General features: G+C 52.7%; 2 protein-coding genes across 5 annotated transcripts in view; one reads left to right on the top strand and one right to left on the bottom strand.

Annotated features, from left to right (window-relative positions):
- Nucleotides 1–71,492: 71,492 nt before the first annotated feature.
- Fam222a (family with sequence similarity 222 member A) lies at nt 71,493–116,451 on the top strand. 4 transcript variants are annotated; one of them, XM_032886763.1, is made up of 3 exons: nt 71,493–71,893; nt 97,660–97,787; nt 115,079–116,451. In XM_032886763.1, the coding sequence occupies exons 2-3, from the start codon at nt 97,706–97,708 to the stop codon at nt 116,356–116,358; spliced, it is 1,362 nt and encodes a 453-aa protein (XP_032742654.1). In that variant the 5' UTR covers nt 71,493–71,893; nt 97,660–97,705; the 3' UTR covers nt 116,359–116,451. The 4 variants fall into 4 exon arrangements, with proteins under 4 accessions (XP_032742654.1, XP_032742655.1, XP_032742657.1 ...); XM_032886764.1 differs by lacking the exon at nt 71,493–71,893 and adding an exon at nt 75,261–75,326; XM_032886766.1 differs by lacking the exon at nt 71,493–71,893 and adding an exon at nt 92,661–92,684.
- Nucleotides 116,452–127,167: 10,716 nt separating this feature from the next.
- Trpv4 (transient receptor potential cation channel subfamily V member 4) overlaps nt 127,168–142,235 on the bottom strand; it is a 24,942-nt gene continuing 9,874 nt past the window's right edge. The window contains exons 5-15 of the mRNA XM_032886767.1: nt 140,155–140,453; nt 138,921–139,100; nt 136,236–136,394; nt 135,920–136,012; nt 135,533–135,606; nt 134,123–134,288; nt 133,865–133,931; nt 132,139–132,455; nt 129,858–129,985; nt 128,363–128,484; nt 127,168–127,822 (exon numbers count right to left, since the gene is read on the bottom strand). Coding sequence (XP_032742658.1) covers nt 127,665–127,822; nt 128,363–128,484; nt 129,858–129,985; nt 132,139–132,455; nt 133,865–133,931; nt 134,123–134,288; nt 135,533–135,606; nt 135,920–136,012; nt 136,236–136,394; nt 138,921–139,100; nt 140,155–140,453 — 1,763 coding nt within the window. The 3' untranslated portion in view covers nt 127,168–127,664. The remainder of the gene's footprint in view (nt 127,823–128,362; nt 128,485–129,857; nt 129,986–132,138; nt 132,456–133,864; nt 133,932–134,122; nt 134,289–135,532; nt 135,607–135,919; nt 136,013–136,235; nt 136,395–138,920; nt 139,101–140,154; nt 140,454–142,235) is intronic.

The raw sequence follows: 142,235 nt of genomic DNA, 5'->3' as shown, positions 1-142,235 counted from the left end.
AGGGGAGCCAGGTTCCCAGGGCCCTCTCTGGTGCCCCCAGCAGAGACGAGTCACCTGTGAAGTCTCTTACCAAGGTCATGAACCAGGCCCAGTCTGCAGGACAGAGTCCAGCCCTGTCTCCTCCTGGCAACCATGTCTTGTCTGTGGATGTGAGTTCCTGCGTGAGAGAGAAATGCAGTTTTCTTTTTTTCTATCCAAAGAAAAAAAGGCTGCTAGGGACCAGAGTTTCATGGATCTCTCTCAGCTTGTAAAACTCTAATGCAAAGGGATTCAGCTCTTTTTTTTATCTCCCACATTTGGTGGAACTTATTTACAGGGAGGCCCTGATGCCTTTGTCTGCTCCCCGCTGGGAGAGATCCAGTGACCTTAACAAATCCTTGCACCTTGTGAGCTGACTCTGCCGTTCCTAAGCCGGGTTCCCGGCTCTGCCCTCTACAGCAGGTGGGCCAGGGCGAGCATCTGGAACACGCTGGCAGCATCTCTATAGTGGGAGGACGGCGTACTCTCCTGGTGCCATGATGGAGGGCAGATCTGGGGTCACACTTGTGTCCCTAACCAGCAGGACACAGAATCTATAGATGGGACCTTCAGAGCTGCGTCAGGAAGTCGGGTAGTGGCAGGTGGGGGTGTTCAGCCAACTGTCGTGCAGGTATGGGTACAGAAGGGACAGGCAGACAGACAGGCAGACCAGCCGCCCATGTCTCCTCCAAGGGGCTCCTTGTCCATAATCATCCCCCAGGCAGGAATGTGAGGGGAGCCGTCAGCAGGTGTCTCCCCAGCTTTAGCAGAGGGGATGCTTATGTGTGTCCTCTCCAGTCTGCGTCAGGGAATCAAAGGCTCTGATGGAGCCTTTAATGCCGCTTCTCAAGGGATCATCAGACAATTCCAGCTACTCTGTGACAGTGGCTGTAATTAAGGTGTCAGCATGTCACTTCCCCCTGTCGTTGAGAAGCCCTGGACTGGGAAAGGCCTCTTGAGTCAGTGGGAGAGACAGCAGAGGGTGGAAGTAGGGGCTTGTGCCCCACAGGGATGCATCCCTCTGGGATCCAGATGGCGGCTTCTCTCAGCAGCCCTTGCTGACCCAGGGAGACAGACAGGGCAGGTGAGCCTCTGAGTCCGATCACAGCAGGGTCACCATCACAACCATAGTGAGGCTGCTTTTCTCATGCTGGGTTCCCGTCCCTGTCCCTTCTACACAGCACATTACATGAAGGTAGAGACATGGGGGGCTGGAGGGATGCTCTCTTGCAGAGGACCCAGATTCAGTTCAAGAACCCATGTGGTGGCTTTAAAACCATTCATAACTCTGGTTCCAGGGGGTCCTATACCACCTTCTGACCTCCAGGGTATTACATGCCTGTGGTATACAGACAGACACACATGCACACACACAGAGACACAAAATCGTATACGCATGTGTGCGTGTGCGTGCACGCCACACACATGTACACAGTCACACACACCCACTCCGGGTCTCCAGTGCCCCAGCTCAGCCTCAGGCGAAAGTGAAGCTTTGCAGATGCTAAAAGGGGACAGGTCTGAGGGAAGAAGAGGTGGACGAAGAAAAGGACCAAGAGAGGGAGAGAAGGGAGAGGAAAGCAGGCGTAGTGTCTCAGATGTCTGAAGTTTTAACTTATCCTTGCCAAACATCAGACTGAGAGAGAGAGACTCCTAACAGAAAACAAAACCATGCCCACTGCCATCACCGCCACTACCATCACTACCACCATCATCACCATCATCACCACCACCATCACCATCACCACCATCACCATCACCACCATCATCATCACCACCACCATCATCACCACCACCATCATCTCTATCATGATCACCATCATCATCACCACCACCACCATCACCACCACCATCATCATCACCACCATCATCATCACCACCACCATCATCACCATCATCTCTATCATGATCACCATCATCATCACCACCACCACCATCACCACCACCATCATCATCACCACCATCACCATCACCACCACCATCATCACCATCATCACCATCACCATCACCATCACCATCACCACCACCACCACCACCATCACCACCACCACCATCACCACCACCACCACCACCACCACCACCACCATCATCATCACCATCACCACCATCATCACCATCACCACCACCACCATCATCTCTATCATCTCCATCATGATCACCATCAGTCCCCCCCACCCCATCCCCACAACCCTCATGGCCCCCATGTTAGTCTGCAAGGGCCCTGTGAGGCAGAGGAGCACAGCTAAGATCTTTTAAAACCCAGCTCCTCACACTATGGTCCTGACCCTAGGCTCGATCACATAACAGAATCATGTTGTCAACAGTTAAAAGCCGCCGAGAGCACAGATCCTCACCTTCCGTGTGTGACAGGTCTGAGGTGCCTCTGGCCGCGCCTACCCACCGTGAGTCACGAAGCCGCACACGGCAGCCAGCCTTGGTAAGGAAGGCTAGCATCTTACAGACGTCATCGCGCCACGCACCAGCAAACACTGCCCCAAATGCCTCAGCTCAGACTTGAGCGTGTTGTACGTTGTGAATTAGTGTTCTTACCGCACGGGCAAAGGCTTTTTTTTCCTCCCATATACGAACAGACACCGAGGCTTAATTACAGAAAACAGACTTTTCATGTTTTCCTACCGCCGTTCCTCAGGATGTAAGTATCAAATTAGTCTGTCTTGGGATTAGCCTGTGTTAGAACGTGAGATTTAAAAAAAAAAAACAAAAAAACAAACCTACTGTTTGAGTTGCTGACTTGAGCCTCATTTAAAGTAAACACATTAACCGAGTTTTGGCTAGGGATGCGGACAGAGTTTCCAGCAATTCCTGAAATGGGTGCTCCGTGCTTCTGCTGTCTTGGCTAGTGTTTGTGTGAAGCAGGGTTCTCAGCACTGACGACTGTAAAAAGCAAAACACGGGGCCGGTGAGATGGCTCAGATGAAGGCGCTTGCCTCTAAACCTGGTGACTTGAGTTTGATCCCCGGAGTCCACATGATAGAAGGAAAGAAACAACTCCCCCAGTTCTCCTCGGCCCATGGCATAGGTACTGGGGCACCCACGTGCATACACAACCACCCTGACTTTGCTAGGGTTTCTGCTGCTGTAATGAGACACCGTGAGCAGAAGCAAACTGGGGGAGGAAAGGGTTAATTCAGCTCAAACTTCCACATCACTGTTCATCAGGGAAAGAAGTCAGGACTGGAACCTGGAGGCAGGAGCTGATGCAGAGGCCATGGAGGGTGCTGCTTACTGGCTTGCTCCCCACGGCTTGCTCAGCTGCTTTCTTACAGAACCCAGGACCTCCAGCCTTGGATGGCCCCGCCCACATGGACTGGCCCCACCCATAATAGGCAGGGCCCTCCCCTATGAATCACTAATTAAGAAAACGCCCTTTAGGCTTGCCTACAGCCTGATCTCATGGGGGCATTTTCTCATTTGAGGTTCCCTCCCTCAGACGGCTCTATCCTGGGTCAAGTTGACATCAAACTATTCAGCTCATCCCCAATTGTTTAAAATATTTCTTTTTTTTTTTTTTTCTTTTCTTTTTTTTTGGAGCTGGGGACCGAACCCAGGGCCTTGCGCTTGCTAGGCAAGCGCTCTACCACTGAGCTAAATCCCCAACCCCATACTTCTTTTTTTTTTAAGATTTATTTATTTGTGTGTATGAGTACACTATTACTCTCCTCTTCAGACACACCAGAAGAGGGCATCGGATCCCATTACAGATGGTTGTGAGCCACCATGTGGGTGCTGGGATTTGAACTCAGGACCTCTGGAAGAGCAGTCAGTGCTTTTAACCGCTGAGCCATCTCTCCAGCCCCCCAATTCTTTTTAATTAGAATATATCGATTAACTCTGAAAAAAATGTTGAAGATCCTGCAGTATCAAACACCCAGTCAGTAATTCTTTTATGTAAAAATAAGTGCGTTAATCTCGTGAGAATGCAGATCTATTTTCATCATTAATAAATGGGAAATTATATATAGTGATGTGTGTGTGTGTGTGTGTGTGTGTGTGTGTGTGTGTGTGTGTGTGTGTACAGTACCATTTTGGCTTTCTTGGAGACTCAGTTACTAGATAGATCAAACTGGCCTTTGACAGGTAGAACTCACAGACCTACCCGTCTCTGCCTCCCACGTGCTGGGATTAGCTAGAGGACTGTGCCACCACCCCGGCCTCTGACCACCTCTTTCTGATGAACCATCAGTCAGCGTTTGCTTTGTGTAGCTGTTGCATTCACCGGGATCCCCTGGGTCCCTAGAGAGTCCATGGACAGATGGGGTCGTGAATGGGAAGAAGTCTGAAGACTGCTCTAACAGGACTTCCCACACCTCTTTTTCTGGGCAGGTATGGGACAGGTCTCCTTATGTTTCCCAGACAGACTTTGAACTCATTCTTCTCTCCTCTTCTCAAGGATTGGGATCACAGGCGTGTGAGACCATGCCAGCCCCCAACCCCCAGACATCTCTCCTGGTTTCTGATCATTTTCCTCCTTGGGGTTCCTGTTCCCCTGAAACTGAGTCTGTCATCATGGGGAGCAGGTCTCTATGTCTAAGTCCTTCCTTCCTTCCTTCCTTCCTTCCTTCCTTCCTTCCTTCGAGACAGAGTCTTACAATGTAGCCCTGGCTAGCATGGAACTCACTATACAAACCAAGCTGACCCCAAACTCACAAAGATCCACCTGCCTCTGCCTCCCGAATGCTGGGATTCAAGGTCTGTGTGTCATGCTCCCCTTCTCTCGCAGAGGTGCTCACCACCGGGCCTTGTCTTGACTCTGTCCCAGTTCCATAGACCTTGGCAGTGTGCGTGTACCACACGACAAAGCAACCCGAGCAGGGGACTGACTGACAGGAAAAGGATGGGAAGGCAGGCAAGCCTTTCAGATCTGACTGGGGAAGCTGAGACCGAGGCGTGGCCAGTGTGGTCTGGAGATAGCCCGTTCTCTGTGTGCAGGACAGTGATGTGGTGATGTCCACTGGAGAGGAGACCCTGTGTCATGGCAGGAGAGAAGGACAAGCAAGCCTCACCTTTGACTCTGAAGTCGTTTAAAGGGGTGCTGATCCCACGAGCAAGTTAGGGTCCTCACTAATTACCTTCAAAGGCCTCTCCATCCCCGAAACCAAGGGTGGCTGCATCGCCCATTAAGGACCCGTTCGCTGGGCTGTGGATTCACTGTATGCTTCTGAGGACGCAGTTGTACCCTCAGAGGCCAGCGGAGGATTGACCGTCACACGATCCTAGAAGCACTGGGGAGACCCTAATTTCCCAGGACCTACCAGGACACAGGACTTCTGTTCCTAGGTTGCTTGATGTCTGTGACTCAACCATGGAAATTTGGGAGGAGTAAGGGCTGGGACTCAGGGAAGGAGGAACGAGTGTTGGGGTACACCGTGGACAGCTGTCCTCAGAGCTGGACTAAGGAGATAGAGGAAGCTGGGTGGAGGGGTCCAGCCTCAGCCCCAGCCCTTCCTCTCCTCTCTACCTTGGCTTTCAGATAAATTTGCCCAGGATCCCTGGCATCCGGAGTCTGTGTAAATGGAGCATAAATTAACTTCAAGAATCACGTCTGCAGTCATACTCCGTGCAGCCTGTTTCTGATGAGCCCTGGTGTGGGGTTAGAGTGGACAGGGTAGGCAACTACAGGCCCTAAATCCCCCACGACTCCGATGGCTTTATCTCTAGAAGCTTCTGTGATGGATTGTGGCTGAACCCCTGGCACGAAGCTCACTGAAGCAAGGAGACTTCCTGGATGCTAGATGTGGCACGCCAGATGGCAGGGTTAGGGAGGGGCAAAGTTTAGAGACAGGCAAGAAGTCAGGAGAGGGGACTTGGGGACAAGGCCATGGGCTTGGTGGCCGCTCAGAAGGTGCGGGGTAGGAGTAGGTAACACAGAGAGTCAAGTGTGGCCTCACACATTTCCAGGTTTTTCCTGTGGAGCTTGGAGTCTCTGAGCCAGCCAGGATGGGCAGGGAAGGAAGGACCACTACTGTGGCCAGTCCTGAAAATCACCTTGCCTTTCTTGACCATACCCTTTCTGAGTGTGCCTTAAAACACCCCCACTTTATAGATGAGAAAACTGAGGGCTGGGACTGTTCAGAGGCTGGGAGAGCCAGGCACCTTCAGCTGTCTTTATTGTCTTGCCTGGAGCCTATCAAAAGAGGCCGTGGGCTGGGGAGGCGGCAGAGCGCATACCTCGCACACAGGAAGCCCTGGGTTTCATCCCTGGCCGTACCAGATGCTTTTTCTGTGGTTGGGATCAAACACCATGACCAGTTAACTTAGAGAGGAGTGCATTTGGGGTTTCTTAAGTGCTGAGGTCCTAGCTGGCTGGAGCAGAGACAGGAGGCAGCACGGGTGGCAGCAGGAGCAGAAGCTGAGGCCCCCACATCATGAGCCACAGCACAAAGCAGGGAGAGACAGACAGAGACAGACAGAGACAGACAGAGACAGACACAGAGAGACACAGAGAGAGAAAGACAGACAGACAGGCAGACAGAGAAACACAGAGACAGACAGAGAGACACAGAGAGAGACAGAGACAGAGACAGAGACAGACAGAGACAGAGACAGACAGAGTCAGACAGAGACAGAGACAGACAAGAGACAGAGAGACAGAGAGACAGCGACAGAAACAGAGAGATGGAGAAAGACACACAGAGAGTGAGAGAGCGAGAGCAAGAGCGAGCGAGCAAGAGAGAGAGAGAGACAGAGACAGAGACAGACAGAGACAGACAGAGACAGACAAAGACAGAGAGACAGAGACAGACAGAGACAGAGAGAGACAGACAGACAGAGACAGAGACAGAGAGACAGAGAGAGACAGAGAGAGGATATGAATTAGTAATGGCTACCTTTAAACCCTCAAAGCCTGCCTTTGACATACTTCCTCCAACAAGGCCACCCCTCCCAGGACCTTCCAAACATCACGAACTGAGAACGAAGCATTCCAGTGCTTCTGTGTGTCTAGATATCCTCCCTGTGATTTCTATTTCCAACCCAACCCCAATTCCAGGGTGGCGGGTCTAGCTGGTTACCCAGTGTCTGCCAGCACAGGCATGGCCAGCTTGACCCCAGCTTGACCCCAGCTGACCCCAGCCCTCTCTCACTCCCTCCCAGCCGTTTCTCTTCTTGGCCACCAATGGCACCATCGTCCTTATCCTTGGCCCCTCTCTTCCACCACAGGGTCACTCTATCAGCTGGTTGTCAGCACTGACTCCTGCTGACATCCAGAATCCTGCCACCTCCCACCAGCACTGTCAAGGTCACCCCCCCTGAGTCACGCCAGCCTCCTGTCAGCCTGCCCCGCTGACATCCTGTTTCACTTCATCTATTCCCAACACAAATGCCACAGGGAAGGTTTTCAGAGAGGGAGTAGCCTGTCCCCTCTGCCCCAAACCTCCACTGGGCGGCCATTTCCTCTTCTGTAGGGAGGGGGATGTGGGGGTGTGACTCAAATAACTCCCAGGAAAGTTATAAAAAGTTATAAGAAACTTGAAAGACCAGAAGAGCCCTGGTGGTCAGTGGTAGAGCACTTGCCGAGTATGTGCGTGCGTGCGTGCGTGTGTGCGTGCACGCATGAGTGAGCATGCACTAGGGACAAAAATGGGAGCTGAAACACAGGCCAAGAGAACCAAACGTAAGCATCGGAGCAGTGGCTGCATGGGCAACACCAGTGACGAGACAAGCCCAATCCTTCTGAGAGCAATCCTGACACGCCCGTGTTGTGCAAGATGGCGTACCTTCGCAATGCAGCGGCCGTTGTGATGAGAGGACATGAAACTGAGCCCGGGGGACTGGGGAGCAGCTTCTAGGGGAATCTTCTTCTATGTGATATGGGATGGCATTCCTCCTTGAAGAGTGGGGTCCGTCATTCTACTGTAGGGATGCTTGCACCACGCACGGCGGTTGGACTTGAGAACGCCCGGCGGCCCTGGTGCCTGCATATATCCGGAGGGGTTGTAAGCAGGCGTCGTGGACAGTCGTGTGGCTTTGGCTGTGACTGCTTCCCAGACAGAACTCACCCACGTACGTCAGGACGGGAAGAAGATAAGCAGTATGTGGCCTCTTGTGGCGTCTAAGTTCTCTTGGTGTTTTCAAGGCCCAGTCATGCGACACCTGACAGTTTGGTCTGTATTTGTTTTCTCACTGCTCCTCCGCTCCTGCCTGCCTTCAGTTGGAGAAGCACTGAGTTCCAGCCCAAGACAGCGTCAGACCCATCTTGGACCCCATGTGTAGAGGGGTGGGGCTAAGGACACTTGAATTTCTCATGGGACTCCCCATACCCAGAGCCACCCTGCTCCAAACCGGCACAAACTCACTTCCTTTCCTGGAGTGTCTTTCCTATACATGTCCCAGGACTCCAGCTTACTTGATCTCCATTGAGACTCTTCATGGTGGCCTAGGATACCCATCTTAGAGGCTGTCCAAGGCCTCCACAGGGCCCATGTCTGATTTCTGTTGACTTTTTTCCTGGGGTGCAGGTTGCCAAGGGTGGGGTTGAGTATGGTAAAGTTCTACTCTGCTACATGCAAAGGACTGGTGGAGGGGACTTCCAGATACCCAACCAGGCTCCCCTTTCCTTCCATGCTGCCTAGAATCAGCTGACAGATCTGTGGGATGCCCCCAGGAAACCCCACGGAGAGCATGGAGAGTGGGAAGCAGAGCCATGGCTGAACCTGAGGAACCAGCTAGGGCAGGCATTGCTGCTGGTTTTGTTACTGACTGGGAAACTGAGATCTGTCTGTGGCCAAAGGTCTCTCTTAACATGAAGGACTGTCTTAGAGGGCCTCCTGTGAATCACTGAAATCCAAACTGTCTTAGTCGTGGTCTGTATTCCTGCACAAAACATAGTGACCAAGAAGCAACTTGGGGAGGAAAGGGTTTATTCAGCTCACACTTCCACATTGCTGTTCATCACCAAAGGAAGTCAGGACTAGAACTCAAGCAGGGCAAGAAGCAGGAGCTGATGCAGAGGCCATGGAGGGATGATACTTACTGGCTTGCTTCCCCTGGCTTGCTCAGCTTGCTTTCTTATAGAACCCAGGACCACCGGCCTGGGATGGCCCACCCACAATGGGCTGGCCCCACCCACAATGGGCTGGCCCCACCCACAATGGGCTGGGTCCTCCCCTCTTGATCACTAATTGAGAAAATGCCTTACAGCTGGGACTCATGGAGGCATTTCTTCAAAGGAGGCTCCTTTGTGATAACTCCAGCTTGTGTCAACTTGACGTACAAACCCAGCCAGTGCACAAACCAAGCGACTTCCATCTTGCTCCCTTGTAATAGGATTACCCAGCTGGGCTTTTTGACTGTTTACCCACCAGGGTAGAGGGGTCACAGGACCCTCATCGGAGTCTCCAACCGCTCTCTACCATATGTTGTATACAACTCTGCCTCAGTTACACGCGGTCATGGGAAGGCCTAGAGTATATAGGAAGGTTATGGAGGGGGCCATCCCTGCTGGACAAAGGCTTTTTAGTTAGGCCTTGGGAGAGCACCCACACCCCTGTAGGCACCCCTCACCTATGCTCTGTAAGGAAACTCCATAAGCCTATTCGTTTCCCGAGTGAAATCGCCCCTCAGCTTGCTATAGGGACCTTAGGAGGAATTTTACTGACAGGGTCTCAGGATCGCACTCAGGGAGGATCCTGGGGTGCAAACCACCTGTGTCAGGTTCACTCAGGGAGCCCACTCCAGAAGGCTTCCCCCAGAGATGCTGTTGGAGGATTCCGACTGGAGCCCAGGGACTCCTTTCGGCTTCTGACATTCTGATAGTGAGACCCGCAGGGCCTGACCCCGCTGCCTGGTGGGCTCAGGACCCAGAAGTTGTGGAAGCCGGTCCAACCCGGTGCGTCTGCTTCCCAAGGTGGCCTCCCTCTGCCTCTGCCCCTCCCTCCACGGGGACTGCTCTGCCAGCACACACGGTTCTGCTGGTAAAGTCTTTATCGGGAATGTCGCCTAATGCATTCATATCAAACAATAGCGCCTCATACATCATCCCTGCCAGAGGCCACCTCTGCTAGGACAAGCACAGTCCATTACTCTGACGGGCGCAAGCCATGTGCAAAACAGATAACAGGTCCTGGCTGCGCGGGAGCACACGGGGCGGGGAATTGTCACAGGCCTCTGAGATCACCGAAGCAGGCTCTGGACAGCTGCCACCTGGGCAGATGGGACACAGGACCCCTGAGGTTCTGATATCATAAAGCGGTATGAAGGGCGCTCATGGAGGCCTAGCTCTGCGTCCTCCGGGAAGTGGCACGACCTCTCTGAGCCGTGTTATCCCTATTCATTAAAAGAGGTTGGAAACGGACCGTCCTTGTTTGCTATGGGGCTGCCCTAAGGAGAGAAGGGTTTGAAAAGAGGAGTGGGCTGGAGCAGGAAGACACTGTCAGCGCCCGGCAGTGATGGCTGCCGTCCAAGTTGTCACCTTCTCGCTTACTCTAGAGGTAGTGGCCATTTCCTCCAGCCCTCCCTTGGGGTCTAGAGAGGGACAACCTCTCCCCTCCAAACAACTGGCTCCCCAAAGCGGACACTGGAGGAAGCCGTGTGCTATGCATCTCTTGGAATGAAAGCCACATGGCTCAGAGAGGGGAAAGACATAGAGTAAGCAAGCTGCCAATAAGGGGGTTCTGAGAGAGCCAGCGTGTCACAGGACATGGCAGGTTATAGGCCCACCAGGGACTCAGGACGGAGTGTGGAACCCGCACATCAAGGGGCTAGAGTGTCGACAGATCCCTCCATTGGCATCAACCTCTAGGCTGCTTCCGAGGCAAAACCCTCCATGAAGAGCAGGTGACAGTCTTGTTGGCTCCCGTGGCCTCAGAGCCCCAGACAGTGTCTCCCCCTGGGGCACTGCAGGCTTTAGCAGAGTGGGCAGGAAGCCAGGAGTCTGATCACTGGATTTCCTACTGTGCATTTCTGACTTAAGGACCCTTGAGATTGTCTCCGGGACCTACGATTCCCTCCTTCCCATCAGCACAGCAGGGATGCCTAGTAGCTGCTCAGTAAACCCTGAGGAAGGACAAGAAGCGCTAGGCAAACAGCACAGGGACAGACATGTCTGTCCTCCCCAGCAAGTCTAAAGCTACACATATGTCTTATGCCTACGAGTTACGCCCTGTGAGGTACCGGATCAGCAAGCCTGTCCCCCACAAACCAGGCTACAGGATCTGGGGGTGTCTGCAGGCTCCAGGCCGGCAGAAGGTACTTTTGACTGTGGACCCAAACTTCCATATTCTTTTTTGCATATGTGTTTGTGTGTCCGTGTTTGTAGGCATATGTGTGTGCATGTGCATGTGTGTGTGGAAGCCAGAGGTTGACATTGGGTGTCTTCTCTTAATAGCTCTCTCTTTTTTTTTAATTTTTTTAAAGATTTATTTATTATATGTAAGTACACTGTAGCTATCTTCAGACACATCAGATTTCATTACAGATGGTTGTGAGCCACCATGCGGGTGCTGGGAATTGAACTCAGGACCTCTGGAAGAGCAGTCAGTGCTCTTAACCTCTGAGCCATCTCTCCAGCCCCTCTTGATAGCTCTCTCTTGACAAAGCACCAGCTTGCTCTTAGGGCCCCATTTCTACCTCTGAGCCCTGGGCATACACACCAGACTTCACTACCTTCATACCTGTCTGGCGTGTGCATGGGTGCTGGGGAACCTAACTCCAGTCTCCATGATCACAGGGGAAGTGGCCAATCCACTGAACCGGGTCCTCCACACACTGAATTTGTACACAGGCTCTGCCCTGCTGCCTGGGTGGCAGCTAATGTAGGTTCTCAGGAGTGAGCCCAGCCCTAAACCTCACTGGTCGTGTCTTTGGACAAGCGAGAGGCCCTTTGTCTTAGCCGTCTGTCTGTGAAGGTCGTGTGGAGGTTCTGGGGTGCTTGTGTGAAGGGCTGAGCGTCACGTCTGACGTTGTGAGTTCTAACGTGATGGAGGTGGGTTCCCAAGAATCCTTGCAGCTCATCCCAGTCATTCCCTTAACACTGTGTGTGACTTTGTCTGACGGGCGACTGAAAACTTTGGGCCCACGTTTAATATCCTGGTAGGGACGTGTACCCGCCCCATAAAACCCTTGACACGCTAGCGTGGTACCTGTCTCTTGTTTTGGTGACAAAGTTGGCAGCTGGAAGAAGCCCTGAATCAGGAGACGGCATTTTGGTGATAAGAGTCTGATTGATTGACCCTTCTGGGTGGCTGCTGGCCCCAGTGCCCCAGGCCCTCACTGGCTCTCCCGTTGGTGTTCTCTGCTGGGGAAAAGTGGACCTTCTTTCTCTGAGCCAATCTTGTTGGGCTCCTAGGCCCCAGAAGGCCCAAGGGGACAGCGATAGAGCAGACAAGGGGAGGACTGGCTTAGGGTTTGGGGGAGATAGAGGTTCCTAAAGCCTGTGATTAAAGACTCCTGTAATGGCATCTGACAGAGGCCTCATCCCTAGGGCCGGGCAGGAGGGAAGCCCAGAGCCCAGCTGTGGTCCAGGTCAGGGGCTGCTGGGGTGGAGAGCACCCCTTGGCGCTCAGCACCGGTGCCATACATCACTCGGCGCGCCTTTCTGTGGGAGCGCAGCTGACAGTAGCCATCTATCTGAATGTCATTGGCAGCAAACTAGAGGGGGAGGAGTGAGCAAGGGAGTGGGGGGCGGGGCTCCTTGGGAGTTTCCCACAGGCCTCAGTCTTGGAGCAGGGTACAGAGAGGTAGGGAGCAGGGTGGAGAGAGGTGGTGGAGTGGGGGTGCAGAGGTGTTGCCACCCCCCACTTCTTGGGAACACAGAGGGGGAGTGAAGGAAGCCAGAGAACTCAGTGCTAACCTGGGAGTCAAATGGGAGGTGCTGTGTCATGGGAAAGGATGCCAGGGGGTTACAATCTCAGGAATGGATCTGAACTTGGGGTCCAATCCTGGTGTTCCCCTTTATTTGAAGGAACCCACAGATGTAGTTCCTGCATGGATCACACATTCCACAAGACCCAAGGTAAACATTTGACCATTAGCTCTGTGTCATCGGGCAAGTGCTGTGACGTCTCTGTCTCAGAGCCCCTTCTGTAAAGTGAGGGTGGGCATCAGGGCCACTCCACAAGGCTGTATGACATGTGTGACTGAGGAGAGCTGGCTCATGGAGGGTCTCTCTGGGTGTCATACCATTGAATGCTTCGGTGCAGGGGAGACCTGGAAAGTTCGGCCAGACCTGGAGGATGATTAAAGCTGGCTCGGAGGAGGCGGTAAGGTTTTCCACCCACCCACTATGACATAGGCAAAGCTCTCAGGGCAGGAAAGACACCATCCAGGAGCTCAAAGGAAGCGAGAGGGGCTAGGGTATAAGCGCGTGCCCTTGGGCTAAGTCCCCCAAGCCCTGCTTCCTTATCTGTTAAAGGGGCATGTATGCAGAAGCTCCCTTTTTTGAGTCCATGAGGAGTCAGCGTCTCCATCCAGCATCCAGTTCCAGCCCCAGGGAAGCCTGATTCAGTTTGCAACTCTCCGCCTTCAAGCCAGAAGAGCCTAGAGGCCACTGAATGTCACAGGTAGGGTGGAAAGGATCCTTACCATCCAGTGAGAAGTCAGGAGGCTCTTGGGGGAGCGTGTGCACAAAAAGCAGGAGCCATGGGGACCCCAAAGGGGTTAAACCGAGAGTCTATAGGTAAAATTCACCTGTCGTATGTAGAGCTGTTGTGAAGGAGATTTCCGCCATCATTCTGCCTTCCTGTGTATGAACAGAATTGTGACACATGCCCAGAAGACATGGTGCTTGTGAGGGGCCCACACAGACAGAGCACACAAGGTCTACTGGAGACTGTATAGGGCCCCACCTGATGGGGCCTCCCTATCCAGGCCCATGCAGAGTGGCGGCAGCTTGACTTCTCAAGTTCTGGTTGCAAATCACATTTCCTTGTTCCTAAGTGTTAGGAAAAAAAACCATTATGAACTTTCTTTTTTTTTTTTTTTTTTTTTTTAAAGATCTATTTATTCTATATAAGTACACTGTGGCTGTCTTCAGACACACCAGAAGAGGGTATCAGATCCCATTACAGATGGTTGTGAGCCACCATGTGGTTGCTGGGATTTGAACTCAGGACCTCTGGAAGAGCAGTCAGTGCTCATAACCGCTGAGCCATCTCTCCGGCCCCATCATGAGCTTTCTCCATGTAGCCCTAGCTGTCCTGGAACTCACTGTGTAGACCAGGCTGGCCTCAAAGTCAGAGATCCACCTGCCTCTGCCTCCAAGCGCTAGGATTAAAGGTGTGTGCCACCACCACCCAGCAACTTTACAGCTTTAAAAATACATACACCGCAAAGGTGCAGCCAGCCATTCATGGTGCGTCCCACTTCATGACAGAGTTGGGGAACAGATCAAGACGGTGGCCTCCCTACCAGCTGGAGGAGCTGTGAGAAACCATGAAAGACTGGAGATCGGAGTCTGTTCTGCTGCTCAGGCTGGCTCTGAACTCCCCACCCTGCCTCAGTTTCCCTACTAGGATCACAGAGGCCACCCAAAAGAGGGGGAGTCCGGTGTCCCGATCATCAGCACACACATAGAATAGCATCACTGTAAAAAGTCAAATTTTACAAAAATACATTTTACAAAATAAATCGCAAGTGTTATTCAAGGGAGCGCAGACATGAAGGTAATGTTTGTGGCCTCTGGGGAGCAATGCATTGAGTAACCACACAGAAAATGAGGCCCTTCTTCCTCAGAGACGCCTCTCTCTGCCTAATCCCCCTGGTCTGCCTGTCTCCACCTACTTGACTGGGCATCACACCTTCCTAGATAGCCTGGGGCCACTGAGGTTAGGAACCTCAGTTCAGAAGGGAGATGAGCCCTCCCCAAGCAGGGTCAGAAGCATAGGTAGCTGCTGTGCAAGGCGTGTGTGTGTGTGTGTGTGTGTGTGTGTGTGCGCGCGTGTGCGTGTGCATGTGCATGTGTCACAGCCTTGTGATCCCTGAGGACTTCTGCTCTCTTCCCACCCTTGGCATCAGGAAACCCTAGGAACCTAGTAATGCAATTCCCTGGGGTCTGTACCTTGGGGAGGGTGGGCAGGGGTGGCAGCCGTGACTCAGAAGTAGGGGCAGGGTCACATGACAGTAGATTTCTAAAACAAACATAAAAGGAATGAGCCAAGGCTGGCCCTACTGAGCTCAGTGGGGTAACCAAGAGAAGACATACTGTATGGTGGGGGATCCATGTGTTAGGACCTGTGTGTGCATGTGCTAGCTGGGATGTGTGCCTTCCTTCCATGGTAGTCTCCCGACAGACCCTGGTGGGGAAATAAAGGTTGGGGGAAGGGTCCACTACCTAGGGTAGGGAGGGAAGAGGGTTCTGCAGACCTGTGAGCTGTGTCCCCACCTTGGCCTCTCTTCTTACTTATTTTTCCTTGGACAAGTCTCTTAGCCTTCCTGCGGCTTGGTCTTAGCACGGGGAAATGTGATGTCATGTCTGGCTAGTAGCAACCCTCTAAAAAATGCTTTCACGTCTATTCATTTAGAGTGTGTGTGTGTGCGTGCACAAGGGCACATGCTCGCAGGTGACAGTCAGAGGAAAACTCCTGTCCTTCCTATGTGGCTTCCAGGGATCAAACTCAGGTCACCAGACTTGGGGGCAAGTACCTTTTCCTGCTGAGCTGCCCCACTGGCCCATGCTGGGGGTCTTTCTTGCTTTCTTCTTTTGTTTTCCTTAAAGGCATTTATAACTGAACTCATTTCAGAAAGTTCCCAAGTGCTTTTCAGTTATTTTCCAAGATACTAAAGCAGGAGAGTCTTAGATGAGATGCTGAGAATGAGGAGAGGAGCTGCCCTCAGAGGGCTGAGGGTTTCCTGGCAGCTGATGATGCAGAGGAAATAGGACCATTATTGTTAGCAACCAGGCATTTCCACCAGCCTGCCCTTGGGGACCTCACAGCCGCTTACATCATCAGCCACCACTGCTGCCAGAAGTGTAACAGGTGCTCCAGGTGTGGCTCTCTCCCTGTCTCTCCCTCTCCCCCTCTTCCTCTCCCTCCCTCCTCCCCCCTCTCTGTTTCACTCCTTCTCTCTGTCCCCATCTCTTTCTTTGTCTCTCTGTGTCTTTGTGTCTCTCTGTGTCTCTGTCTCTGTGTCTTTGACTCTCTCTGTCTCTGTGTCTTTGTCTTTCTGTCTCTGTCTTTCTGTCTCTCTGTTTTGCTTGTTCTCTCTGTCCCGTCTCAATCTGTCCCTCTCTGTTTTTCTGTCTCTCCTTGTTTTTCTTTCTCTATGTCTATCTCTTTGTTTTTTTACTCATTTTCTCTGTCCCCATCTCTCTGTGTCTCTTTGTCTCTGTTTTGCTCATTCTCTATCTCTGTCTTTCTGTCTATCTCTGTCTCTCTGTCTCTCTTTTGTTCATTCTCTGTCTCTCTGTTTTGCTCACTCTCTCTGTCCCCTGTCTCTCTGTCTCTGTCTCTGTCTCTGTCTCTCTCTCTCTCTCTGTTTTACTCCTCTCTGCTGTCCCCCCTCTCTCTGTGTCTTTTTCTCTGTCTCTTTGTCTTGCTCTGTCTCTGTCTTTCTGTCTCTGTGTTTTGCTTGTTCTCTCTATCCCCTGTCTCAATTTGTCTCTCTCAGTTTCTCTTTCTCTGTCTCTCTGTGTGTCTATTTCTCTGTTTTTTTTACTTGTTTTCTCTGTCCCCTGTCTCTGTCTCTCTCTCTGTCTCTCTGTCTCGCTCTGTTTTGCTCATTCTCTCTATCCCCTGTCTCTCTGCCTCTATCTCTCCCTCTTGTCCCTACTCCAAGACGGCCTTTGGCTCTCCCTCCTCCCCCAATCAACCTCTTACATGAGATCCGTTTCGTGGCGTAATTTCTTGGCGGCCCACCAAAGGTCTCCCTCCCTTTGCCACTTTATCCTATCAATTGTATAGACGACTAGAGTGTCAGCTGAGAGGCCATCAAGACCTTCAGGAAAACGGACGCTTTCCCAAGAGCGAGGGGTAAACAGTTTCTCATGTGAGTCTGGAACAAATGAACCCGAACCCTGAGGGTGCCATGACTGACAGCCTAGGCTCTGGAGACAAAACGGGTGTCAACACCGGGCTGTCGACCTCCTCCTCACAGCCTCAGTTTCCCTCTGCGTAAAACGAGAGGAAGGAATTGCAATAGAACTGTGCACCACAGCTTGTCCCGACCTTCCAAGACTGTAAAATGCTTTCGGAAGTGCTTGGCATACAGTAAGTGCTCAATAATTGCCCGCTGGTCTTACAGCAGGAGCTCAGTAAACATCCTGTGGATGAGTATGTGGGAACAGCCGGATCGTTTTATCTCTGAGCCGGTCCCTTAGGTTTCTCAGCAGCAGACCTTCTCCTGTGCCCAAATGGAAACCATGTGTGTGTGTTGATCAATTCCATGGTTTGTGGAAGCCAAAAGCCCAGGTTAATGGAACGGAGCCGATTCCCCAGTGACTTCCTAACCCTCCCTCAAAGCCTTTTTGCTTTTTCCTGCTCAGCCACTAGGAAGCCGCTGCCTGCACTCGGGAGGAGAAATTGAATAATTGATACGATTTGAATAACACTAGGATTTGTAATGATATTGAAATGTAAAGATAAAAAGGGCGGGAACGGGAGCTGAGAGCGGAAGGGAGAACTTGTTAATGGGCTCTCAGGGGTTGGTGGGGGGGGGCCTCTGCTGGAAGCAGGGGCTGAAAAGGCATTTAAAAGAGGAGGTACCCAGCAAGGGGCGGGCTGGGAAACCTCCACCCCACGAGGGGGAGAAACCATATTCATAAATAAGATGCGGAAATTTCTCCAGACTCAGCAGCAGTTAACAGTTAGAGAGTGGATAATTATTTAAATGCCAAATCACTCCGTTCATTAGAATCCCAAATTATATCTGAAGAAATTGATTGCTCTGGGCAGGGTGGAGGAAGGGCAGGGAGGAAGAGAGGAACCGGGGATTTATGGAATCAGGAGAGGGTCCCCCAACCTTTCTCTAACAGGAGATGAGGCAGAAAGAATAGGAGGAAGGCAAGAAGCCAGAGACAGGCAGCACTGTTCTCGCAGCGTTTGGAAGGCAGAGGCAGGAGGATGGGGGGCAGTTTAGGGTGAAGGCCTGTGTCCCAGCAACTCTAACAAGCTAGGCTTAGCCACCTCTCCCCAACCCTAAACCAAGCAACAGTGAAGAGAAGGGTTCATTCAGTATGGCCACGTTGGGAAGATGGATGGATGGTATGGTGGTCAGTGACCCCCAGCTCTATCTTAAGGACGCTGACGTGAGCCCTAGGTTTAAATAGAATTGGAAAGGGGACAAGAGATCTAACAGGGTGATCTGTCCTGTGGCTCTTCCTGGAAACCCAAGATGACCCAGTTTAGGACAAGGTATTAGCCGTGTGCCCGTAGCTTTGCGAACGCAACCGAAGATTAGATGTCATTTAGTTTCTTAGTCAAAGCAGCTTCTCGGTGTCTGTTCCGAGGGCCATTTCAAATTCAAGGACACCTGGGATTTACCTTCCTCTCAGTACTCAGGGGTCAGAGCGGAGGGTCTCAAGTTGCAGGTTAGTCCGAGCTACCTAGTGAGGCCCTTTCTCAGACAACAAAAGAGAAGGGGCGGAGTGGGGGTGGGGGAGGTAGCTCAGTCAGTAAAGGCTTGACCAGCATAAAAGCCAGGTGTGGTAGCACTCGGCAAAAGTCACCCCAGTGCCAGGGACTTGGAGACAGGAGGATCCCTGGGGTTTTCTGGTTGCTGGATAGAAGACTGTCAGGTTCAGTGAGAGAGGTCCTGTTTCAGAATACAAGCCAAAAGCAAAGGAGGAAGACATTTGATGCTGACCACACACACAGGCTGATCAGACCTGAGCTCAAACTTTGATCCGATACTCCCTTCGTGAATTGGATTTTTTTTTTTTTTTTTTTTTTTTTTTGGAGCTGGGGACCGAACCAGGGCCTTGTGCTTGCTAGGCAAGCGCTCTACCACTGAGCTAAATCCCCAACCCCTCGTGTGGAATTTTTATTACCTTTTCTCTTTGAGCCTCGGTTTATCCGGATGAGCCCTGGAGGTGATACAAGGCTCCTTCTTCGTTGGCAGGACGTGTCCACCGTTCCTTGACTTAGCTCTAGAGCCACAGTCCCAGTAAGTCGATCACAAGATGAAAACATCGTTAAGTCAAAAAACCGCATTTAATCCCCCAAGGACACTAACATTGTAGCTTAGCCCAGCTGACCTTGAGTGTGCTCAGAACATTGACGTCAGCCGACAGTGAGTGACATCATCTAACACAACACCAGGTTTTATGATAAAGTGTGAAGCTGGCCGTGGCGGTACAGGTCTGGAATCTTAGCACTTGGGAGGCTGAGGAAGCAGGAGGATCAAGTTTGAAGTCAGTCTGAGATACAGATGAGAGACCCTGTGGTGGTTAGTGTTAACTGTCAGAATCTAGAACCTGGGACTAGGGTCTCGGGCCAGAATAAGTATCAAGTTCCCTGACTCTGAATTTGGGTGGTTACGAAGGAAGAGATGAACAGCAGCAGGCGTTCCTTACTTTCTGCCTTCTGATTATGGATACATTGTAACCAGCTGCTTCCAGCTCCTGATTCCCTGGTGTCTCCCCTCTGATGGAAGAGGTACTGACCTGCCGGCCAGAAAAAATAAAAACCAAAACAACCTTTGCCCCTTAAGTTGCTTTATTTGTTACTTTTCTATTTCTGTGATAAACACCCTGACCAAGGCAACTTACAGAAGAAAACGTTTAATTGGGCTTACGGTTTCAGAGGGTTTAGAGTCCATGATGTTGTGGCAGAGCTCCAGGAGCAGGGAGCTGAGGGCTCCTACGGTGACACTGAAAGCACAAAGCAGGAAGAGTGAACTAGAAATGGCTCACATCTTTAAACTCCCCAGCCCACCTCCAGTGACACGCTGCCTCCAACGTGGCTGTACCTGAAAGGAAAGTTATAGAGATTTAAGGTTTAAAAATATGAAGTTAAAAGAAAATTCAGATTCAGGACTAAACACTGTGAAAAGCAAGTCCAGGCAGCCCCGCCCTGCTGCTAGGACTAACAGACCATAAAGATAAAGAAAAGGAATGCAGGAACCTGCCCGAGTTATCAGGACTAACCCAAACCATCTGGCAGAGGGGCACCTCCCCCAGCTTACTCAGTCACACCTTAACCAGATGTCCTTCAAACCCTGATACGCCCCTAGCTCCTAAAATCCTGTACGCTCCAGTCAATACGTACTCTCCTGCTGTGCTGTAATCTCACCGCCATGTTTAAATGAGCCAATCACCTATAGCCGCGCCAGGAATTAGCCAATTGTGTGTAGCCGCGCCAAACCCCCTAACCTCCCCTATATAAACCCCCGAGTTTGGAGGCTGGGGCCCATTCTCTGTCTCCTGTGTGAGATACGAAACACCCGGGATCCCGCTAAGACCTGGGATCTCGTTAATAAAGCTACCTCATGCTTTTACATCAAGAATGGCTACTCGTGATTCCTGGGGGCACCCCACCCCGCGATCGGAGCGAGAGACACGTCCCCCGTTTTGGGGTACGCTCTTTCATACCCTCCCCAAACAGTACCAGCAACCGGAACCAAGTGTTCAGATGCCCAAGACTATGGGGGACATTCCATTCAAATTACCACAGTGGCTTTTGTCAGCATCACAACCACAGGGAAAGAAATGAAGACAGATTCTGTCTTAGGGTTTCCGTTGCTATAAACAGACACCGTGACCAAGGCAACTCTTATAAGGGCAACATTTAACTGGGGCTGGCTTACAGGTTCAGAGGTTCAGTCCATTATCATCAAGATGGGAGCATGGCAGTGCCCAGGCAGGCCTAGTGCAGAAGGGACTGAGAGTTCTACACCTCAATCTGAAGGCAGCCAGGAAGAGACTGTCTTCCACACTGGGTGGAACTTGAGCATAGGACCTCAAAGCTCACACCCACAGTGACACACTTCCTCCACAAGGCCACACCTCCTAATGGTCACTTCCCGTGGGTGAAGCATATTCAAACCATCATCGTTCCCAAGGTCAGATGTCAGAGCCAGGCCTACCCAGGGGGCATGCAAGGAACAGCCAGAGGATTTGGGCCAGAATTCACCTTCATTGCTCTGCTCCCTTCTCCGCTAGGCCTCAATGGAGACATCAATCTTTCCTGCTTAGATTGTAGTAATTTTGAGATCCTGGTAGGTCCTGGAGTACAGTAGGTGCTGGATAAATGCTTGGCGATAACACAGATAATCTTACCGGGGGCGAGGCAATAGCTGTACCTCTGAGGGGAGGATGGCCTGTCTCCATCTTGTGCTTAAAAGCCATCTTATAATAATAATTAAAAAAAAAACCAATGAACTAAGTCTCGTTCCTGTTTATGAGGAAACCTCTGTTTCTCAAAGACTGGCCTATTCCCTACCTGTAACCTTAAGTATAAGAGGTTCTGTACTGCCTGTTCTAGGAAAGGTCAACCACGGGTTTATTTCAAAGAGTTGTTATAACCATCTTGAGACATTACCTTTGTTTCAAAAGGTTGTTATGACAACCTGTCATCCTGATGACCTGTTGTTATGACGACCTTGCTATGCTCACCTTGCAGCCCTGACTTTGTTTCCAGAGGTCCTTACGACTAATGTGTTACGCTTATGTTGGGCTCCTATGGCCCCTTCTATTTTGCCCACCAGATTCCCCACTTGGAAACCCCCTACCCCCCGAGCTATAAAAACCCTTGTCTTCCTCACATCCAATGCTGACCTCTGAGACCCTGCCTTAAGGGGAGGCAGCCCGTGTACATCAATTAAAAAAAGCTTGCTTTAATTAATCTAGCCATGGTGATTTGGGTCTGGGGTCTTTCTCCTCCCATCTTCCTTCCGGATTAACACTTCCTGCCACAGAGGCATGACTGGTGTACTTGCTTCTTGGTTCTTCTGGGTACTACTTGGCCTGTCCAGCTGGCGGGGCTGAACAGCATCCTGGAATAATATGACCAAGGGTCCTGCTGTCTCCTGAGCTGGTTGGGTGCCCTTGCTTCCTGAAAAGAGGTAGGGCCTAGCTTTGGGGTGATCATCAGAGCTTCATTTTCCTCATATGTCCCCAGGCATATTCTCCTCTCAAGGGTCCTGGGAGAAGCCAGGAAATACAGGGTTTGGCTCATAATAGATATCCCATAAGGGCTCCCCTTGTAGCATCCCTGCCCCTACAGTAAGAAAAGAACATTTACGCCCCAAAGTGGAGGCAGGCGGGTCTCTAGCCCCTTGGGAGCCTCGTCAGCAGGGCCCGCTCCAAATCGATCTTTTTCTCCCCCATTTTTGTAGCTCATGTCAGCATCTCTTGGGATGGGCCTAGAAACTGTCCGAGTCAGCACACGGCGCCCGCCAGACACCAACGTTCTTTATTAATTAACCGCCAGATGTTAACTTTGCATCTTTTATCAGAGGGAGCTTTGTCACGGGGACCTTGTATGTCAAGTCATTAGGGACAGGCAGGAAAGCATCTCTGGAGGACACAGGAGTTGACAAGGTGGCTCCCACCCCCTTGGGGCACACAGGCTCCCACTCAGATCCCTGCGGGTGCTTTGAGCTGCTGAAACCTGCTGAACAGAACCTGCTTCATCCCATTCCCATCCGCTGGAGAGAGACCTAGAAGCCGGTTAACCCAAATAAGCAACCCTGTGACGAACCAGTGTCTGTGTCACCAAGGAAACTGACAAGGTTCCTGGAAAGGGAATGGTCAGCGGAGAAACTAATTTAGATGGAGCGTATTTTCCCCCTCGGGGAGATGATGTTTAAGTATAGAATCATGGGAAGAGCCAAGGGCAGAAGTTCCGGGCTGAGGGCACAGCAAAGGCAAAAGATCTGGGACACACATAAAGGCTGAGCTAGGATCTGAGGGGCCGAATGTATGACAGGCAGCTAAGTGACTTGTGGAGCTGCAGAGCCCAGGGTTGCGCCCTGGGGGGCTGGGGGGGGGTGGCACAGGAGAGACGTGGGTTTCTTGTCTGGAGAGCCACAGCAGGCTTCTGGAAGACGAGAGATGCCAATGGGGTAAGGGATGGGTTGATTTCAAAATGGCCAGTGTGTCAGGGTACCGATGTCTGAGTGTTGACATGGATGTAGCTTGACAATGTCTCGGCGAGAATGGAGAACTTACAGGGTATTCACAGGGGACCAGGGGTCAAGAACTACTTAGGGGGTGGAGACTGGTAGAGCGGTTTGGGTCCTCGGTTCAGGTGGAAATGGGCAGAGGGGAGGGACCATCTGGACTCTTAGTTCCTTGTTCCTGACAGAATTGCGTTTTTTCTCTCCCTCCCCCTTCTCTTTTTTAAATTATTTTTTGTACGTTCTATATTTATGTGTATCTGCATGATAGACAGCAGATCCCACTACAAAGGGTTGTGAGCCACCATGTAGTTGCTGGGAATTGCACTCAGCCAGTGCTCTTAACCGCTGAGCCCAAAACTGTGGTTTTCCTTTGACGGGTAGAGAAATGGAGGGCTGGCACAGTGGCAGCAAGGTCACACACAAGAAGCAGTAGGTGGAATCTTCGAACCAGGCAGGCAAGCATCCAGGTCACCCCGCAGCCAATCACAGCAGCCGGCAATCGTCCAGGTCACCCCGCAGCCAATCACAGCAGCCGGCAATCGTCCAGGTCACCCCGCAGCCAATCACAGCAGCCTTTTCCTACAGCTTCCTTGACCCTGCACCCTGCTCCCAACTCACACAACAAAGGCCAGTGGGAAGAGTGTGTGGTGAGCTGTCCAGGCTGGAAGTAGTGGGTCCCAGTTCCAGGCTGCCCCAGCCTACCAGACCCTAGCCCATGATCAGTCCAGGGCTCTACGGATGCAGATGCAAGCCTGTGGCATCCGGGCACACAGGACGCCATCACCGAAGGGTATCATTTCACAAGCCAACTGATAAACAAGTGATTACTTTGGATTTGCATATAATAAATATCACCCCCAGGAAGGGTGCGCGTGCGTGAGCGGGAGACCGCATGAGGATGAGACATAGAGCAGGGCTCATGTCTTATTTATGAGGATAAACAAGAGCAGAAGCTGGCATAATCAACACGTATTTAATCTTAGTCACCCTCTGACTCTAATCAGGCAAGGTCTTAACAGTGCAGTGTGTGTGTGTGTGTGTGTGTGTGTGTGTGTTTGTGTGTGTGTGTGTGTGTGCAGGTTGTGGGGGACACCCCTGCCACATCCCACTCACACAAGGCTTGTAGCTAGAACACGGACTACCTAAGAGGAATAGTTCACAGAGACAATGTCTTTTATTTCTTTTTATTCTTTCTTTCTTTCCTTCCTTTTCTTTTCTTAAAAAACAAAACCAGGGGTTGGGGATTTAGCTCAGTGGTAGAGCACTTGCCTAGCAAGCGCAAGGCCCTGGGTTCGGTCCCCAGCTCCAAAAAAAAAGAAAAAAGAAAAAGAAAAAAAAAACAAAAAAAAAAACCAGGGCCACATGTAGTCCAGGTTGACTTCAAAATTGCTGTGTAGCCAAGGCTAGCCTTGAACTTCTGACCCTCCTGCTTCCACTTCCCAAGTGCTAGGACTATATGTATGTCATCATGCACAGCACTGTTTTTAGTTAGTTTTTTTCTTACATACATTTATTTCTGTGTGGAGGGAGCTTGCCATAGAAAAGATACAGAGGTCAATTTGGTTTTTTCTTCTATAACATGGGTTCTGGCTGGGGATTAAACTTGGGTCATTATGCTTCACAGCAAGGGCCTTTACCCTAGGAGCTCTCCCCTGTCATTTGGTGTGTGTGTGTGTGTGTGTGTGTGTTTGTATGTATGTATGTCTGTAGATAGATATGTGTATGTATGTGCTCATGTATGTGTATGTGGGTAGGTATATGTTTGTGTGTATGCATATGATGTGTATTTATGTATATCTGTATGTGTATGTATGTATGTGTATATGTGTATATGTATGTGTGTATGTATATGTGTGTATGTGAGTGTATATGTATGTGTGTATGCATATGTGTATTATTATATGTCTGTATGTGTATGTGTGTATGTGTGTATGTATGTGTATATGTGTGCATGTATATGTGTGTATGTGAGTGTATATGTATGTGTGTGAGTATGTATGTATATATGTGTGTGTATAGGTATGTGTGTATGTCTGTATGTATGTGCATTGTGAGTGTATATGTATGTGTATATATGTGTGTATGTGTGTATATGTGCATGTATGTGTCTGTATGTGTGTGTATGTATATGTGTGTATGTATGTGTGCTTGTATATGTCTGTATGTGTGTATGTATATGGGTGTGTGTGTGTGTGCACCTGTGATTATATGTGGAGGTTGTGGGGCCCTTTTGTAGGTTCGACTCTCTCCTTCCACCTTCACATGGGTTCCGGGTATCAAACGCCTGCCGTTGGGCTTGCCCAGCCACATGAGCTCCAGGGATGGATTCAGGTTGCTCAGCTTGTCAGCCAGCCCCCTAACCCACTGAGCCATCTTCCTGGCCCATAACAACCCCCACAAACACCCACCCAGTGTTGCCAAAATATGTCTGAACTCTCAGAAGTCCTTGAAGACAGCTATGTAAATTGCAGCGCTCACCACGGTTCCGTGTGAAACCGTGTGAAAATGTCACCCATTTTCAGTGCGACAGGAAAGCAAAGCTGGAAAAGAAGGGAGGAGGGAGAGTACTGTACTGGAAAGTAAGTCACACGTTTACGTATACCAGAGCAGAGACTCGAATCTGGGACTCAGATCCTGAAACCGAGGACCCCTATCCCCCGTCACTCTCCTAATGTGGCAGGAAAGAAACCTGGCAGAAGCCCTCCCTCATTCCCAGTCTCCAGCTCCTAAGCTGCTGCTGGAGAAGTTGCAGGATATTACAGAGCAAGGGGCTTGCCCACATTCACGCCCAGAGCTAGGGCAGGAGTCGAACTTACATCCCGGTGTGGAGCACGCATGCAGAATTTATGCCACAGCTATTGTATTGCCCTTAGCATTTGATAGTGTAGGGGTAAAGACAGACACAGTGAGGAGCCAAGGAAGCCTGGTGCGGACAAAGTCCTGAGCGAACTTGTGCTGCTGTCATGGGCACAGTCATGTCAAGGACCCCAGAGCCTCAGGCCCCAGAGGCAAATGACAAAGCTTCCCTTTCTGGCCTGTGTGTGAATGTTGATAGTGTGTACAGAAAATATCCACCATAGTGTTCTCCCCCAGGGTATTTCCAGCCTGAAGGCTAAACCTGACTCCTTGTTCAGCTGTACACCGTACGCTCTGCCTCTTGTCTGTTTGTCCTAAGTCCGCCTCTCTGTTCAGCTCCATGAAATAAACACACTCCTCCATCAGCAGACAGATCCCAGATCCCAGATTTGTCCATGTGTCTGTCTCTCTCTGTGTGTCTGTCTTTTCTTCAGTTTCTCACTACCCTTGTCAGGTCCAAGACCCTGGACCCATGCAAGGACGCGGCAGTTCTCTTTGATTTGTGATGACTGCACCCTAATTTGGGGGCCATGTCTTCCTGTCAGTGGATCCCTTGTGTCTATCCACTATCACATGTTCTGGCCTGAAATGCCTAGGGTGGCCCTTCCTCACATATCGGCTGCCTGGATTCCATGACTGGGGTGGCTGCAGCTGCCCATGTCCCTCCTCTCCTCATCGTCTCCTCACGGAGCCAGTCTGTGCTTCCTCACAACATAGCCCTTGCAATGGCGTCCTACACTGCACGTGGTAGCTAGCTGCCTTCCACAGAACGGACATTCCAAAGCCCTAGATGCGTTTTCTCTTTGGGTGTATTTGTTTGTTGTTTATGGGTGCAATGTTTTGCGCTATCACAGATGGCAGCTGTGTGGTCTTAAAATTTCAAGTAGCCCGGAAAGCACAAAGATGATAGGAAACCCGGTAATCACTCAAAATTCCAACACACAGAAACCTGCTCAGCAGCCATGACTAGCTACAATCCAGTTCCTGACTGGATGCTGGACGTTCTGGAAATAGGCCACTTCCTACGGGTGAGGTCCTGAAGGGAAGGTGATCAAGAGGGAGATTCCAGGCACTCACGCACAGGACACATAGGACACACAGGACACACAGGATACACAGGACACACAGGACACATAGGACAGGTACCTACCTCCCAGTGGGCCTCTATCCAGCCTGAGTCTCCTAGATCCCAAATTGTCATCTCTGTCTGACCTTTGGATGCTGCTATATGGCATCCAAGTCACCCCTACTGTCACCCATTCCTATGGCCACTGTGAACCACAGTAAGCATTACTATGATTACTACCACCATTACTGTTACTGTTCCTCCCATAAAGACAGTTACTGCTCCTGTTGTTACAATCATTTCCTCATTAGAACTATTGCTACAATGTTTGTCTCCCATTAAGACAGTTCCGGCCACTATTGTTACAATGATTTCCTCATTAGAACTGTTGCTACAATGTTTATCACCTCTCTTGCCACCACCACTGGACCACTACTACCTCTGCTGTTACTGCCCAAGCCACTCCTGTCTCAGCCTCTCATCTCCCCATAAAAGGGCTGAGACCACAGATGTGCTCTACTGCTCCCAGCTTTGACATGACTTCTGGGGATTTGAACTCGGCTCCTTGTGTCTGCCCACCAAATGGTCCCCCACCCCACTGAACCATCTCCCCAGCCACTCTGTAGTAATTTTTATGGTTACTTTTAAAATTCTCATTACAAATGTAACGAATTTTCATTATATAAAAATTAAACTACTGGGCTAGAGAGATGGCTCAGCGGTTAAGAGCATTTACTGCTCTTCCAGAGGTCCTGAGTTCAATTCCCAGCAACCACATGGTGGCTCACAACCATCTGTAATGGGATCAGATGCCCTCTTCTGGTGTGTCTGAAGACAATGACAGTGTACTTATACATAAAATAAATAAATAAATTAAACTACTGATAATTTCAAAGAAGAGAATAAAACTCATTCCCAAGTGCCAGCCTGCAGAGGTGTCAGTCCCCACTCTGTCCTGATCCTTCCACAGTTGACACCTTTCGCCTCATCTTCCTGTTGCTTCTCTGGTGGACTTCTTATATCAGTTAATTTTTCAACATTTGCGACATTTTATAATTTTTTAAGCTTACGTTTCTTTAAATGTTAACTTAAGGAATATTGACACTTACACTTTTTTCTCTAAAAAGAAATTACATTTCTTTATTTATTTTGGGGGTGGGTACCTGTCATGCACCTGTCATGGTACCGGTGTAGAGGTCAGAGAAAAACCTGAGGGAGTTATGGGGATCCTGTGTGTGTGTGTGTGTGTGTGTGTGTGTGTGTGTGTGTGTGTGTGCATGCCCACAGAAGCCAGAGGCATTGATCACCTGCAGATGGAATTACAGGGGTTGTAAGCCTCCTGATGTGGGTGCTGGGAACCGAACTCGAATCCTCTGGGAGAGCACTCACTGAACCATCCCTCCGGCCTCTCATGGGCTCGAGCTGGAGCGGGAGGTGGGGCTGCCTCTGGTTTTCAATCCGCCCCTTCCCCGCTAGATAGCATTAGGGGAGTCTCTGGGGCCCTCTGACCACATTTTTCTACATCAAAAGTGGAGATTAGCAGAAGCTACACAGAGGTGAGCAGAGGCAGCAGCTTTACCGCGTGACTGCTGCCCCTTTGAGAGACAGCAACACTCCCATGCCACCCTGTTGGTGAGTCAGCACCCATTGGAATGCCAGACAACATGAAACTGTTAAAACGTTGTAGAGAAGAGCCCCGACCCCGCTCCCACCAGTTTTTAGAAAGGTTTCTGTGAAGCATGAAATCTCAGGTGAGTCCCACAGTGTGTGAACAGGAAAAGGGATGTGTGGAGGGGACCAGAACGTGACAGCTGTACCTGGGGAGGCTGGCAGGCCTCTGGCTGTCTGTATCCTGTCCTTGGTGAATATTGACCTTCCATCAGAGGAATCCCTCCCCCATGTGGAAGTGGGATGAGCACAAGGTGTCCTATGGCCACAGGGAAGGGTGTCAGGGCCAGACAGCGAGCCCTAGAGGCTGGCCAACCCGTAACAGTGATGCTATCTGTAGAGACAGATGGACAAGGCACTTCCTCCCAACTGGCACCTGGGGGCAGTTCTGGATAGGGATGGACGCTTTAAAGTGGAAGGCAGTCCACTCTCAGCGTCTCACGTCAGCTCTGTATGCAGTTGATTTCGGGGTGTGATCACGCTTACCCGGCATCACAGAAATCCTGAGTCTGCGTTAGTAATGGGGCTTAGCTGCCAGAGTGCTTGTCAGGCATGCACTAAGTCAGGTCTGATCCCCAGTCCTGAGCAAAATGGATGCACACTGTTATCCCAGCACCCGGAGGTGGAGGCAGAAAGATTAGGAGTTCAAGGTCATCTTAGTTACTTGGTCCAATCTGGGCTATGTGGAGACACTGTTGAAATAAACAAGGGGAAAGGAAGGGGGAGGGAGGGAAGGAAGAAGGAGGGGAGATGGAGGGAAGGAGGGAGGAGAGAAGGAAAAGGAGGGAAGGAGAGAGGGAGGGGTGAAAGGAAGGAATGGGAGGGAAGGAGGAGGGAGGGAAGAAGGGAGTGAGAGAGGGAGGGAAAGGAGGGACAGAGGAAAGGGGGGAGGAGGGAGGAAGGGAGAGAGGGAGGGAAGGAGGAAGGGAAGGCTGGTTCTGGTCCACAGGCAAGCGTTTAGCGTTAGATCCCTGTTCAGTGGTTAAAAAAAAACAACAGGGGTTGGGGATTTAGCTCAGCGGTAGAGCGCTTGCCTAGCATACGCAAGGCCCTGGGTTCGGTCCCCAGCTCCGAAAAAAAGAAAAGAAAAGAAAAAAAAACAAACAAACAAAAAAAAAAAACAAAACAAAAAACAAAAAAAAACCCAAACCAATGTTGAGTTTAAAGGTTCAGGACTTTGGAACCTGGGGCAGGGTCCTTGGCCTCTCTGAATCTGTTTCCTTTTGGACTTCCCAGGCAAGTGGGATGGGAGGATGGCATGATGCTCGCCTGTGAGAGACTTGGAATCACTGGAACCTATTGCATAACGGGTAGCATCTTCTTAGTATTCTGTGGCTGTCACATTACCAGGCACCTGTGTTTCCTCTGCCTGGGGCTGGTGGCTTACCTGGACCAAAGTTCACCTGCTGTGATGGAGGTTGGGAGTCTGTAAAACATTCTCACGCTTGCTTGGCTGACCTGGGATTCTGCAGAAAGTGACCTCAGAGCTAGGCTGCAGGGACATGGGAGGCTCCAGGGAAGCTTCATGGGAGGCGTATTGCAGCGCATTGAGTGGATAGCATCCTCAGGTGTGCTGTGGGGAAGGCCGCAGGCATCAGTGAGAACCCAGGTGTCCATGGGTCCCTGCCTTGTAAGCCTGGAAGGGTCTAGCAGCCTGGGATAGAAGTATAGCCAGGCCTGGTGGGTCTGTTGCCTTCTGGGTAGTGCAACCAGTTTAATCCTTGTAGGGTTCTGTGAGATGCAGATCTCAGGAGAAACCACCTCAGGGTGGTTGTGCACTTCCCAGTTCCTTTACCTGCTCTGACCCTCCTATGTGCCACAATGGGTCTCCCCATTCCACTGCTGCAGAAAAGAGGCCCAGAAGTGAGGGGAGCACTGAGGATCTCAGGAGCAGAGCCTCTGCCCAGTCAGACAACCAGTCTGAGACAGAGCCAGTTTACGTGCTCCCTTGTGGCTCCAAAGGACAGAGTGGGCCGGCCTAAGAACTTGCTCACCCACAGAGGGGCTCTAATGAGTCTCTATGCGTCTTTTCTCCTTCCTCTTCTCTGCCTTCCTCCCTCCCCCCCTTCTCCCCTCTCCTACTCCCCCTCCTCCTTCTCCTCCTACCCCTCCCCTCCCTTTCCTTTTCCTCCCCTTCCTCCCCCTTTCCTTCTCCTACCCCTCCTCCTTCCTCCTCCCCCTCCTCCCCTCCTCCCCACCTCCTTTTTTTCTTCTCCATTCTTTTCAGGCAGCTAGACAGACACTGTATGGTACCACGGAGCCACACCATCAGCCCATGCCTCTCCTTTTAAATTTCAGCGGTCAATGAGTGGGTGATTTCAGTTCTGGAAAAAAACCTAAAAACTACAGACAAGTCACTTACATTAATTACATGTGTAGCTTTCGACAAACTCCTGAGAGACTGGCTCCCCAGCCCTCGGTTTAAGTCCTGGACCGCTGCCTCAGAGAGTTTTAAGGAGCCTGTAGGGAACAGTTGGGTCCTTCAATGGTCCCAGCCTCTCCTCCCCGTCCCAGCCCCCCACTTGTCTCCCCAGCCCAGCCTGTGCGCCGCACCCAGGGGCAATTTATGAACCAGATGTTTACCACAGGGTTTTACATGTGCTTGGTGTCTCGCCAAACATTATAGTAATTGGAGGCTGTGTTTAATTACTGATCAATGTAAAGTTAGGACGATGCCTGGAAACGCTTTGGTCTGGATCTCCTCTCTGCCTTAGAGACAACGGAAGGGGATCCTGGCATCCCAGGCTCAGCCCTTGCTAACCAAGGCCTGCGAGGGGGCAAGGATGGGCAGAGCAGCTTCTGCTTGTGCCATTCCTCCTTGCACCAGCTCACCGCTGATGACCTCTCTGTGTCAGGCGCTGGGCCGCCTTGGCAAATGGTAGTTTTTTTTTTTTTTTTTTTTTTTTTAATCGTGTCAAGCCAGGAGAGGAAGAGAGGAAGAGAGAGAGAGAGAGAGAGAGAGAGAGAGAGAGAGAGAGAGAGAGAGAAAATGGAGAGCGGAAAGAAGAGTGAGTGTGAGAAAGAAGAGTGAGAGTGAGGAGGAATAGTGAGAGACTCCTGTAGCTTTATTCACCACTTATAGGCAAATGGTAGTTTACATTCATCCTCAACATAGGAGATCCACAGCAGCTGGGTTCTGACCACAAAGGCAACGTTTTGTGCCTTTTAAGGCTGAGGCATTAGAGACACCCCAACCCCTGCTTTGCTCTCCTGGTCCACACACTCCTAGGAAACCAGCACACCATGGGAACACTCCAGCAGTACCGTGGAAGGATCAGATGGAGGGACTGGATACCACCGTGGAGACTGCACACTGCAGCCCGTGTTGGGCTTGCAGGTGCCTGGGTCTCAGTGAAAGAGCACAGCATGACTATGTCCTCCTGAGACACCAAGCCACAGCCAGTCCCTGGTCCTGTCCCACACACTCTGAGAGACCAAATGTTTATGTTGGCACTATGTTAGAACTCCGTGAGAAAGAAAGGAACACACTGGAAGCCTGAGAAATAAAACAGCAAAGAGGACAGCGAGGTATGGGGATGGCACAGCTGTGTGAGGTGCAAGGGAGATTAACAGCGTTACCTTCTAAAATATTGATTGAATGCGTCTGTGTGTGTGTGTCTGTGTATGTTTGTGCGTGTCTCTGTGTGTATGTCTATGTATATTTGTGTGTATTTCTGTGTGTGTATGTGTATCTGTGTGTGTTTATGTGTGTATGTATCTCTGTGTGTATCTGTCTGTGTGTGTCTGTGTATATCTGTGTGTCTATCTGTGTGTGTTTCCATGTGTGCCTGTGTCTGTCTATATCTCTGTGTGTGTCTGTATGTCTGTGTGTCTGTGTGTCTGTGTGTGTATCTCTCCGTGTGTTTGTCTGTGTGTGTCTGTATACATGTCTGTGTATATCTCTGTATGTGTCTCTCTGTGTGTACATGTGTGTCTCTGTGTGTGTATGTCTGTATATATTTATGTGCACGTCTGTGTGTATCTGTGTGTGTTTGTGTGTCTATGGGTGTATCTGTGTGTTTTTATCTGTGTGTGTGTATCTGTGTATGTATCTGTATTTGTATGTGCCTGTGTGTGTGTAAATATGTGTGTATGTTTGTGTGAGTGTATCTTTGTGTATGTCTGTGTCTCTGTGTATCTCTGTTTTTGTGTCCCTATGTGTGTCTGTGTGTGTTTGTATGTGTCTATGTATGTATGTGTGAGTTTGTGTGTCTGTGTATCTATGTGTGAGTTTGTGTGTCTGTGTAATTCTGTGTGTATATGTGTATGAGTTTGTGTGTCCGTGTGTGTATTTCTCTGTGTATCTGTGTGTTTGTGTATTTCTGTTTATATCTGTGTGCATGTCTGTGTATGTCTGTATGTTTGTGTGTTTGTATATTTCTGTGTGCATCTATGTGTGCATGTCTGTGCATGCCTATATGTGTATTTCTGTTTGTGTCTATGCGTGTGTGCATATCTGTGTAGCACATGTACTCGGGCCAGAAGAGGATGTTCAGTGTGCTCCTCTGTCATTCTCTCCCATCCATCTCTCTCTGAACCTGAGGCTTATAGTTTCTGGGCTTGGCTGAAAACCAGTAAACCTCACCAACCCTTCTGTCGCTGTCTTGCTTAGAGATGGGGTTACAGGTTGTGCAAAATAACCAGTTTGTTATACGCGCTCTGGGAGCCAACCTTTGTCCTCATGGCTGTGCATCGAGAGCTCTTAACTGCCAACTCATCACCTCTCCAGCCTACATATCGGTGTTGTGTGATGTTATAACGCCATCACCACAATAAGTGTGAATGAGTTAAACTTACCAATTAAAATGGCAAACATTATTTCCTTCTTCACAAAGATCTCGCAAGACAGACACTCTTGTATCCACCTCACAGATGAAGAAGCCAGGGTTCAGTGGGGACAGAAACATACCTAAGGTCACCCAGCTTAGGCCTGGTGAGCCCAGGCCCCCCTTACTGCAAACCCAGTGGCCATAACACCATCCTGTATTGTTAATTCCCTGAAAGAGGAAACTGAGATCCAGAAAGGGTCTCCCAAGGTCTGCAGCGGGGTCATCTCAAAGCTGGAGGGAGGAACCAGGAATCTCACCCCCGGTCTGGCTGCTACTGAGGTTAAAGGTCTGCTACCAAAGCGTAAAGACATTGAAGACAGCTGGGACCCTTGACCATGGCCACGAGATCCTGTGGGGGCTCCTCAGGAAAGGAAGACACAGGCACAAAATAAAGCACAGGAGTGCACAGCGAGGTGGCTCGGTGCACTGAGCCGAGCTCCTGTAATTACATCAGCCACGGTGTAATTCGTACTTGGGTGATGAGCATCTGTATTTTTGGGTCTGATTGCCCTATTTATATTTGGGATTTGCTGAACTGTTATTAATGTGTCCCAGAGGCCTGGGCAAAGGGCAGCCAGGGGGCCCCCCCTTTTCCTAGAGCTCAAGAATATGAGTCCTTGGGGTTGGGGATTTAGCTCAGTGGTAGAGCGCTTGCCTAGCAAGCGCAAGGCCCTGGGTTGGGTCCCCAGCTCTGAAAAAAAAAAAGAACCAAAAAAAAAAAAAAAAAGAATATGAGTCCTTACCCCTTCACATGTGGCCCAGGCTGGCTCAGACTTCTCTTGGACCAACTGACAACAAGGCTGAGTTGAGCTCAGATTTCCCAACCTCTTGGAGCTTCGTGCACACACTGAAGTGTGCACACACCCAGGCACAGCCATTTGCATCCAGATGCACGCTTGCACGCCTATGTGCCATATACTTATACACAAGCACACACAGGGGGTGTACATGAGTAAGTGGAAGTACCCACATGTGTGCACATCCAAGTGTACATACATGTACACAGGGCAAGTGTACACACATGTACACTTGGGCAGCACAGCAGATTGCCTGGGACCACAGAGCAGTGACTGTTGAGAATATGAACCACTGGTCCAGATGGCATCTCCCAGCTCTGTAGGATGATGTCATCATGCAGGTGCAGGCAGGTACAAGACGGAATGAGGCCTGTCATTGGATGAGAAGGAAGGATGGGTAGGAGAAAAGTTTTAGAGAGAGGAGGAGACTGGTGGAGGCAGGGGAAGCAGTGGAGAGAACATGGAGGCTGGCATTGAGATTCCTCTCTGCACATTTACAGGTTGTTATGAATGTTCTTAAGGGATGGGTGTGTACAGGGCTTTGTGTGTCTAGGTGGGCAATTATATCTTATCAATTGGATCAGGGGTTATTGTGTTGTGTGTTCTTTCACGTGGTGACTTAATTGAATTCAAGGGAGTGTGTGGTGGCTGGAGACACTGGACCGCCACGAAATTAAGATATGTGCGTGTGGCATGGTGGCAGCCTGCCTTGGGAACTAGATGGGTAGAGATTGTTGCCAGGCTCAGAGAGTAGCCATCGACGGTGTGGTATGGGATGGAGCAGAGCGGGTGAGACTCTCTAACTGAGATGAAGATATCTACCACATATCTTGAGGCACTGAGGTGACGGATCTAGTACTGGATAAAAGACAGCATTTTTTTTTTTTTATAATTTTACAGCAACACAGCTCTGCCACTCTCGTCAGTTGTGTGACCTCGCGCAGGTCACCTCCCCTCTCTGAGCATCTCATTGGATTATTGTGAGGATCAAATGAACCACCAGGACTTATTAATCACATGCTTGCAATGCCCGGCGATGAGCTGCTTGGTTGAGGGGAACATTAAACGTGTTCTCCCACACCCATGGACTCAGAACACACACACGCACAGGCACTCACACACTCCTCCTGACCCTTCCTCTGCATCTATGCCTGCTTCTTCTCCTCCTGGAGCATCAAAGGCAAGGTCTGCCTAGAGCTCGAGATTGAGGGTTAGAACTCAGCTCGGGCACTTGAGGGCAGAGGAACCAGGCTCTGCAACCCTGCACCTCGTACCACAGTCCCATCACCATAGATGGGGCACCTTGCACGACTTGCCCATCAGTTCTATAGACTGTGGGAGCCCACCCCCACGCCCCCATTCTCCCCACTCCCACCTTCCTGACAGGCTTGTTAGAGGAGGAGCTGACCTCACTCCCATGCAAATGAGAATGCAAATTATGTTAATTCTTCAAGATGTGGAAACCAGAGCCTCCCCAGGCCAAAAGGCTGTCTTCTTCAACCAGATGTTTGCTCCAAGACACAAGGGACCAGGGGCACCAACAGGAGTCAGGAGATGTGACACAGCCAGGTCACACGAGCGCACGCACGCGCAGGTACACACGCCCGGTTCTTAAAGGACCACCTTCATACAAACACGGGAGCACGTGTGTGAGCAGTCAGATGCCGTGGCCCAGCTGCATGGGAGGAGCTGATACAAGGCAGGCTCCGAACTTCTCTGTGCATCTGCTCTTTCCTCTGTAAGAATGTGATGAGGCCACAGCTGGGCCACATCTGTGTGTGGTGGTTCGTACTTCTAGGCTGAGACTGCTGAGGTCAGAGGACCCACCTTGAATGTGGGAAGGACTGCTCTGACCTCTGCAGGCACCCGGCAAGCAGACACCCCAGGTAGATAAACATCTGTGCAGCCAAAACACGGGGGTGGGTGGGTGGGGGGGGTGGGCAGGGCACCAGCATTCACTTCTGCCTGCTTCCCAACTGTGAGGAAATATGACCAGCTGCCTCGTGCTCCTGACATCGTGCTAGAATTTCCTCAGCAAGAAGGGGGATGCTCTCAAGTTTGCTGGTGCCAAGTATTTTAATACAGAGAGAAAAGTAACTAAAACCAAATGGGAAGACATGACAGTGGCATGTGGTATACAGCAGGTGCCAATACACAGCAGCGGCATGTGGTATACAGCAAGTACCAGTCCACTGCGGCCATGATGGGAGCTTCTTCGTGCTGCTGAAGTTCGAGGCTGGGAGAGGCACTCTAAGGCCCCTGGCGGCTCCAAGGTCTGGCTCCCAAGTTCCCATGATTCTATGGTTTTTCCTTAAAGTCTGTCAGCCACCTAGATTGGGATGTTTCTCAAAATTGACCCCCTAAATGGTTTTACTACCTTTCTTCATCGGTGCCCTCCTCTGGTCTGTGACTACAGGGACGCATGAAGAAACTGAGGCCAGAGGCATCCATCGTCACCAAGACCACCCCAGAGCTGGTGATGGGATGACTCCAGGAGATGTGGTCGCTCCTGGCTGGGCTCCTGCCCATAGTGTGCCCTTCAGCCTTCGCTGCTCTGGGCATAATCAAGGTCTGGGTCTGCTGCCCCATTGAAGAGGTGAGTCCTCCAGGGTGGACAGGACCCAGGCAGTGCCCCCTAAATAAAATGAAGTGGGGGTGATGTGACCATGGTAGTCAGTGTTTGCTTACATTGAGCAGGCACAGACAACGCTGCTCTCCTCGTCCCATTCTCATCCCTAAGCAGGAAACACATAACCCCAGGCAAGGCCAATCAGGGAAAGAGTAGTAGACAGGACTTGAACTTGCGTCTTTTGGACTCCAGCTACTCACTGTGGTGCTCTGGGACTTACTTCCCCTGAGGGTAAGGCAGAAGAAACCAGGCTTGCAAACTGCACGTGCCAGGTGCCCAGCACAGAGGCCTCCTCAGCCCGCTGGGGACAGGGGAAGTGGTGTGTGGCCTCAGGTGCCCATAAGGACCCCCTGCTTCACACCCTAGGGAGCGGCATCTCCCTGCCGTGCCAGGGAAGGTCGTCGTCGTCAGCGAACACATTAAATAAGGCCATGAATTTATCATGAAGGCCTGGAAATGAGGAGGCTTATCATTTATGGATGGAATAATTAAGCCGCCGCTCTCCACAGGTTCACCGAGGCCCACACCCAGGTGCCGGGCGACACCAGCAGCTGAACTGGGGACCAATCCAAGGCCTTCATTACGGCCTCCTGACCCAGACTTCTCGCCCTGCACTCCACTCTGGGTGTGGGCATCCCACCGACGCCCCAGATAGCTGCGTAGGCCCCGCCCCGTGACGTCATATGAACTGGCCAGAAAGAGGTGGGGCTCCACCTCCTTAGAACTGGTGATTCTAGCTTCTTGGGGAAAAGAGGTTCCTTAATGTGACATTTGGAGGAACTTGGTCTGACCTAGCCTCAAGTTTTGACTCTGCCGCGTCTGTTTTTCTGGACCGGTCACCGCCTCTCTCTGAGCCACTAAACAATGGGTGAGGGGAGGAGGCATAGGGCAGTCCATAGAGAGCTCGCGTGCACAGAGTCCTAGACTGGACCTCCACTCCAGGCAGCTTCTGTGTGCTTGTCCTCCTGGTGTTCGGGAAGTGCGGGCAGGAAGATCAGAAGTTCAAGGTCATCTTTTGGCTACATGCGGATTTCGAGGCTAGCCTGGGCTACGCGGAAACTTGTCTTAAACTCTGAAGCAAAACGACAATGACAAAAACCACCCAGGTGTGCGGGGCAAGCTCAACACACCTGTATGCGCTTAGTTTATCAAAACTAAAATTCAGGCCAAAGGGGATAGCTCAGCAGGTAAAGGCCCTTGCCAGACAAGATCTGCGACATGAGTTCTATGTAGGAAGCCACAGAAAGGTGAAGGAAAAGAACCAGCACTGTAAGTTGTTCTCTGTCCTCCGAGGCGCAAATGCCCACACACCACAGTATGCATATGGAGGTCAGAGCACAACCTCTTGTTGGTCCTCTCCACCTACCTTGCCTGGGAAGGTCTCTTTCCTGTTCACTGCCCTGAGTTTTTAGCGATTATCCGACTGGGCCTTCTTCCTCTCTCTGCATTGGAGTACTGGGATTGCTTTGAGCGTGGCTTTATGTGAGTAGTGGGGAATCTGAACTCGGCAATATACCCAGTGAGCATCTCCCAGCCCTGTTCTTCTCATTTTAAAAGATTCTATTTGGGGTTGGGGATTTAGCTCAGTGGTAGAGCGCTTGCCTAGCAAGTGCAAGGCCCTGGGTTCGGTCCCCAGCTCCGAAAAAAAAAAGAAGAAAAGAAAAGATTCTATTTATTTATTTTTGTATATGAATACACTGTAGCTGTCTTCAGACACACCAGAAGAGGGCATCAGATCTCATCACAGATTGTTGTGAGCCACCCTGTGGATGCATGGAATTGAACTCAGGACCTCTGGAAGAGTAGTCAGTGCTCTTAACCTCTCCAGCCCTGTTCTTCCCATTTCACAGGTGGGGAAAACTGAAGCCAGTGCTCAATCCCTTATCCCAAATCCCTCAGCCAACAAGTAGGCTCAGTGATTTCCAGTGTCCCAACCTTGCCAGGCATGAAGCCGGCCAACCAAGATCTGTTTCAGTGCAGGCAGAGTTGGGAATCACACATGCTGCATTTATTTTTCTTGAATGGGCCCAAGCCCTCAGTTTACAGATGGGAAGACTGAGGCCTCACCAGAGCTAGTCCAGCCTGGCACCCCCAAGGCAGATGAGATCAGCGGGTCTTCTGGTACCTGCTTTGGGGATAGGGTCCAAACCCTTCTTGCCTTCCCACCCCACCCATCCTCCGTTGCCACGGCAACCATGCAGGTGAGGCTCATCGCGGCTAATCCTCTAATTACCAGCCACCTCTTCAATCGGCGGTAATTACTTTGGGGACACAGTTAACCTCTCATTAGGAACGCACGGCCGCTTTCTCCAAAAGCGCCGCGGTGACATGCCTAGTAATTTACCGCCCCAGCTCACGGGGCGCTTTGTGTTTAACTCGGGCACCATCGCATCCCTGTCATTACTCCAGCCCGGTTGTCATGACGATTAATCATTCAATCCCTCATCAGCAACTTTTGCCAAATGTCACCCTGCTCTTGATCAAAATCCATCCTGCAGCCCGACACTGGGGGACTAATGACTTGGAAATCGGCTGCCGCGTTTCTCGGGGCTTCCCACAAGGTGCTTGCGGCTCCTCCAGGAGAGGAAGTACGCGCTGTGGGGAGGGAGGTAGGAAAATGGGGAACGCTGAGTTATATGTGCTAGACACACACCCCACCCCCGAGGGACAGGATGTGTTTAACTCTGGCGATGATCCATTTCCTGGAAGGGAAACTGAGGCTCTGGGAGCCAAGTATTTAGAGATCCATCCTAAGTCTGTCTGCATCTGCGCTGGGCTCCCTTCTTCAGAGAGAGAGGGACTGGGGTCCGGAGGAACAGGCCGGGCACAGCCTCCATCCAATGCTGACCTCACATCCGGGTGGGGAAACCAGGTGGAACACATCACCAAGATCACAAAATAATCTGATGGAGGCGACCAGGGCAGAGTAGCCCAGGCTAGCCCCTAACTTTCCACCTTTCTGCCTCAGCTCCCCGGTAATTTAACTCCAGACATGTGTTCTAATACCCAGCTTAGACTATGAACCTGACCTTGAGAGCTTAGAGCCTCACCATAGGCTCTGTCCAGAAGGTTCTGAGCCCCAACAGAGCAGACTGGGTGTGAATTGCTGCTTAAGCAATCTCTCTGCCCTGCTCCCAACATCCTTATTTTATTAAAGGGGAAACTGGGGCCCAGCGAGGAGCCATAACAAGTTAGAGTGAGAGGCACAGGTGTGAGCAGGGGGTGAGCTCTTTCTTGGGTGATGGGGCAGACATGTGGGGTCAAGCAGGCTGTGTTGTACACAACTCCAAGGGACCATCAGTCAGGGCACTGACAGATGCCCTGTCCTGGAGTAAGGTAAAAGGGGGGTTTTGTTCTCTTTTACAACAGCTTCTAGCCCCATTCTGGTCCACAGCCTCCTGAGGAAACCCAGCCCCCTTCTCTGCTGAAGGAATCTTTCCTCGGGCCCCTCCCAGGGAATGTTCCTGCTGGCTGGGCCCGCCAGCATGTGTGAGACATAATTACAGCGCGTTGTAAATGGCATTAACAGACTGTCACAGCAGCCACATGGTATTAGCAAACGGCTCTGTCTTCATCACGAAGTCCCCACAGCCCTGGCTGGAGCACTTCCCAAGGGGTCTTCTTCCGAGTCCAGGTTATAGGATCTTCTTGGGAGTCGGGGGGAGCCATGATGCCACTCACAGAGGCCCTCAACACACCCCACACCTGTCAGACACACATGGGCTCACATACATGGACGGCACTCACCCTGACCCCCAGGGTTTGCTGATGTTTCCCTCCCAAGAGCTGATCAGAAAGTTAGGAAGCCAAAAATGCTGACCTGGTTCAGCCTAGTTTCCATGCGGGAAGGTCAACCCTTTCTCAGGTTACCACAGGACAATGTCATCTTGTTAAGCCTTGTGAGGACACCAGAAATGGCTCTCTTCACTGGGCCAGACAGTGGCTCTGATGTGGAAGGTGATGGGCCCAGGTGCTTTGGACAGACTCAAGCCAAGGCCAGACACCACCTCAGCCTGTGCTTTTCCAGGTTGCCTGCTTGGTGAGCAACTGTCTGCCAATAGATCCTGTAAGCCTGGATAGTGACTCCCACAGCTACTGACCACCAGAAAGTTAGTTACCCTGGATCTATTGCTGTTGTAACAACTGGGACTATAGAAACATTGTATGTTTCCACCCAATCGTTCCCATGATTCTTTGCAACAAGCCCACCCCGGGCAAAGGAAAAACTAGTCACTTTTGAGAAGGTTGAGAACCAAGGTCCAGAGCAGGAAAAGGAGCTTACCTCAGGTTGCGTAGTAGAGCCAGAAACTTTACCTGTTTGCAAACTCCCTGCCAGCCCAGCAGGTGGGGAATGGGAGTTCCCACTTCTGGCTTTGCCCACTCTCCCACCCGCCCTGTGGGTACAATGACTGCTGCAGCCTGGGGCTGGCCTCCTGGAGCCAGCGCCAGCAGCAGGGGCAGGATGCACTCACTCTGGTAAGCAAATGTCCCGCTGAGCCGGTCATATTTGATCCGGGCCACCACCTGTCAGTTCATTTGCCTATGGACCCAGGTGCTCATCGTGAGGAATTATCCGGGATTTAGCTCAGAGACCCTGGCAGACAGACAGACAGCCAAGGCCAAGGCTAGGTGGGAAGCCAGAGACTTGACCTTGAGTTCCCTATCCCCTGCCTCCTCCCCTCACTGCCACCGTGGAGGAATTGAGGGCACAGGAGGAGTGAGTCGTCCTGCTGTGGGGGAAGCTAGTCCTGACTCCTACCCCCATCCAAATCCTTCCATTCTCTGAGGCTTAGTGCCTGGTTCTCCCCTCTCTGACGCCTTCCAAGATCTTCCCCTCCCTCTGCCAAAATAATTCAGTGACAGGGACAGTCCCAGACAGCCTTGGTGTCTGGTGCTTTATGTACACCGTGTCACTTTATCAAGACCATTAAAAGCAGGGGTTTTTATGCCCCCAACTTTTTACCCGAGGAGCATGACTCTTGCAGACCCGGGTCATGGTCACACAGCTAGTGCCCCTCTTCCCTCCCAGATATCCCCAGACACCTTGCCACGCTCCCTCTAAAACCTGCCCTCTGTGTTTTCCAAGCTTGTTGACTTCTTAAAAAAAGAAATCTAATGTGTTTATTTTCCGTTCGTGTCTGTTTGTTTTTCTTGGCCACCTGGCTTTCCCTATGTAACTTGGGCCGATTTGAATTTGAGCTTCAACCTCCCGAAGGGTTGCAAAGGTGCCAGCCCCAAAATAATGACCAGTGTCATATTTACAGGAAAAATACTCTGGATTTACAGACAAATCATGCAGGTGGTGTTTTCCGACGGACTCTTACAGTAGAACAGATGGGTCCCCTACACCCCTAACCCCACTTCCCCTCGCATAAGCCTCTTATGAACAGCCTGTCACAACGGAAGGGCCAACGTCCTCCACACTCCTACTAACTGGAACAGACATCACTAGTGTTGACCTGTGGTCCCTTTATTGTATCCGACTTTATGGACATTTTTCCTTAGTGTCTTCTTAATTGAGGCAGTTTCTGGCAAGTTCCTCTGTTTTGTTTTGGGGCACATGACTGTCTGGATGTAGACATGCATGTGCTTGTAGTGCCAGAGGTTGACACTGGGTATCTTCCTCCATGATTCTCTGCCTTGGTTTCTGAGGTGAATCTATTGCTCACCAATTGACTAGGCTAACAGGAGATGACCCCTAAGCCTCCTCCTGTGTCCACCTCCCGGTTCTGGGATTCTGGGTGAGGGCTGCCCTGTCTGGCTTTTTACATGGGTAAAAAGATCTACAACGTGTAGATCTGAGCTCAGTCCCTCAGCTCATACGTGTTTCCACTAAACTGTCTGCCCAGCCTCAAGTTTCCTTGCTTTGGTGGCTGCATGGATCATGTGGAACTCTGGCTGGTTAGGGTAGCCCTCACTAAGGCTCTGTGAGGTGGCTTCTTCCACTTATGTCATGAAGGAGGACCTCGGAGGTGATATATTCTCTAGGGCTCAGGGAATGTTCCTTGTTTAAGCTTCTCTGTGTGAAGTCTCTGTTTCTTTCATTTTGTGCCCTTCAGGAGGAAACCACCTGTATAGATGTACAGGTGAAACCAATCTGTGCCTCTCCTTCCTCTGGGAAGAGTGTCCTGAGAATAGCACTCCACCAAGGAGAACATGGCCTCTACTTACGGCACTCTCTCTTTGTGTCAGCCGCGTTCATTCCCGTGGTCAATGTTTTAGACCTCCCATCTATTCTCTTCTGTGCTTTGTGAATGACACTTGGTGCTTTCTTCCCCGGCTGATCAGCATCCCCCCTAAATCTGCTCTGAGGCAATCTCATTCCGTGGGGTTTTAACAGGCAATCCTCTTAAAATAGTTTCTGGAGGCAAAGTCATCCGAGGTCGCAGCGCAAGAACAGAGATCCCAGCTGCAGGACTTGTCAGGTCTTTTAGGTGCTGATCCCCTGAGTAGCGAGTGAGCCACTCAAAGGACAACCTAGGAGATAGCCCGCCCCACGGAGCTGTTCCTACAGCTCTGGTCCGGAAGGGAGAATGGCGGACACTAGGAAATCATTCGATAATGCATCTCATCTAACTGGACCCAGGCGTTCTGAACAGCAAAGACTCCCACTTAACCTCCCCTCTGCCCCTACAAACTGACCCAAAACTCTTACATTTTGTTTTATGACCCTGTACTGAATGCGGGTGTGTATGCGTGAAAACTTTGGCCATAGAAAGGTTTCTGAGCGCAGGGGCCAAAGTTAACTCAAAGTCAAACATGTAATAGATTCAAGGGGTTCAGGCTGTGCTTGCCGGTGTTCCATGTCAGGACTCCCCTGAAGCCTCACTTGGAACGGCCCATGTGCTTAGAGGGTTAGAACTGCGCATGCCCTCACCTCACACAGCGCCAACGAACACCGCCTGATGCCCCTCGGCTCAGCTTTGAGGCCATGTCTGTGATCAACGGCAGTGTTTTTTGCCGCACAGTTTGCTCTTGTAAAAAACGTGGTGGTTTGATTACAGAAAATAAAGGATTTTAATATCTTTCTACCACCATACCTCAGCATGTGTCAAATTAATATTGTTGGATTGTATTGTGTTAGAATGCCTAGGATTTCTCTTTTAAGTGCTTGATTATTTTACTTCATATGTATGGGTGTTTTGCCCACATATATGTCTGTGTACCATGTGCGAGCCTGGTGCTTACAGAACACGGAAGAGGTCATCATCAGATCCCCTGACTGGAGTTACAGACAGTTGTGAGTTGCCACGTGGGTGCTGGGAATCGAACCTGAGTCCTCTAGAAGGGCAGCCAGAGCTCTTAACCACAGAATCACCTATTCAGCTCTGAATCCCTCTCTGGGATATTTTTTTTAATTGCTATTTGCATTGTTGAGTCTTTAAAATGGTGGTTCTCAATCTGTGGGTCATGACCCCTCTGGAGGGTAAATGAGCCTTTCACGGGGTGGGGGGTGGGGTCACCCAAAACCCTTGGAAAACACAAATGTTTACATTATGATTCACAAAGATAACAAAATTGCTGTTACAGAGTAGCAACAAAAATAACTTTATGGTTGTGGGGGACACTACAACTTGAGGAACTGTATTAGAGGATCGCAGCATTAGGAAGGTGGAGAACCATTGATTTCAAACAAACAACAAAAATGGCAAGCAACTCGAAATGAGTTTTAGCTTGGGATTGAGACGGAATTTTCCAACAGATTCTGAAATGGCTGCCATTTTGTGTCTTGTCTTCAGCATGATAAGCATTGATATTTATAAGTCAAATATCAATCAACTCTCAGAACTTTGGAGGTGTCCTATATGCTGCACTTCAAATATTCAGCCAAGAACTCATTCTTTTTATATACATGTCATTTTTACTTTATTTTATGAGCCTTGGTGTTTTGCCTACATGTCTGTGTAAAAGTGTCAGATCTTGGAGTCCCAGACAGTTGTGAGCTGCCATGTGTGTGTTGGGAATGGAACCTGGGTCCCCTGGAAGGGCAGCCAGTGCTCTTAACTCCTGAGCCATCTCTCCAGTCCCAAGAATTCATTCTTTATACAGAAACAAGTGCACGTCAGCCTGTGAGTTTGCTTTTCCTTTTAATACATGGTAAAATTATATGCATACCAAAGTGATTTAGAGTCAATTCCTTCTTTTTCTTCTCACTCTACTATTGTATGTGTATGGGTGTTTTGTGTGTGTGTACTATGGACATGCATTTCTGTCAGAGGCCAGAAGAGGGCATCAGAGTCTCCAGAAGTGGAGTTACAGATGGTTGTGAGCCTACATGTGAGTACTGCGGATCGAACTTGGGTCTTCTAGAACAGCAGCCAGTGCCCTTAACCACAGAACCATCTCTCCAGCTCCTAGAATCAATTTCTTTACTTCTTATTAGACATAGTGACCTGTGCGCCTATTTCATTTGCTGTGTGCCTGGTGTTTCTGGACGTTTCTCGGGAGTGGGGGGGGGGTGGGGGGGGGGGGTAGCGTGCAGTCGGGGAGATGTGAAGATGGCCAGCAGTGAGTTATCAAGAAGGTGCGAGAAGGAAAAGGAGGTAGGTAAGAGAAAAGGACCGGTGAGCGGATGGTTGGACGGAGATGGGTAAGTGGATATTACATAGGTAGATGGATATATAGATAGTAGAAGGTTTTGTGATTTATGATGGGTGTGAACCGATGAGTTGATAGGCAGATGGATAGATGGAAGGTTTGATAGGTGAGTGGACTGATAAATGAGGTGTGCTGATTAGTTTTTGTCACGGTGACACAAACTAGAGTCTAACCTTCACTGAGGAAAGGCCTCTACCAGACTGGCCTGTGGCATGGATGATTGACGTATGAGGACCCAGCCCACTGTGGGCGGTGCCATCACCTAAGGACCCAGCCCACTGTGGGCGGTGCCATCACCTAAGGACCAGCCCACTGTGGGCGGTGCCATCACCTAAGGACCCAGTCCACTGTGGGTGGTGCCATCCTGACGACCCAGCCCCTTATGGGCAGTGCCATCCCCAAGGACCCACCCCACTGTGGGCGGTGCCATCCACTGAGGACCGAGTCCACTGTGGGCAGTGCCATCCCGAGGATCCAGCCCATTGTGGGCGGTGCCTTCCCCCAGCAAGTGGCCAAAGAAAACAGCTGAGGAAGGCTTGGAAAGCAAGCCAGCAAGCACCACTCCTCCGTGGCCTCTGCTTCAGTTCCTGCCTCTGGGTTCCTGCCCAGACCCTCAGTAATGGACTGTGATATGGAAATGTAAGACAAATAACCCTTTCTTGCCCAAGTTGCTTTTGGTCACGGTGTTTATCAGAGCCACAGAAAGCAAACTAGGAGAGAAAGGCTGGGCAGGTGGCAGAAGTTGGCTCTTGGCTTTGAGCATTCCCTTTACCAGTACTAAAACTATCTCACCCCTTAGTCACCCTTGAGCTCCCAGAACCAGGGCCTGAGGTCATTGTCTGCTGAGGGTAGTGAGGGCAGGGCCAGCTGACTCTGCCATGACTGCAGGCTAACAATTTGGCATGCCCTTCTGTCTTCCAACAACCTAGATGGTAAGTATTAATATTTCTCCCCACCGCTCAAAGAAAGCAACTGACAATCAGAGATGTCAAATACCTTAGTGACAGAGGGAGAGAAGAAGGGAGGGAGGGAGGGAGAGAGAGAGAGAGAGAGAGAGAGAGAGAGAGAGAGAGAGAGAGAGAGCGAGCTGAGAGCTGGATTGGAAGCTGAGGCTTAAGTCTTTTGCTTCTTGGACTCCCCACAATGGCTGAGGTCTCAGCCTTTAACCTCTGCTGGCTCCCTGGGCTGTGCTCTGGCAGCTCAGAGGGAAACTGGCCAAGATCTCAGGGACCTGGTTGGAATGAGGCCCCAGCACATGAGTGCTAGGAGGGGGCAGGAAACGGACACGACCGGATCCCAGAAGCGCCCAGCCTTCAGACCAGATGTGCCAGCATCCGTGTGCGCATGCGTTTGAAAGGGCGTGCGTGCATCTGAAGATCGAGGTTGTTTTATGTAGCTGCCTGGATTGCTTCCAAAAGATGATTTGAAGTAGTTGACATTAAAGGGGGAAAAAAAAAATCTCTGCCTAGTTAAAATTATACCATTAAAATTAGAAATACAATACAAGGTCTAAGAATAAATGCTGTTGGGAGCAGAAAAGCACCCCACTCTCAGCAGAGAGAGCAAGTGGGGGGAGGTCTGTGCTGCTGGAGAGAGGTGAGACTCTGCACCCAAAAAAGGTTCCAATTCCCTAACTCCTGCAAGGTCAGCAGTTCCTTATGAATAATTTAAGAGGAATTTAAAAAAGAATCAGAGTTCCCCTATGGTAGTCTATGAGGAGGAGGAGGATACTAGAAAACGTAGGTTACAGTCAACAAGGATTAAGAAGTCTAAACTGACCCTGAGTTTCCTAGGAGCCATAGTAAAAACAAACAAAAACCACACATCAGTTTTCCTAGACGCTAAAGCAGCATTGAAAAGGATGAAATCGCACATTTTTTTTTTCTTTTTTCTTTTTTTCGGAGCTGGGGACCGAACCCAGGGCCTTGTGCTTGCTAGGCAAACGCTCTACCACTGAGCTAAATCCCCAACCCTGAAATCACATGTTTTTAAGATGTATGAGTTTCCTAGTGTCAAATCCTAATGGGGAGGAGGTCCCCAGACCACCCTAGACTCTAGATGACACAGAATGAACCTGGGAAACATGTGGTTACTTGAGAAAAGTCTCACTGTAGAACTCAGAATGGTTATCAATTTTAAATCCTCCTGCCTCAGCCTCTGAATTGCTAGGATCACAGACATCATCCACCACACCTGGTCATGGTTTACCAATGACATCCTGCATCCTGCATGCACACATGCATGCACACACACACACACACACACACACACACACACACACACCCCTACACAGGGTTCTGTCAGTGAGTGTTGAGGCTGCATTGCCTGTGGGGCTGGTAGCAGGTCTGTCTGGAATGTGACCTGACTTGATCTGAGGATCAAGGGGTAACCCATTCTCAGGGGTGACATTTGTTGGCAGGAGCAGCAAAGAAGGGCCACCTAGCTTTGAGGGGGGCAGGCTGGGCAGAGCTGGACACCGGGCTTGTTCTCTGGAGTACGATGGGACCAGTCTGGCTCATCTTTGGACTGTTCTTCATAGAAAGGCAGAAGCAGGACCTCTACCCGCCAGTGAGAGGCCTCAGCCAAATCCACAGAGCGAATCTGGAGATTAGACAACCAAGGCTAAACCCCAGGACTGGGATGTAGCCCAATCATAGCACACTGGCCTAGACTGCTGAGGCCCCAGGTTCAATCCTCAGCACTGCTTGAACATACACAGACAGACAGACAGACAGACACAGAGACAGACACAAACACACCAGTATACACAGTACACACAGAGATATACACAGACACACACAGATGTACATGCAGGGACACAGAGACACACAAACACACACATAGACATACAGAGACACACAAACACACACATAGACATACACAGACATAACACACACCGACATACAGACACACACAGACATACATAGACATACATAGACACACAGGAACACATACATATATGCATATGCATACACATATACATACATGCACACACAGACACAGACACACCCACATCCTTGTTCTGCCCACTGAGCTTTGTGACCTTGGACAAAGACCTTGAGCTCCCAGAAGCTTCAGGTTACCCAGGGTAAGAACAAAAGCTGCCCTCCTCCCCCACCCCAGCCCTACGGAAGCACCCGGTGGCCTGGTGTTCTCTCTCCCAACCCAGGGAGGGTGGAACATGATGCTTTGAGAACAGCTCTTTGGGGCCCCCTTCAAGGTTTGCTGTGTCCTCGAATCCCTAAAATACAACGGAGTTGAGTGAGTAAATCTACTCAGACAGGTAGGTACCCATGGCCGGTCAAACGGCCAAAGAGGTTCCGTGACTCCGGAAGCCGAAGGGACTGATGGGAGATCCCACCCAATGCTGCCCATTCACAGCCTCCCAGCCCAGCCCAGGCTCGTTCCTGGTTCCAGACCGGGTTCTGCCTCTGCCGAATAGAGGATGTGGTCAAATCTGGTCTGTAGGCTTGGTGCTGCCTCTAGGAGGCAAAAGCCCCGTGGAGGGGTCTGGAAGGGTGGCTTAGCAGTTAAGAAAGAGCACACGTTGCTCTTGAAGAGGACCTGAGTTTAGTTCCCAGCGCCCGCATCAGGACCCTGAGGGTGATGCATGTGTGCATGCGTGGATGCATGCATAGGTGCATAGGTGCATGCGTGACTTTAAGCAAATGGTGTCCCACTCTATGCCTGGTATCCAGACTTCTGCATCTCCAACATCACCTTGCCTCTTCTGCTCCAAATACTGTCAATCACAGTGGTTCAGTCCCGCCTTCTGTAGTGGGAAAGTGCAAGGAATCTGTGACTGTGCTTGTTAGAAACTTCCTGTGAGAGCACCTGGCACTTTGAATTTCTCTGTGTAGCCCCTGCCTGGCCTAGAACTCTCCCTGTAGACCAGGCTGGCCTCATGCTCAGAGATTCTCCTGCCTTCGCCTCCCCCAAGGGCTAGGATTAAAGGTGTATGCCAGCTCAAACATCGATTTGTAAACGGTAGTGAGAAACAGGATAACCTCAGGTAGTAAATTCCATAGAGCCCATTGGTTTTAATAAAATGCGGTCGCCAGGTCTGACGGACCCAGGAACAGTAGTCAGCTGGTGGCTTACATTGATGAACCAGGGTGCACAGGTATGACTATCAGTTGGATTTATCTTATTTAAAACTCTTATTATACTGTGTGTGTGTGTGTGTGTGTGTGTGTGTGTGAGACTACAACTTGTAGGGAATAGTTGTTCCAGCTTCTACTGTGGGGAACCCAGGGACTAAACTCAGGTTGTTAGGCTTGGCAGGAAGCCCTTTACCCTTCAAGCCATCTCACAGCTCCCTCCCTTTAATGTGCATTGGTGTTTGCCTGCATATATGTGTGTATGAGGGTGTTTGATCCCCTGGAATCAGAATTAGAGTTGTGAGCTGCCATGAGGGTGCTGGGAATTGAACCTGGGTCCTCTGGAAGAGCAGTCAGCGCTCTTCACCACTGAGCCATCTCTCCAGCCCCTTCTTTCATATTTTCATTTGAGTGTTAACGTGAGGCAAAGCGGAACAACCACGAGAAAGCGTCACCAGGGTGTCTGTCACACTCGGGGTGTGAGCGGCTTCTCTTTCATGACACTGGGAAGTATGTCCTGGATTTCCACCGCATGTAACACTGCGGGACACATTGACATTCTCTCCATGACTTGCTAAATTGAGGACGTCGACGAAAGGCAAACTAGGCCCAGGTTCACAGTCCTGACCAATTCCTATGATGTAAATACTCTGGTTTTAAACTCTCAGGTTTAGTGAGTGAGGAGCTGACCCGGAATGGAGGTCCCACTGGAGAGGCTCTACCTCATAGCTTACCAGGGGTCAGGCCCTACAGATGCCCAGTAGCTTAGGACAGACTGTTTCTCTAGCTGACATAAGCCCTGGGTTTGATCACTAATGCTGTGTGAAGGAAAAAGAACATTAAAGCAACTGTAACCATTACACCTGTAATCCCAGCTGTAACCGTTACACCTGTACTCCCAGCTGTAACCGTTACACCTGTACTCCCAGCTGTAACCGTTACACCTGTACTCCCAGCTGTAACCGTTACACCTGTACTCCCAGCTGTAACCTTTACACCTGTAATCCCAGCTGTAACCATTACACCTGTAATCCCAGCACTTGGGAGGCAGAGGCAGGAAGACCACCAGTTCAGGGACAGCCTTGGCTACATGGCAAGTCTGAGGTCAGCCTGGGCTACGTGAGACTGTATCTCAGAAAAGGTAAACAGGATGTGGTGGTTATCTGTACTCCCACAACTCCAAAGATAAGGCAGGAGGATCCAAAATTCAAAGTCTTTCCTCAGCAACATCGTGAATTTGAAGTCGGACTGGGATTTGTGAAAACCAGACCAAAGAGAAGATCATGTCTAACAGCAACACAAAGTGAAACTGCACCAGGGATGAGTTGTGAGCGGCTACCAACAGTTACAAGCTATTTCAGTGTGAGTGTTTTCCATATCAGTTTTGGCCAAGGCTGCACACACCTGTGATTCCAAGGGGTGGGGGGAGTGGGGCAGAAGGATGGCAAGGCCAGTGCCTGCCTTCTGAGCTACATAAGGACAACATTTCTCAAAACTCAAGGGTCAGGTGTAGCTCTGTGCAGTAGAAACGCTTGTCCAGCATGTCCCTGCAAACCTCAGTCTGTCTATCCATCCAACCCTCCTTCCATCTGCCCATCCTCTATCCATCCATCCATCCATCCATCCATTCCTCTATCCACCCACCCACCCATCCATCCATCCATCTATCCATCCCTCTATCCACCCATCCATCCATTCATCTATCCATCCATCCATCCCTCCATCCACCCATCCATCCATTCATCTCTCCATTCCTCCATCCATCCATCCATCCATCCATCCATCCATCCATCCATCTATTCATCTCTCCATTCATCTATCCATCCATACACCCATCCATCCACCCACCCATCCATACACCCACTCATCCATACACCCACTCATCCACCCATCCATCTATCTCTCCATTCCTCCATCCATCCACCAACCCATCCATCTATCCATCTACCCATCCACCCCTCTATCTATCCCTCCTTCCATCCCTGTGTGTTGATGATAGATGCTGTGGTTCCTGGGAAGTAGACTGGAAGCCCCAGTAACAGAAATATCCTCACTCTTTTTATTTGAGCTTGGCTGTTTGAGACAGGGTCCCCCTGTGTAGCTTGGCTACCCTTGAACTAACGACCTTCTTCCTTCAGCCTCGTGATATCCGGATTACAACAGAGTAGAGCCACGCCCAGCCCTTGAACGTGTCACCCACATGACTTTGCTGCCTTCAGTTTTTTAAGCCAGGGTCCCATTTGATCCAGGCTGGCCTCAAATTCCACATCTTCCTGTTGTCTCCACTTCCCAAGTGCGGCTATCACAGCCATGGGCCACCAAACTCGAGTTTGCATCTGAAGTTTTGCTAAGAGCTGAGACCTTTCAGGCGGGAGGCTGATGGACGGAAAGGTATTGTAGGGTGGGTCCTGATTTTTGTCCTTTGTAAGGTCATCCCAAAGACAAGCACTTTCCTGAGTTCTGTGAGCCATTCAACCATGTATGAAACAGGAGGTGCATCATGGGAGCCTTGGAGTCCGGTGGGTCCTATCTACATGGAGGAGGACTGGTGAGCCCTGAGGTGTTGGCTGGTGTCAGAGCTGCTTTATTGGGGGGCTGTGACCTTTGTGTGTGGTGTCGGAGCCAGGATTAGTTGTAAGGTGGACAGCTGAGCAGTGAGTGTAACTGTGACCTCTCTCCCTGGGCATCACTTGCTCCAGACTCCATGGTTGTGCCTGGATGTGTTCCCTTCTGTAGCCCTGCCTGCGCCCTCCTTCAACCACACACCGAGCCTTTGCCCAGCCTGTCACTCTCCAAGCCCTTCTCAAGGGTATCCCCTGGGCCAAGGACTTTGTCAGGTGTTTGGGACAGGGAGGAGATCAATAGTAGGCACACTGGGTCCCAAGATCCTTCGGTCCCTCTGGGTGTCCCATCCCCAACCCCTCTCATGAGCTCTTACTTGGGCTTGGGACTCAGCCTTCAAGGCCTCTTTTGGGGTTCTGAGGCTGCCCTAGCAAATGTTCAAGGCAAGGTTCCTTTTGCCCTTGGCTGGCGGCGTGCTGGGTGGCCCCTAGCCAAGGGCAAAGCTTAGCACTTCACCTGGGGCAGTGGCAGCTGCCTGCTCCTCCTCTGGAGGTGCCGGGTGGGGCAGGCACGCACTGTGCTCTCCCTTCATTCCGTGGGGTCCTGCCTGAGTGTGCCGCCTTGCAATGTTTGCCCTCTTCCCATTCCCCCTAGTTCCCACTCTCTTCTTTCTGCTCTCTTGCTTAAATAATCGTTTGCATACCAACCTTAGTTTCTGGGGCAACGTAAGCCCCAGCTCTACTCTCTGGAACTCAGGCTAGTGACAGGTCAGGTCACAGGTCTTTTCAAACCTCCTAACACTAAACGGAGACCAGTACTCTCCAGGGAACTCAGAGCTGCAGATCTGTCTAGTGAGAGCAACCCGGAGGGACTCCCTGGAGGAGGTGCACTGCCAGAGGAAGTAGTGAGGAGGGAGGGAACTTTGCAGAGAGATAGCCTCGTAGATGCAAAGGCCCTTTGGCAGGAGAGAGAGACAGCAGCTGAGCAGAGGGGCTTGAAGCAGGAGGAGTCAGGCTTGTCAGCCTGAGTGGGGACTTGGATCACTCAGAGGGTTGACTGGGGATTTGCATTTGGGACTCTACAGTCTTGAAATGCAGAAACAGTTCAGCTCCTGAGACTCTGCCTTGGGAAAAGCTGCAGGAGGGAAAGAGCATTCCCACCATTACCGGAAAGGGAAGAGCATTACTGGAAAGGGCGGTCATGATTTCCGGAAGGGGCAGCAGAGCCAACCAGAGTGCCGTATAGGAAGAGCAAACTCAGAAGGTGTGGCTCTGACCGAGGGACCCTGGACAGCAGCTCAAAAGCCTTGAGAGGCTGTGAACCTACTCGTGTGGGACCCCATGCTGGGCCAGCTTCACTGTTCATAGCATGTCCAGAACACACGAGTCGGTCACGTGCGTGCTCAGGATTGTCCCGTGTTGTTTCATTGCTTGGGCAGAGAAAGGACCTCACTATGTAGTCCAGCTGGCCTTGAACCCATGGTGATCCGCACACCTCAGCCTCTGCGTCCCGGAATTACAGTACTCACCACCGTGTCCTGTCTGTGTATTTTCTGTTCATTTATATTCTTGGCCCTAGGAAGTACAATGTCCATACAACACAATTAGCTTAGTTTAAGAAAGTACTTTGATCAGTTTCCACACACGTATGCACGCACACACACACACACACCCTGTCACGGTGAAGGCCATTCCTGGGCCCCACGCTCCCCTCTCCCCACTTCTCCTGTGCTTCATATTGAGTAAAGAGGCAGCAGCCAGCGCACCCTGTCAGGGATGTCAAACCTCACAAGTGTCCCCGAGGATGACAACAATTAATGTCACCCCAACCCTGTGGAGTGTGAGGCCAAGGTGGGGTTGGGGATTTAGCTCAGTGGTTAGAGTGCTTGCCTAGGAAGCGCAAGGCCCTGGGTTCGATCCCCAGCTCCGAAAAAAAGAAAAAAAAAGAAAAAAAAAAAAAAAACTAGCCAAGGCCTTTCCTGAGACAGCAAAGGCTTCTCGAACATTTCACAAGCTAGAGGGGCAAGCTGGGGCCTGCTTCTGCCCAGTGCTCAGCTCCAGGGATCCTGGGATTGAAAGGGAGCAGGTGAGAAAGGATCCTAGAAATATTAGGGTTGTTGGAAGTGGCTGGGTAGATGTGAGCAAGTACACACACACTCTCACACACACACTTTCACACACATTCACACATGCACACACACATGCACACATAGGTACACAAACATAGGCACACTTACACACATTCACACATATGTACATACAGGTAGACATATATAAGCATACACATTCACATGCACATAAACATGCACATGCACACACAGGTACACATACTCGAACACATGTGCACACATGCACACACATACACACAGGTACACACATACTTGCACACATGCACACACATGCACATACATACACACAGGTACGCACACATACGCACACAAACTCATACACATGCGCACACATACATGAACACATGGGCACACACACATGCACACACAGGTATACACACATACATCACACACAGGTACACACACACATGTACACGCACATGCATATGCACACACATGCACACACACATACAGCTTATACAACAGGAAAAGGGCAGGCACAGGAACCACTGCCATGCCCAGGGTCTATCTGAGTCCCTCACCACACATGTGCGTTAGCCTGAGTCTCCCAGCTGGGACAGCGCTGACTTCTGAGAATGAAGGGTGTACAGCTAGCCCTGAGGGCTGGAGGAAGGGGCTAGATAGGTGCAGGAAACAGTTTATCTCTCTCTCTTTCTCTCTCTCTCTCTCTGTGTCTCTCTCTGTGTCTCTCTCTGTGTGTCTCTCTCTCTGTGTCTCTCTCTCTGTGTCTCTCTGTCTCTCTGTCTCTCTCTCTCTGTGTCTCTCTCTCTCTCTCTCTCTCTCTCTCTCTCTCTCTCTCTCTCTCTCTCTCTCTCGCTGTGTATCCTGTCCCCTCCCCAATGATAAGTGGTGAGCGTCCCTCTCAAAGCCTTACAGTCCCTGCCCCTAAGGCTCAGGGAAGGACACAGCAGTGTGTGAGGCTTAGCCAGTCCCATAACAATGGAAGACAGATATTGTCCACATCTGGAGGCCAAGATGGCCTTGTGTGCAAGGGGCCTGGGAGAAGTGTCACCCACCTGGTCAGGGCCCGCTTCCACCCCACAGGAGGCCCAGGCCCTGGCTAGGGCTCACAGGCTTGGAGGCCTTTTGTAGGGCCGGCAGGGCAGCCGCTGCTGCCAGCCAGGAAGGGACTTCAAAGGTTCCTCTAATCCCTGTGACATTTTCTGACACAGGAGTTTGCTTTTTTATGCTGCACATCAAAGCCCCGGGCTTTATAAATAACCCTCATAAAGGAAGAGGGGCTTGTAAAGTTAAACAAGAAGTCATGATGTGTGGGCAGGAGAGAAGACAGGAAGTCAGCCTTCACCCCTGCCCTGCTCCTCCTCCTGGCTGAGTGCAGGGAATGGGGATGGGGTGGAGAGGCTGGGGGGCCTGTGGGAGGCATCCAGAGGCCTGGGGTTGGACTCTGAAGTCCCTTCCCTTCTATGTGTCCTACCTGAGCTGGGTGTTTCATGAAATCATTCCTTCCCTTCTTCGTTCTTTTAGTCGATCAACAAGCACTCACTCCCCCAGTGCCATTCCAGTATGAAGCCCCTGATCTGACTGAGGAACGTGAACTTGGGAGCTGTTGGTGTTAGAATCTGAGCCCTGGGGCTTTCTAGCTGGGGACTCCTGAAGGTCACCGTGCCCAGTTGTGGGAAGTGGCTTCAAGGATGGCGCCAAACCGATTTAAAGATGAGAAACACCAGGGCACAGGAAAGCTGGATCACCCCCAGGTAGGGCTGGATGCACATCAACCTCTTTTCCTGCAACCAGGCCAGTAGCCCAGCACCCTGCCAGCTTCCCCCCTTACCCCACCCAGACTCCCCCCTCTACCCCCAGGCTTCCTGCCCAAGCTGTTCCCAAGGGAGTAAATTAGTGTCGAGAGCTGAGAATCACGTAGCACAGAAGCCACCGGCATCCTGGCTCTTTGCGGAGGCTGGGCTGGGCCGGCTGCTCTGCAGGGCTGACCCCCCAGTTAACTACACAAACAGGTGCTAGATCTGCTAGGGGGAGGCAGGAAATACATCCAATGTGACCTCACTCAGCAAGGACACCTTCTGACAGAGGTGACAAAGAGAAGTCAGCCAGGCAGGAGACCGGAAAAGGGAACTGAGGCAGAGGGACAGACTAACAAAAGCGAAAGGATGCAGGGGAACACTATCTCTGTCCTGTTTCAAGAATTTTCCTATTGCCTGGCATCCTATGACCCCCTCATACATGGTGTCCCCGACCCTGTCTTCCGCAGGTGGATATTAGAGCCCACCATGGCACCTGAGGCCCATGGCACCTGAGGCCAGGAACGCTCTGCGGTTGAAGCCACAGAAAAAAAGTCATCGGGGATCCAGTCAGTCACGGCAGATGAGAGGATTCGAGATCCGTCGCTGGACCTCCAGGCTCCCGGACTGCACACCCTTGGCAAGTCACCTCCTCTTGCCCAACCGAGCTCCTCTTATCTGCAAACTCTACTAAGGTGGGAAGGAGATCCCAAAACTGTAATAAAGATACCACGAGCACCATCCTCACAGGGGAGGTACGGAATGGTCCCGCAAGGAGGACAAACCATGTCTTAACTGGAGGAGGGACAGCAGCAGTCCCCTGGCAATGGCTGACCTCCCTCCCCAGAGCCCCCTGTTGATCCGTTCCCAATGGTTTTTTTTTTTTTTCCTTTCTTTTTTTCAGAGCTGGGGACCGAACCCAGGGCCTTGCGCTTGCTAAGCAAGCGCTCTACCACTGAGCTAAATCCCCAACCCCCGTTCCCAATGTTTCTAAGCCTACATGTCTGTGACACCTGACAGGGACCCTCTGCTTGCCAGACCCACACTCAGGTCCCTGCAGACGTCTGTTCTCGGTGGCACAGGCACCTTGAGAGCTCAGTAGCACGTGCCTATTGGCCAGAGTTGCTGCCTAGGGAAATGGAGGGCCACCCACAAAGTCTTGGATGCTGGGGTCATTCCTGAGGGTGCCCTGATGTCCTCCCCCTGGAAAGCAAAGATGGTAAGGCTACCCTGTGAGCATTTCCTCAGCTGTGGGTGTTGTGCATCTGACTTGCCAGGTTACTTCAAGAATTAACCACCCACAGGGCTAAAGAGACACCTTGGCTGCTAAGAGCGCACTTGCTGCTCTTCCAGGAGACCGGCCAAATCCAGTTCCCAGAACCCATATTAGGCAGGTCACGACCACCCTGGCTATCCTGGAACTTGTTCCATAGACCAGTTCTGTGGCCTCAAACTCACAGAGATCTACCTGTTCTTCCTCCTAAGATTAAATTGGGATTAAAAGTATGGGCCACCATGCCTGGCACAAAAATAACTTTTTTAGTAGATTTATTTATTTCACGTGGATGAGTGCTCTATTGGCCTACAGGCCTCCATGCCAGAAGAGGGCATCAGACCCCATTACAGATGGTCGTGAGCCACCATGTGGGTGCTGGGAATTGAACTCAGGACCTCTAGGAAGAGCAGCCAGTGCTCTTAACCGCTGAGCCATCTCTCCAGCCCAAAATAACCTTTTAAATCTGCCAATTGTAACGATTAGGTCTACCCACGGAGCCCTACTGCGTGCTGGTGGCCTTGTGGCATCTTGGACGGTGGCTCTTGCTTCTCTCTCTGTGTCACACTGGAGCAGACAGAGACGTCAGGAGTGTTAGGGTCTCAAGTGCACCCCGGAGGTCAGTAAAGATGTTTCCATTCCCTACGTTCCATTCCCTACCAGGCCAAGGGTCCAAACCTGCTGCCTGCCCTCCGGTGATGTCCTTCGTGGGCTTTGACATTGACTGAGTCAGCTCTGGTAACCAGTACCCATCATCCCGGCACTCAGGAGGCAGAGGCAGGTGACCAGAAATTCAAGGCTAGCCTGGGCTACATAGCTAGACCCTATCTCAAAAATAAACAAAAGAAGTAAATAAATGAAATTAAACGGCTCTCCAAAGGCACGAAAAGGTCCAGGCCACGGGGATTGTGGGTACGGGATTGCTCCTCAACCTCAAGGCCTGGAGACCCCATGCCCAAGGGTCCTCAGCTATGCACCAGTGCCACCTACGCTGGGCCAGTCAAACTGTGGCAACGTCACGGTGCCATCTCACACGTCTGCCTGGGCTGGGGCTGCCAGGTTATTGTTTGATATGGGGGAGGGGCAGTACCAGAGTGGCAGGATCCCAGGGTTGGCATGAACACCCCTCCCCCTCCCAGCCGGGCAGCCCCCCCATCAGCCCAGCAGCTTCTGCTGTCTCCAACCTCATTTATCACTCCGAAGGGGGGCAGTGCCACCGTGCGCTCCCTGGGGGCAGCTCCGCCATGGCCCCATCTGATTGAAATCCAGGCCCAGCAAACACTCCACATGGGAAAGTGGCTGCCCGGAACCCGGAATAAATAACACCTCGGGCAGGAGGCACAAATCCGCCACTAATTATGGCATATCCTGATTAAATGGGGTGCGTAAATAAATACTGCGGCAGGAAGATGAATCGGCCAGCAAGGCCGCCGAGGCTGTCAGGGCTCTGAGCTCCTCTTACCCACTTTGCCCTGGTAAGGTCAAAGGATGCCGCTGTGGTTCAGCTAAGTATGGGACTAGGAGGGCAACCTTTCTGCTCTGGGGGGGCCTCAGTTGTCAAGCAGAGCCTTAGCCACGCTCTGGTCTGTGACTTTGTGCGGTAACAAGGGTTCCGGCGCCTGGCGGTGTTGATAGCCTCACCGTGACTCAGTTTCCCCATCGGTAAACTGGGTAAGTGGAGATTCCTGCATCGCACACAGTGTAGCTCCGCAGAAGGCAGGTTCAACCGATGAAGCCCATACAAGCCCGGCGAGCTGTCGTTCACAGTAAAGGCACACTTTACTGTCCCAAGGGAGGCCACGCTTCCCACCCCTGCCCCGCAGCTCCCCTGAGACCTCTGTGTTTGCCAGCACAGGTCCTATCTTGTCATTTCCCAAGAACAGTCCCAATAGCAGCGAGGGGGAGGGGCTATCATTCTGGAAAAGTTTAAATCAATTAACTCCCTTCCAGAAAACAGGCTGGGAACAGTAATGGGGAAATAATGACTTTTCTCCACAGGATCAGATGACAAAGACCAGGGCCTGGCAAGGTGGCAGAGCAGCTGGCTTGGTTTCCAATGGCCAGTGTGGCCCTGGGTGAGTCTCCGTCCCATTCTAAGCCTTGGTTCCCCAGGGAGCCGGCTTGAGGCAGCTTGGGACTGGCTTCTGGATAGCTAGCCTCCTGTCTCTCCCCACCTCCTTGGCCACAGCAGGCATCATTAATGGGTTGTAGAATCATTCTCACCCAGCCTACTCCAAGCCAACACTCAGCATTGCCTCCCAGTGGGTCCAGTTAGCACACGGGGGGTTAGGTTCCCCTCCCCCTCAATCATGAGGCTGATATTCACCAACAGGGTTAGTTCTGCCCACCGTGGCATTGCTAATGGTCCTTATTGATAATGGTTCTTATTGATAATGGTCCTTAAGACTCACTGAGTGCTATCTGTGGGCCAAGCACTGTGAAAGCTTTCATTCATAAAATCAATGCATCGTGACTGCCAGGCCGGGCAGTTACCATTCAAGCTATCTTATTTTAGACAGAGAGGGAGAGGCTCAAGGTCACACAGCTAATAGATGACAAGTCCAGGACTCAAACCCAAAGCCCTGCCTTCCTGAAGCAGACCAGAGCGGGACAGAGACCCTCCTCTTGTCATGTGAAGGCTAAGGAAGAGGTCACCATCATCGTCTCTTCCTGCTGAGCTCTCTGCCAAACAGAACACAGGTTATCAGTTGACACCATGACCAGCCTCATTTTAACCGAGGCTCTGAGAGGTGACGGACCTGGCCAGGGTCTCGTGGCTGACTCTCTGGGATAGAGTAATGCCCTTCTGCTGTGTGCTGTGGGCCCCGTGGACAGGAAGGATGACTAGGGTGACTATCTATCTTGGCAGCTCTAGAGAGGCTCCTGTGCCAGGATGGGTAAGAGAAGAGCAAGCAACTTGGAGCCTGGCTCTCCGGATACACCGGGCTCTGTCACCAGCCCTCCCTCCAGAGTGCTTCACACAAGTGTCACCTAAGACTGGGAACACCAGGGGTTGGGGATTTAGCTCAGTGGTAGAGCGCTTGCCCAGGAAGCGCAAGGCCCTGGGTTGGTTCCCAGCTCCAAAAAAAAAAAAGAACAAAAAAAAAAAAAAAAAAAAAAAAGACTGGGAACACTGCAGCCAAAATGGAGGATTGTGGCAGGTGTGTGTGTATGGGGGCCATTGGGAGAGATCTACATGGTATCTGATGGTCCCCAAGGTCATGTCTCTCAGAGAACCTACAGGAGCCACAGCTGGTTTGAATTTTCTCACTCTTCTTTGCTTTGGGCCTCAGTTCCCTTATTATCAAAATAATGGCTGGTTTTTGTTGGTTGGTTGGTTAGTTGGTTGGTAAGTTTTGTTGGTTGGTTGGCTGGCTGATTTACTGGTTGGTTAGTTAGTTGGTTGGTTGATTGGTTGGTTACTTGGTTGGTTAGTTGACTGGGTGATTAGTTGGTTGGTTGGTTGGTTAGTTGGTTGGTTAGTTGGTTGGTTAGTTGACTGGGTGGTTAGTTGGTTGTTTGGTTAGTTGATTGGTTGGTTAGTTGGTTGGTTGGTTGGCTAGCTGGCTGACTGGTTGGTTGTTTGGTTGGTTAGTTGGTTAGTTGGTTGGTTGGTTGACTGGTTGATAAGGTGGTTGTTTGGTTAGTTGATGGGTTGGTTAGTTCGTTGGTTGGTTGGCTGGTTGGTTGGTTGGTTGGTTGATTGGTTGGTTGGTTGGTTGGTTGGTTTGTTGGTTGGTTGGTTGGTTGGTTGAGACAGGGTCTCAGGTAGCACAGTCTAGCCTCAAGCTCACAATGCAGCCAAGGATGACCTTGGATTTGTGGTCTTCCTGTTTGCATGTGCTGGGATTCCTGGCATATGCCACCATGTCCAGCAGATATGCTGAGGGGCCTTGAACCCAGGACTTCATGTGTGTTGGTAAACACTCCACTGATGGAGCCTCATCCCCACTGGGTGTGCTTGCAGAGGACCTGAGTTTAGTTCCCAGCACCCACATGGCGGCTGACAACCTGGGAACTCCAGTTCCCAGAGATCTGACGCCCTCTTCTGGCCACTACAGGCACTGCACCCATGAGCCACAAATGCTAATAATATATTAAAACAAAAATAAATTAAAAAAAAAAATCACAGCCAGGTGGTGGTGATGCATGCCTTTAATCCCAGCACTTGGAAGGCAGAGGCAGGTGGATCTCTGTGAGTTTGAGGCCAGCCTGGTCTACAGAGTGAGGACTACTCAGAGAAACACTGTCAAAAACAAAAACAAAAACAAAAACAAAAAAACAAAAACAAAAAAAAAACAAAAACCAAAGGGGAAAAATCAAATGCCAAGTCCTGTGATGAACTTGAACATGTTTTTTGAGGCAGCCGGTAGGGGAAGAACTTCTGTGGACCCCAAATGCCATCTCTTCGGTCACCCTCTACTGAGCCCTGCCCTCCCTCAAGGCATCTTTCTAAAATTCTAATGTTCGAAGAAAGAATTTGGAAGTGCAAGCTTTGCTCATTCCTTCCAAGCGTTTTGTCATGAAAATGTTCAAACACACAGGGAAATCAAAAGACATTTACAATGACCCTGGACCCTGCCATTAATATTTTACTGCCTCCGCCTTCTCAAATGAGGGTGCCTTGGAAGCTCAGGAAGTGATGTGCCGGGGTGTCGTAGAAAGTGGTACTGACAACGCCGGCTACCACTGTGGAAGGACCCCATGGCTTCCAGACTTTACTGGATCACTGGTGGGCACTTGGACAGCTTTCTTCCACCGTCATTTAGGGATGCGAGTGCCTTCTTTTGCCCCATCCTGCCACACCCTGCCACCTGCCTTGAAGTAGACAGGAAATAAGACAGAGAAGCCAGCTACGCCATGCCCTGCGCTTACTCAAGGTCGCTGGCGGGAGGTGCTCACTTGGCCATCCTGGAAAACAAATGGCTGAGCTGTGCTCCGGGTGGGCATTCCACCCTGAAGGGGCCTGGTTTTCAGCAACCAGTTTGCTGTCTCTGCCCACATCCGCTGTGGATGGGTCCCCTAACGTACCACGCCCCTCCCCATGTCCAATCAGAAGGGGAACTGGCCGGCTGTCCTGAGGAGTTTAACACTGTTCTACATACATGTATTGAGTGCTTACTGTATACCTGGGCTGCACCCCGAAGTGGATCTGAACACTTCAGAGAAAAGGAAAATGGTGAGCTTCTTTCTTAAGTTCACCCTTTCAAACGGAAAGCCGTGAGATTTCCTAGCTTGTGAAAGTGGGCAGAGCTAAGATTAGAAAACTGGGAAAAGGGTCAGTAGGTCATCTCAAACTGATTTTGTTTTCTTAAGAATTATGTTTAATTGTGAGTGTGTGTTTGTGGGGGGAGGGTGTAGGTAGGTGTTAGATCCACTCAGGTTAGGGTTAAAGGCAGTCGCAAGCTTCCGGGCGTGGGTGCCCGGAAATGAACACAGACCTTCTATAAGAGCAGTGTGTGCTCCTAACCACTGAGCCATCTCTTCAACCCTGTTTGCTTTTTGTTTTTGTTTTATTCCCCAGAGTCAGGGTCTCATAGTGTAGACCGTGCTGGCCTGGAAATCATGATCCTCCTGCCTCAGTTTCCTGGGTGCTGAGATTACACATGTGCCCATGTCCAGCTTTGAAAACTTTGTATTGGCACGTTCCGTGGGTCTAGCCCAATCCCAAAGCTCTTGCAAGAGCCTTCTAGTAGATGTAACGATGTCACCGCCCACAGTGATGTCGAGGTTCCCTATGTTCACACAGACAATGGCTGAGCTGAGACCTGAGCGCTAACATTGCTCCTCACTCCTAGGGTTCTGCCCTCCTCTTTCTTGTGAGCCCCCTTGAGGCTGACACTGGGTTTTGTTTTTATGTAATTGTTTGCCTAAGTGGGTCTGAGCGGTACGCTGCCTACATGCGTCTGCGCAGTACGTACTCATGCCCCTGCGGCTGACAAAAGCCAGGAGAGGCAGTCAGATCCTCTAGAACTGGAGCTACGGATAGTTGTGAGCTGCCACATGGGTGCTGGGAATCGAACCAGGTCCTCTGGAGGAGCAGCAAGCTTTTAACCGCCAAGCCATCACAACAGCCCCTCTGACCACTTTATATATGCATCCTTTGGATTTTTTTACCCACGGGACTCTAGCTTCGTGAGAACAGAAGGCTAAGCAGAGGCTCGGAGAAATGGAGTGACTGACCCAAGATCAAACAGCAAGTTTGGGCTCACATCCTGGTCTGTCAGACTCCCAGTAGAATACAGGTTGGTGTATTTACGGCCTGACACCAACGCAGTAGAAATGTTTTCAGGGTGGCAGAAGGCCTTTCCCCTTAACTAGACACCCACAGCACATTTTAAAGCAATAGAAAGTGTCTCTGAACAATAATGGTTTACCAAACAGCTTAGCAGAGCCCCTCACAGCTGGAGCCCAGCCAGAGAGGGGCAAGGGAGGGAGGCTCTCCGGGAGTACTCTGGGTCTGAGCCCTGAGCTGGGGTTCCCCCGCAGGGACTGGGCAGGAAGGGACTGGCCTATCGACAACGGGAACAGCGAAAGGTCCAATCAATGCTATCTCTCCGGGCCATGCCTGGCCAGACATTGATTTCTAGCACTGTTGTTAACTCCCTGTTTATGTAACGCCTGAACTTTGCACAACCGAACATTTAATGTGCAGAGAGGGCCCGTTGCCATGAAAACCAAGCTCTGCGGACAGCCGGGACACGGCCCTATCCCTGTTTTATTGGCCTGCACAGAATGTATTTTAACCTTGATAAGTCAATAACTTTTTATACAAAAGGAAATCTGCCAGGAGGGCTTAGGACCCACTGGCCTCTCTCGGTCAGAGGGGAGGCACAGCAGCTGGCTTTAATCCCTTGGAAATCTCTCTGCCACTCACAGGCCTGGCCTGCAGACACCAGCGCCTAGCTGGGGGGTTGGGGCAGGGACCACCCTCACTTCCAGCCTCTCTCTGGTAACTGAAGCCTCCTGCAAAGTTGGAAAGGCTGATTGGAAAGAGAGACCCAGGGAGGCTCAAATTCCAGCTCCACCTTCCCATGACCTTGAGCAAGGCCAAGGTCACCAAAATCCACACCTGTAACCCAACCAGTGGGTTTTCTCTATGACTTGTGCCAGGTTTACAAATTAAAAAAAAAAAAAAAAAACAAAACAAACAAAAAACAAAACAGAAGTATGGGGGTGGGGGAGTGGCTGGTCACAGCGACCCCAATCGGCAGGGAATGTCATTGTCACATGTATTTTACAATAAGACCTGTGCCCGTTTATTCTTCTCATTATTGTCTTGGAATGGGCCAAGGCTGAGGGCAATACCCCCAATTTCCAGCTGTGCAAACTGAGGCCCAGGGAAATTGGCTATCTCATACAGGAATCTACAAGAGGGTTGTTCTTCTAGACTTTTCAGTGCCAAGCCCTGTGTGCTTCCAAATTCAGAAACTTAACCACAGGAATAACACACACACACACACACACACACACACACACACACACACACACACACACCTACACCTTAGCTGCCAGTTCTTGGACTCAGCAGACATCACTAGTCAAAGACAGCACAGCGCTTTACCTCCTGAGCCTGCCTCAGAACTCTCTTCAAAACAGAGCTGGGTTCCAAATGGAACTGTATGTCCCCAAAGGGCTCTGTGTTCAAGTTCTACTCTGTCCCAAATTTGCTGCGTGACCCTGGGCAGGTGCTTTCCCCTCTTTGGAAGTGAACCATGGTGATGTAATACGGGAACACTCCAGGCTCTGGGATTCCCAGAGAGTTCTCACATCTGGAAGGAACCCCCACGAAACCTGACTTCGAACTCTGCCTTCTTCTCAGAGCCCCTGAGTCTTTCCCAACTCCAGCAAATACTGACCCAGGGCATCTGGATGAGGCAAACAATGAACAAGGCCACCCGCAGGAGCTCTGACAGATGATTGCTATGTAGGGAAGGCAACTGCTGACAGGGAATATCTTGGTTTCTTTTCTGTTGTGATTGACAAATGCAACCTGGTTCCACTCCATCCATTAGAAAGGAGAGAGATGGGTTGGGGATTTAGCTCAGTGGTAGAGCGCTTGCCTAGCAAGCGCAAGGCCCTGGGTTCGGTCCCCAGCTCCGAAAAAAAAGAAAAAAGAAAAAAAAAAAAAAAAGAAAGAAAGAAAGAAAGGAGAGAGATAAGCGCTTCCTGGTGAGAACCCAGCTTGCTTCTACTCATCTTAATACAATCCCAGATCCCCTGTCCAGGGAATGGTGACACCCACAATGGGCACCTCTTCCTGCCTCAACATAATCAAGGCAATCCCCCAACAAACACATCCGCAAGCCAACCTGATCTCCTTCATCCCTCGCTGAAACCCCTCTCCCTGGTGGTTAAGATCCTATCAAGGTGACATCTAAAAGTAGCCAACTCAGGGGGTAGGAGATGGTGTCTAGACAAGGAGGCAAATGTTTGAGCTGGGGCCTGAACTACACTAAACCAGAGGTGCAAAAGACCCTCTTGGCGGGAGGTGGGGGAGGTGCAGACTCTGCCAAGCTGAGTGGGCAAAGGTGTGGCAGACAGGAAAGAGCCACAGGGGTGGGCTGTGGTGGGGGAGCAACTAGGAGTCCATCCCTGAGGCAGCCTGAGCCTCTCTTCATTACAGCCTGTAGTTTGCCCTGGTCTCTACCCCATCCCTTCTGCCTGCCCACCCCCCTCCCCCAGATGCTCCATGTCCTGGGGGGCGGGGCAGGTGAGTGACAAGGTTACCAGGGTTCCCTCCCTCCCCTTTTCTCCCCGAGAAGCATAAAGAGCTCTTTCTTTTCTGCTTATTAATAGCTCTGATTAAATTATCTCTGAAAAACCTACATGGTGTGCACCAATGGGGGCTCGGCTCCCTCCCGGCTCTGGCCTAGATTAGAACAACCAGGCCAGGTAAGGCGACTGGGGGGAGGCGGGGTGGGAGGCTGAGGCCGCCTGCTCCCCTGCCAGCACCCAGGCTCCCGGTTGAACGCTCAGCCCTGGCCCAGCCTCTGACTCACTGGACCCTTCTGAGCTCCCCAAATGGAAAGCAAGCAGGGAGGGCGAGGTCTTTGCATCGGCCTCCTGTCCCCTGCCAAGGCCCCCTCACCTTTCCCTTCATCTATGTATTCCTCAGGGCTCACAGGGGGCCATCAGTGGCCAGCAGGGTGTCACTGGGGGCAGCACCTGCTCCAGGTGCTCCTTCTTCCCAGGGTACCCTGCATCAACCCTGTTTGCTCCCGTCTGTCACAGGGGATCCTCCTGGTTGCCTGGGACAGTTATTAGAATTCACTGAATATGCGAAGGAGCCTCAAGCAATGGAAGAGACACCCCCCCCCATAATGAGAGCAGAACTAACCTCACACATCATGAATTTCACCTCACAAGGTGTGGGGGGGACGGGACTGAGGCACAGAGGAACTGGATCACATGGAGGTACACCCCTCACCAGTCTGTTTCCACTCCCCCCTCTTCACATTCATCCTCTACCAGAAAATAGAGCCCCCCTTTAACCCCAGCAGCTGTAGGGGGCAGGGGTAGAGAGACAGGCAGATCCTTGAGAGTTCAGGGCTAACCTGGTCTGAATTTAGGAGTCACAGGCCTGCCAGAATTCACATTGACCTTGTCTGGAAAAAAGGGGGGAGTGGGGGGGTGGGAAACAGAGTTCACGTTTTTCAGGAGAGGAGGTAGACGGTTTGCTTTATGGGCAGCCTGGGCTAGATAGCAAAAACTATGTAAAAGAAAAAAGAAAAAAAAATCTGAACCACCTCATTCATTAATAAGATGGTGCCAGGACCTGTGCCAGGGAGCCGTGGAGAGCCTCGAGCTTAGGGAAACAGACGACTATCAGACTAGACATAGCACGAGGTTCCCAGACCTTGCTTCATGGTAAGTGGGAGTCTGGGTGGCTTCCCAGAGGAGGAGACTCACTCCCTGCAATCTGAAGGAGGAACAAGAGTTGACTACCTGGAGGGAGGACCCTCTAGGTAAAGGGGACAGCACGTGCAAAGGCCCTGGGGTGGTAAGAGGATGTGCGTGCACTTCAGCAAGACTGGTATGGAGGGCCTTGTAGGAATGGTGGTGGTGGTGGGGTGAGGTAACTCCTAGTCCCCAGTGTTCAGGAGCTGGCTGGCCTGGAGGTAACCAAGGGCTGTGACAAAGGAATTTTAGTGTAGTCTCTAACCAGATCATTTTAGTATTGGACAGCATGTTGAGCAAAAGCCAGGACTATGAGGGAGGGTGGTTGTGAATGTGTGAAATGGAAACTTACAGGGTTTTTTTTGTTGTTGTTTGTTTGTTTTTGGAAAGTCATTTGGATGGTGTTTTGCTGGGGCAAACATATGAGGGAACGTTTCGTTGAAGCGGACACAGGAGAGGGGATGTTCTGCTGAAGCAAGCACGTGAAAGAACACGTGGTGGATTCTTCAATAACAGCACGCGTGTGTTGGTCTGCCTTACATTGTGTAGCTGAGCTGCATTTGTCGGGACTCCATAGAGAGAAACGCAGGAAAACACTCTTGCTGGTGTGCTGCAGTTTCCTGCCGCTTCTGAGGACTCAGGCTAAGGCAAGACAAGTGAGGACGGGTGATGTTTGGAGGGTATAAATAGGACTTGGGTACAGCTAGCTGTGCAACACTTGTTGGTCTCTGGTCTTCACTAATTTTTGCTTCCCTGACAGAGGCACAGCCAAGAACTTTTCCTGGTCCCTTCTCGTCTCTCCTGCTGACTTGAGCAGAGGCTGCGGCCTGGCTGTGTCTGCTAGGTCTGCTAACCCGACTCTACCCAACTGGACTGCTGCTGTATCTGTGAAGTGTTTGCGAGTGGATCGAGCTGCCGCTGCTGACCTGGGAACTGAACCGCTGATTTCCAGACAACACGGACAGGAGTTGCTCCAAAGAACCTTTCTCAACAGGTCCCCTTCCCTCGTATCCTTTCTTTTCCACTACCTCTGGTGGCTGGTGGGCTACAAGGGAGGTGAAAGCATTTAAGAACGGTCATTAAAAATAAGGCTTGGAATAATTAAAGTTTCGAATGTGTATTTGGAGTCATACATAAAAGAAAGGCCCAAGCAGAGCATCTTCCGGGCCTTCAACTGCTTACAAGACGTCTCTACTAGCACAGCTGCCTCCGAGCCCGCTGCACCCCACCCCCAGGACCCGTCATTAGCACCTCACCAACTCCCTGACCTTTAGAGACAGACATCCCCCCCCATCAGATCTCACCCCTAGCTGCCCTTCCTCCCACTCCCAGGCCAACCGCACCGTTTTGGAATCATGCCAGGTCCGTAGGAAGCGATTGACCCACATTGGGAGAAGTTGACAGGGAAATGGGCCCAGAAATGTGCATCCAGGTCGCACACTATCAATACGGAGGCTGCCCAGGGATGCAATAAACCAAGGTGGAGGGCTCTGGTAGGGTTCCAGTTCCATCAATGGGTGACCTTGGGCAAGTCCAGCAGCCCTCTTCCCACACAAGATGTGGGTAGTAATTCTATCCGCACGGTCGTCGGTACAGGGTTCTCTGTGAAGGTGAAAGGACTCTGAACCGTGAACAGCACAAGAATAAGGCCCCACATCAGAGAATCTCAGGCTCTGGAGATGGCTGTATTTAGCTTGACCCACACTGTTCACCTTAGCCCCACCCCCCGACCCCAGCCTTCTCTTTTCCTAGACTTGTCATCGTCTCCTACTCTGTCCCGGGCTTGAATATGGTCTCCCCACCTGTCCTTGCCCTGGGTCCTGCCAGCGAGTCGCCCGGGCAACTGGCCCTGACGTCAGGGCGGCTCTGGCAGCTGGCCCAGTGGGGAAGCAGCTGGCAGCTGATCGTGTTTCCAGGTAAATCCCTGCCCCTACCCACAATCCTGGAGCAGGGAGAGGCCGGGAGGAAGGACAGGCAGCCGCTGAGAAATACAGCAGGTACAGAGGCAGTCCGGAGCTGCCGGAAGTGCTCCTTTCACAGTGCTGATGCGAGACACGAAACAGGGCCAGCTTCTGCCCCAGATAAGGAGTGCGCGGCCTAGTTGGGCCTGCCCTGGAGCCCTTGCCAGTGCTTCTCTCAGGTTCTAGTTAGAGGTTGGTTGGCTCCTGAAAGTAGGCTAAAACCTGACTGACTGTAGTCCATACAAAACCCTGGATACGCTCACCAGCCCTCTAGGATGGGGGACCACCACTCACACTTCCTGAGCCCATACGGTGCTCTTTCCCCGGCCCCAGCAACAGCCGCTACAGAGAGGGGATTAAGATACCTTGTCTTCTCGTTTTACAGACACGGAACAGACACCAAGCCCTGGAGATAAACGGTGAAGGTCAATCGCAGGAGAGGTTCTGGGGGACTCCAGGCATCACTTAAAGCCAAGACCACTAAGCATCACTAAGATAACGCCCCAAAAGGGGCTGGGTGGGGGTGTCTGGTTGATGTTTTACATTTCCGTAGGGATCCTGAAGTTCTGTCTGGAAAGTTGAATGTCCAACTTCTTCTGTGACATTTTTAAAAGTGTAGGAAACTGTGTCTCTCCCAGGATTCAGTTTCCCTGTCTGTAACGGAGAATGCTACCTGTAGGTTGTCAGGCAGATAAGAATGGAAACACCTACTTAGGTTTAGGTGATACTGTGCCTCGGTTTCCCTATCTGTTAAGGGGAAGACAAACTGGAGCCTCACCAGGTATGGTGGCTTGTGGTCATAGTGTCTGCACTCTGGAGGCTGGGGCAGGAGGATGGCTTGAGTTTGAGACCAACGGGAGCAACATAGAAAATACTGGCGCCTGCCTCCCTCAGTCTTGTATACATCTGTGGGATGGAGCTGACCAAGGATTCAGGACGTGGTTTGTGCTCCACAGATCTCAGAGCTGGTGCCACAAACTCTACCACCATCCCCAGTGGCTCCGTGGAAAAGGCAATCGGGATGCTTCACGTCTTTTGATCTTAGTTTCCTCAGCAAACTGAGAACAAGTGCCAAACATCAGTGTTCCCTTCTGTAAAATGTAGGTCATAAAGGCGATCTCACAGTTTTGAGATTTAAGTGTAGTATGCACTTTGCTTTGTATGTGTGCGCGCGAGCGTGTGTGTGTGTTTGGGTTTTCCTAAGGTTTGATGCAAGGTCTTGCAAACATGTGCGCACCCTTTACCATTTAGTGACACGCCAACCTATTTTTACTATCTTTAACACACTCTTCATAGGGCCTGTTCCAAGAGTAAACGAAATAATGCAGATGGTACACTTAGCAAAGTACTTACCCTCAAACAGGTACTCAATGACTAATGCTACTGCTTTTCAACCCTAGGTCTTCGACAAAGGGACTACAACTACCAGCATGCCTTGCGCTTCCAATACGGACTCCTTCGCCCGATTTAGGCGCGCGGCATGCCGGGAGTTGTAGTCTTCCAAGAGCAGACCCCGCCTTGTGTCCGCTTAGGGAAAGAGGTTGGAGAGCCGCCCTGCCGGCCTTTGAATTTTGCCGCGAAAAGCGCGCGTGGCAGCCCCGGGCCCCGCCTCGCGGAGGACGCGGCGCCGCGTCACCGTGGTAACCGCCTCTCGGCTGCAGCTGATTGGGCTGTGATACGGGGGGCGGGCCGGGGGTGAGACGCAGCGGCGGCAGCGGGCGCCCGCGCCTGTCAGTCGTGCCGGAGCGGAGCAGCGGGCATCACTGCGAGTCCGGCAGCTCCGTGAAGAGGCTGCGCGCGCCGGCCAGGCCGGGCGGAGAGCCGGGCCCGAGGCTAGGCGACGGTGCTGGGAGGCGTGAGGCTGTGGCCCGGGGAGCCCGGCGAACCGTCCGGGGCTACGGGCACGGGAAAGACCGGCGCGCCGCCTCTGCAGCGGCGCTCAAGCCCCACGCCGGGTGCACGACTCTCCATCCCTGAGTCTGCCCTACGCCAGCTGGATCTGCTGGTCCTCAGCGCCAAGGCCCGCGAGGCTGCATCCCAGCCTCTGCCGATCGCTGCGGCTGCCACTGCTGCTGCTCGCCGGCTTCCCCTCCCCCCACACCCGGGGCTCGGAGCAGGAGGAGGAGGGGCCGGTTCGTTCTCCGCGCTGCTCTCTGCAACCTGCGGGGGCCGGTGCACGCCGGGCGAGGAGCCCGGGCCGCTGCAGGTGCGTGCAATCCTCCGAGGAGACGGACTCTCCACCTCTGGGCAAGCCCGGGAGCTGCAAGCCGAGGGCGGGCGGGCAAGCGAGAGGAAGCAACAAAGACAGGCTGCAGCTGGGGCTGGCGAGAGGGGCCGCGGCCATCGGCCTCCCAGCGCGGACGGAGAGGGCGCCCTGGGAGAGGCGCGGGCAGAGCTGCAGCGGTGAGCCGGGCCCCGAAGGGAGGCGCAGCGCCTCCCGCCGGACGCATGGAGCACAGTCTCCTGCGAGGATGCGCCGCCTGAGCGCGCGAGCGGCCGGGGTCCCAGGCGGACGCGACCGGTGCTGAGAGGAAAAAAAAAAACATTCCGGACTTCGGACGGCGCTTCCGGACCCAGGGATCGCCCTCACCGACAGCTCCCCTTCCCACACGAAAAAAGGCATCGGCCCCCTAGGGGGGCCTTCCTCCGGCAATAAGCGCTCCAGCATGGCCGCCACCCGCAGATCGGAGCGTCGTGGCCTCTGAGACTTGGTGCCCTTCGCCTGCCTGGCTGACACGGTGAGTTGCGGGGTACAGAATTTTTGGTTTGAGCTGGGGGCAGCTCCTCCAACTGGGCAACCTGGACTGGCCCTAAAAGGACCCTAGGTTGCCGGGCGCCCATAGGCAGCGATGCTACTTGCCCACCCCTGCCCTGCCCACATAACTTATTTGGACGGGCTGGAGTGGAGGGTGTGGACCCTCGGCGGTTATGCTACTGGCATTGGCATTAGTCAGAGAGGAAAGGTCACCCCAGCCATGAAACTAACAAAGGTGGTGGCTCTGCCCTCTGGACATTCTTAGGGAACTCTTGTAGTTTTGTAGAGATTGATTGGGGGCAGCCAGGGGTGGGCCAACATGGAGGGTCTGCAAAACAACCTTTGAGATCTTAAAAGAGCCAGGGCTCCGAGATGTGGAGTCCCAAAACTTCTGAGGATGGTGTCTTTGGAGGCAAGACATTTATGCCTCTATTGTTACAAATAACTCACAAAGACAGCATGTTCCCAATGGGCTGCATGTGACATCACTGCCCGACCTTTGATGTCGCCAGAATTGTGACAACGCAACTGGCTTTGAGCCACAGCAGAATGGCCAGGGCCGAATGCCTTCATGTAATAGAAGGTGAAGGCCAACTCCTCGTCCTCCCCGCTGCAATCTTATGACCTAAATCCCCACTCAAGGTGGGGGAGGGAGGGAGGAGGGAGGTAGGCAGGCAGGAGGCAGTACCAGCTGTCTTTGCCCCTAAGGACAGGTGTTCAGAACTCTGCCCATGTCTCCTGCAGTGACTGGGGTCTCCCAGACTTCCAGACAGAGCAACCTCCAGCTTTTAAGTAGGATGCTGAAAAGGAGGCCCCTCCATGAGCCCTACCATGTACCCGGCCAGCAGCTGAAGTTCACAGGGTCCCCAGAAAAAATGTGAGCTTCGGCCTTCAAACAGGCTGTTCTCTCAAAAATGTGAATGTCCTGCCTGAGCCGGGGTGCGGGGTGGGGTGGGGGAGAAGCTGTGACCTTCCTGATATGTGTGCGTCTGTGTAAGTTCAGGGAACTCCTCTGCTGTTCAGCCCCAAAGCCAGGGGTCCTGGTCCAGCTGGCGCTCCCGCCTACGCCATTCTCCTGGCATTTAAGATGATTTTTGACAAGCAGTGTCACAGATTAAGCAAATGCTGGGCAAGGCAGAGTTATGTCTGAGTATGTCTTCTCTGCCAGGCCAGTTGCAGGGAGGGAGGCGGGGAGGGGATAGGTGGAGACGGCGAGAGCCCCCCTCTCCTCATCCCACTCTGGCAGCAGCACTGTACAGTATGGAGCTCAGAGGACTCCCAGGCCACAGCCTGCTTCCTCTCCTATACCCATCCCAGCCCAGTCACTGACAGGACCAGATGGGGCGGAATAGCCACAGTCAAGTTTTTAGGAAAAAGGTTGAAGAGGCTGGGGCAATTGCTCCCACAGTGAGGGGGACAGGTGACACAGGGCGTCTGAGAGAAGCCTGGTTTCTCTACAGAGAGAAACCACCCAAGCTCTTATGTTAACAGGTCCATAAAATACTGGGGGAGGCTGCTTTGGGGGTTTGACGGGTGATTGTTGTTTCTAGCCGAAGGGGTTTCCTTTCACACAAGCTTCCAAGGACAGCGAGTGGAGTGAACGGTACAACAGCAGATTGGGGCGGGGGTGGGGAGGGGCTGTGGGCACAGGGCTGTTTGCCCGGCCTCTCGACACTTCCCAGCTTAGAAACAAACTTGGAGTATGCGCCAGAGACACACACACACACACACACAGGCGGTTGGAGGCCCTCTGTGGAGTATTTACACTTCCTCAGCCAAGGCGGAGGGAAAGGCTGTCAGAGTTGGGCAACTCCTTCTGTTCCTTTCCCTCCGCTCCCTGGGCTTGGCAGCGAGCGCCAGACAACAGGCAGAGGGAGTTGCCAGTTTACCCGGCGTCTTCCGGAGTGCCAGGCACTTTGCAGCATCTCAGCCGCTTCTTGGAGTGGATTGTGCTGTGTGACCCATTTTGTGGATGAGAAACCCGAGGCTCGAGCCAAGGAAGCGATGGTCTTTTTGAAGTGCGTGGCCGGGCAGCTGCAGTGGGTTGGCCTCGGTGGATGCAGAAGGGCACAGGGGAGGCACCCCGGCCCTAGGACCGGTTCACGGGTGAGACAAGACCAGCTGAGCACAGTGGCAACTTCCGCCAGGCCTTGGGAACCCCGCCCGTTCCCTGCAACCTGCTGGGCTTCTTTCTGTAGCCCCCGGAGGAGGGATGTGGAGCATGAAACCCACCTGCCAGAGATGAAAGAGCCAACCTGACCTGGGTGTCATGTGTGACGGCCCTGGGTCACCCAGAGCCCCTGGTGGGCTCTACTGATGGAAGGCAGGTTTATAGATGGCAACAGCACTCTAATGAGTGGAGCTCCTGACCCAACAGCAGGTAGGGGGCGTGCCGGAGGAAGATGGCACAGGAGTCCCCAAAGGGGTGCATAGACGAGCGGTGCACCGGATGAGTGATTCCAAGCTCTGTGAGGGTTGAATGGGGTAGGGTGGCACTGAGGTGGTGGCCTGTGTTCTGGGCTCTCTGGTGACAGGTGCGTGAAAGAGGGCCAGTCCTGCAGCATCTTCCTAAGCCCCGCCCCTCAATGCTCCCCATCCTTGGCCTTACCCAATACCCTTGTCCGGTTACTTGATGCCTTTGGTGGGAAACTTGAAGCTCCCCCTCCCCCACGGGGGGGGAGGAGGGCTTATTGCAGAGAACCAGACTGGAATGGTTGTGCATGACTTTGAGCCTGAGGCTTGGTTTCCTCATCTGTCAGAAGGAGCTATAAGCTGCCCGCTGCCCAGGGGCGTGGTGAGGAGCCTGTGAAGGCTTAGCACAGGCCAATCCTTCAGTAAGTGTTCCATAAATGTAGTTTATACCTGCAATGAGCATAATCCCCGGCTCTCCCGGTGCCTCAGAGCTCAAGCCCGGTTCCTAGGCTGGGGTCCCTACCCCTCCAGCGCCTCTGCAAGGGGGCTCCCACGTGGTGAGCCTACATGGTGAGCACACGTGGCTCCCATCTGAGTACCAGGGGCTCTGGGGCCTGGCCAGGGCGTCCTCCCCAACCTCCCTCCTGCCCACTCTTGCTTTGCCAACCCTCCCCAGTCAGAGGAAGCAGGCAAGCCGCTCGTATTCATGAACCGTAATTCAATCAGGCAGCGAGCGATTCCTTGGGGCTGGGCGGGGGTGAGAACGAGGAGGCGCGCACAAAAGGGCCGCTTTATTACCTCCCGCGGGCCGGGAATTGCCGCTCTCCCCCAGCACCGGCCGGAGCCGCCTTTATTGTGTTAACCCATTTGCGTGTCAAGAGCTATTGTGCGCTTTCTCGCCGCCTGTGCGGTGCGGCCGAGGGAGGAGGGCTGCGCTGCCGGCCGGTCACCTCCGCGGGCGCCGCCCGCCGCCCTGATTGGTTGCTAAGCGATTTGCATCCAAGGTAATCACTTTTATCTCAGAAGGATGTCGACTATAATTATAAGCTACTGACATCTTTTGAAATCTGCCTAATGACTATTTTAGTCTGCCCGGGCTGGGGGTGGGGAGGGGGATTCTGAGAAGGGATGGAGGTTGTTGGGGGGGGTGGTGTGCGCATTCCTTCCACCTGGACCACTGATTGCTTAGTTGAGAAACAGCTGAGCGCCTACTGCCAGCCTCAGACAAAAGGCAAGCCTAGACCGTGGCTGGTGGGGCGCCCCTATTCACCCGGGTGGACTTAGTGCCATTTCAGAGATGGGGAAATAGAGGCCTCAGAAGGAACCAGATGACCAATAGATCTCAGTCCCTCTAACCTGTTTCATCGGGGGTGGGGGTGGGGGGGAGGACACAGGATCTGTACATGCCCCATAGTCACAGAGCCAGGGTGTGGCAGGGGAAGGGCAGTGGATTCCCATAGTCAGGAACACAAGCTAAGATTCTTTTGCCCTATCTCTAGTGCCCTTGGGTAGTCCCTTGCCTCGGCCTTAATGGCACTGTCTTCAGAGCAAATCTGCAAGCAATGGGAACCCTGGATGGTGGGGGGGGGAGACTGGAGGGAACCCCAAGAGTGAAAGACTTCAGCTTCACAGGAAGGACCTCCAGATGGAAGGGACCAAGAATCTGCCCAGCTCAGCATGTATGAGGGTGTCACAGGTCGAGGGAAAACCCTTGGCATGGCCGGGGATTGGGGTAGGGGGGGTGAGTAAAGGAGAGAGAAGCTAGTAGGAACATTAAAGGATAACCTCAAGGTCCAAGCTAATGGCTCCTTGTCATTCAAAGGAAGAGAGGCTTCATTCATGGTCTGGGATCTGGGGAGGTCATCAGGGGTACCTCAGGCGGGTCCTTAGGTCTGTTTGGGGTAGAACCCTGGTTCCTATCCTCATTGGGTAGGTGTGTTTCCTGACAGATTGGTTACCCTCATGGGCATCAGTTTCCTGATTGGTTTATTGGTAATGGCAGTTTTCCCATGGGCTTCTGGGTAGAAGGGCTTGCTCTGGAGCTGTGAGGATGAGTGAGCTGGGCTAAGGTCCCAGCCAGTTACCTCAGTTCTATAGCAAGCCATTGCCCCAGCTCTAGCAGCTGTTTGTCCCCACTCCCCAAGCTCCTGGTATTGTGTAGAGGCCCAGGGGACAAAGGCCTGGGAGGTCAGGAGGTGAGAGGCCTGAGGAGCTGGCTCTGGACTGACTCCCAGGGACTGGGATTCAGACACAGAACTTAATAACTGAGGGTATGTGGGGAGAGGGGCCTTCCGGGAGGAGGGAGGCCAGCCCTCAGCTGTCTGCTTCAGGACTCACTCCTGGCTAGTGCTGGCCCCCTGGCTGAGCTTGGCACTGATTGAGGCAAAGGCCGCCCACCCTCGCCATCTGTGTGACCGCAGGCTCCTAATCTGTCAGGTGGGTCTGTGGCCTGCCTGTGATGAAGAGTGTGAAGCCCGGGGCTAAAATGAGAGTGGGCAGGTGACTGACAGGAACACTGCTCAGCCAGAGGGCTTCTCTGCCCCTGGCACCTGAGATACAAAGGTGGTGTCTGAGGGAGAGGCTCAGACTCCAGGTCAGGCTAACTGCCACAATAGAGGGGTTCCTGGTACCAGCTACTGTGCCAGCAAGCCAGGGGGGCAGATGCCCCCGGGGCCTAGGCTCTCAAAGAAGCATACGGGGACTCACAGGTGGAAACTTAGACCAGGGAGGGCTTCACGGAGGGGGAGGTCCTTGCTGGCTTTCTGGCTGTTCCCTTTTTAAACTCCTCTGTCTGTCATGAGAACCACTGTACACATCTGTGGGCTAGCCCGAGCTTCCCGCTTTGGTCTTTCAAGTATTCCTCTTAACTCCGCTGTTGTCCCGCCAAGGGCAGTTTTTATCCTTGTGTAAGTGAAGTAAGGTTCAGCAAGTCGAGAGGGATATCTAGGGCCAGGGTCACCTCACAGGTGAGCATCCATGGAGGTCTTCCTCCGAGGAGGGTGGGGCTGGAGCAGGGGCTAAGGGGGATATTGTAGAGTAACCATCTCTCCGTGCTTTGTGCAACCTTGAGCAAGTTCCCCCACCCCCACCCCCGTCTCAACTCAGATGTAACCGCATCCTCTGTAAGCTCGCAAAATGTCAAGGATGGTAAGGCCCGGCTCCCTTCTGCCAGGGCGCCCTTGGCAGACATTGCCAATCAATCGATACCCTCTTCCCCTGCCGAGTTCTTTGCCTGACCTTGGACTCTTTCCAGCACTCCGGGCAGCTATCGCCAATCAGTCATCAAGGCGTATGGGCTGAAACAGGTCGGGTGCCCAGCCTTCATGCACTCAGGGGTCCCTCTATGTGGTTCAGAGGGCCAGGGGACCACAGCTGGAGAATCTGGGGGACCTTCTTGAATGTAGGGGTTGTCCTAAAACTGTTTAAGCGCGAGGGTCGGTTACTACCAGCCAAGCAAATTCCAAAGCGCCTGTAGCCTGGAATTTATTTACAGCTAGTGTCTGCTGAGCTCTTCCTGGGCACCCCTTGGGCACCCACATGCCTCTGTTTCTATGAAGAGCTCAGGCCATTTCAAAGATGGAAACACTGAAGCTCAAGTCAAGTAGCATAGCTTACACACTTCAGACCCGGGACTCAAAGGCCTAGGGGTGTCGGGCAGGAATGACAGCCTCCTGAGCAAGGTGTCACTTGCTCTGAAGCCTTCAGAGTTTCTGCTAGGCATGTGGGGAAGAGCAGGGTACAGCAGGAACATCATGGCAGGAGGGCAGGACTGTTCACATGGAAGGACCCTCAGGATGTGGCCGGATGTGACTGGGAAGGGACTGGCCTTGACATTTGGTTGTGGCAGTTCCGAGTGGAGGAGCAAAGAGGTCCCATCTAAGTATCTAGCACCTCTGCCAATCAGGATGCTGCGCTCGGTACTGCCTGCTTCTGGGCTGCTGGAAGCCTTAGACAGGAGTACCTGGCACATAGCAGGTAGGCATCCAAGAACTGTTGGATGGATGCCTGCGTGCTTAGAGAGCAGAGGTGTTCCTGAGTATCCTGGGGGTCCAGATGGAATACCCAGGCCTAGCAGGGGAGTGGCTGGAGAGGAGACTTACGCAGGTACCCAGGACAGGGGCCCTCCACAACCCTGCTGTCTGTCCCAGAGGCCTCTCACCGGCTTCTGCTGTGCCGAGGTCTGCACCTGAACAGCCTCACCCAGAGGACAGCAGGCCTGGCACTTGGGGGCGGGGTGGGGGAGTGGGGGGATGAAAGATGAAGGTTCGTGACCATTTTTTAACTCAATAAAGGGAGAGACAGGCTGCAGGCTGCAGGCCGGAGATATAATTAGTCCGCAGCAGTGGCGCTTTCTTGATTTAGCTTCTGAGAGAACAAGACAAGGGTGTGATACCCAATTAGCAGTGACATCTAGTCGGAGCCTCAATAGCCGAGATAGCTGGTTTTATGACTTTCCTCTCCCAGCGCGGAGCAGGCAGGGAAAGGTCCGTCAGGACCTTATTCCCTTCATCATGGGACAGTTATTAGTGATCCCGGGATGTCCCAAAGCCAAATGAGGCATTCCTTAACCCAAACAAGCAAGCGTTCCCCGGGGTAGCAGCCAGAGCCCCGGGCCAGCACCAGGAGCCCCCAAGGGTAGCAGGAGGGCACAGGCCCCTCCTTCTCTGGAAGCCTGTGGGAGGAGGGTGAAACATACAAGGCTGTTTGTTTGGCAGAGCTGGCTCAGGTCCTTGAGAGAGTCTTGGCACCTCCCTTGGTTTCCCTACCTGCTGCCCCTAGGTGGAGGCTGGGCTTATTCCTCTGGGGACGAGAGAGAGTCTGTCTGGCCTCTGTCACCATTTTCCATCCCGTCCGCCAACTGGGCTGGAGGCTCTGGCTCCTTGGCCCTGCACCTGCAGATTGCACTGTGGTTAGGGAACCCCCGCCCCATCATAGCACGCAGCACCTACCCTGCGGCCGGGGTCCAGTTTCTGGCAGGGTCTGACTACAATTAGCCCCATCTCTCCACCCTTACTGCCCTGTAATCCTGGCACCCGGCACTAGCCAAGGTCTCACCCTGGCTATCCTGGTAAAGTCCGGGGGGGGGCGGTGGCATGTAGAGGAGGAACTGATCTTGCCACTGTCTCTTTGTCTGTCCGTCCATCCATCAGGCCTTGGTCCCAGGTTCCTGGCTGCTTGTCTACCCTGTGGAATCTCGCCTCACCCCACCCTACTGTTCCTGTCTGTCAGCGTAGAGCCTTCCACTCATGGTTCAGACAACTGGCAAATCCAGCCATGCAGAGTAGGAGTTTAATTGCAGACAGTTTTTACGGATCATGGGCCCATCTGTGCTACCATATGCAAAAGGGAAAAAAAAAAAATCCCCATCTTTTTTTTTTTTTTCTTTCCTTTCCTTCTCTCTCTCCCCACTGCAATCCCAAACTAAACCGGAAACACTGTCAGAGGTTTTTGACTGAAGCCAGTGTGGAACTGGGGTTCATCATGGGGCATGACTTTTGGGGCGTGAACTTGGCCAGGCCGGTGTATCCCAGTGGGGTCCACCCTGACAGTAGACAGGACGGCAGAGGCTTGGCCAGCCGCTCCCAACCCCACCAGGTGGTCTTACACGTCTGAGCCTTTGCATGTGCCAGGGGTGTCCACATAACACCTGGTGGAGGCCTTCTGCATGGGCTCTGGTCAGATTTGGCATGCAGTCGTGTTTGAATGGTGGGTTTCTGGGAAATGAAGGGTAGGGAGGCTGGCAGAGCATCACTGACTGCTATGTCCCCTGGTGCCCCCTGTCCTGATGTCCCTACTGGCTGATGTCCTGTCAAGGCAGACAGGCAATCGGGTGCGTGTTAGGGGGGATCATCCCCAGACAAGGTTTCCCCTCAGGGCCCCAGAGCAGGTCTCAGCCGCTTCTGAGAGGATTCACCTTGTGCACCATCTGTCCGGGTTTGCCTCCCAGAGTGAGGTTATTCCATTTCTCCACTGCGCCTCAGTTTCTTCTGTAAATCGGATGTAAGGATGATGGGGATCTACACACAGAGTCACTGAGAACTGTCGCCTCCCTTCCAAATGAGGCTGTGTGTGAGCCCCGTCATGGATGCTGTCCCCTGATGCCTTCCCCAGGTTCCTAATAGGGCACCCGATGCCTTTGAGAATTCATGAGTAGTGGGTTCACTGAGAAAGCGAATAAGCAAGCTCCCACGAGAAGGCGTGAGCAGCGAGGGAGTGGAGCCAGTGTGAACAGTACAGCGAGCACACGAGCAAGGCATTGAGTGTGCAAATTAGTGAGAGAGAGCACACGAGCAAGGCATTGAGTATATGAGTGAGCGAGCACACAAGCAAGGTGTTGAGTGTGCAAGTGAGTGAGCACACGAGCAAGGCATCGAGTGTGCAAATTAGTGAACACACGAGCAAGGCATTGAGTATGTGAGTGAGCGAGCAAGCAAGCACACAAGCTAGGCATTGAGTGTGCAAGTGAGTGCGCAAGAACATGAGCTAGGCATTGAGTGTGCAAGTGAGCGAGCAAGAACATGAGCTAGGCATTAAGTGTGCAAGTGAGTGAGCAAGAACATGAGCTAAGCATTGAGTGTGCAAGTGAGTGAGCAAGAACATGAGCTAGGCATTGAGTGTGCAAATGAGTGAGCACATGGGCAAGGCATTGGGTGTGTGAGCGAGTAAGCACTTGAGCAAGACATTGTGTGAGCGAGCGAGTGAGCAAAGGAACCCAGTGAATGCACAAGTGCCTGCACGTGGGAGTGAGCCTCTGCCGTGTGTGCCTGAGTACCTGAGAGAGCGCATGAATGACTGAGCAGCCGGTGAGTCAGTGTGAGTCAAGGCTCGGAGCATTTCCTCCAGGGAGGAAACAGTGTAGGGCCTCCCTCGGTTTGTTGGGAATTTGGAGTTTCCCCATAACCCCCTCCCTTCCTACGGTCTAGAAATCACTCTGAATTCAGTTCAAGTGAGGAAAACAGACTCAGAGAGATTAAGGGGTTCTCCAAGGTCATGCCGTGGAGACAGGCCAGAGCTTCGTGTGGCATCCTGGTCTGAATGAATTCTTAACTCCTCTTGACAGGAGAGGGGACCAAGCCCGGAAGGGACTTAGTCAAAGTCACACAGGAAGAAACCCGCCCCGGCCATTGTGGGTCCATCCTAGTCCATGAGGAACTGAGGGCCTTCAGCCAAAGCCAGACCAGCGTCCCGTTAGGATTCCCCGGCGTTTCCTTGTTGGCATTATAAACCGGCAATACCATTGGTGCCAGCAGCCAGGCCTACATTGTGGTTCTGTCCTGTGCCCCAAAGCCTGGCCCTTGGCACAGCCCTCCTGCAGCAGGTAGCCGGGAAGCCAGGCACCAGGCAGCCTCCCCCCCGCCCCGTGGTGATCACCAGCTCCCGATGTAATCATTAAAACTATTAGAAGGAAACGTTCGCTTGAAGCAAATGTCAGACGCCGAGTTGTGCTTTGTAAACGCTCACAATTAATGCCAATCAGGCCCGGAAAAAAGCCGGCCCGGAATCCTGTCTGTCTCATCTCATTTGTCAGCTGGTGCCGCTCCGTGTCGCACATTTTCATACAATTGCTATAAACATAAAAGGGAAACTCCACAGTGTTCCAGGCACCCGGATGGTACGTCGTCTTAATTACTTGGTACTCCGCTGTTCACATCGCTGCCCCAGCTCAGGCGGGGAGGAGAGAAACAGGGAGATGCTGTGACAAGAAGGGTCAAGGTTCCAGGGGTCGGTGCTGACGAGGAGGTGGGAGGCCCGGATCTCTGGCCCCTACCCTCTGCAGGTTCTCCTGGACCTTGGTCCTCAGAGTCTAAGAAGTGAAATTAAAAAACTGCAGACCAGGTCAGGTGCTGTGGTGCACGCCTTTAATCCCAGCGCTGTGGAGGCAGAGGCAGGCGGATCTCTGTGAGTTCAAGGCTAGCCTGGTCTACAAAGTGAGTCCAGGACGTCCAAGGCATCCAGGGCTGGCTACCTTAGAAATCCTGTCTAGAAAAGCCAAAAGAAAAATTAAATTAGAAAAACTATTTCCAAATTCTACAGTGGGATCCTGGGCTACAGAGTAGTCTGGCTCATGGAATGGCTGCTTGCCGGGCGTCAGGACACCCCCTGAGGGCTTTAGTTCCTGTCCTAGGACTTGGGGGAGTGACCTCCTTGGTCAACATGTCAAGCTCCTTAGACCTGGAGACACCATGAGTCTACCTTCTCATACTAATTGTAGACCTCGGAGGGTGAACGTCTCCTTACCGACAGGGGGCGACGAGGCCTGAAGTCTCCGGGCTCGGATTTGAACACTGGTTGCTGGGCTTGAGTCTGTGACTGTGGTGCCGTCCCGTGACCGCCCTTCCAGGGCAGCTGTGGGGTGGAGAGGAGATGAGGTGGCTCTGAGTCCCTGTGAATGGTTGGTGTCTAATAACCAGCAGCCCTGTCACAGCACCACCTGAAGACAGGACCTGAGAGCTGGATGTGAGGGGTGTTGTTGCTTCCTTGTCAATTTCCTGAGGAAAGCTGAAGAGTTGGTCATGGCTGCTTAAGCCTAGAAGGGTCCTGCCTATCTTCCATCCCCTAGTGGAACAGTACCCCAAACTCTGACAACCCAGATGATTGGACATATTGCCAATCATAAGCCCTTCGGTGCAGAGGAGGAAATGGGTTCATTCTGCCTCGGGTAATGGCCTACCAGGCGCAGAAGCTGGGACTTGAAACCTAGAGTCCTTCCTGTCCTCCGGTCCTCCCTCCCCATTGCACCTGGATGGAAGCCTCACCACGCACTGCACCCCCTCCCAGGACTCCTGAGCCTCGCCCTCCCTATGCACAGGGTCTTCTGGGGCCAGGCTGGCACAGTAGGGACACACTGGCCTTTGTGTCCGCCCAGCCGGCTGGGCAGCCAGCAGAGAAGAGAGAGGGTGCTATGGCCCAGCCTGGCCAGGAACAAATGCTCAGAGAGAAATAGAGGCTCCTTTGTTGTGGCTCCCAGTGGGGGAGGGAGGCTGCCAGCTGCCACCCCATGTGACGAAGAGGCCAAGCCCTTTTCGGAGGTTCGCCCACCCACCCCAGGGGACCAGCCGGAAGCCTGTCATCTCCCACCTCCTCCTGATCCTTTGGGTCTGCCCTTTTTGTTTCATAAAGACTTTGGCTGCTGGAGCCTCCACAGTCAGTCTCCTGGCTTGCTGTGGGCCTACTGTGTGCCACCAGGAGGCTAGGCCCTTATGAACCCTTATGAACTTAGGATAGAGTAGTCAAACATTACAGATTGGCACTGTAGTTTCCATGTACAGCGTGACACAGTAGATGTCCCTAGCCTCAGATCCTGGACCTGCCTGTTAGGGGCAGATGCCCGCAGCAGTGCTAACGCTGTGAGGCCCCAACGATGGGCTCAAGTGTAGGATACCCACGGGACAAAGTGCCCCAACCTCAGCTGGGACTCTGAGAACCTCTGATGCTGTGATAGCCACCCATGGCCTTTGGATCCCAAGGCCAGGCAGGGGGTCCCAGGTGAGAGAAGACTCGGAGAGTTGGAAAGTGGCTAAGGGGAGTCCAGATCTGAGCCTCAAGCCATCCATTTCCAAAGCCGTCTCCCAGAGTAGGAGCACAGACACTCACGTCCTAGCAGAATATACCGACACGAGACAGGAGAGTGTGGCGTTAATTTTCTGTATCTTACTTGTTTTGGAAGAGCCTCACTGCAGCCCAGGGGAGCCTAGGACGCATTCTGTAGCCAGGGTTGTAGCCTGAACTTCCTGGACTCCTCCTACCTCAGCCTCTACATGTTAGAACGAGGAGCAGGCACCGCCATGCCAACCACATTTCCTTTTCTTTCCCTTTCTTTTTAATTGCATGCAGTCAGCATCACAAAGAAAAGCTGCGTGCAGGCGGACGCACACGGTTGGTTCGGCACTGCCGTGTGGTCTGGTTGGGGAGCGTGTCAGAGGTCCCAGGTCGGCCCTCCAGTTCTCAGAACCCACCCCCAGGTCCTCAAAAATGCCCGTAGGAAACACCCCCCCCCAGCTGCATCCGCTCTGCCAGAGGCAGGAGGCAGGGCCCCAGCCCCGTGAGGGCACCACCCAGATCGCTATAATCAGGAGCCTCGCCAAGACTTCAAACTCACCCAATTATCCTGCGAGGGGAAAAAAAACACAAAATGAAAACAAATTAACATGTTTGCATAGAAGCCGCCGCAGCAGCAACACACACAGAAGCGCGCTCGCGCGCACGCTCCTGCTGGCATGTGCCCTGGCAAGGCTGAGATGTGCCGCCACCGACCCTCCTCTTCTGGCATCTACCTGGACTGAGACAGGAGCTGGCCCAGTGACCGACTCCTCCCCACGCTGGCTGGGCATGGCCTCAGGCTACCAGCTATTGGGTTCTTTTTATCTTTACAGTGTTAGGTATCGAACCCAAGAGCACGTTAGCCATCCTCCCGACTACTAAACTGTATACGACTTAAATTTTTTCCTTAATGAGTGAGTAATATTACGTACCAAACCGGTTCTTCCCTAGTCTGTAAGGTTTGTCTGTTATGATCAGATGGAGATGGAGAAACCGGAGCACGGAGAGATTCGTGGTCCTGGCCTTCTCCATGCTCCCACCCGTCTCTGTGCTCCTGCCCAAGCCTGCACAGCTGGCTAACGGGACAACTCCAGACACGGCGCTCTCTCGTCTATGGGTCAGGGCTCTTCTTGGCCTCTGATGACCCTTGGTATCTCCAGTCAGTCTTTCCTTGAACATCACTCACACAACCCCTCTTTGCCCTATGTGTTCCTTATAGGGACTTCAGGCCCTTTCTCTAGGCTGGAAGACCTGTAGCTCTCAGAGGACTGAGGCAGTTTCAAGACTAGCATGATCCCGTGAGATCCTGTCTCTCTCTTTTTTTTTTTTGGAGCTGGGGCCCAAACCCAGGGCCTTGCGCTTGCTAGGCAAGCGCCCTGCCACCGGGCTAAATCCCCAACCCCCGAGATCCTGTCTCAAAACAAACCCAAATAGCTGTGTTCCACCAGCCCCTTACCAAACAGGGCCCTTCCCGTGCCTTGGTTTCCCTGCCCCATGAGGCTAGAAGGAGGTGATGGGAGCCTGAGGGCTAAAGTTTCCCCGTTGGCACCTTCTCCATGGTTCCCCATCTGCTGTGGTTTGCTGAGCTCTGCCTGACTCACCAGACCCTACTGGGCGCATCTGGGCTCTACACCAAGGCTCCCTTGGCCCCGGAGTATTCAGATATCCAGCCAGGTACCCTCCTTTCCAGGAAGCTGTCAGGCCTGCATAGCGATCCCCCTACTCCCTAAAGTCGCAGGGCCCGAGGTTCAGGCTGCTGGCTTCTGCCTTGTCTTCTGTGGGTCTTGCCGTCTGGCGCTCACAGGTGCTTTGAAAAGGTTTGGTGACTGCGCCCTGTGGCGCCCTCCCCTCCTCTTTCCAGGAGGTAGAGTGTCTGTCTACCTGCTGCACTGGGGTAGGGTTTGGGGTCCTGCAGCTTAGTGGTCCCTGACCTCCCTCCCCTCGGGTTCGATGCCACCATGGACAGATCCCTGACTACGCTGTCACCTCTATAGTCATGGAGAGCCGAGAGTGAGTGACAGGCAAGTGCTGTGGTAGCACGTGCCATCGGCCTAGTCGTCACTGCACCGAAGTGGGAGCGGTTCTAACCTCACGTTTCGGATGGAGAAACTTGAGGCACTAAGGGGCTTGGTGGCTTAGGACAACCCTGCTGGAGAATGGCAGAGCTGTTTGGTGTTTTCTGGAGCCGGACCTAGCAAGACCTTGGGAGTCGTGCTTTGTGGATATAGAAACTGGGTCAGTAGGACACCATTGATGGCCTTGCTGACTTGAGGGTGAGTTCACTGGCCTCTAGCTGGCCCCCTCCGCATCATCATGCCAACTAAGTGGGACCAGAGCAGTGACTGGAGACAGTAGCCCAGGGCCCACCCCAGAAGGAGCCAGTGTCTCCCTCAGCACTTGCTAGTGACTTGAGAGGCAGACGTAGATTCACCATCAGGCCCACCAGGTGACCTTGAACAAATCCCTTTCCTCCCACAGCCTCTGTAGCTCGCCCATCTGGGTATAGGAAGCCTGAGAGATGGGTCCTCTGGCCGTTACAACTAGAGGAAAGGAAGGGGACACCCCTCCTGCAGGAGCTTCCCAGCCCTTGAACCTCTGTGACTCAGATTGAGACACTAGTTGGTTCAGCCCAGGCCCCATGGACAGGTAAAGCCCAGGAGGAAGCTAGGGGTGTATGTTCAGCCCCCTGTGGACAGGTAAAGCCCAGGAGGAAGCTGGTGTGTGTGTGTGTGTGTGTGTGTGTACATATGGCGGGTGTGTGTGTGTGTGTGTGTGTGTTTGTTCAGCCCTCTGTGGCCCACACGTGCCACAGGTTGTCAGGCTGAGGTGATGAGGTAGGGTGGGTGACCCCAAAAATCAGATAAGCTGGCTTAGCCCAACCATATAGGAAGATCCGGGAGCCCAAGAAGCACGGGGGATTGAGGCAGTAAGGCCCCAGCCATTCCTACATTCAGCAGGGACCTGCTAAGCACCTGCTGTCTGCATGCCTGGCTTGCTGAGCCCCACAGAGTGCTTAGGGTGAGGGTGGGAGTGTCTCACTGAGGTGACATTCTTAACTGGGCAACTGAGAACCTGGATCAGAAAGTCCCCCCCAAATCCCGCCACACACACACACACACACACACACACACACACACACACACCATTTCAGGGGAGGGGCTTGTGCCAAAGGCCACCCTAGAATTGCAAGGGGTGGCAGGTAGCTCACTCTTCCTTGAGTTTTGAGGAAAAGATACAGGGGGGCGGGGTGGATTATAAACGCCCCAGCCCCACCCCATGATAAAAGTCACTTTCAGGATTTGGAAGAGACAAGCCTGAAGAGTGCAGGAAGCAGCCACCATCGACGCCCTGAGCCATTTGGGGGAGGGTCCGCCCAGGTATAGGATGCCTGAGAAACGTCCAGTGTGCACCCCGCAGCAGTGGCCCGCGGAATCATAAGCTCAGTGGAGGGTGTGTGGGCATGGCTATGTCCAGGGCCCTAGGAAGACCCGGCTGTGCTCAGACTGCCCTGAGCTCACCGGGTCACACCCTGTGGCCCAGGCTCTGGGGAGCCGCCCCCCCCCACTCCCGGCAGCCTGGTGTCTGGCATGTGCAGGCGCCGGGTGGCCCTTGTTCTACACACATCAGATCATTTGTAACCGTCACCAGGCGATCAGCCCACTGCTGATTCAATCTTGGCTTTGTGCTGTCACAGCCATTTCTCCATGCAGGCTGATTTTGAAAGGAGGCCCAACCTCGGGTTCTACTTCTCGTCGGCAGGTGGGGGAGGGGGTTAGGCGTATGTGTTTGCACGCATACATGTGCACGCACATCCCCACCACCACCACCAGGCACACGTGTACACGCGTGTGGGCATCCTAGCCCTCCGCCTATCTTGGATCAGAGGGATTTGAAATGAACTACACCGCCAAGGGGTTCCTGGCCCATTCGCCCCACACTTTCATTCTCTCCTCTGTCCTTTTAAATACCTACTATGTGCTCCACCTGCTCTGTGCTCTGGCAGCGCAGACAGGACCTTAGCCGCGAATCAAGAGGTTGATTCAAGGATGAGGAAGGGTGTGGATGGGGTTGTGGCTGTGTGGTTAAGGAGGGCTTCTTGGAGGAGGAGATATTGGATGGAGCAGAGGAACTGCTTGCTACTTGTGGAATGTGGTGACCGGAACAGGCTGGAGACAGTGTAGCCAGTGGCTACAGAGCGTCCAGTTGGTGAACCACAGACTTCAAAGGCTTAGTGCAGAGAAGGATTGTGCCATGCCTCGCCGGTGCCTGAAACCTTAGCTCTTACTGTGGACCTGTTGGATCTAGCAGGGTGCCTGCTAAATTTAATTGCTCTTAGGCTGTAGAGAATTTATGCCTGCACTGGGACTTGTCCTGTTGGTCGGCGCTGTGGGGAGGGACAAAACTGGGAATGTGAACACCTGGGTCAGAAAGAGCTGCGTGGCCAGGCAGCTAGGAAGGGAGTGGTGGTGTAGGCTGTCCTGAGGAAGAGGTGGGGTGGGGGTGGGGGTTGTAGTTAAAAACCTTGGCCCGGGCCCTTAGGAGGAGAACAGCGTGAGGCTTCAAGGCCTCAGCTCTCACAGAGCCAGGTCTATGGCGAAGGAGTTACTGCCAGGACCTGCTGCTGCATCCTTCGCCCCCTGAAAGCTGAGCGCTTTCTCTACTTCTGGGTGTCAGAGCTTGTGGTCCCCCATCTGTCTGTCTGTCCCTCCGTCCGTCCCTATTCAGCCCTTCCTCCCAGCAGCTGCTGCCTGTCCTGTGAGTGATTTACTCTGAGGCCAGCCTCCTGTCTCCTGATGGCCAGAGACTGGAATCCCTTTCCAAACATTCTGAGAACTAACAAAACACCAGTTTTGCTTGTCTGCAGCAGGAAGGCCGAGCTCCAGAGCGCAGGAAGAAGAAAAACAGCTCCCTCCCCCAAGCCCAAGGCTGACAGCCTCACAGAGGAGCAGAAATTCAAAGCCAGGTGCTCCAGCTCTTGGGCGGCGGGGGCAGGTGCTCTTTGGAAACTATGTTGCCCAGTAGGCATTGGTGACACCATTAGGGGCTTTTCATTAGTCAGGGGTCCAGACACCCTCACTCACAGCAGAGATTCAAAGCCGGGACCGGCCCCCACGTGCAGCTCTCTTATTCCAAGCGGTGATAAGGACGGTGACCTCGTCCCAGCCTTGTTCTGAAGACACTACTCAACCCCAGCTCCCGGCACCTGGCGATCTTAGCTTTAGGCTACAGATCAAGACCAACCATTTCCAGCTGCTTTGCTCCTCCCCACCACCTCTGTTTCTTCATCTGAACACGTTAGGACCGTTCCTGCCTGTCTGCCTGTCTCCCCTCAACCTTGTATAAACCCTGAGGTCCCCTGGCTGAGGCCCACTAATCCTGGAACTTTTCTCTCTCACTCAGCAGCCCCTTTCCCGGGTTCAGAGCCCTCACTTCAGCATTGTCCCTGTGGTAGACTGCCGAGTTCAATGAGGGGATGTCTGAGCCCACAGGGGAACACACTGAGCCCACAGGGGAACACACAGCACACGCCCACCTCAGCTCTTATCACTGCCCCCTTCTCTGCTGCCTGGCTTAGCCCTGAACTGTGGGTGCAGAGATTTGGGGTCTCCTCACACTTTACATGGCTTTAACTTTGCATACAGTGTTGCCTTTTCCAAGACCCTTCACATCCGGGGTCATCTGATTCCACTTTTCCTTTTTGGGCTCCTCCGGAAATGTACAGCCTCCCTCTGAAAATACCAGGGCCTGGGCCTTTCCTCCAGGTCCTATCAACCTTTGCTGGACCCTATCTCCCCCCAACACACACACACACCTCCATACACACCACATTTCGCCTTGAGATCTGGTATTGTAGAAGAGAATGCTTCAGAAGGTCAGAACCAGGGAGAGGGTCTGCAAGACCTCTTAGCTAGGACCTGGCCCATTAACACTAGTCTCCTGCCTCTGACTAGAATAGGTCTCCCAGTATGAGTCCCGCTCATCCACTTGGCCATGGCCCTGGCTCTGGAGCATGTAAACTGCTCCTCTGTCACTGCAGCGGGGAATGCCTTCGAACTTTCATGTTGTATCTCCATCCCTACACCTTCCAGTCTCTCCCTGTGCTGAGACTACTTGATGCGCTCCTCCTGAAGTTAGGGGCTGACTGGCTTCACCCCCTGCTTTTAGTGCCCACCCCCCAGTCCCATCAAGGGACGTTCTACAGCAGCCAGAGCCCTCCCAAGCTCTCTGTTCTTCCTCGGGATCAGCCCACCCAGGCCACTCTATTCGATACTTTGTATCGTGTATGCTGTAATGGCTCTCTCGTTATGTAGCTCCCGCCATGGCCTGGCCTAGACCTGTATACATTTTTGGAAAGGGATTTTTTTTAAAGTTGTATTCATTTATGCGTGTGTACAGGGGAGATGTGTATGCATGTGGAGACCAGGCCAGAAAACAACTTTGGGCAATTTGTTCTACGTTGGTGAGACAGGGTCACCCTTGTTTTTTGCTGCACACCCCAAGCTATCAGGGCCTAGGAACTTCCAAGATGTCCCTGGAGTCTCCACCTTCTGTCTCACTCTAAGGATGCTGGAATTGGGAATAATCGCCACCACAAACGACTCTTTTCTCTGGGTTTCCAGGATCAAATTCATATTGTCAGGCATAGCAAGTGCCTTTACCTCCTGAGTTATTTTCTCCAGCCTGTGGAAAGGAATTTGAAGAAATTAAGACTCAAATCAAGGGCCTGACATACAGTAGAGGTTTAATATGTTGTCCCCAGAGGCAGGCATGCGTGGGAGAAAGGCGGAAACAGCTGGCTCCCGAGATGACTGGCGTCATTGCCCTCCCTGACTTGGCCCCACCCCTTTCCTGGGGCCTTTGCTCTCGGAGCTGGCCTTGGTGCTGAAGGTCTTGGGGCCACTTCCTACCTGCAGCACCTAAACTGCCTCACCGTGAGACACACACTAAGGACCTACCTCTCGTCCACCCTTCCCTCTGGAGATATTTCCCTGAGAACCTACTGTGTGTGAGCACTGGTGACCCATGGGGGAAGGGATCTACATTAGGAGCCACTTGTGACACTGTGTGTCTTATGTCTCTCACACACCCTGGGGATCTTTGAAGACCCATTGCATTTGGGTTTCAAGTGAAGGTCAAGGAGCACTGTAAAGAATATTCTCCCAGAGGGAAGGGCTGATAAGGAGTAGCACCCACAGGAGCCAGGTCCTCAGCATGTAGACGAGGGCTTTGTGACGGAGAGGCTCTCTCAGTTTTCCTACGGCTGTAGTAAGATGCCGCAACCAACACCAACCTGGGGAGGAAGGGGTTCATTTCCTCTTTCACACTCAGGTCACACACCATCACCGAGGGAAGTCAAGGCAGGAGCCATGAAGGAGGGCTGCTTACCCCCAGGGGACCACCATCTCAGGAGTGGAACCACCCAGTGAGCTGATCCCTCTCACTCAACCAGTAACTAAGAAATGTACCACCTCCTTCGCCTACAGGCGCAGATCTTATGGAGACATTGTCTCGACTCCTTCTTCCCAAGCGACCCTAGCTTGCGTCAAGCGGACACGAAGCAGCACAGAAGCTCACCCAGGCACTCTGCCTACATCCAGAATTTGAGATTTCCAGTTTTCACCTTTGCCCCGGAACTACCAGTGTCTGTGGCTCCAGCATCCTTCCCAGACCAGAATTTACAAATAGCAAGAAGGGACTGAGTGCAGAGGGGTTGGGCCAGAAAGGGGAGCAGATGGAGCTGGGGTATCTTAGGGACCCATGGCCAGTGTTCGGGGACAGTAATCCTGGCGGTAGATGAGCTCCTGCCGTCGAAGGAGCAGTGCTCCCCACCCCCACCCTTAAAAGAGTGAAAATCCCCCCTCTTGTGCCAGCCTGACTGGCGGTGGGAAATAATCACTTTTTACAAGACCCTTATCCATAACCCAGCCCTGGGCCTGTTTTATCAGCAGTGCCCCCGTGACTGGAAGATTCCCCGGCTAGAGAGATCGAGAGAGGGGTTAAAGAAAATTACCCTGGCCTCCTCCATGCTAATGTAATCTCTAACCAGATCTGCCCAGCCGCAGCTCAAATTGCTTTTTAGATTAACATTTAATTATTAACAGGGTCCCCTGGAAGGCCTTGGGCTCTGGGAACAGGGAGGGGGGATTGGAGGGGGGGACGGAGCAGCAGGAAGGAGTGGGGGGGGTGGGCTTCTGCCCAAGAGAGCCATGGGAAGAGAGGCCAAGGACAGGGCATAGGAGGCCAAGGGGTCAGGCAGGGAGAGGCAGAGAGGCAAGGAAAGAGAGCCCTCCCCGTGAGGTTGCCATGAAGCCTGGAGACCCTTGACATTTCTCTGCAGCAGGCTGATGTTTCCTGCGGTTTGCACTGGTGACTCACATGGGAGTGATCTCTCGGGGCCAGGCGTTGACCCCAGTGCCCCCAGCCTGGTGCAGGTCTCCTTCCTGGGTCTGGGCTTCTCAACACTGCAGGTTCTTCCCTGTGTCTGAGGGTAGCTGTGTAGTCAGGACAAGGTGAGGGGGTGGGGGACTTCACAGCTCCGCAGAGGGTGGAGCAGATGAGCAGACCACTGGACTCCGCAACTTCTTATGCCCACGATGGGTTCTGGCTTCTTCGGGGCTAAGCACTGCTTCTTTTTATATGACAACCTGGCCCTGGGTCTCCCACCCAGCTGGTGTTTCGACTTGTGCTGAAAACACAGGGAAGTACGGAGACATCCTAGGTACTGTGACACCCTCGAAGTCGCCCCAGACCCCAGCGCCCACCCCTTGCCTGGCTGCTGCCTCTGCGGCTCTCTGAACTCCTCACCCTGTCAGGGGTGCCTGGTATGCCCTTCCTCCCCAGACCGAGACCTACATTTGGCCTTGAGCAGAGCTGCAGAGATCGGCCTAGGCAGTTCTAGATAAAGGCAAAGACTGGAAGTGGCTCTGGCTGTGGCCTTCATGGAGACACAGCCTTCCCTGGAGGCCAAGGGTTTCTCTGCGTCCTACCTCGCTGCAGCGGCAGATGGCCTTCCTGTCAAGGTTTCCCTTCTGAGGAGAAGAGGCCAGGACAATCTATTTTCAGTTTCCATTGGACTTAGCCAGGGAGGGCAGTTCTGAGGGAGTGGTGTCCTGGGCCATTGTGGTGGTCACGGCTTACCTGTTACCACGTCCAGTGTGTGGCCTAAGGGTGCACCCCCCCCAAATAAGGTGCTTAAAAGTGTTACTGCCCAGGTGCTGAGTGAGTGGGGAGGGCAGGGTTCCTCCCACCTGCTGCACAGCACGCACTCTGTTCTGTTGAATGGTTGTGGAATGTATGGGTGGCCTCTGAGGAGGCTTCTCTCTTCCCAGCCCCTCCGGGGATAGAATCCCGGGTGGAGGGGGGTGCTGAGGAGAATCAGGGCCTTGCAGCTACTCCTTGACTGTGGCCTGGCGGGAGCTGGGGTCTCCTGGGATCCTCCCACTGTGATAAAATTGCCCTTCAGTAGCCTGAGGTTCAGGGTCTGACACCCTGGGGCTCTGCCAGTTAAAAATCTGTCTGATCTCGTATGGCTTGCATCACACACACACATGCACGCACGCACACATGCGTGCGCGCGCACACACACACACACAGTGATTATTTCTTACTGTGGGAAAGGGAGCTGAACTCAGGCTCTAGCCAAGGCGATCGTGCCACAGCTCAGTTGAGGGGCGGCCTGCACTCAGATCTGGAAGCAGAATGCTTTTGCACAGTCAAAACGGAAACACTCAACAGCTGTCCCCAGTACCCAGCACCTTGCTATTTATTCCCAAGCTCTCCCTCCACCCTCTTGGGACTCCCTGCAGCCCCCAGATACGGAGGGAGATGACAGAAGGCCGGCCCCCCCAACCCCAAGACTCTTCTTTGAATAAAATAGACAGCCCAGAGACAGCGTCTGCCGTGCTCATTGTTTGGTCTCGGGCAACAGACTCAATTCTCCTCAGCGCAGGAAGTTTCTCTCCTCCTCCATCCGCTGTCACGGCCCCTTATCTGCAGTCCAGCTATGAAAGGGCATTTCGACAGCCGGGGTGTTATCTGGCGGAAAGACTTTTCCTCGGTTGACTCCCAGATAAGACGTCTTATCTAATCCCACGTCAGGGATGGTGCCTGAGCTCCGTAATCACTGAGGCTTGCAACACTGTCCCTCCCACCCCCAACCCCCTTTATTATTAAAGTCACAAAAGGCCTTGAGCTTATAAACAGTCCGATTTGCAGACAGTGTGGCTCTCCAGATGGTCCCCGGCTGGGCTGGACTGTGGCGATTCCGTTCTGGGGGGGCCGAGGGACCAGCCATCTGCAGATGGGGTGGGGCCGGGCAAGGAGGAGCCCTATTCTTGCCTTGCTGTGTGACCTTGAAAAGGACCCTCGATGTCTCTGGGCTTCTCATACATTTCATCTCACAGCCAATTCATTAGAGGCCTTGTTTTTCATTTTGTTTTGTTTTGTTTTAATTTGTATCTGTATGCCTGGGTGAGTGTATGCATACATGTACACATGCCCGTTAAGGCCAGAGAAAGGTGTGATATCTCCCGGTACTGGAGTTACGTGGGTGCTAGGAATTGAACTCAGATCCTCTTTAAGAGCAACAATCCCAGGCACTGGCCCTTCCAGAGGTCCTGAGTTCAATTCCCAGCAACCACATGGTGGCTCACAATCATCTGTAATTGCATCCGATACCCTCTTCTGGTGTGTCTGAAGACACATAAAACATACATAAACATACATGAACATACATAAAATCAATTTTAAAAAATCTTTAAAAAGAAAAAAGGGGGGGCAGCAGTCACTCTTAGCTGCCGTGCTGGCTCCTAATGTCTGCCTTTTAAGTGATGTCTGCAGAGATAGTGGTAGATAAGACATGGCCCTCAGCCCTTAGAAACTCACGAACAGTCCAGTAGAGACAGACAGACATGAAGCTGGCATTACAGCTTGGTGTGATTGGTGTTGTGGCAACAAGGGACACCTGGCAGAGAGGCCAGCCCTGAACTCAGATGGTCTGGGTGGCAGTGCCCCAGGCAGAGGACACAGCAGGTGCCATGATCTGGAGGTCTGAGGCAGTTAGTCAGGAGGAGGGCCTTGAGGAGGGAGCCCTGGAAGACTGGGCAGCCCAGGGAGAGACGCGAGGCCAGGCAGCAAGGGTTGGCTATGTTGGAAGAAGTTTAAAGACCAAAGCGTTGGTGTGATGTGGAAACTTGGGCATATTGCGCTCCCTTGTAATACTTGGCTGGCCCCTGCCCCCATCCCCACAGTTCCCGCAGTTCCCACAGTAGGGCACACGGTTTGGGAAGAAGGGAGAGAGATCTGGGAGACCTGAGGAAGCAGATGAGAAGCTCCCCACTCCTCCTCCAAGTGAAGATGATGTCACTGTGGGTCAGGCAGCCTGGTCCTCCAGAGGTGAGAACCGGCAAGAGCTACCCTGAGAAGCTGGGGTAGTCAGGTCCTTCCAGGACTAGATGCCACACTGGCTTAAACTCACTCTGGGGGGCTGTGGTTGCTCCCAGACTGCTTGGGCATTCAATCACCGGAGGCTGGAGGTCCCTGGGATGCAGCTGGGGTCTGAAAAGCCACCAGTGTAGGCGGGCTGCCCTCATTCATCAGCTGCAGCCCATCCTGTCCTCAGCTACAAGTGTGTCGGGATGGGCGGCCTACCAGGATCCCTCATCCTGGGGCAAGCCTGGGACCCTGGCCTCCTGCACCCCGTGAGAGGTTGGGTTAGGACTCAGGAGTTTTATGCCTGGGGGCACCAGAAGAATCATGGAGTGGCTTTAAAAAGTCAGAGTATTGCCCAACCTGTACAGAGACTGGGGGAGACTGCTCCATCCTTCCTCCTCCTAGCCAAATAAGCCTGCCTTGAGGAAGTCAGCACTGGGGGGTCTCCGGGTCTGCTGTCTTCATTCAGCATTGCCTGTGAAGAAGGGCCTGGGTGGGGTTCGCACATCAGGATGGCAGGAAACCTCATGGAGAGCCATAGGCGGGGTCCAGGCAGATGACACCAGCCTTGGGTGTGCCAGTCCCGTGTCCCCGTGGACTGTCACCATGGACATTTCAGGGACCCCACCCACCCACATGACAGAGTGTGACACCCGTTTTACACTGCATGTGCCTACAAAGTGTGAGGAAGCCCAGCACCCTCACCTTGGTGGGGTGGACCGTGGCCTCGAGGATGTGGCGTATGCTGGCAGTGCCCCAGCAGGCCTGTTTCTGCCCCATGCCACCATCCAGGGTCCCCGAAGAGCCTTGGTGCTTTCTGCAATCAGGGTCTTTCATCCGAATGTGAGCCCCACTTCACTCCCTCCCCGAGCGGCGTCGTTTCTGCCTGATCGTAATGGCATATTTTAAAATTACCAGAAATCAAAGCTGGGAAGTGGGTAGCTGTTGCTGCTTTTATTGCCTCGCTGTGTTAAGGCTGGAGCCTGGGGGGAGGGGAAGAGCACCCCTCCCCCACAGCCATCCATCCCCCACTTCCTCTCTCTTTCTCTCTCTCTCTCTCCCTCTCTCTCTCTCTTTTTTTTTTTTAGACAGTAATAGGAGAAAATTGGTTTTGAAACTGAATAAAAGTCCCTTTCAGAGGAAGCCTTTACTCTCGGGTACCTTTGCTGAAAGTAAAATAGAGCGTAATGAAAGGTGGTTACGTGGTTGTCTTTCATTTACGGAGAGGCCAGGACAGACGGGAGGCTGCCACCGTCTCGGGGAAATACAAGATTGGAATAATTGCGCGGTAACAAGGAGCTTGTTGTGAAATTAGTATCTTAAGAAAGCGGTGAAAAAAGGCTTTTCCTCATGAATACTTCATTATTAGAAGCGGCAGAATCCTGGGCTTCAGACACCTGTTTAGTATTAAATACCTTCCCCCTCTTCCCTTAAACACCCCCCCCCCTCCTAACCAGCTCAGGATGGAGGCAGCCCAGGCTGGCTGCCAGGGACAGGGGTGGCGGTAGGGAGGAGCCCTTCTCTGAGGCAGGCAGAGAACAGGAGGAACCTGACTCCCTTATCCTCCACGGTGGCCTCCAAGGCTGGCTTGTGCTGAAACCAGTGCTCAGGAAGGTGGGCTCTGTGGGGACACACGGGCTTCCTGTGCCCCCCTATCCCTGGTGTCTGGCATAGGGAGATGAACACAAGGTAGGTTATGAGAAGCCCATCTGGGCTGCCACCTAAGGGCTTCTGTGGTTGACTCTGGCCGTACCCTTCCTTTTCGGGGTGAGCACAGTCAGAGTGGAGCACCCCAAAACTCCCCAGCATACCATCTTGACATCTCTTCTCCAGGGGTACTGTGAGAACACCCCCAAACGGGTACCAGACCAGCACTTATGTTAAAGGACACTGTACCCACCAGCACTACCTAGATACTCCTGTATGGACCCCCAAAATGACCAAATGGGTCCCTCTCCCATTTGTGCTCCCATATGTGCTGATGTATCATGGGACTATGAGAGAGCTGAGGTCCACCACCAGGCAAAGAAGATCTTGAATTAGGGCACAGAGCAGTGACCCATATGCTGAGCTAGCCAAGGGCACACGAGGCTTATGAGTTCTGGCCGTGCCGTGGTGGAGGGCCACCCCTTGAGGCCTGGTTCCTTCCTATGATGCCTCTGGGGCACCTCTGGAAGCCATAGTTTCCTCATCTGAAAGAGATGGGATGTCTGGCCCGGAGCCAGGCACAGTGGCACATCCCTCTGATCCCAAAGAGACATGCCTCAGAAACAACCAATCTGACGTTCCTTGGGGTGCTGGGGAGGACAGGAGGTTGCTCAGAGCAGCCCCTGTGAGTGACCAATGGCCTCATGTTTCTCTTCAAAGGAATCCTGCTGCAGAGCGTGCCCCACCCGGGGCTCCCAGCTCAGCCATGCTGGCCTGTCTGCAGAGGACGCAGAACCCACCCGGCCAGCACCTGACCTGTCCAAGCAAGAGCCTGGAGCTGCGCAAGTGTGAGTGACCCCGCACCCTGACGTGTGCTTCCTCTTTGTGCAATCAGGGGGCTTGCTTTCTGTTCTTGGGCTTCTGAAGGGCAGGTTATGCCCCGTCAGATCTCTGTCTGAGGTGTTTGTATGCACAGAACTTCTACGGTAGAGATAGCCAGGGAGGTCTGTGCTCGTGCTCCGGGGAGCCCACCCACCACATGCCTCCAACCGAGAGTTCTGTAGTTGGAACCCCAGCCCTGGGAGGGAGGCAGGCAGGACAACCCTAAGCTCGAGGCTGGCCTGGGACCTAGAATAGGGATGGGCGTGGGTCTGCAGCGAAGCCCAGTGCAGCTTCTGCCCTATAGACTAGAATCAACTGTTGACACTGTTGCAACTTCTTCCACTATTTCTTTATCTTGAAAGTAACATTCTTGTTCGACATTCCTAAGGAAGGAAGGGGTGGAGAGGCCCAAGCCCCTCCTCTCTGAGGCAGCCGATGTCCATTTCCTGTGTGCCCACAGATGTTCTATGGGCTTCAGCAAATGTGTACGCAAGCACATCTGACACGGGTCCAGCACTCGCTCGCTTGGCCAAGCATCCTCCAGGTCAGCTGCCAAAGAGCTGCCTCTTCCCGGGTTCCTTTCTCTGGCAAGGGATGAACTGTAATCTGGCCGGGCCCCCTGTTTAAACCGCTCACAGGAAAGGCTGTGTTGTCACAGGTGATGCTGTGGGTGTGTTCTGACAGCTCTAGCAGTCACACCTAGGGATGGTGTGCACCCCGGTGTCAAGGACCCACTTCCCCACATCTCGGCCCACACCTGTGGCAGACACAGTTTTACCTGTGTCGTCTTTATGATGACAGAAGTTCACTGGCGTTGTGTCCTGTCCTTTGACTTTGAACATTCCTTACATTCCTTATTTATTTATTTATTTATTTATTTTAATGGGGTAGGAGCTTCTGTCCATCTTGGATAGTGTGTGGGAGCTGCCTGGGTGTCTCACAGAGACTTCACATCTCCCCTGATTTGTCTTTTGTCTTAGATGATTCTGCCTCAGTTCATTTGTACTTCCTGATGTGGCTTTTGGGGTTTAAGGCGTACTTGCGTACTTAGAGGAGCCTTCCCAGGTGGCTTCTTAAAGGAAAATGATTTCCCCAAGGTTTTTTTCCTGCCTCCTTTTAAAAGTGTATGACTTACATGCTTCAAAAGGCTCCTCTCTCCCTCCCTCCCTCTCCCCCCCCCTTTGGTTTGAAAAGTGTTTGCCCAGTACTTGGTTGGCAGAGGCAGGTGGATCTCTGTGAGTTCGAGGCCAGGCAGCCCTACGTAGGGACCCTGTTTCATTTGTCTTGTGATTTACTGGTTGTAAAGTGGGAGGCTGAGAGATCTCTGTGTTCAGGACTCAGCCCAACGCTGCTTGCCCTCCCTTCTTTTCTGTTTGGTGGCCCTGGGAATTGAACCCACAGCTTTGCGTCTGCTAAGCAAGCTCTCTAACCACTGAGTTCGCCAACCAGGTCCACCATGTTCTTCTCATTCTCGTTCATCATCCCATCCCGTTTTGCTTTCATTTTTTTGAGGCAAGGCCTTGCGTAGGCCGGGGCTAGCCTTGTACTCACTGTGTGGCCAAAGACGGCTCTGGACTCCTGACCCCCGGCCTCTACCTCCCCAGTGCCAGGATACAGGTCACACTACGGACCCTGCTGTTTTCATTGCTGGGAGTTAGAAAACTCGGTTGAGTTTACCCAGCTACACCTGACCCTGTTCGGTGATGTCCGGGTACATTTCACAGAAGGCCACACAAGCAGGCAGGTGAGCCTCCTCATAGCAACTGAAACCCCACACCCAGTGACAGCCGCCCACTCCCTCCACCCCTCCCCCACAGGGAAATTCAACTCTGACCTTCATGATTGACTCATTGACACCGTGTGTATTCTTCTGTGGCTGTTCTTCTGCAATTCCATTTTGTGTGTGTGTGAGTGCACACATGTCACTAGGCACACGGTGGCGGTCAGAGGACAGCTTGCAGGAACCGGTTATCCATCCCCTTCCAAACTCATGTCCTCGGGCTTGGCGGCCAGCACCTAGCCCATCACAGAAGGCTCTCCAACGTCAGCCACACTGAAGAGTGGATAATACACGCTGGCTGTTCGTTAGGGCTCCTAGCTCTGTCAGTAAACCGCCCTGTCTCCACGGCAACTTCGTGTACTTGCCCTCTGACCCGAGGAGCCACTTACTTGTAAGTGTGGGACCTCAGATCCCAAGAAGAAATAGTGTTTAGCAATGCTGTCTTCATCTCCACCCCTTGCCCCGCCCCCAGCGAGACATGCCGTGTGTTCGTTCGGACTTCCTCTCGTGTCCCCTGGGAATGTCCCGAGTCGCTGCATGTAGCTCCCGTACGTTTGGGGCCCAGTTTGCTTCTGGAGAGGGGGGTGTTCTGATACAGCAGCTTCTCCCATAGGGGAGGCAGCTCTCTGAACGATGCTTCTGTTGCTGCCGTGAGGGCTTCCCAGGTCAGCCGCTCCAGTTATAGTCCGTGAGAAGGATCATGACACAGGTCTCGTACAGTCCAGGCGAGCGCTGATGTGCTATGCAATCGAGAGTGTGCTCACCGTCCCCACCCCACCCCACCCCGCCTGCCTTTCCCCGCAGAGTTGGGGTGATGGATGTGCACCACCATGCTTTGGGCTTTCTGTGTATGTTTTGTTTTGAGACCGGGTCTCACTTTGTAGCTCTGGCTGTCCTGGTGCCCTCTATGTAGATCAGGCTGGCCCCAAACTCACCGGTACTCAACTGTCTCCACCGCCCTAGTGCTAGGATTAAAGGTGTGCACCACCTCGTCTCCTATTTTATCTTTTGTTGACTGGAGTTGACTCTCTGACTGACATCGCTAGGACGTTTGATAAAACGGGAATCGGAGGTTGACTTGACCAAACACCTCCTTCACAGCTGGCATTTCCTGGGCATTCTTGGGAGTGTTGATACCTGTTATTTTTAAAATAAGAATGGGGGTCGGAACACTTCCCGGCAGCCTTGCACGTTAGGAGCATACGCTTTCTCCAGGTGGCCACTCTACGGCACACTTTCAGGATCAGAGCTGTTCTTTTAAATTCTTACCTTAATTAGAAAGACAGCTTTAAGACTCAAGAGATGGCTCAGCAGTTAAGAGCACTGGCTGCTCTTCCAGAGGTCCTGAGTTCAAATCCCAGCAACCACATGGTGGCTCACAACCATCTGTAATGGGATCCGATGCCCTCTTCTGATGTGTCTGAAGATAGAGACAGTGTACTTATAAATCTTTAAAAGAAGAGAGGGGGCTGGAGAGATGGCTCAGTGGTTAAGAGCACTGACTGCTCTTCCAAAGGTCCTGAGTTCAAATCCCAGCAACCACATGGTGGCTCACAACCATCTGTAATGAGATCTGATGCCCTCTTCTGGTGTGTCTGAACAGCTACAGTGTACTTATCTTAAATGAGAGAGACAGACAGAGACAGAGAGAGACAGCTTTAGCATCTGATAAAGCAGGCTCTTATAATGTAGCCCAGGCTACCTCAAATCTCCTCCCTCCTACAATGTCCTACCACGTCCGTTGTTGTCTGTAATTCCCCCACACACCCCCACCCCCGTCTGTGAAAGCTTCACTTCAGGGTGAACCAGCCCGTGTGCGCCACGTGGGGCCGGTGGCCTTTTAACACCGTTCACTGTTTCTGCTCTAATAATTGTTCTATGCTCCTGCTCCTTGAATGAGTCTGAGATCCAGGTTTTTCGCCGCTGAGTTTCCATAGGGCTGAGCGGAGTGGAGCAGCTCTTAGGCGGCATCTCTCCCGGTGCTGGGGATTTTCTGTGTGTGTGCAGCTTCATGTGGTGCAGCCGTAGAGGCCGGAGGATGACCTCAGTCAGGTTCCTGGGCTTGCTTGTTTGAGACAGCCTCTCTCACTTGGCTGCAACTTGCTGACTCGGCTGCCAGGGAGCCCCAGGCATTTGGCTGTTTTTGCTTCCCCGGTGCTGGGGTTACGGTCATGTGTCACCACGTCCCACTTAGTGGGTTCTAAGGGACACAGGCACTCTGCTGACTGGGCCATCTCCTAGCCTCTTCCCTCGTTCTTCCTGATTAGATTAGCTAATGATATGATCTACTGCCTTTCCCCAAAGATCCATCTATAGTATTTATTAGAAATATTACCCTTCTAGGGATTCTGATTCATTGATTTATCTTCTATTAAAATCGTAGGGCATTTTGAAGTTATTTTTTTGAGTTACAGACTTAAACCTTTACAGTGTTTTTTTAACTTAAATCATGTGTGTGGGAAGCAGTGTACCACGGCTGGCGTGTGGAGGCCGGAGGACAAGTTGCAGGACTCCGTTCCTTCCACCATGTGGGTCCCAGGTTTGGCATCAAGAGCCATTACCCGCTCACTGAGCCATCCTGCATGCCCTCTAATTATTTTTTTAAAGGGAAAAGGCTACAAAGTCTATATTTGTATTTTGAATTTTCCTTTCCAGTTTTCCAATTTTGGTTGATCTTTACTTCATTCTGACTTACCAGAGCCCCACCTGTCCATCTAAGCAGGATGCCTTCCTCGTGTCATGATCAGAGATGCTTCTAAAAATGTATTGAAGTCTGTGTGTCTAGGGACGTAGCTCTGGCAAGATGCCAGATCTTGTCTGGAGTCCGTGATACAAAGTAACCTCGGGTTTGGTTTGGTTTTCTCCGAGAACTTAGAAGCCGAACCTGCCTTTGGGAGTCAGTGCTTGTCTCACACGTGCTTCCTCTGTATTTCTCTGGATAACGGAGCTGCCCCCTGCTAGCGAGTTTCAGACTTGTTTCCCCTCTTAGAGTCAGTCCATCACGACACCTCAACCCCGTTTAATGTGCCTATTTTAGTACCGTAAACCTTATAGGAAATAAGTCCTTCTTTAAAAAAGCAAACCTATTTAACACTTTGGGGTTTGGATGTGACTTAGGATAGCTAATCTCTGCTTCTGAGTTCTAATTTTCTTGATAACCTTTGCCAGTTCTGCACTTGTGACTTCTCTGGGTTACTACGTTTAGATGCATCTCTCGTGCTGTCAAGTTGGATTAAGCTTTGTGACACAAACATGACCCCTCCCCCCACTTATTACTTACTTAGTGGTGTGGCCGATGTGTGTGTGTGTACTGAGCTCAAAGAGTTGGAGGATTTTGTTGTATTTCCTCTTGCGCTATGACCTGGGTGCTCTGCTTGTCTTCAGGTAGCTGGAGCTTCAACTGATCAAATCCGTGTGTGTGTGCGCATGTATGTGTGTGAGAGTTGTGTGTGTGTATGAGTGTATGTGTGTGTGCATGTATGTGAGAGTTGTATGAGTGTGTGTGTCTGTGTGCATGTATGTGTGTGAGAGTTGTGTGTATGAGTATGTGTGTAAGTGTGTGTATGAGTGTGTTGCCAGAGGGTGAGTGACATCAAGTGCCTTCCTCTGCTCTCCACTGTCTCTAAACACAGTGCTCACCAAGGACCTCCTTGTCCCTCTGCCTCCCCTTCACATCCAGCCAAGGATGTGAGCTCAAGTCCTCCTGGTTTGAGGCAGGTCCTCTATGGGCGGAGTCATCCCCACCCTACCCCGCCCAGTTCTGTTTCTAGCTGTGTCATTTTTCCCTAAGAAAATGTCGAAATCAGTGTGTTCTGCCACTGCTCCCTAGAGCTGGCTTTGCATCTGCAAGTGGCATCTTCTGGTGAAAGTGAGAGTGCTCTGCCCTGGAACCGGTTCCCTTCCGGGGTCAACAGCGCCATCGCAGCAGCCCTCGCTGCTCCCACATTTCACTGTGGCCTCAGGAAGTAAGATGGCAGCACCAGTGCTTTCAGCCTCGCATTCCACCCTCCGCAGCCAGCTGGCCCCGGAGTGCTGCTGGGTGACCTCAGGCGATCAGTATTCTGGATTTCCCACATACCAAATGCTCTAAGCTTTGCCTTTTAAGCTGAAAGAGTTAAAGAAAATGAAGCTTCATGCCGCCCTCCATCCCCTAGACCCTTCTTTCCAACTTAGATGTCTTCCGCGTCCTTCCTTTACCGAACTGTCACGGGTTGACCTGTTTGCAGCCCCTTCCTGGGCCCATAGCCTCTTGTGATGGTTTGGATGTGCTTGGGCCAGGAAGTGGCACTATCAGGAGGTGTGGCCTTGGAGTGGGTGTGGCCTTGCTAGAGGAGGTGTGGCCTTCTTGGGATGGGTGTGGCCCTGTTGGAGGAGGTATGGCCTTGTTGGAGGGGGTGTGGCCTTGGAGGTGTGGCCCTGTTGGAGTGGGTGTGGCCCTGTGGGCTTGGGCTTTAAGACCCTCATCCTAGCTGCCAGAAGTCAGTCTTCTGCTAGCAGCCTTCAGATGAAGATATAGAACTCTCAGCTCCTCCTGCACCAGGCCTGCCTGGATGCTGCCATGTTCCCACCTTGATGATAATGAACTGAACCTCTGAACCTGTAAGCCAGCCCCAATTACATGTCCTTATAAAAAAAGTTGCTTTGGTCATGGTGTCTGTTCACAGCAGTAAAACCCTAACTGAGACAGACACTAAGCCTGGCTTTCATGGTCCCCCTACACACACACACACACACACACACACACACACACACACCCATTTCTCCCTCTGTGCCTTCTCTCTCCCTATGCTTTGTGGAGCGTTCACACCTCCCCTTGCTCCACTACTTTACAAAAACAGTGGCTTTTACTACCGGTCTTCCGGTCAGTACTACCCTGCATGAAGCACTGGGCTGTCACTGCCATCTCTCCGATGGTGGTAATCTCTTGGGGTGTCGTTCATACCACCCATGACCTTGCCCGAGCCTTATTTTGATGACGTCTGATGCTCATTCAACATGGCTTACCTCTGGAGGAAGTGAGCCTACCTTGCCTGGCTGCTCACCAGAAGTTTTTGCAGGGCTCAGAAGAGCTGAGGCCATGTCCGAGTGGGCTCTGAGGGCCTTGCATCCGCTGGATTGTCCTCCGTCACCACAGAGCAGTTAGGTTCCTGCCCTGTGCTCTTCAGCCGCCTATGTCCCATGAGCCTCTCCTGTCTCTGGAAGAGGGACTGAGGCTTTGTGTTGGGGGTGTCCCCTGGTGTCCCCTGACTCAGCACATCACCACTTCCTGCTGTCCTCTGTCCCTCACCTGTTCTGCATTTTTGTTTGCATTCAGGCCTCGGCAGCCATGTGCAACCCTACACAGATGGAGAGGCACCATTAGTCACCTCAGGTCCGGCATCTGGGCTGTTTCTGGTTGAGTTCTAGGCGGGTCTTGTTCTCACAGGGTCTGTCCTTGTTTTCAGATAGGGTCTCAACATGTAGCCCAGGTTAGCCACAAACTCCTGGCAACCCCCCTGCTTCTGCCTCCTGCGTGCTGGGATTGTAGGCATGGCCCACCTTGCCTAGTTGGACAGCGGCTCTCATCTCTCTTGCCCCAAGCAGAATTCAAAGAGTGAAAGGGCTAGCCTGAGCTTCCCTGCTATGCCAGGTTAACACCAAGGTAGGAAGGTCTTGGTCAGGCTGTGGCCATCGAGAACTTGGGCAAACTAATCAGTGTTTTAGGACCTGCGTCCCCTTTTATAACGAAAGGGATCAGATCAACATCAACAAATCCAAAGGGTGGGGAGCCAGTCTGAGACCCTTGTCCCTTTCCTGTGTGAGGGGGATCCCAGTAGCCTGTCTTACAGAACTACAAAAGAACCAGCTGCCACAGGTTACATCTGTCAGAGCTGAGGACAGAGCAGGCTATCCCAGCTGACTATCGAAATGACGTGAACAGAACAGAGTGTGTGTGTCCCCCTCCCCTCCCTCAGGCCTAAGAGCCAAGCCATCCCCATTGGCCAGAGTTCCAGGGTCCCACGCAGGACCTGGTCACCCTTGCTGCAGAAACCTATGACTTAGATCTGCAGAATCTCAGCAGCTAACAAATATTTGACTTTTACAAACTTTGAGTTGTGCATTGCTGAAAATGCAGGCTCCACAGAGAGCCCCAGGGAGGTGCTCTGTAGCTGGAGGCTTGGGGGGCGGAGCTCAGGGATTGTTGTGCTCAAGGGCACTGTAGGGGGATGAGCAGTTTCCCAAGAGCAGTGGGCAGCCTTTGTCAGACCCTGGGGTTTACCATCTTCCCCCAAAGGGCCCAGGGACTGAGATGGATCTAAGGGTGTCGGGTGGAGTCAGGTCCTATCTGGACCCCATGCAGGACATGTGTGTGGCTCTAGGAGAGGGATTGGACAGTGGCAGCCAATCCCAACCGTTTGCCTGCTGCCTCCTTGGCCTCAACATCTGTCTCTCCAGCAGTGTGAGAGGTTCCCCACCCCTGAGCATCTCCATGGAAGAGAACCACTGAAGGGCACGGAACCCAAGATGGGGTGGACTTTTCAGTCCAACTCCCACCCTTACTCACAGTTGGACATTCCCTGTGACCTGCCACTGGGAGCTTCTGCCCCAGTGAGCTTCAAGCCACTAGCATTTCAATAGAGGCCACCGGCTCCAGTCACAAAATGGGCCAGCAAGATGGCTCAATAGGTGGGCTTGTGGCCAAGCCTGATGACCCAAGTTCAGTCCCTGAGACAAGACAGCGGAGGGAGAGAGCTGACTCTTATAAGTTGTCCTTTAACCTCCACATACGTTGCCTTCCCACCCACAGAATAAAAATGTAAAAGATAAACTATAAGAGACAGGTGCATCAGACTGTCCTTCCTGAGGGGGAGGAAGGTCTGGTGTGCCAGGCCCCTGCCCCTCGTCTGTCTGGAGGATCCAGTCAGGCTCAAGTGCCGGTGAACCCGAGGGCTTGGAACTTGGTGGGAGCAAAGACCCCAGGCCACACTGCCTGTCCACAGGGAGAGAAAGAAAACACACACACACAAAGATCACACATACAACACCCGGGAGAAGACTGACTCTAAACGGCCTTCTACCACAGAGGATGCTGGGCTTCGTGTGTGGACAGCCACTTCCACCCTTAGGTCACCCAGCCCGGTGTACCTTACTGCCCAACAGCCATCCGAGCGCTGAAAGCAAAGGTGTGACTGTTCTGACGATGGTGGGTGGGCATGGCAAGAGCTCTTACTTAGCAAAGACCTCAGTTCCAGCCCCACAGCCCTTTATTTTGTGTTGCGCGCGGAGGCAGGAGCTCCCGCTGCAGCCCAAGCAAGTCTCAAATTACAGCAACCCTCTTGCCTCAGCCTCTTGGGCGCCGGGTTACAGGTGTGTGCCCACACCCGGCTACTCTGTGTCTTTATTATAGTCAGGGCGTTTTTTAATGTGTTTCATGTGCTCACCAGCTTTTGCGTGTCGTCTTTGGAAGTGTCTCTGCAGCTCTTCGTCCAACGCAGTTCCTCACCTCTCCCTTGGGTTATCCAGGTCCCAAGTGCATTCTGGGTACGGGTCCTATTTCACGCTTGTGGTGTGTGAATCTTTTCCCATTCTAGAGCTGTCTTCATCGGACTTCCCAACCCCACTTTGAGGCAGGAACTGTTGGATTCTAGTGGCATCCATTTCTTTTGTTAGGGTGCTTTTAGATGAGGTGAGGTATCGTGTGACCCAAGCTGTTCCACGGGTCTTTAGGCCAGGGAATATGCAGTGGGTGGAAGCACCAGCTGTCAAGTTCGAGGACTGAGTCACTACCCAAGACCCACATGGTGGATAAAGTTGTAGCCCCGTGCACACGTGGGATGTGCTTGCTCTCCATCCCCACGTGTAATAAATGAATAAAAGGGGTTAGAAAATTTTTAGCTTTTCTTTTTTTTATTGACAGTGTTCTGCCTGCATATTTCCTGTGCGCCAGAAGAGGGCGCCAGATCCCACTACAATTGGTTGTGAGCCACCATGGGGTTGCTGGGATTTGAACTCAGGACTCTGGAAGAGCAATCAGTGCTCTTAACCGCTGAGGCATCTCTCTAGCCCAATTTTTAGCTTCTCCATGTAGGCCCCTGATATATCGAGGTGATTTTTGTATGACATGATCCAATCTCATAGGACAACGACCAGCTTTCTCCCTACTGAATGGTTCTGTGAATTTCACATCGGACTCTCTAGTACCCTGCCGTACTGCTCTTGCCTCTCCTTATGCCTGGTCCCCACCGGGGCCTGAGTCTTGTAATTTGGCTTCAAAATTAGAAATGGTTTGGGCTTTTCTGGATCCCCAGAAGTTTCTGCAAGGAGGCCAGCTGAGATTCTAACAGGAATGGCAGGGTCTGGGACGCCAACCCCAAGTCTCTCCGTGCAGGAAAATGGGATGTCTTCCCATTTACTGGAGTCGTTTCTTTCAACGTCTTGTCACTTTCAGACCATTTTGTTCTTTCTGTTACAATGTATCCCTGGGTATCCTATTATTTTCCATGCTGTTAGAAAGAGAATTGGTGTTTTGTTTCGTTTTCTGTCCTTTGTTTCTCCCAGTGCCGGGGATGGAACCCAGGGCCTTGTGTGTTTGCTCAACGGCTGTTCTACCGCTGAGCTACAGCCTCGGACCTGGTATTTAATGCTACTTCCTGAAGTGTGAACATAGAGAACTAGAACTGAGAGAAGGTAGAGCTCTGGCAGTGGACAAAGGACAGGAGAGCCAGAGAGGAGGCTGGGCATGGCAGGAATGAGTCAGGCTGACCTACCTGCGGAGGGTGCAGACTAAACAGCCAAGCTAAAGGGGAGAGGGGTAAGAAATCCTGAGACTCAGGTGAGGGACAGTCACGTTAGGGTGAGGAAGGATGGAAGTGTCCGCCAGCCCCGCCTTCTGGGCTTCAGAGGCCACCCTAAGGCTCCAGCCAGCACTTGAGGAAGGCCTGGGGAGTGCCTACCTGTTCCAGTATGTGCAGGATGCCCCCCTGATTAGGCACACGTGGCTTCATTCATGTGCCCAAGCATCTGAACCTTCTCTCACCCCGAGAGCTATTATCACCCCAAGCCCAGGAGGTCCCCAGCCATTAACAGAGCATGCCTGCAATTATCCAGGGTCTGATCCTCTGGTCAACCACGAGGGGTCAGTAGGCGCAGCAGATGGAGGTCCCTGGGACAGCCAGCAAGGTGCCCAGCAGCAGCCGCCTCCTGTGACGGCTTGAGTCCTTCCCAATAAAGACCAGAGAACAGCTGTTCTCCCCTGCCCAGTAGCCTCCCAGCCCCTCCCGATCGACCTCATTAGGCATTCTGCTGGTGCCACCAGCTAATTAGTGTCACGTTAATTGAGCATTCAGGAGGCTGCCACCTCCAAGGGCGGAGTGTCACGGTGAAGGGGAATACAGATGAAGGGTGGTGCCCAGGGACCCTTTCCGTCCTGGAAGAGGACCCACACACCCCTCCCTCCTCATCTCAACACAGAATGCCCTGGGACTTCCTGATCCTCCAGGAGGGAGAGACAGCGGATGAGGAAAGGAAATGCTACTAGCCCGGCACTCCTTTGGGAAGAGGGCAGCCCCGTTCTGTACCCTGAAACCTGAGATCCCCTGGAACTACTGCTCCAGGGATGTGTGCCATGAATCAGGAGGGGCCTGGCCACCAGTTCGAAGCTGCTGTCTGCAGCCTCTTGGTCCTGAGCAGGTCCCTGCCTTCCAGAGCCCCACTCTGTGTAATGGAGCCAGCCCCAGTATCTACCTCACAAAGCACAGCCTGTCCCCAGTGATCCAGGCCTGGATCCTGCAGCAGGTCTGGGGCACAGAACCAGGAATTCTAGGCTGGCGACTCCACACTCCCCCTTGAACAAGTAATTCTTTGCGTGCTTAAGTCTCTCGGAACCTAGAAGCCACCGCCCTTTCAAGAACCAAGGCCTCATGGTCAAAGTGAAGCCTGAGAACCAATTCTAGTCTTAGCTCCTCAGTGCTGTGGACCCCACAGTGGAGCCCCGCCCTCCCTTCCCTGCCTGGCAGCCAAGCAGTGAAGCCATCTCTTGTCTCCCTGAGGCAACATTAAACTCCACTCAGAGGGCTGGTTTTAATTGGCTTAATATACTCGTTAATAACCGCATCTATTTAACGCACCTGTAAAAGGCCCATAACATTAACTTAATGGCAGCGACAGTTCGCCCGGCACTTCCTACCAGCCTTTTAAATCTCCAGACAAGCCTTTAATGGGGGCTTCATGGATGGAGATGGATTGGGGGGAGAGATGAACAGGGAGAGGCAGCCCGGGTCACCCTTGCTTGATGCCCGCTGTCCCCGAGTGCCTAACCTTTCCTGAGAAACCAGGCCTCCCCCAGAGCGGTCTCAGGAGGGCACAGTACCTGGCCCAGAGGAAGCACATGACAGACACAGGACCTGTGACGGGAAAGGAGACTGCAGAGGGAGAGGCGGGCAGTACCTCCAATGTTGCCTTGAACACCAGTAGTGGAGCTTCAGAAGAGTCATTGTGATCAGTGTCCAAGGACACAAGGAAGTCCGGCCCCTCCAATCTGCTCCTGAGACCCTCCGGGGCTCACACAGTGGGAAGCCAGTTTACTACAGGCTCAGAGAAGGTCGGCGATGGCCCTGAGGCACACAGGGTAGACTTAAAAGCCTGTCACCTGCCTCCTACTCCCCACCCCACTTTCTCCAGCCAGGCACACTTAGTACCCCACTAGAGATGGACACAGTTCTATGGATTAACCTGTTAGGGTCCTTGTAACCCTATCAGCCCTGCACCACCAGCTAGGGACCAAACCTCAGACGCATCAGGGGGATATTCTATATTCATCCCTGGGGAACTTAACACTTAGAGCAAGCACCCAGATGACCACAGTGGCCCCGGGGCCAACACCGAGCTCTCTGTGTTGCCAGCCCCTCTAGAGGTTACTTCCTCACTGACCACCGGGTCCAAGCCAGGAGCCCCCTCCAGCCCATCATTCAGCCCACTGAACCTCACTGCTGATTCCCAAGGCAGCGAAGTAAACTATCCCAGGAATCTGTGCCAAGCAGCTAGTACACCCCAGACAGGACAGTACAGGACAGGAGTCTCCCGATAATGTTCCCCAGGGTGGAGGGAGAGCAGCTTAGGTCTTCTGAATGCAAGATACTTGTCTGTGGCCTCTCCACACAGCTGGGTGTAAGTGGAGGCCATGTGGCCTTTTACAGTTACCAGGAGTCGGTACTGGATACCTTTGATCCCAGCACTCGGGAGGTGGGGGCAGGCCAGCTCTGAAAACTTTTGTGAGGTCTACAAGGTGAGTTTTAGGAGAGAGAGAGAGAGAGAGAGAGAGAGAGAGAGAGAGAGAGAGAGAGATATTGGGTGAGTGGGTGGATGAGGGGTAGATGGATGAATGAGTGGATGTATAGACAGACAGATGATAGGATAAGAAAAATGGATGGGGGGGCTGGAGAGATGGCTCAGCGGTTAAGAGCACTGACTGCCCTTCCAGAGATCCTGAGTTCAATTCCCAGCAACCACATGGTGGCTCACAACCATCTGTAATGGGATCCGATGCCCTCTTCTGGTGTGTGTGAAGACAGCTACAGGGTACTCACATAAATAAAATAAATAAATCTTAAAAAAAAAAAAAAAAAGACACTGTGGTTTGAAAAAAAAGAAAGGATGGATGGATAGATAGATAGGTAGATAGAAAGAAAAGTCAACTCATAAAAGCCACTCCTCTGCCCACCCACACTACATTCTCCCCAGTACAATCAAGCACTAATCCAGTCCACGTCAGGCAGGGGAATCAGACACCACTCTCTATGGGAGATGTGCCCAAGTACGCAGACCTGTCCACCACCCCGTCAGCCGTCTACCATCCTGTTTTTGGGCTTACTGCTGCCCGCCAGCACATCCAGGGTGCCAGCACCTTAGCTTGCTGCCTGCACAGTCGAGCCCAGGGAATGGTGTATTCCAGTGGGCAGGGGTCCCGAATGGATGTGTCTGCTGGTCCCTCCCATGATGAAGGTGCCAGGAGGAGGTTCCCCAAACCAGTTAGAACACGGGGCACTGAATCTCCCCCCTTCACCTGCCTGAGGAGCCCACTGTCACAGAGCCCCCCAGCCCTCCCATGAGGACCCCTCCCCTTCCCCTAGGGCCCTGTGTTTACCAAACAGACTGACAGCACGAGCGGGCGCTTGTGGCTGGGTTTTCGCCACAGAAAAGTCTGGAACTTTGCCAACCTGGGCCCAGGAGCCAAGTAGCCCAGGGCCCCAAGCCAAGTCCACCGCAAAGCAGGCTGTTTGAAGCACTGGGGGACAGCCAGAGAAAGTCTTTTGGGGACCAAGGTTTAAGGTAGAGGCTACTATGTCAAAGGTGTGCATGGAGGCCATGGTTTAAAGCGGGTTTGTGATTGGGGGCTCCAGCAGCCATGGCCATGTCTGAGGCTTACCAAGCACCAGCCAGGAAACAGTGTCTGCCCAAGCAGTCTCTGTCTGTCTGTCTGTCTCTGTCTCTGTCTCTCTCTCCCTCCCTCCCTCTCTCTCTATCTTCCCCCTCGAAGTTAGATGATGACCTCCCGAAGGTGGCCCCAGCCCCTCTAGGCCCCACCTGGGGTGGAGTAGATTGACCTAGCTCTGACCTTGGCTGGTTGTAACCTCTAATCTCTTCAACTGAAAAGTAGAGACCCGTATGTCATCTTACCTTGTGACCTTACAGCTGTTGGGACTCAGAAACCCAAGGGTCCCTCAGGCCCAGCTGGGACCAAACTCTGCTTCCAACAAGACTTTCAAGGCCATTGCCTTGGCTTCAGCCATCTCCATAGCCTCTCCAAGGTCCTCGTCGAGTGACTCTGTGTTGTGGGAGACCCTTCCAAAGGGTCTTACTGATTATAAAGTTTAACCCTGCCTGTATGGCCCCCGGGCACTTGCAGGGACTTGAGTGGTTGGTCAGGAAGGCAGGTCTCCAAGCCAGCTGCCACATGTCACATCCACCCACCCTACATACGTCAGAGGGATGCCATCCCCTTCCCTCACACAGTCATCTGGCCCTCCATACACGAGCCACCCAGTCACCGCTGGCAGAGAGGCCCCATATCCACAATCATCCTCCTGCTCTTCCTCAGCACCCTAGACGAACCACCACACGCAGTATGCCCACCGACCACATGGGGGCGATGGTGCGCCCTCTTTGGGTAACAAGACCAGAGAACAACCCTCTCTCTTTTTCTTCCTTAAGGTTTTGAGCACCTAATTTATTCCATCCATTAGATAGATTTTGTAGATTTAATCATTTTCACAGTTGGTGGCTCATTGGATACTCAAGATAAACTCGGAACGAAAGCATAACGCAGAGGGCAAATGAGTTTTCGCACCGCAATGGTAGACGCTTGCCTGGAAAGAGAGTTTAAGGGGGTTTCATTTTCTCCCCTCCCGGCAGCTGCTTTTGCTGAGTCTGGTAGGTTTCCATAGCTAATTTCACCAGTTTCGTTCATCTGTAAAATTGCATAAAAGTGACATTTTTTTGTGCTCATTATAGCAACTGCTGATTTATGGCCGGCGAGTGAAGAGCTGGTCCCTTTTTTTGCGGGACTCTCAGAGCGGTGCTAAGTGCCCATGAAATTGCTTGTATAATGTAGTTTAAATCCAATCGCAGAGAAAGATTCCCCCATTGGCCAAAGTGACATTTCCATTCTCCACACCAAGTTTATTTTAGGCTACTTAAGAGCAGGGGATGCCCAGGGCCGGGCAGGGCAGGGGTGGATATACCTGCTGGGCCCGGGTTAGCCCCCAAGATTGAGAGGCGAAGGGGTGCTTACCCACTCCATGTTGGCACCGCCCCCCACTGCATCACCATCTGTAGCTGTGCAGGACCCTGAGCAAAGCACTTGCTGACCCGTGGGGCTGGACAGATCTCTCCTCCAAGTCTGTTGCCATACACTTTGGAATGTGAAGCAGCCACCCGGTCCACCGGAAGCCGCCAGTGTACACACCCTAGTCGTGACAGGCGTAGATCTCCGAACGTTTGGAGTGCCCAGAGTACTGAGAGGCCACTCTGGTGTGTGCAGACCCTGTCTCTGCTGGCATGAGCTCTCCCAGCTGCCTCTGGTGACCCTGTCTGGGGGAGCTAACTCCTGGCCTCTCTGCCAGCCGTGACTGTGTGGCTTGAGTATGCTGCTGGCCTCCCAAATACAGAGAACCTTCATCCACACTAACGCCACACAAGGCTGCACAGGTCAGGGCTCTGGGACCAGACAGGAGGCCTCCGATTGAAAGGACCACATAGGGGTTGGGGATTTAGCTCAGTGGTAGAGTGCTTACCTAGCAAGCACAAGGCCCTGGGTTCTGTCCCCAGCTCCGAAAAAAAGAAAAAAGAAAAAAAAGAAAGGACCGCATAGGTATCACTCTCTGGTGAGGCCCTGCCCTGGGCCAGAGTTGAACAACACAGATCCCCCCCCCCTTAGATCTGCCTCATGTGCAGGGACCTGCTAAACCCTCCCAGATACCGGAGGAGGTAGCCTTGGTAGCAGCATTGCCCTACTTTACAGACGAAGAAAGGGAGGCGCTCGGCATGGTGAAACCCTTTGCCTGAATTCCCCGGAGTTACAATATCCTGGCCCTGCGCACTCTGCCTCACCCCACTTGGTACAGCCAAGGTCACCCTGCTGACCTAGCACCACTCTTATCCCCCTTCCACAGGTGGGAAGCCTGATGGCTCGTGTAAGCGCACAGCTCGTCCAGGACTACACAAGCCCACCTACCCATGGCTCCACCCAGACCCCCACACACCAGCACCTGTACAGGTCCCCCTGTATGCCACACTGACCCCTGGCCATGTCCCCCTGCCTCAGAGGAAGCTGTAGGCTAGGCTCTAGAATGGCGTCAGGGGTGTGGGAAGAGGGTCTTCAGACCAGCAGCTCCCCTACTCCCCTCGTGGCAGAGCGGGTTGTGGCCACCTGCAGTAAGTCTCACAAGCTAGAATGTCACACCCAGTATTAACAGGGCAGCCACCAGGAGCACCCCGAGTCGGATCCATCTCGCCCTGCCTGGGACACTAGCACAGCTAGTCTGTTGCTGGAAGTGGGTTAGGGCCTCGGGTGCTCGATTGGTAGGGCCTTGCCTGGCGTGGTGAGGCTCCGGGTTGGAATCCAGGCAGTGCATAGCAGGGCGTAACGGCACACACGGGGATACCCGGAAGGGAAGGGCAGAGGAATCAGAGCTTCAAGGTTATTCCTGTATATGCACCTAGTTTGAGGGCAACTTGGAGCACGCACGCACGCACGCACGCACAGGTTCCTATCTCAAAGAGGAAAAAGCTTGCCTGTGGCTGAGGACTGGTGGGGCCTGTGTCTCACCTTGCACACGTGTGCAGCTACCTCTCTGAACCATATGTTTTGGTCCAGACATTGGAAGTGTGGGAGGAATGGGGAAAAGTGAGGGGTAAGGGGACCGGGCAGTTCCAGAGCCGGTGAGGAGCGAGGGGCTGTGGCTGCCGGCCTGTTTCTCACTTGTGCCTCTGTCCCTGCAGGTGAGTCGGTGGCCAGCTCTATGCCTTCCTCCCGCTACCCAAGCCCAGCCGAGCTGGACGCGTATGCCGAGAAGGTGGCCAACAGCCCCCTGTCCATCAAGATCTTCCCCACCAACATCCGAGTGCCGCAGCACAAGCACTTGAGCCGCACGGTCAACGGCTATGACACCAGCGGCCAGCGTTATAACCCCTACCCTCAGCACACCACTGGCTACCAGGGCCTGCTGGCCATCGTCAAGGCTGCGGTCTCCTCCACTGCCGCCGCGCCTGCCGGGCACACCAAGAGCGTGCTCAAGAGCGTGGAGGGCAAGCGGACCAAACTGTCGCCGGCCACCGTGCAGGTGGGCATTGCACCCTACCCAGTGCCTAGCACCCTGGGGCCCTTGGCCTACCCGAAGCCACCCGAGGCACCTGCACCACCGCCTAACCTGCCTGCGGCAGCCACTGCCACCTCTGTGATCCCTCTGCCGGGCCGGGGCCTGCCCCTGCCCCCCTCAAACCTACCCTCCATCCATAGCATCCTATACCAGCTCAACCAGCAGTGCCAGGCCCCAGGTGCCGCACCGAGCGCCTGTCAGGGCGTGGCCGTGCCCCACCCCAGTCCAGCCAAGCACGGCCCGGTGCCTAGTTTTCCTAGAGTGGCTTACTCGGCCACAGCCGGTCTGCCAGACTGCCGGAAGGGCACAGAACTGAGCCAAGGAGCCACACCAGCCCTGACACTGGCTGGGGCCACCAAACCTGCAGGGTACTCGGAAGGCGGCCTGGATTACCTGCTGTGGCCACAGAAGCCACCCCCGCCCCCACCCCAGCCGCTGCGGGCCTACGGTAGCAGCACCGTCGCCAGCAAGTCCCCAGAGACTTGCGGCGGGAGGGCATTCGAGAGGGCCAACGGGTCGCCCCACAACTGCGGCATGGGGCTACCCGGCGGCTTTACCGTGGGCCAGTACTTCGCCGCCCCTTGGAACAGTGTTCTGGTGACGCCTACTAGTGACTGTTACAATGCAGCCGCTGCTGCCGCCGCCGTAGTGACAGAGCTGGGGCCAGGAGCCGCCCGGGAGCTAGCCGGGCCTCCTGTTGACACGCTCTCAGGCCTGACCAGCAAGAGCGTGTGTAACACAGCGGTACTGAGCAGCAGTCTCCAGTCGCTGGAGTATCTCATCAACGACATCCGGCCACCCTGCATCAAGGAACAGATGCTAGGCAAGGGCTACGAGACGGTGGCCGTGCCCCGGCTGCTGGACCACCAGCACGCCCACATCCGCCTACCTGTCTACAGATAAGGTCTGCCCTGCGGGCACGTGGACAGATGGACAGGGTGCAGGCGGTGGCAGGCCATAGCACTGGGCAGGGAGCTCGCAGGGCGCCCCGCCCGCCCGCCCTGTGTCCACAGGGAAGCCAGGCTGGTTACCTCCTCACTACAGTGGGCAGGCGGGTCGACCTCACACACCAGGGCTTCTCCCCCCTCCCCACACTTGCTACCCCAGGAAGCAGGGAGGGTCCGGGGCAGGCTGCAAGGTTCATCCAGGCAGGGAGAGAGGGCCTTCTGCAAACAAGAAGTTCCTTCTGGGTCTCCAGCAGAGGGGTGCTCCTCACCCCGTGTCATACATACACTGGGTCTCTACCCACAACCTCCCGGTCTCAGAAAGGGAGCAGAGGGGATCCGCAGCTCGTCCCTGGGTCCAAAGTGCCCCACCCCCCACCAACTAATCCAGGTGAAGACCACCCTGACTCCAGACTCCCAGAGGCCTCAGGACTACCAGCCCCGTTCCTGCTGACCTTCCCCCAACCCACCCACCCCCCCCACTTGGAATCACGCCCGCCCTACTCTGTGCACCCCAGACCAACCTCTCCTCCGTCCCCTCCAGTACATTTCACAGGGCTGCTGGGAACAGCTGGTGCGTGGCTCGCACAAGGGCACCTCGCCCAAGGAGACTCCACATGCAACCTAGACTTGTATATTTATTACAACCGTCTGCATTTCAAGGAAGGGACACCATCTTCCTATCCGCACAAAGATGTCACCGGGTGTGCTAACAAGGGACCTGTAAATTCAGGCTCCATTCGCAAGGACGATCTTGCCTTCATGTGTCGGGGTCTCCTGGGGACCAGTGGGAGGGTGACCTGGCTATAACTGGAATACCCAATCCAGCTCCTATTCTACAACACCCCCTCCCCCAGGCCTGGCCTGTACTGCTGGGGGCGGGGCGGGGGAGGGGGTTTAGATAAGCCCAGAAGTCCTCAAGGCCTGCAGTCCCCTGGCCCCGCAGGCCCTAGGCGTTCTGGAAGGAAGCGGTACTGTATCTCTCCAAGGCCTGTCTGAGCACTAAGTGCATTTACAAATCTCTGAGAATGTTTTTTTTATACTAAAATTGACCGTTATATTCTACTGTGAGAAGTGCGGTCTGTCTGCACTATATTGTTTTAAAAACGAAGAGAAAGAAGAAAAAAAAAGGAAAACAGACGGTGTCTCAGCTGTGGGTTTGCTGTGAAGCTGTTCTCTCTCTCTCGATGGCTCCCCCACCTCAGGGATCCACGGGAGCCTTGTGGGGGGGGTAGCATAAAGGGCGTGCCCTGCCCAAGTTATTACGAAGCTCTTCAAGATGAGTGCTATCTAGAAGATAATGTTATCCCATGTCTTAGGAGTCACCTCACAGGCTGGTGACCAATGGTCCATCCACAGGAGCAAAATCAAACCTGAGCCCCGGTAGCTTTTTCCCCCCGTTCTGGGGTGGCTCTGAAAACTCCCCATTGAAACTCCTTCCCTAGATCCTGTTGTCACCCTCCCAGCTTAAATGGTGGCAGTGTGGCTGAGAACAGGCTTGCCATCGTCCTGGCCAGCATGGATCATGCAGGCTGACACCTGGCATATACCCATACGCTTGCCAGTCCTGTCACTGGAGCTTGTCATTCACCAGGGACTAGTTGTACCTCCCAGAAACTCACAACATCCTTGTAAGGTGGGAAGTCAGTCTAAGCTTACACTCCTGTGAGCCAGTTACCCCCATGGAGAAAGCCAAGAGCACACCTGTCCTACCACCTGCAGGGGAGCAGAGCACACCTGTCCTACCACCTGCAGGGGAGCAGAGCACACCTGTCCTACCAGACCTGCAGGAGTCAGAGTGCCCAGCAGATTGGCAGCTTGGAATAGGGGTCCCACCTCCTCAGCACAAGGGCTTCCTTGTGCTCTGCCCCCCAACCCCAACCTCCACACCTCTGTGCTGGGGAAATTCAGGATCTCCAATCCGAGGCAACCCCCCTGCCCCATACAGAACCCTGACCAGAGGTAGAACACTGCTCGCTCTATCCAGGACTTTCTAGTTCAACCAGGCCCTCGGCTGGGGCCACAGACTCCTGAAACCTTGCAGCCACCCCTGGTCTGTTCAGGAAATGGAGACTCAGTATCCGTGTGTGGGCAAGACCAGGTTTTTCTGTGTGAAGTTCATAAGCCAGGCACCTCTGCCTGTGGGGTATGGGAGACCAGGGCGAAGTCACAGTAGAGAATCAGCAGGTGACATGGTGACCTTGGTGGCCCCATCAGGTGAGGGATGAGATCACACCCATTTCCCAGAGCAGACACAAGGACCCAAGGAAAATAACAGCACCCACACACTGCCTAAAACCAAAGCCAGTGGGACACTCAGAGCCGAGACAGGCGTAGCAGACAGATGGACAGAGGGCTGAGCCCCTTGGCTACACTGAGCTGCTCTGAAGGAGGCTTTCTGCCAATGACCAGTAAAAACCATCAGGGACATCAGGAGTGGTGACAGAGCAGACCACCCTGCTATCAGCTGGGTCTGAGTCCAGAGCACCCCTCAGGGCATGAGCTAGGCCTCCGAGCCCACAGAGCAATCTGCCCCAAGGCTTGGTTCCTTCTCCCTGGGCCTCAGTTTCCCCTCTGGGAGCTGAGGTGACTGACCCAAAGAGCATTCTGGATCCCGTGGCACTGAGCCGTACTTTCACAATGACCCCAGTCACAACCAGACAGGACAGCCTCAGGACAGGTATGGTCACCAACGACGGAAGGTGACCCACCCACAGTCGAAGGCTCGGGGACTACGCAGCTTCCACGTGCAGAGCGCTCTGCACAGGTGAAGCTCCTGAGCTGCTGAGTGGCCCTCCCACTCCCTCCCCTCCGGACTCCTAGCCGCTCTGTGCGCGGCTGGGGGCAACAAACAGGCTGCGGGTTTCATCTGCCTTCAGCATGAAAGGCTGGCTTGCATGGTGGGGGCTGGATGCTGGGCAGCCAAGGTGATAGCAGCCTCCTCCACCCTCTCCTACCCTAGCTGCTGCGGTCTCTGTTCTGCATGCCAAGAGCTCTCTCCCTGGAACTATCTTGGGATCCCATGTCTCCAGGCCGAGCAGGTGGGCGGGCATGTGGTACCATTCATGGCTACAGTGGTAGAGCCACCAGGGGGCGACTTCTGCATCTTACCAGATCGGGCCAGCCAGAGTGGGACAGACAGCAGATCTGACACCTTAGACTCCACCCCCAGCCCTGCCCAAAAGAAACTGCACCCTAAAGACACAGATCACACTGGTACATTAAAGGCTCTGACGAGTCCTGCAGGCTAGATACCCTTGACCATATTAGCCCACTATTGTGTCAACATCTGAACTTAAGGTTTGTTTTTTTTTTCTGTTGAAGTCCAAGGCTCAGGAAACTCCCTTTGTGCTGCATTGGAGGAGAGTGCCTTCTTCCTGGGCCTCAGTTTCCCTAGTTGTAACACAGCATTAACGCGCTGTGGTGGAGTAAAGATTTGAATCCAGCTGTGGTCAGGGGTCCTGGCTTCAGGTGACTCCACTGTACCCTATCAGGAAGGAAGGATGACCATTCTGGTTGTTCGAGGCAGGAGGGAGCTCACTACATTGGCCTTGAACTCGTCCTCCTGCCTGAGCGGCCGAGTCCTGAGATCACAGGTATGTCCTAGCACACCCAAATGAAAACAATTTTGAAGAGAAAACTGAGGCCCGGGGAAAGAAAACAGTTTGCCCGCGATCACCGGGAATTTGATCCTAAACCCTCCAGAAACTAGGCCACCTTCTCACAGAACACAGGCTACAGCCAAGTCCAGGGTTCCAGGTGTTCCTTAGGCCTTTGCTCAGACGCCCCAGGTGTGACAAATGCTGACCCCAATTATGGCCACCTGGGAAAGTTAGCAACGCACCGGTTGCTGTAAACTTCAACACCTTTGTAGAGGTCCGAGAGAGACTAAGTTTAAAAAACATCCTTGTGGGACTGGAGATCCTGCTCGGTACAGCACCTGCTTACAAGCTCTGGGTTCCGGGTTGGGGATTTAGCTCAGTGGTAGAGCGCTTGCCTAGCAACCGCCAGGCCCTGGGTTCGGTCCCCAGCTCCAAGAAAAAGAAAAAAAAATAAATAAATCAAACAAACTCTGGGTTCCCCCCACCAAGCTCCCAAGAAGGCTACTAAAGAGTGAGCCCGATAATAAGACAAAGCTCAGGTTCGAGTCCTGCCTCTGTCACATCCTCACTGTGTATACCCTGGAGTGGTTTCTATCATTTGGTCTCATGGCTTTCTCTGTAAAATGGGACTTAAGGCACCATGCTTCCTACCTACATAGTGACAGAAACCTTGGCTTCACTCACTAAGAGCAGAAAATACATCCTCTCAGATCATGGAACACCTTAAGGGCAGGGTAGCCTAAGGGTTGGCTGAGCCATATGGAGCTCAGTGGTGCCATCCGAGGCCTTCTATGCTTTTAATCATTGTCTTGGTCTCTACCACAGCATTATAAAGGGAGAGTATTTATCAGGGGGAGGGGAATGGGGGGGATGGGGCTGGCTTACAGTTTCAGAGGCTTTGTCCATTATCATCGTGGCAGGGAGCGCGGCAGCTGGCAGACATGGTACTGGAGAAGTAAGAGAGCTACATTGTGATCCGCAGGCAGAGAAAGGGCAAGAGTGGGCCAGGCATCGGCTCTAGACTTCCCAGAGCCCACCAGTCAGTGCCACACTTCCTCCAACAAGGCCACACCCACTCCAACAAGGCCACACCCCGAGCAAGGCCATACCCACCCGAGCAAGACAACAGCTACTCTAACAAGGCCACACCCACCCCAGCAAGACCACACCTACTCCAGCAAGGTCACACCCACCCAAGCAAGGCTACACCTATTCCAGTAAGGCCACACCCACCCCAGCAAAACCACACCTACTTCAGTAAGGCCACACCCACCCAAGCAAGACAACACCTACTCTGACAAAGTCACACCCACCCCAGTAAGACCACACCCACTCTAACAAGGTCACACCGCTCCTAGTCTGGCCTCCCCCCAAGACCGGCTCCCTAAGGTGTGTGTCTCTGCTGGCCACAGTTCTCCCATCCTCTTACCTCCCAACCTCCCTTTTAGGAGATCCCCAGACCTCATTATCCCCATGGATTCCAGGATTCAAAAATAAAAGGGTCAGGAGGTACCCAGCTCTCAAGGACATGCTTTTGGGGTCCAGAGTAGAGGTAAAGGCACAGAGGGGAACCTGATCGCCCACCCACGGGAGCCACAGGCCTGGCATGGAGGTCACATCACCCACTCTGGGAGTTCGAGTTTAGACCCCCAGCACTCCTCTAAACAGTGAGGATCCTGAAGAGGTAAAGCCTCTCTTGACCCCTTTGCTTTGGACACCAATGTATCCGTTATTTTCTAGAAATCTTTAAACCTTGGGGGACAGTGTTCGTCACACATGCTGTACCCCAAATGAATCCCTCCAGAAAAGCAGAGGTCCCTGAAGGGGAGGGGGGTCACTTCAGTGACAGCTGACAGCGTCCCCATGCAGAAGCAACCTGGGGAGGCAGAGGCCATGAGCGCGCAGTGCTGGGTTCAAATCTCACCTTCGCTGCTGGTGGCCCTGGCGAGGGTTCTGGCATTATAGAGTTCTGGCTGGGGCTTGTCTGGGTTCTGTATCCAGTAACTGTAGCTGACTGCACTATTTAAAACAACCCAACCAACCAACGGGCTGCAGACCTGGCTCAGTGGTTAAGAGCACTGGCTGCCCTTTCAGAGGAGATGGGTTCGGTTCCCACATCCACGCGGCTCACCACCATCTGTAACTCCTGTTCTGGCCCCCATGGGCACTGCGGGGACAAAAATGATAAAAATAAATCACTTTTTTAAAAACCACGAGAACTCAGCAGTATCTAAACTCGTTCATTCCTCAGGCATCTGTGGGTTTTTCTGTGAGCGCAGCAGTTGCCCTGGCCACGTGACTGTTCACCAGCCTGTCATTCATCCTTGCCTTAAGGCGGGTCACGAAGGTCTGCTCACATCCCATTGGCCAACACACACCACATGGTTAAGCCAGGTGTTGAAAATTAAGCTCTGCTTGCAGCAGGACTAAGTAAGCCAGGGGCTTGGACTAGAAGTGGGGCGTGATGTCACACACCTGCTGTACCTGCACTTGGGAGGTGGAGGCAGGATTGAGAGTTCGAGGCCAGCCTGGGATACGAGGCAGAACTAAAACATAAAAATAAAGGGAAAAGCTGTGCTGCAACCTAGCACACGTGGTACTGGCTAACTTTCCTGGGGTGGTGGAGATGGCTGGTCCTGCCTTGAGGGGAAAAGTGACTCTAGCCAAAAACTAGGTCTGACCAATGAGACAGCATTCTGCACCACCACCACCCCACGCCGAGAGTGGCTTAGGATAGGACAGTAAGAGGCAGCCCTGGGTAGATCAAGTTGCCAGCCTCGTGGGCCATTACCTGGGAAGTCCTAAGTGGGACAAAACCCACATAAAATCAGAGGCGGCTGAGGCTCAGCCATGACTGAAGCCAGTGCTGCGTGGTCATTTTCCTCAGATGGGCCACTCTGTGATTTGGGAGGCTGTTAGGGCGCTGGTTCGTAGCCAGCCCGAGCAAGCTCGAGGCTGATCTGAGCAGCCAAGCAGGACTCAGTCACCGATTCATACTCAGACATCTTGTCACATACAGCCGAGAAAGTGTCTACTCCTTCTGGGGAGTATTAGGGCTACCGGCTTAGGCCAGAGAGATGGCTCGGCGTTGCCTTTAAGGTTATTTGAGTTCAATCCTCAGTGTCCACGTAGTAGAGGGAGGAACTGATTGTCTTCTGACATCATGGCGTGTGTACCCCACCCCCAACACACACACGATAAATTTTATTTTAAAAGGTCTGGTGAGATGGATGGCTCAGTGACCCTAGATCCCAGCCAACCTGTGTCACAAGACACACACAAGTCAGTTTAGCAGTCTGTAACTCCAGTTCCAGGGGATCTGCGCCCTCTTCTGGCCTCTTCAGACACTGCATGCCCATGGTAACGTGAAGACATTCGTACATTAAAAATAATAATAATAATAATAATAATAATAATAATAATAATAATAATAATAATAATAAAATTAAGAGTGCCAACTTTATAAGACTCCCCACAAGATTTAAAAGGGGTGACAGAATCCAGAAGGGGTCTGTTAGCAAAGGTGGGATTGTACCATCTATGAGAAGCTCTAGAGACCCCTGCAGAGCAGGCACTGGAACCCTGGAGATACAAGAGTTCATGGAGCTGAGGTTCCTGAACAGACACCCCTCCACTTTGTTCAAAGCATGGAAAGGGTGGGGTGCAGCTTGGTGACAAAGTGCTTGCCTAGCATGCTTGAGTCCCTAGATTCCACCCCAGCACTAGAGAAATGGTATGAGCTCCAGGTTGGGGAAAACAGGTCTACATTCCAGTCATAAACTAATTTATGAATTATGATGTCATATCGATGCTACATGCCCAGAGGTGTCATCAAAGGTCATCGTTGGTTACACATTCCTAGTGAAACAACTAATTCTCAGAGCTTGCCAGCTTGGTGATGCAATACGCAGGGGATGGGAGCTTTGGCTCTCTCGTTCTCCCCGCCCCAAAAGATAGTGTCCCATAGATCACTAGCTTCAGGGGGTGGGGGTGGGAACGAAATTCACAGAATGGCCCCAACCCAGGTGAATCACTTTCACACCACTGTGAAATCCGAAAATTTTAAGCAGAACCATCCCGAGTTGGGGACCGTACTTGGCAAACTGGCATTTATAAGTAAGCCGTGGGACCAGGTGTGGTGTTGATCATGTTCTAACCGTTAGGACAGTTCAGTCTGGCAGGCACTGAGCCCAGGATCCAGTTCATGGAGAGCACACCACAAGGGAGAATCCTTGGCTGCTGGCGGGAGGGGCTGGAGGAACCAGGGTGCTTCAGCTGGGAGAAGGGAGGGTAGTTGGGGGTGGGGTGTAAAACATCACTGGGCTTTCCCCCCCACCCCCGTTTAAACAGGGCCTCATGTAGCCCAGGGTTGCCTTGAACTCATTACGTAAACTTGAACCCTTTTTGATTGATAAGTCTCACTAGAGAGACCAGGTTTGCCTCCAAGTCACAGAAATTGGTCTGCCCCTGCCTCAAGGCTTGTACCACCACGTTTGGTTAAAGAAAAAAAAAAGATCCTTTAATGTCCCCTAAATGAAACATAGCCTTTCTTGGTGACATCCCTGAAGGTCACCTGGGAAAAGGACTGTAGCATACCACAGGCTCTCTGGACTTTCCCCACCACCCCCTTCTCCTTTCCCACACTGCTTTGACCCATTAAGAGTCACCAGGCCAATCACTGCTTCCTGTCCACTGATTGGCCGCCGTGTAAGAAACATGACACAATCTTGGCTAATACTTCAAGAGCACAGGCTGGGCTGAGGGGATCCACGGCACGTGTAGGAGACAAAGGCAGAGGCATCCCCTTCTGTGCTCTGGATGCACCTGGATCTGGATACATTGTGTCCCTGCCTGAATGGGACACAATGGGTGTGGGAGTGCTTGCGCCCCTGGAGGGTCTCACCGGGATGAAATGGAAACCCCAAATGAATCTGTCCTGGAATTAACTGCATTGGTGCAGTGACTCGGGATTTCCTGGCATCTGGGATGGTAAACACTGTTTTCTGTTGACTGGCTGCCTGAACCCACACAACTGTGTGTGGCCACTATAGCCACCGTCCTGTCTCTTTGGCGGAATCCCAAGGAGTTACAGTATCTTCATCCCTTATAGTGGCCAAATTATATTCCATCATAAAGGCATACTTCTTTATCCATTCATCCCTCAACCAGGGAAATGGAGGCTTATGACAGTGCCCCAAGGACTCCAAAAGTTCCTGACGCAAGGCTAGATCCCAGTTCTCTGCTCTGAAAGGAGAGCCGCCTGGAACCTTCTCCCACACATTCTTCACTGTTCCAAATCGGGAGCACCCAAGATGGACAGGGCCCTCCCTGTGTCTCTAGAACCTACCTTCAGGGGATAGCCAGGTGCCATCTTGTCTTCCGTCCAAAGAGCGAGCCCAGAGCTTGGGTTTAAGTGTGCAGGTGTTCCCACGCCAGTCAAGGAAGGAGGACAGTAAACTGTCACTTCTGTCCTGTCCTGTCCCTCTCCTCCCACCCCCACCCCCACCCACTCAGGTCCTCACCTGCCCCAGCTGCTTCTGCCCCAAAGCCCAGCTCAAGGGAAAGACCCCTGTTTGGTCATCTGCCCTTCCAGCGCTGCCCTGTGGTTCTGGGGCGGTTTGGCCAGGCTGGTCACCCTGCCTGGGCTCAAACCTGGCATGACACCCAAAGTGTGTGTGTGTGTGTGTGTGTGTGTGTGTGTGTGTGTGTGTGTGTGTGTACAGTGGATCCAGAGGAGCCTGGGCTGTTAGAGAGAGGGGGAAGTGGGTCCTCTAGAAGGATGGTGATGGCCTGGCTTCAGCAGGACACTGGCCAGCACTGGTTGGTTTCCTCATTCTTCTGACAAGGACAGAGGGGTAAGAAACCACATGGAACTCCCAGAACAAGCCGCCATGGCCAAAGGTTAGGAAGAGGGGGAAGCCAGTTTGTCTGGGGCTCCGGCTCTGTCCTCTGCAGCCGCCTCCTAAGACATCAGTGCTCCCTGTGGCTGATGCAGGAAAATGGGAGGCACTTGCCTGAGCTGGGAGGTAAGAGGGGACATCGGACAAACTCCTCCGTAGACAGGCTGCAAATGTGTAGGGACCTCTCCCTGTGCCCAGAGAGCACAGTGTCCCACCAGCACCAACCAATGCTTTTCTGTCACCAGCATCACTGCTCCTATCAGTGTCCCTTGTCCCTGACCCTAGAGAGTCACAGTCCTACCTCATCCCTGCTTCCCATAGCACCACTCCATCCTACTCACCTCTCAAACACCACCTCCACAAACATCTCACACATCCCACCCTCCTCCACCTCCACCAGCATCTCAACCTCCTCCACCTCCACCAGCATCTCAACCTCCTCTACCTCCACCAGCATCTCAACCTCCTCCACCTCCACCAGCATCTCAACCTCCTCCACCTCCACCAGCATCTCAACCTCCTCCACCTCCACCAGCATCTCAACCTCCTCCACCTCCACCAGCACCTCCACCCACCCTCCTCCACCTCCACCAGCATCTCAACCTCCTCCACCTCCACCAGCATCCCACCCTCCTCCACCTCCACCAGCATCCCACCCTCCTCCACCTCCACCAGCATCTCAACCTCCTCCACCTCCACCAGCATCTCAACCTCCTCCACCTCCACCAGCATCCCACCCCTCCTCCCACCTCCACCAGCATCTCAACCTCCTCCCACCTCCACCAGCATCTCAACCTCCTCCACCTCCACCAGCATCTCAACCTCCTCCACCTCCACCAGCATCTCAACCTCCTCCACCTTCACCAGCATCCCATCCTCCTCCACCTCCACCCTCCTCCACCTCCACCAGCATCTCAACCTCCTCTACCTCCACCAGCATCTCAACCTCCTCCACCTCCACCAGCATCTCAACCTCCTCCACCTCCACCAGCATCTCAACCTCCTCCACCTCCACCAGCATCTCAACCTCCTCCACCTCCACCAGCATCCCACCCTCCACCCCCATCAGTTCTGCTCCTCTCACCAGGACCACACCCTCTACCTCCATGGCGTTCACCGGGACCACCACCACCACCACCAGCAGCCTTTCCCCTGGCACCCACACTCTGATGCTGATTCTCATCCAGAGTTGTGCAGTTCTCCCAGGACCCTTGGTGTCTTGTGTGCCCGCCACTCTTTCCCACTTCCGACCTCACGCCCACTGTGTCCACTGAGAATAAACAAACATTTATTGAGCACCAACGGCCCCGATCTCTACAAAGTACAGAAGACCCACCCCAGCCCGGGCTGCGGCAGGTCAGATCTGCAGCGGGTCAGGGCTGCAGTGTCCGTGCCTGAGCCTCAGCCCTGGCCAGGTTCCAGCTGCAGGTAGACTCCTGTGATGTCATTTTCCTGAGGAGAGCAATAAATAGTGCACAAGAGGGACAGGGGCCTGAGCCCTGTGAGTGGAGGGGCCCTGAGCTGGCTTAGGTGACTCCATGGGAGTGAGACAGGTGGCCAGGAGCCCCGTCCCCCATGTGGGGAGGAGTAGAAATAAGAGCAAAAGTCTTTGTGGGGACCAGAGGGTCCTGGGGCCTCCCCAGAGTCTCCACAGAGGCCCTCACCTCCGAGGTCACGTGTGGGTGTGGGAAGACACAGATGCTGAAATGTAGGTGGGAGCAAGGGCCAAGCCTGGGCCATTGACCCCAGCCCTGGCATGGCCCCTACAGTGGTGCGTCCTCCGCTCTCCACTTGGGAGCATAACCTTGCTGGTGGCCGTCACAGTTGGGGTTCCCTAGGTTATCCAGGGGGACCACCACTTCATCTGTGCCTGAGTTCTTGTTCAGCTCCACCACGCGGGGCACCACTGAGGACCAGCGATCTGGCAATGAATACAGGGGGAGGGTCAGCAGACCGTGCAAGCATTGTGCACCACTGTGTACTGGGCACTCCGCGGTAATTCACTGAAAGAAGTATTAGGAGGGTATTGTGCGCGCTTTATGGAGGTGAAAATGGATTCAGAGAAGTGGATCCAAAGAAGCCAAGATGCCTGCCCCGGTGCATACAGGGAGGAACAAAGGTTGAAGGCTGTGGGGCCTCAAACCCGGTTACCTCCATGTCTCCCTGCAAGGTTAAGGCTTAATAAAAAAAAACAAAAAAAAAAACAAAAAAACAAAAACAAAAACAAAAACAGAAACAACAACAACAACAACAAAAAAAAACAAAAAAAAAAACAGAAAGGACATGTCCTCCACAGGGCTGCACAGAATCTCTCCTGTCAGGCAGCTCCACTATCAGGCCTCAGTGGAAACCCACGGCGGCGGGGAGCGCTCCCATCCTCCCATTCGTGGATAGAACTGCTCAAAACAACCCCAGTTCCTCACCACCACCTCCCCTCCCCTCCCCTTGGTGCCACACTCACCCCTGCGGAGGCGCCCCATGGTATGGGAGAAGCCATAGTACTGGTAGATCTCGCTCTTGCCGGGGTCCTCGTTAATGATGCCCAGGTTCTGGTTCCAGTGAGACCAGTTCACCTCGTCCACCCTGGTGGAGAGAAGGAGATTTTGGTGGGGGAGGGGAGTGTTGCCACATCCTGCCCCATCCCCAGGTCATCTCTCTGCGTCAGCATTTCCCAGCATGCCCTCCTCAGAGAACCAGATTTCCTCTCCAATCACTTTCTACATCCCCACCAACTACATTCGCGACCCTGGGCAACTCTCATCACTGTTTCCCAGACTCCTCAGCGCTCATGCGCAATAGCTCCCTCTTCGCTCCTCCCTGCTTCTGTGACCTACCGCCACTTTGGGTTTGCTTGTTCTGGGCATTTTCTATCAATGGAACCATAAGTCATGTGACCTTTCACGGATGGCTTCTTTCATTTAGCAGGTTTTTAAGGTCCATCCATACTGTAGCAGGGGTTGGATCTTTTTAACGGCCAAATAATATTCCACTGTATGGATATACCACGGTCTGATTACTCATTCCTGGATGGGCGTGTTCCTTGATACCATTTCCTCTTTTTTTTTTTTTTAAAGATTTATTTATTTAATGTATATGAACATCCTGTCACTGACATACCAGAATCCCATTACAGATGGTTGTGAGCCACCATGTGGTTGCTGGGGATTGAACTCAGGACCTCTGGAAGAGCAGACAGTGCTCTTATCCTCTGAGCCATCTCTCCAGCCCACCATTTCCTCTTTTGATTAGGACATCAGTAAAGTCTGGTGACAGTCTCCCAGGACAGATTTGTGCATTTGAACGTTATTGTTTTGTTCTTTTTCCCTACAACTTCCATTTGTTGAGCAAATGCATACTGTACTGAGCAAGGGAGACGCATTTGCTGGTACCATTTTACTGATGAGGAACCCAGGCTTCGCGGGGCTTCCTTTCCAAAGATTAGGACACTGGCAACAGCATCAGTACTAGACTAGAGGGGGTGCTGTTACCACCCCATTCCACAGATGAGCAAAGCGACTGGACCTGTCTCCCAGGGGCACGCTATACTGTGCTCTGGCTGGCAAGCCCTTATTAAGGAGCAGTTTGCCTTCTGACAAAAGTGGGCGCACTTGGAATGTGGGTCACTCTGCAGAGGAGTTCGGGAGTCCCAAGCCCCCAAGCTGATCATCTCTCAGTCTCCCCATTTCAGCCACAATACCGAGCCTCACCCGTAGGTGGCAGACATAGGAGCAGAGCCGGCTCCATCTCCAACAGCCTCATGGAGGGCCCATAGAGCCTCAAGGCATCACCACATCCCAGCGTGTATAAAATGCCAGCTTGAAAGTTCTATTTGCCCAAGGAGGTGGGGCCATCATTGTGCCCAGCTCACAGGTGTAGGGACTGAGGCTGAGAGACTTGCCCAGGGTCACCCAGCACCTTAGCTTGTCCTCCCTGGAACCTGGCCCTCTGGACCTCACCTGAAGCACCACCTGCGGTCTGGAGTGCCATCCGAGCTCTTGCCCACTGTCACCATCTCTCCGGAGCGGAAGGCCTTCCTCAGGAACACAGGGAAGGAGCGCTCGATGTCCAGGATGGTGGTGGCCCACTGCCAGAGGAAGGTCACAGGTGCTAAGTGTCCCCAGCAGACATCAACCACGGGCCAAATAAACTCCCTTTTCTCCGTTAAGACAGGGTCTCATGTAGCCCAAGCTAGCCTCAAACTCCCTGTGTAGCTAAGGCTAGCCTTAACCACCCACTTCCCCCCCCATTAACACAGGGTTTCATGTAGCCCAGGCTAGCCTCAAGCTCCTTGTGTGGCTAGCCTTGACCACCCATCTCTCTCACCTTCACCTCCTACATGCTGGGGTATATGCGTACACTGCCGTGGGTTCTTATGAATGCTGACCTAGGTGGGCGGAAAATCAGCCTCAGGGGCCTCCTGCCTAGAACAACCTCTATAAACCTGTTTTTCCAGGGGACCAAATATGAGAGAGCAAAGCAAAACAGACCTAGGGGCAGAATGGCCAGTGACCATGCCCACGACACAGCAGCAGTGGCCACTCCGGGATCGGCTAAGGAGGGGCAGGGCTTCCCTCCAGGCAAACACCTCCCACCCACCCATGACAGGCAGGGAGGTAGGTTACCATTGCCCGTACCCCAGTCATCCACAGAAGGGCCAGGAGCTGGAATTTAAAAGGGGTTGGGGAGGGTCCCTCCACCTTTTCACCCTAACATTTTTGAAAACAGGGTGGTCTGGGGCGACTGGGACCCAGAGAAGTAACAATGTGTGAAAGCTATGAGCAGACCAGAGAGTGGGGGTAACCTTGGGTTTGACATGCACCGTGAATTTCCAGGTGGATACACATGGCCCCCAGTCTGTTTCCCAGAATCTCAAAGAACCCCCCTTAGGAGTTCTCCATCCCTGAGCGGTGGGCCAGGAACTGAGCAGATAAAAGCCACCCCCAGGAGAATGCCACAAGGGGGCGCCGAAGACACACTTTGACGTTTTAAACCTAGTGCTCCATCATCTTCCAACTTGTTGGAGACCGGGTCTTGTGTGCTGTTGGTATACCAGCCTAGCTGGCCTGCCTTCAGAATTCTCCTGTCCCAGCCTCCCATCCTACCATAGGAGCTAGGAGTATAGAAATCTTATAGATTATAGAGGAGTGAGCTCCCACAAATGGTTTGAAACATAGGCTTTACAAAATGGTTTGGGGAGGCTGGAGAGATGGCTCAGTGGTTAAGAGCACTGACTGCTCTTCCAGAGGTCCTGAGTTTAATTCCCAGCAACCACATGGTGGCTCACAACCATATATAACAGTGTCTGATGCCCTTTTCTAGTGTGTCTGAAGAGAGCGACAGTGTACTCATATACATGAAATAAATAAAATAAATTTAAAAAAAAAATGGATTGGGGGATCCGAACTCGGGTCCTTTTGCTTGTTGAGTGGCGAGCACTTCACCAGCCCCTGGTCTCATTTCTGAATCAAGGTGGGGCATCGGCTCAGCGTAAAGCCCATTAAAATGCCCGTGCTGCCTGCTGTGGCTTGAGCAAATGCCTGTGTCCATGGGCTTCGAAATGTGGAGCATTTATTGTAGCCAAGATTAAGGTTAGATGAGGCCTGTGGTATGCGCCCATGAGGCAGCACCAGAAAAGAGACTCAAGCTAAGAGGCCTGCTCTGCCTCGCAGCACAAGCCCTCCACCACGGCCAGATGAAGCAAGAGGGCTCTTGGCAGACACGACACCATACCTGAACTTCCCAGCCCCCAAAGCCGTGAACCAAGTGATTCTCCATTTTTTTTAAAGGCAGAGTTTCTCTGGGTAACAGCCTTGGCTATTCTGGAACTCACTCTGTAGACCAGGCTGGCCTCGAACTCACAGAAATTCACCTGCCTCTGCCTCCCAAGTGCTGGGATCAAAGGCATGCACCACCACACTATCCAGAATCCGTATTCTTTATAAATGACCCTGTTTTAGGGATTTATGTGACGGGGACTGAAAACAGAAGCAGGCTCTCTGAGCATGGTCAGTGCTGACAGCTGACTCTCTGAGCATGCTCCATTCTGACAGAGGTCATGAGGTCACGCAGAATGGAGCCAGCCGGGGGGGCCCCTGAATTGCACCACAGCTGAAATGAAGGGCACTAAACGGGGGTGGGGGTGTGGGGAGGGGGAAATGAGGCAATTCTAAAACAGCGGCCTCACCAGCCTGTGGTAAGCATGGAAGGTAGAAGAACACTCCGCGCGGCCGACCTCACCTGCAGCTTCCAGATGTGCTTGCTCTCCTTGGACACCTGGCCCACAGTCTCACCCATGAGGGCGATGAGCATGTTCAGCAGGAGCACGAAGGTGAGGATGATGTAGGTGACCAGCAGGAGAATGAAGACCACGGGGTACTTGGCGCTGCTCAGCATCTCCAGGTCGCCCATGCCGATGGTGAGCTTGAAGAGGTCCAGGAGGAAGGCACTGAAGGTCTCGCTGTCCCGGCACGCGGGGTATGAGGGCACCGTGCAGTTGCTCTGGTCCTCGTTACAGACCTTCATGTTGGTGCACGGATTCAGGAGGGTGACCAGAGCTGCGGGAGGGGCGGGGAGGCTGAGAGGTGCTACCCCACTGGATGGGGATGAGGGGTACGCACCAGTCGGCCAGCAGGAAGCCAAGCCACTGCTCTCTCCCAAAACTCTCTGAGGAGTTAGGGATTTTCAGAATGGAGTCTAGAGCTACCCAGCCCCCATCATTTTCTCTTAGGGCACATGTGGCACCTTCGAGTGACAGGTGGGTGGGTGTGCCAGCATCCAGTGTGTGGAGTCAAGGATGCTGCTACATCCTACAGCTCATAGGACAAGGATAGCCAGACCCCATCTATCCCCAGAAGCCCTTAACACAGCCTGTTACTTGCAGACTCCATGCAGGGTCCTCCTTCCCTCCACACTAGCCAGAGTGGAAGCACAAGACTGATTGCCCTGTCTTGCTAGTCCCAAAGGCCCTACTCTAAGAGCCCCTGTGCCTGCAACAATTCCAAGCTGTTCTCACCATCTTTTCCTGCTAAACCCAGATGACAGCAACCAGCCACCAGGGCAGGGAGGCTGACCTCAGCAGGGGAGTCTGGGAGGCTGCACTGCCTTCAGCTAGAGAACATAGTGAACACTTTTCTTTTCTTTTTCTTTTTTTTTTTTTTTCTTTTTTTTTTCGGAGCTGGGGACCGAACAGGGCCTTGCGCTTCCTAGGCAAGCGCTCTCTACCGCTGAGCTAAATCCCCAACCCCGTGAACACTTTTCAATCCACACACCGATGTAATCTAATTGTGTAGTGGATGCCCAAACAGTGTATATGTTCTGAGACCTGATCTACATCCAACAGAAAAAAATCATTCTGTGATCCGTTAGTAATGTCTGCTTTGGGCACAAAAATGAGTGACAGGAGCATGTGTGCTCTGTGTTATATCTGACCCTGACCTGTGACCTAGTTAGTGTACCCAACCCGACCTGTAAGTTTCAGCTTCAGTTTGCTTCACAGAAGTAGCTCACATCCCATTTCCGCATTGACTGGCTTAAAACAATGTTTTCATTACATTCATTTACTTGGGTGTGCCTATGGGCACGAGCATCTACACACCATGGCACACATGTGGGGACAAGAGGACAAAGTTCATGAGTCAGGTATCTCCTTCCAATCTATAGGTCATGGAGGTCAAACTCAGGTAATCATGCTTGACAGCAAGCACTGTTACCCGTGGAGGCATCTCATTGACCGCTGACCTTTGGACACCTGTGGCTTTACATGGCCTCTCTGACCTGAGACCGCTCCTCGGTAAGTGGAATGATGAGCCTTTTGCTTTTCAGGCTTGCTGGGAGGGGGAACACAGCTTGGCTGGCCTTGGCCCACACATAAGGATCTCAGGCAGGGATACCCATTTCCTCCAGCCCATGGTGGCTTCCCCTATAGCCCTAGTTACTGCCACCAGCACCCCAGGCCCACACTTACCTGAGGCATAGCCAATCATAAAAAGCAGGTAGACCAGCAGAAAGCGGAAGAGGTCTTTGAAGAGGATCTAACACCGGAGAGGGGCTGGTTAGGGGTATGGTGGAGGAAGGGCACACAAAGGTTTCTCAGCTCTCCACTCCTGTCCCACCTTTCTCTCCAAGCCCCACCCTGTGCCGCCCCCATGCTAGACCCCACTGTCCCCTGTGCCCACGCCCTCAGGTCAGGCCACAGAACAGGCAGCCTGAGTCCAGTCCAAACCTTCTGAATCATGATGCTGTAGGTCCCTGTCAGCTTCAGCCCACGGGTGAAGTAAAGGGCATTCATCCAGCCCAGGACCAGGGCGAAGACCATCACAGCCAGATAGGCCTCGATCCCTGCCAGGTAGAGCGCCGCAGACACAACCACCAGCACTGAGTAGATGAAGCTACAGGGCAGCAGAAAGGGTAAGAAGGGTGGAGTAGGGAGGGGATGGTGAGATGGTGAATGAGGAGGGAGACTTGTCCTCAAGCCCTTCGGGGCACCAAGAAGTCCCAATGTCTTCAAGACCCCAGAGGAGAACAGTGGAGACCTTGGCATCTTGGCGTTCAGTTAATGAAACAGCTCGATTTCCTTTTGCTTTCTGACAAGCTCTCTCTATTGTGTATCTCTGGCTATCTTAGAACTTGCCATGTAGACCAGGCTGGCCTCAAACTCACAGAGATCCACCTGCCTCTGTCTCCTGAGTGCCGGGATCAAATGCATGTGCCACTGTCACCTGGGTCCAGACACTACAAGACCCCAAAGCCTTCTGGAATTTTTAACAAAGATTCAGAGGGCTGGAGAGATGGCTCAGTGGTTAAGAGCACTGACTGTCCTTGCAGAGGGCCTAAGTTTGATTCCTAGCACCAGTATCAGGCAGCTTACTACTGCCTTTAATGCCAGGTGATCTGATTACCCTGATGATGCCTCCTGAACATACATACACATGACCCACACATAAGGATCTCAGGCAGGGATACCCACTTCCCCCAGCCCATGGTGGCTTCCCCTATAGCCTATAGAATAAGTGATAATTAAAAGAAAATGGTAAAAAAAGAAAAGAAAAGAAAAGAAAGATTGATTCAGAGTTCTGTGGAGATTTTATGGCTAAATTTCCTTGTTGGAAAAGATGTAGCACACATACATTGATTCTCACATTCTGTGACCTAGGCAGACATCAATAATCAATGGCTGCACTTCTCCCCACTAAACAGAGATAGTGTTACAATTCTTTTTTTTTTTTAAAGAGATTTATTTATTTATTATGTATACAATATTCTGCCTGCATGTACACCAGCAGGTCAGAAGAGGGCACCAGATCTCATTACAGATGGTTATGAGCCACCATGTGGTTGCTGGGAATTGAACTCAGGACCTCTGGAAGAGCAGACAGGGCTCTTAACCACTGAGCCATCTCTCCAGCCCGTGTTACAATTCTTAATCACAAGCAGACACTAGCATTCAATCACCAGCGTTAAGAAGTCAAAATTCTTTCTCTCCATGGTATGGATCAACCTTGACCTTGCCCAGTTGTTTGATTATGGCTGCCCAGTTGGATGAATTCATTCCTGATAGCATCCCTATCTGCTCTCCCCACTACCTGGATGACCACCTTCACCCAGAAGTGTTTGCCCCGAGACTTGTACTCACTAGAGCAACTGGAAGGAGCCATCGACAAAGAGGGAATTCACTCCAGGGCATTTCTTCATGAACAAGTCTTTGATCTGGAAGAGAAGAGACGGTGAGAGAAATATGGAGCCAGGAGGAATTGTGGGAGGACGGGGAAGGGACAGAAGGGAAGGGAGCAGAGTGAGGGAGAGCAAAGAGACTGTGGGGGCTCAGGTGCTGAAGAGAAGAGAGGAGAAGCCAGACTGGAGTAGGAGGGGGAGGGGAGGGGAAGGAGGAGGGCAAGGAGGAAGGAGAGGAGGAAGAAGGAGCAGGAGAGAGGAGGAAGAGGGAGAAGAGGAGGAGGGAGGAGAAGAGGAGAAGGAGGAAGGGGAACTTGGCAGGCAGCTGGCTCTGGGGCCAAGCACTCACACTGGTAAAGAAGAACAGGACTCCTGTGAAGAGCGTGATGACCTCACCAGCCAGCCTCAGGTAGTCCACCGTGGTACGGTAAGGGTAGGGTGGCTGAGGGGAGGAGCAGACGCAGCAGGTCTTCACCTGCCCTCAACACCAGTTCCTCGCTGCCCCAAACATCTGTGTCCTCAGCAACTTCCTCTCCTGTCTCCTCCAGAGTTTCCGACAGGCTCAGCCATCCGGGTGCTGGGGCATCTTCCTCCCCACCCCAAGCTGTCTTCACTCCCCTGCCACAGAGGCTGCTCCCATGCCCGTCTCCCCAGCGAGCACTCACCGTGCCCTCCAGTGGCTGATAGTAGGCCGTGAGGGTGAAGATGACCATGGCACAAAGATAGGAGACAACGTTGATGTAGAAGGACACGGCCCCGAACTTACGCCACTTGTCCCTCAGCAGTTCGTTAATGGGCTCCACAGCCAGCATCTCATGGCGGTTCTAGGAGAGACAGGGGGTCAAGACGACCTGCCCCATACTAGGGATCTAGGCAGGTTCACTGCAGCACAGCCCCGCCTCCTAAACCATTCTCCAGCGAGGCCCCGCCTCCTGAGCCTTCCTCCAGCGAGGCCCCGCCTCCTAAGCCGTCCTCCATCGAGGCTCCGCCTCCTAAGCCATCCTCCAGCGAGACCCCGCCTCCTGAGCCATTCTCCAGCCACACTCTACGATCGGCGATCCGCCGGGAACTTAGCGCTCAAGACTGCACAATTCCACCTCAACCAACCCTTCCTTCCTATTCAGTAGTACCACAGAACCAGAAAATTCTTTAAAGAACATCTACTCTAGGCTGCCAAGATGGCTCAGCGGGTAAAGGCGCTTCCGTGCAAACCTGGGGACTTGAGTTCAGTCCCCTTTCGAAACCCTCGAAAGGTGGAAGGAGAGAACAGACCTCACGAAATTGCCGTCTAGCCTCCATATGTACACTGTGCCACACGCGGTGTTTACACACCCACACACTGACAACAAGAACGTCTATTGTAGCCAGGCCTGGAGTCAACCACTGGTAATGCTAACATTTGAAAGACTGAGGCAGGGGAGTCATAAGCTCATGAACTACACAGCAAAAGACTCAAAAAAAAAAAAAAAAAAAAAAAGCTGCAGGACTGAAGAGCAAGCTCAGTCGCTGGGGAGCTCTAGCTGCCTAGCAGGGAACCTGGACTGGCTCCAGTATCCACAAGGTGGCTCACAACCATCTTGAACTCCAGATCCAGGGGATCCAATGCCCTCTTCTGGCCTCCATGGGTACTGCACATATGTGTCACACACATATAAGCAAACATTCATAAACATAAAAGTCAAGAAAATATTTTTTAAAAACATGGGGGCTGTTTAGAGGGGCTGGAGAGATGGTTCAGTGGTTTACAGCACTGACTGCTCTTCCAGAGGTCCTGAGTTCAAATCCCAGCAACCACATAGTGGCTCACAACCATCTGTAATGGGATCTGATGCCTTCTTCTGGTGTGTCTGAAGACAGCTACAGTGTATTTATTAAATAAATAAATAAATAAATAAATAAATAAATAAATAAATAAATAAATAAATAAATAAATAAATCTATCTTTGGGAAAAATGGCCTAGAGAGATGGTTCTGCACTTGCTGCTCTCACAGAGGACCCAGGTTCCCTTGCCAGCACCCACATGACAGCTCTCAACTATCTATAACTCCAGTTCCAGGACATGATGCTCTCTTCTGGCCTCTCAAGGCTCCAGGCATGAATGCAGTGCATAGACATACCTGCACACGAAACGCCCACACACAGAAAGTGAAAGTTAACAGAGGGTAGGGGAACACCAGGCATGGTGGCTCATTCCTTTAATCCAAGCACTCAGAAGGCAGAGGCAGGCGGATCTCTGGGTTTGAAGCCAGCATGCTCTACAAAGCAAGATTGAGGCTAGCCAGGAACACAGTAAGACATATGGAGGCTATACAGTGAGATCTTGTCTCAAAACAAAACGCAAGGGGTTGGGGGTGTACCACAGTGGCAGAGCGCTCGCCTAGCAAGCAAGCACAGGGCACTGGCTTGGATCCACAGCACCACAAAAAATGAATTCTCCCCTTCTCATGTTCCCCAAATTCTGGTCTAACTGAAAGTATAAATCTTGGTTCCACGTTCACGACGTCAAATCAAGGAACGGGTTTGGGATATTTAGCTCAACAACAATACAGAGTTGGAGTACCACAATGCCTCACACAGCCAGACATCAATAATCGAGCGCTGCACAATGGTGTTCTACACAGTTCTCCTGGTAGGCCCTGGAGGTGGATCGGTTTGCATCAGAGATGCTACACCTGCAAACCTGGATCTATACGACGATAGATTCTCATCTCAGGGATGAGGGATGAGGCGCTCGATGCCAGAGTCACCACAGGCAGGGCTGGGAGGCAGACTGCCCACCCTTACCCCTCCCCCCCCACAGGTCCAGCATACTGTCGGTCTAATGGCTGGGAGTCCCGTGACAACATGAGCACAAAGGGGCTACTGTGTATGTTCCTCAGAGTTAAGGGACTGACAACAGAAGAATGACACGCTAAATACCTGAGCATTTACTTACACGCGGTGCCTAGGCACAGGGAGAGCATTTCCTGACGCCAACCGATATTTGCAAAAGCCTGCTAAGTGAACAGGGCTTACAACCGTGTGTGACAACAGCCGACAGAACTGTTTCTGTATGAGGGTTTTCTAAAACTGGCTCATCCGGTGCCCCCAACAACCCCAGGCACATTACAAATGAGAAAGCTGACTCAGAGAGGCTACGCCACTCGCCCTGGGTCACACAGTAAATATATGACAGAGCCACGATCCCCAACCTGTCCCGAGGCCCACCCTCCACAGACCCTTAGCTGCTGGAGACTGTCCTGAATGCTTAGTCAACAATGATCACCCACTCTGGGTCACAGAGCCCACAGCCCTATGGTCCTGGTCTGACTCGGCCATAGCCACCCTCCCTCCCCACTCCGGTACCCACCTCGATCTTGCTGTTGTAAACCAGGATCTCCAGCACGGACACTTCCTCCCCGCACATGTCCAGGGAGGAGAGGTCATAGAGAGAAGAATACACAGGCCCGTAGGCCCAGTCCTTGAACTTGCGAGACAGGTGCCGTGTGTCCTCATCTGTCACCTCCCGTCGGATGATATGCTGAAAGACCTGCAGAGGGGACGTTTGCTCACAGACAGACAGACGCTTGGTAGAACATATGTGGGAGATTGACATGTGACTGACTGACAGACAGACAGACAGATAAATACATAGTAGACATGATCCGTAGACATAAATGATAAACATGATAGAAAGATTGATAAATGGATGCCTGACACACAGGTAGAAAGGCAGACAGACAGACAGACAGACTTTCAGTGCTGGGGTAGAACCCAAGGCCTGGAACATGCTACACTTCTACTGAGACCCTGCCCCTTAAGTTACCCAAGTTGGCCTTGAACTTGCTCTGTCGCTGCTGCCTGTCATGAACTTTTGATTCTCCTGCCTCAGCCTCCCGAGTCACAGGGGTCACAGGCTGACCACTGAGCTGGGGTTCTAGGATTCTGCTCCACTGTGGTCAGTCCCACACTGCTTCCTGAACATCCACCATACCCCCAGCTCTTCATTAAGAGCCGTACGTGGCTCCCCTCTTTAAACGGTCACAGCAGTGCTCCACCACACAAGGAAACTAAGGCACAGAGGGGAAGCACTGAAAACCACACACAGCCCTGTTCCTAACTGCAGGCTACCCTGGCCTGATTCTCAGGGCAGCGGTGCCTCCCATGGGTCAGCCCAGCAACATCTGAAGAGACATCTGGTTGTCACAATACATCATGTCACAGGGTGCTACTGGCAGCTAGTAGATCAAGGCCAGGGTGTCCCACAACACACAGTATCCAGTGCCAGGGCTGGGAGTCCTCCTCCAGGCTGTCATGAGAGCCAGAGAGAAGCAGGTCCAGTGCGGGGAGTCAGCTGGCCAGGGGCCGTGGGACTTAGTTTACCTCAATGACTCATCCTGACTGACGGAGGTAGGGTAGGAAGCACCAGTGGGGATGACATATGTGGTTCTAGATAAAGCCGAGGGTCCTGGCTTGTTGCTAGGGGGGTATAGCAAGTTCTGGAGTTATGATGCTTGCTCCCTCGAGGGCTTGCAGGGATGGGTTAGGGGAGCAGGGGGCGATGAATGTCAGCGGTAGCTCCCGGGGCATCTGGGCCCACTCACCCCGATCTTGCCAGTCTTGGCGGCCATCATGAGGGGCGAAAGACCGTCATTGTTAAGCACAGTCTCCAGGTTGCTGTCCGGGAAGAGGCGGGAGCACTTGAGAAGCAACAGGTCATACATCTTGGTGACAAACTTGGTGTTCTCTCGGGTGTTGTCGGCGATGGCCACCAGCGCGTGGAGCACCGTGTTGCCTCTGGAGTCCTGTCGCCTCATATCGGCTTTCTTGTGAGGGTTCTCTGTCAGGTAGTTGACGATGTGTGGCTGGTTGGTGCAGGCTGCCAGGGACAAGGGCAGCTCCCCTGGGGCCAGAGAAACAGAGGGTGGATGAAGGGGACCAAGGTGGGACTTTGACGGTCAAAGGGGCTGGGGATGGGGACAGATGCCACCACCCACTCCACATAACTGTGGACAGGGCCTGAGGCATCTCATGGTGACTGCTGGAGAGGCAGGGGTGGGTAGGTGGCTATTTAGGGACATGGCCCGTGTAACCAGGAAGCTGTGGGTCTGGAGTCACGGTGGTAGGACTCTGTGGGACTTGGGCTCTGAGTCCCGTGTCAAGTGTGGTGTTAGCAGGACTGACATTCAGAATATTTTATGGGTCCAATTATGGCAACATGGTGATAGTTTGGACTGTGAGGTCCCGACCCTTGTACAGTGTTAGCTGGACCAAAGAACACTTGTATAGTGGGGTGCTAGGAGCTGACACCCCATAAAAGTCCCCAGAGCTCTCCTGACCTCCAGCTACAGATGGGGAAACTGAGGTTCATGTAGTCAGTCATATGACCAGGATGAAGCAAGATGAGGATCTGAACCCAGGTCCCTTCTGAACTTTCTCCAGAGCTCCGGCTCCAAGGCATGGCCTCAGCAAGTGGGACAATGGGGACCCATGCCATAGGGACCCATGAATCAGGACCTGTGGCCGCCTGGCTCTGTGTATGTGGGAGTCACTAGGGCTGCAGACACTGTAGGTTGATGTCTATATGCAAGTGAGGGCTGGCACAAGGTAGGTCAAGACCATGATTGGCCAGTAAAAAAATGTAAGGCAGGGACAAAGTTTTTGTAAGGCATGAAAAAGGGGAAAGGGGGAGAATCAAGATGGTGACAGAGAGGGGGCTGGAGAGATGGCTCAGTGGTTATGAGCACTGACTGCTATTCCAAAGGTCCTGAGTTCAAATCCCAGCAACCACATGGTGGCTCACAACCATCTGTCATGGGATCCGATGCCCTCTTCTGGTGTGGCTGAAGACAGTGACAGTGTACTCACATATAATAAATAAATAAATCTTTAAAAAGAGAAAAAAAAGATGGCGATGGAGAAGGACGACCCAGATCCAGGTGATCTTGAATGGCCCTAGGCAATTATGTATATTTCTTTTTTAAAAAACATTTATTCATTTATTATGTATACATCACACAGCTTTCTGCCTGCATTATGCAACTACAGGCCAGAAGAGGGCACCAGACCTGATTATAGGTGGTTGTGAGCCACCATGTGGTTGCTGGGAATTGAACTCAGGACCTCTGGAAGAGCAGACAGTGCTCTTAACCTCTGAGCCATCTCTCCAGCCCCTGTATATTTCTTAAAGGATGGACTTCTATAGGTCAATTTATCTTATCTAGGTGGGCCGTTTATACCCTTATCAATTGGTCATGAGTTTACTGTGTGGATGTATTGAGGATTGAAATTTTAACATATAAATCTGATTGTTAAATTACAGCTTACTGAGTCTTGATTCCACCGGGTAGTTGGGAGTTTATACCTTAACTACCAGGGAGTGGTTGCTGGGAGTGTAGGCAGAGTCTGTGGCAGGGAGCCGCGATAGGCCAGGCATTGCTGGACTTCTAGAACCCTGATTTTAGGTTAGTTCCATATGGCCCTCCGGTGCCAGAACTAACTCTAGAAACCAGCATGGGAACGGCTTGTGGACCGCCTGGGCCAGAGAGTACTTGGGGGCAGCGTGGAGCCGCTGAGATGAATTACTGTTAGTCCTACATGGCCCTATGGTGCTGGAACTAACGCCAGGGAACAACCGCTCAGGTTAGCGAGTACCAGGGGGGCAGCGTGGAGCGGCGACGCGCTG

This window comes from Rattus rattus, chromosome 16 (assembly GCF_011064425.1).
Source record: "Rattus rattus isolate New Zealand chromosome 16, Rrattus_CSIRO_v1, whole genome shotgun sequence".
Classification (NCBI taxonomy): Eukaryota; Metazoa; Chordata; class Mammalia; order Rodentia; family Muridae; genus Rattus; species Rattus rattus.
Note: the sequence above shows the minus strand (reverse complement) of the source record. Positions and strands in the feature narration are given on the sequence as shown.

Excerpts from the sequence above, each read along its gene's own strand:
- Fam222a (XM_032886763.1), top strand. The coding sequence starts at position 97,706 with ATGCTGGCCTGTCTGCAGAGGACGCAGAACCCACCCGGCCAGCACCTG. Across the intron at positions 97,788-115,078 it reads GAGCCTGGAGCTGCGCAAGT|GTGAGTCGGTGGCCAGCTCT; the intron begins GTGAGTGACCCC and ends CTGTCCCTGCAG.